At 49.5% G+C, this 144,179-nt stretch overlaps 1 protein-coding gene across 4 annotated transcripts; it reads left to right on the forward strand.

The window, feature by feature from the left end:
• Positions 1-12,360: 12,360 nt before the first annotated feature.
• Positions 12,361-107,448, forward strand: LOC141201390 (retinol dehydrogenase 7-like). 4 transcript variants are annotated; one of them, XM_073663385.1, is made up of 7 exons: positions 12,385-12,499; positions 12,778-12,795; positions 15,979-16,145; positions 19,024-19,358; positions 85,890-86,148; positions 87,081-87,244; positions 97,745-107,448. In XM_073663385.1, exons 3-7 carry the CDS (start codon positions 16,063-16,065, stop codon positions 97,960-97,962), a joined length of 1,059 nt encoding a protein of 352 aa, XP_073519486.1. In that variant the 5' UTR covers positions 12,385-12,499; positions 12,778-12,795; positions 15,979-16,062; the 3' UTR covers positions 97,963-107,448. The 4 variants fall into 4 exon arrangements, with proteins under 4 accessions (XP_073519487.1, XP_073519492.1, XP_073519499.1 ...); XM_073663386.1 differs by lacking the exon at positions 12,778-12,795 and having other exon boundaries at positions 12,361-12,499; XM_073663398.1 differs by lacking the exon at positions 15,979-16,145 and having other exon boundaries at positions 12,380-12,499.
• The last annotated feature ends 36,731 nt before the right edge of the window (positions 107,449-144,179 follow it).

Here is a 144,179-nt window from a genome sequence, read left to right on the forward strand (position 1 = left end):
TTAATTTGCAAGCTGATGGAGGTCAGTATAGATGGACTAATATACCAAGTCCCACACACTGCTAGAAGCCCAAATATTTTTTCAGAGCTATATGCAGAAAAAAATTATTTTTAATTTGCAACCTGATGGAGGTCAGTATAGATGGACTAATAGACCAAGTCCCACACACTGCTAGAAGCCCAAATATTTTTTCAGAGCTAGATAAAGAAAAACATTATTTTTAATTTACAACCTGATGGAGGTCAGTATAGATGGACTAATAGACCAAGTCCCACACACTGCTAGAAGCCCAAATATTTTTTCAGAGCTAGATGCAGAAAAAAATTATATTCAATTTGCAACCTGATGGAGGTCAGTATAGATGGACTAATAGAACAAGTCCCACACACTGCTAGAAGCCCAAATATTTTTTCAGAGCTAGATGCAGAAAAAAATTATATTGAATTTGCAACCTGATGGAGGTCAGTATAGATGGACTAATAGAACTAGTCCCAAACACTGCTAGAAGCCGAAATATTTTTTCAGAGCTAGATGGAGAAAAAAATTATATTCAATTTGCAACCTGATGGAGGTCAGTATAGATGGACTAATAGACCAAGTCCCACACACTGCTAGAAGCCCAAATATTATTTTCAGAGCTAGATGCAGAAAAAAATTATTTTTAATTTGCAACCTGATGGAGGTCAGTATAGATGGACTAATAGACCAAGTCCCACACACTGCTAGAAGCCCAAATATTTTTTCAGAGCTAGATGCAGAAAAAAATATTTTTAATTTGCAACCTGATGGAGGTCAGTATAGATGGACTAATAGACCAAGTCCCACACACTGCTAGAAGCCCAAATATTTTTTCAGGGCTAGATGCTGAAAAAAATTATATTCAATTTGCAACCTGATGGAGGTCAGTATAGATGGACTAATAGACCAAGTCCCACACACTGCTAGAAGCCCAAATATTTTTTCAGAGCTAGATGCAGAAAAAAATTATATTCAATTTGCAACCTGATGGAGGTCAGTATAGATGGACTAATAGACCAAGTCCCACACACTGCTAGAAGCCCAAATATTTTTTCAGAGCTAGATGTAGAAAAAAATTATTTTTAATTTGCAACCTGATGGAGGTCAGTATAGATGGACTAATAGACCAAGTCCCACACACTGCTAGAAGCCCAAATATTTTTTCAAGGCTAGAGGCAGAAAAAAATTATATTCAATTTGCAACCTGATGGAGGTCAGTATAGATGGACTAATAGACCAAGTCCCACACACTGCTAGAAGCCCAAATATTTTTTCAGAGCTAGATGCAGAAAAAAAATATTTTTAATTTGCAACCTGATGGAGGTCAGTATAGATGGACTAATAGACCAAGTCCCACACACTGCTAGAAGCCCAAATATTTTTTCAGAGCTAGAAGCAGAAAAAAATTATTTTTAATTTTCAACCTGATGGAGGTCAGTATAGATGGACTAATAGACCAAGTCCCACACACTGCTAGAAGCCCAAATATTTTTTCAGAGCTAGATGCAGAAAAAAATTATATTGAATTTGCAACCTGATGGAGGTCAGTATAGATGGACTAATAGAACTAGTCCCAAACACTGCTAGAAGCCGAAATATTTTTTCAGAGCTAGATGCAGAAAAAAATTATATTCAATTTGCAACCTGATGGAGGTCAGTATAGATGGTCTAATAGACCAAGTCCCACACACTGCTAGAAGCCCAAATATTTTTTTCAGAGCTAGATGCAGAAAAAAATTATTTTTAATTTGCAACCTGATGGAGGTCAGTATAGATGGACTAATAGACCAAGTCCCACACACTGCTAGAAGCCCAAATATTTTTTCAGAGCTAGATGCAGAAAAAAATTATATTCAATTTGAAACCTGATGGAGGTCAGTATAGATGGACTAATAGACCAAGTCCCACACACTGCTAGAAGCCCAAATATTTTTTCAGAGCTAGATGCAGAAAAAAATTATTTTTAATTTGCAACCTGATGGAGGTCAGTATAGATGGACTAATAGACCAAGTCCCACACACTGCTAGAAGCCCAAATATTTTTTCAGAGCTAGATGCAGAAAAAAATTATATTCAATTTGCAACCTGATGGAGGTCAGTATAGATGGACTAACAGACCAAGTCCCACACACTGCTAGAAGCCCAAATATTTTTTCAGAGCTAGATGCAGAAAAAAATATTTTTAATTTGCAACCTGATGGAGGTCAGTATAGATGGACTAATAGACCAAGTCCCACACATTGCTAGAAGCCCAAATATTTTTTCAGGGCTAGATGCTGAAAAAAATTATATTCAATTTGCAACCTGATGGAGGTCAGTATAGATGGACTAATAGACCAAGTCCCACACACTGCTAGAAGCCCAAATATTTTTTCAGAGCTAGATGCAGAAAAAAATTATATTCAATTTGCAACCTGATTGAGGTCAGTATAGATGGACTAATAGACCAAGTCCCACACACTGCTAGAAGCCCAAATATTTTTTCAGAGCTAGAAGCAGAAAAAAATTATTTTTAATTTGCAACCTGATGGAGGTCAGTATAGATGGACTAATAGACCAAGTCCCACACACTGCTAGAAGCCCAAATATTTTTTCAAGGCTAGAGGCAGAAAAAAATTATATTCAATTTGCAACCTGATGGAGGTCAGTATAGATGGACTAATAGACCAAGTCCCACACACTGCTAGAAGCCCAAATATTTTTTCAGAGCTAGATGCAGAAAAAAAATATTTTTAATTTGCAACCTGATGGAGGTCAGTATAGATGGACTAATAGACCAAGTCCCACACACTGCTAGAAGCCCAAATATTTTTTCAGAGCTAGAAGCAGAAAAAAACTATTTTTAATTTGCAACCTGATGGAGGTCAGTATAGATGGACTAATAGACCAAGTCCCACACACTGCTAGAAGCCCAAATATTTTTTCAGAGCTAGATGCAGAAAAAAATTATATTCAATTTGCAACCTGATGGAGGTCAGTATAGATGGACTAAAAGAACAAGTCGCACACACTGCTAGAAGCCCAAATATTTTTTCAGAGCTAGATGCAGAAAAAAAAAAAATTTTAATTTGCAACCTGATGGAGGTCAGTATAGATGGACTAATAGACCAAGTCCCACACACTGCTAGAAGCCCAAATATTTTTTCAGAGCTAGATGCAGGAAAAAATTATATTGAATTTGCAACCTGATGGAGGTCAGTATAGATGGACTAATAGACCAAGTCGCACACACTGCTAGAAGCCCAAATATTTTTTCAGAGCTAGATGCAGAAAAAAATTATTTTTAATTTGCAACCTGATGGAGGTCAGTATAGATGGACTAGTAGACCAAGTCCCACACACTGCAAGAAGCCCAAATATTTTTTCAGAGCTAGATGCAGAAAAAAATTATATTGAATTTGCAACCTGATGGAGGTCAGTATAGATGGACTAATAGAACAAGTCCCACACACTGCTAGAAGCCCAAATATTTTTTCAGAGCTAGATGCAGAAAAAAGTTGTTTTTAATTTGCAACCTGATGGAGATCAGTATAGATGGACTAATAGACAAAGTCTCACACACTGCTAGAAGCCCAAATATTTTTTCAGAGCTAGATGCAGAAAAAAATTATATTCAATTTGCAACCTGATGGAGGTCAGTATAGATGGACTAATAGAACAAGTCCCACACACTGCTAGAAGCCCAAATATTTTTTCAGAGCTAGATGCAGAAAAAAATTATTTTTAATTTGCAACCTGATGGAGGTCAGTATAGATGGACTAATAGACCAAGTCCCACACACTGCTAGAAGCCCAAATATTTTTTCAGAGCTAGATGCAGAAAAAAATTATATTCAATTTGCAACCTGATGGAGGTCAGTATAGATGGACTAATAGAACAAGTTCCACACACTGCTAGAAGCCCAAATATTTTTTTCAGAGCTAGATGCAGAAAAAAATTATATTGAATTTGCAACCTGATGGAGGTCAGTATAGATGGACTAAGAGAACAAGTCCCACACACTGCTAGAAGCCCAAATATTTTTTCAGAGCTAGATGCAGAAAAAAATTATATTCATTTTGCAACCTGATGGAGGTCAGTATAGATGGACTAATAGAACAAGTCCCACACACTGCTAGAAGCCCAAATATTTTTTCAGAGCTAGATGCAGAAAAAAATTATATTGAATTTGCAACCTGATGGAGGTCAGTATAGATGGACTAATAGAATATGTCCCACACACTGCTAGAAGCCCAAATATTTTTTTTAGAGCTAGATGTAGAAAAAAAATATATTCAATTTGCAACCTGATGGAGGTCAGTATAGATGGATTAATAGAACAAGTCCCACACACTGCTAGAAGCCCAAATATTGGACTAATAGAATGATGCTATGCCCAAAAGGTTTTACTTCACTAGGTGCTGTAAAAAAATTGGTATTCTATACACAGGTGGTGTAGCTTGCAATACAGATAGGCTACTCCACTGACTAACACACTCTGCAATAGGCCAAAAAGGATTAGCTTTGCTAGATTTAGCCAAATGCTGTGAAAAAAACTTGCACAGCACTGGCACAGACCTGCCTGGCAAAAACTGATAAGAACTGATGTAACTTAGTCCTGAAAAGGACTGCAATTACAATTAGTCTTTACTCCCAACCTATCTATTTAAGAGCACAGACCTGCCTGATAAAAGTCGTAGGAAATGCTGTAACCTAGTCCTTAAAAGGACTGCAATCACAACTCTTCCCTACTCCCAAGCTATCTGTAGATTTGTGCGAAAATTGGCTTTAACAAGGTATAGCGCACACAGCAACAGCGGTGCCATCTAACACGCAGCTGCAGCAGTGAGAAAATGGTGGCGACAGGGAAAATGGCTGGGTCTTATAGGGCAAGACATGTGACATACACTGCCAATGACATATGCCCTTGCTTGTGTGAAAAAAAGGAGTTCGCTCCGTGTGTGCTCTGCTGATAGGCTGACAGATTGCACCTCCCCACTGTAAATGCGGGAAAGAGAAAAAAAAATGGAGATCTTCATTATTCCTGCAGAGATCCATCCCCTGCCCCTCCCCCCGCCCCGCTGAACACTCAAACTGCGTATTAACATTAATTTTCAGCATTACTGAGAAAAAATCCAGTTATGATTTTGGTGCACGAACAGTTATCGAACATAACCTCGAACAGCCGAATTTTTTTCAAATTGTTCGTGTTCGCCGAACGGCTCGAACACCGCCCAAAACAGCTCGAATTTGAGATTGGCGAACAGTTCGAGTCGAACAACGCTCATCTCTACTCCTTAGGACGGCGCGAGCGGCCCCTATAAGAGAGGGGGAGCGTGCCCTAAGCACGGTGGCCGGGAAGCAACGCGTGCTGCCAGCAGAGCGGGAGGAAGACGCCGGGCACGGAGCGGAGAGGTGAGGGGAACGGTGTCCCTGCCTAGCAGGAGGCAGGGATGCCGACGCTACAGTACCCCCCCCCCCCTTTAGGCCCCCCCTTTTTTAGGCCAGAGAGAAATTTATCAAGGATAAGAGGGGCATGGATGTTTTCCCGGGGCTCCCACGTTCTCTCCTCAGGACCAAACCCCTTCCAATCTACTAGAAAAAAGGTCTTTCCTCTTACCCTTTTGGTGGCCAGAATGTTCTCTACCTCAAACTCGTTTTCAGCGGAAACCGGAGCAGGAGGCGTATCTGTAGACTTGGAAAAAGAGTTAAGTACCACGGGTTTGAGTAGAGATACATGGAAGGAGTTAGGAATCCGCAAGTTGGCCGGGAGTTTCAATTTATAGGCCACCGGGTTGATTTGTTTGATAACTTCCAGTGGGCCGATGAACCGAGGCCCTAACTTGTAGGAAGGAATCTTGAGCCGGACATATTTGGACGAGAGCCAGACTTTGTCTCCTGGGCGGAATTGTGGTGGATCCAGACGTCTTTTGTCAGCCTGTTTTTTCATCCGCTCGGATGACCGAAGAAGTGCGGATCTGGTACTTTCCCAAATGGAGGAAAATTCGTTAACGAGAGATTCCGCAGCCGGATTGTCCACCGAGGTGGAGACGGGAAATGGGATCCGAGGATGCTGACCGAAGACTACAAAAAACGGGGATTTGGAGGAAGATTCGCTCTCGTGATTATTGTAGGAAAATTTGGCCCACGGTAAAAGATCCACCCAGTCAGAATGGTGAACATTAACAAAGTGCCGGAGGAAACTGGTTAAAATTTGGTTGATCCGCTCTACTTGGCCATTGGACTGTGGGTGATAGGCAGAAGAAAAGTCCAAGGTGACCCCCAGCAATTTACACATGGCTCGCCAAAAGCGAGAGGTGAATTGAACCCCTCGGTCGGATACAATGAGGAGAGGTAGACCATGAAGACGGAAAACATGATGGATAAAGTCTTTAGCTAACTCAGATGCAGACGGGAGACCCGGCAGGGGAATGAAGTGAGCCATCTTGGAAAAGAGGTCAGCGACCACCCAAATGACCGTACAACCAGCAAAGACAGGGAGATCCGTTATAAAGTCCATAGCTATGTGCTGCCACGGGGCAGCAGGTACAGGAAGAGGAAGGAGGCGACCAGCTGGCAGGTGTCTCGGAACCTTGTTGCGGGCGCAGGACACACAGGCTGAAACAAAGTCTATTACGTCCTTGTGCAGGGTAGGCCACCAGTAATGCCGGGTAATAAGCTGGAGGGTCTTTTTCTGACCAGCGTGGCCAGCTAGCTTAGACGAGTGACCCCAGTGTAGGACCGTCTCACGGTCAGGTACTGTTACGAACGTCTTACCGGGAGGAAGACAATTTAGATTCACGGGGGCCACCTGCATTACTCTGGCGGGGTCAATGATGTGCTTAGGCTCCTCCTCTAGATCAGAGACCAGAAAGGATCAGGACAAGGCATCAGCTTTGATGTCTTTGTCTGCCGGGCGAAAATGAAGAATGAAATCAAAGCAGGCGAAAAACAAGGACCACCGGGCTTGGCGCGGGTTAAGTCTCTGGGCGCTCTGGAGGTAAGCCAAATTCTTGTGGTCCGTGTAAATTATTACCGGGTGAAGAGCCCCCTCGAGCAGGTAACGCCACTCCTCCAGTGCCAGCTTAATAGCCAATAATTCTCGGTCTCCTATAGAATAATTGCGCTCAGAAGAGGAGAAAAGTTTTGAGAAGAAGCCGCAGGTTACCATTCTTCCGGAAGACGACTTTTGGGTAAGTACCGCACCGGCTCCGGAGAAGGAAGCGTCAACTTCTAGGAAGAATTGTTTGTTGCCGTCCGGACGATGCAGCACCGGAGCGGAGGAGAAAGCTTGTTTTAAGGAAAGGAAGGCTTCCTCTGCTTCGGGCGGCCATTCTCTGGGATGAGCGCCCTTACGGGTGAGCGCAGAGATAGGGGCAGTCCGGGTAGAGAAGTGCGGTATGAAGAGGCGGTAGTAGTTGGCGAAGCCCAGGAACCGCTGAATAGCCTTCAACCCCTCTGGTTGGGGCCACTTCTGGATGGCAGACAGTTTCTCAGGATCCATTCGTAGGCCGGTCTGAGAGATTATGTAGCCCAGAAACGGAAGTGAGGTCTGCTCAAAGAGGCACTTCTCATATTTAGCGTAGAGGTGGTTCTGCCTGAGCCTGAGCAGGACCTGACGAACGTCCCTCCGGTGAGTGGGAAGATCCGGAGAGAAGACCAGGATGTCGTCCAGGTACACCACCACGCAGGAGTAGAGAAGGTCACGGAAGATGTCATTGACCAACTCTTGAAAGACAGCGGGAGCGTTACAGAGACCGAAGGGCATTACAAGGTATTCATAGTGGCCGTCCCGGGTGTTGAATGCCGTCTTCCACTCATCCCCCTGACGGATACGGACCAGGTTATACGCCCCACGGAGGTCCAGCTTGGTGAAGATTCTAGCCCCCCTCAAACGGTCAAATAATTCAGGAATGAGCGGAAGGGGGTATTTATTTTTCACTGTGATCTGGTTAAGGCCTCTATAGTCTATACAGGGACGGAGTGAGCCGTCCTTCTTTTTGACGAAGAAGAAGCCTGCTCCCGCCGGGGAGGTAGATTTCCGGATAAATCCCCGGGCCAGATTCTCCTCAATATATTCAGACATGGATCGGGTCTCAGCAGCGGACAAAGGGTAGATACGCCCACGGGGAGGAGTAGCGCCGGGTATCAGGTCGATTGGGCAGTCATATGGTCTATGAGGGGGTAATGTCTCTGCTTCTTTTTTATTAAAGACGTCCGCATAAGACCAATAGGGAACCGGTAGGCCGGGTAGATTGGCTGGGGTAGGAGAAGGACGGGCAGGATGAACGGGAACTAAACAAGTCTTATGGCAGTCCTGTCCCCAGCGAAGGACCTCTCCAGTCTGCCAATCAAGCACGGGTGCATGTTTCTGATGCCAAGGTAGGCCTAGCAAGAGGGCGTGAGAGAGTCCAGGTAGAACATGGAAGAAGATGCTCTCAGAGTGCAACATTCCCACCTGCAGAGTTATGGATTCGGTGATGAGTTGGATGGGATGTGGTAAGAGACCCCCATCCACGGCGGCGACAGATAAGAGTACAGCCAGAGGTTTGGTGGGAATGCGGTATTTTTCTACCAGGGACTGAGAAATGAGATTTGCAGCAGCTCCAGAGTCAAGTTGAGCCAGTTCAAAATAACGGTTCTCCCCGCAGATGATAGAGACCGACAGCATCAGAGATGGAGAGGGTTTACTTTTGTCTAGGGCGACCTCTCTGAGCGATCCTAGACACAGGCGTTTCCCGACCTCTCCGGGCAGGAACGGATCTGGTGCTCCTTACTGTCACAGTAGAAGCAGCTCCCCTCGGCACGGCGTAATTCTTGACGGGTTTTGACCATCTTGGTCTGGTCGACCTGCATAGGCTCGGGTGAGTGCGCCTGGGGAGTAACGGAGGAAGTGACGGGTGTCTGGAAGGTAGGGGCAAGGCGTGGAAACCTCCTCTCACGGGTGACCTCTTTGGTGCGCTCCTGGAACCGGATGTCAATCCGGGTGGCAAGTGTAATTAAGTCGTCGAGAGTGGTAGGAATGTCCCGACCGGCGAGTTCATCATTAATACGGCCGGACAGACCCTCCCAGAAGACGGACACCAGGGCGTCGTTATCCCAGGCAAGCTCCGAAGCAAGGGTACGGAACCGTATGGCATATTGGCCCACAGTGAGACTTCCTTGGTGGAGGCATAGCAGAGATGAGGCGGATGAGGTCTTCCGTCCTGGTTCGTCGAAGACTTTCCGGAAAGCCGTGAGAAAGGCTGGCAGGTTGGACACCAGGGGGTCTCCTCTCTCCCATAGAGGATTTAGCCAAGCCAGCGCCTCCCCCGTGAGATGGGACATGATGAAGGCTACTTTGGCTCGGTCGGTGGAAAACTGGGGTGCCAACAGTTCGAAGTGCAGAGTGCACTGGTTAATGAAGCCCCGTGCCTGGCCGGGATCTCTGCCAAAACGAGGCGGGGCGGAGAGGCGGTGACCGGGAAGAGATGCCATGGTATTGATGGGCAGCAGCGGCACCGGGGTAGTAAGTGTGTGAGTGGAGGCCGCTCCCGATGAGGCAGACAATGTGTCCAGGCGGGAGTTAACACTACGCAGGTGACTCAGGATGGAGTCCTGTTGGGACTTCTGACTGGAAAGTTCATGACATAGGTCAGAGAGCGAAGGAGCTTGGGTGCCACCGGGTTCCATGGCCCAAGCAAACTGTAACGGGTCTGGGAGGTGGAACCTCTGAGCAACTATACAAAGGGGCAGTCCTTGTAAGGAAGCGGGTGGCTCCCAGGGAAGGCGGGCAGGTAGTCACAGCAAGTGACGGGGACAGTCTCTAGATAAGCGGGTGGTCACGGCAAGTGACGGCAGAGCCTCCAGGTAGGCTAGCAGGCAGGTAGCAGGTGAGCGCTCCCAGGTCAGCGAGTAAGAGTCTCTGGACAGGCAGGTGGTCACAGCAAGTGACGGCTAAGCCTTCAGGTAGGCTAGCAGGCAGGTAGCAGGTGAGCGCTCCCAGGTGAGCGAGTAAGAGTCTCTGGACAGGCAGGTGGTCACAGCAAGTGACGGCTGAGCCTCCAGGTAGGCTAGCAGGTAGTTAGCAGTTGAGCGCTCCCAGGTGAGCGAGTAAGAGTCTCTGGACAGGCAGGTGGTCACAGCAAGTGACGGCTGAGCCTCCAGGTAGGCTAGCAGGCAGGTAGCTGGTGAGCGCTCCCAGGTGAGCGAGTAAGAGTCTCTGGACAGGCAGGTGGTCACAGCAAGTGACGGCTAAGCCTCCAGGTAGGCTAGCAGGCAGGTAGCAGGTGAACACTCCCAGGTGAGCGGGTGAGAGTCTCTGGGCAGACAGGCAGGTATCAGGCAGGTATCTGGCAGGTACTTCCTGGTCCGCAGGCGGACTGATCCATAGACAGACTGGCAGGTGCTGGTAGGCAGACTGTCGGACCACAGGATTGCAAGCAGGTAGGCAGATATCAGGCAGGTATCAGGCAGGAATCTGGCAGGTGACTGGCAGGTAACTGGTAACGGGACCTGAGGGCTGAAGAAGAGTTGATAGGCTTTGCAACAACATTGCTCGGGCACCTCCATTTTGGAGGAGGTGCCTTATATATGGTGAGATCCTCCGGCCATTGGCCGGGGACTCCTTAGGACGGCGCGCTCGGCCCCTTTAAGAGAGGGGGAGCGCGCGCGCGCGCGCCCTAAGCACAGTGGCCGGGAAGCAGCGCGTGCTGCCAGCAGAGCGGGAGGAAGACGCCGGGCACGGAGCAGAGAGGTGAGGGGAACGGCGTCCCTGCCTAGCAGGAGGCAGGGACGCCGACGCTAAAGCGACACACTTAAACTGCTTTTTTTTTAGATACCAAAGGCCCAAAACTGGATAGTACAGCGATTTGACCCGTGGAACTGCAAAACCACACTGGGATGTCGGGCCTACACAAGACTATTTTCAACAGATATATTTTTGTGTCACAACAGTCAGGAGACACTACTGTTTTTCTTTACGGAAAATATACCAAAACCTGAATAATAGAGATTTTTTACCGTGGGATGGCAAAACCACAGTTATTGTTTACTGGGGTATACCAGACTTTTTTAAATATATAGATTTGCAGCTGAACAGTGAGCGACACACTCAAACTGTTTTTTTTTTTAGATACAAATGGCCCAAAATGGATAATACAGAGGTTTGAACCGTGGAAGTGCAAAACAACACTTCTGTTTCTCTAGCCTACACCAGACTATTTTCAACAGTTATATTTGTGTCTGAAAAATCAGAGACACGCTTTTTTTTGGGGGGGTGGGACACATCAAAAGGTTAATAAGACGGGTATTTGTACAGTGTGAAGGAGGAAAAAAAAAGGAGGATTTAGATGAAAAAAAAAGGATTTTTCCTGGCCCCCGACACCTGGTGCTAAGTCCAGCAATTTCAGCAACAGGAGCACACATGACTGTAATGCAGCGTTTGCTGGTATAACCACTGTGTCTCCTATACAGCCTGCCTGCCTGGTATCTGGGATGGATATTAGTCCTGAAAAGGACTGTTTATTTGTTCTGGCAGCCTTTACAGACCCTACACTAACTATTTCGCAGTTTATATCTCTCCCTAAATCAGCAGCGCTGTCCCTACACTGTCTAATCCGGAGCGACTGTGTCCAAGATGGCGGCGCCCGGTTTTAAATACTCGAGGTGACGCTGTGCGGCCAGCCAATCACTGTAATGCCCACAACCAACATAGCTGCAGCATTACAGTGACTGGCTGGCAATCCCTGCATATTCATTGGCTCTGTAAAGAGCGCCAAACATGCAGGGCGGAGACCCGAGCTCCCGCCTGAGTAACCCGGAAATGCTCGGTGCTCGCCGAACATCCCGAGTAGCGTGATGCTCGGGCGAGTACCGAGCAGTGTCGAGCATGTTCGCTCAACACTAATCTTGAGCAGTGAGATGCTCGGGCAAACACCGAGCAGCAGCGAGCATGCTCGCTCATCACTAATTACTACACATGAAACTTACCATGACAAAAATACCATGATAAAATTTGTGCTATGATGAATTCACTTACAAGTTTCTGGCAGCAAACCTCCCTTAGTCGTAGTGTACTTCATATTGAGATTGAATTAGTATTTAAACCACAACAGTCAATCACATGTGAGCATACATGATTAGGTGGCATTGTTAACAGATGAAACGTAGTACACACCATGTGGTTAGGAAACTTGCCGCATTCTCAATACATGCACAATTGTGTGAATTTGTTTATATATTATGTGAACCTGTACAGCGAACATATAACAATTACATTATATAACATGAGTGATCCCAGTGATTTCATTTTGCAATGTTTATCATTAGACAACAACGCCTAGGGATGTTATATCAGAGGCGTAGCAAGTAACCATGGGTTATATGGGAAATCTTGAAACAAGACAGGAGGATTTGCTCATCTCATGGTTACCTCGAGGCAATGAGCACAGGCTCTTATAGAGGCTGCGATTAGTGTTTGAATCTAGAGGTTGCAGGTGAAGAAGAAAGTTTGTATGTAAGGTAAGGGGTTGCAGTGATTTCTTTAATATTCCTATTTAATTGGAATTATAGAACTGAAAAACAAACGTACATGGAAATATTTTATGAAATTTACGGGAAGGCTTTGCGATGCAGTTTCTGTCTCACATTACAATGAGTAAAGTCTCATTCAAATATCCTCATTAAAGTTTATTGGCATTTTCACATGTCCAATTATTTTTTTTTGGGGGGGGTGGACCAATTGTCTGCAAAAAAAAACAATCTGAGACATGTCATTTATAATCCGATTTTCATTTCAGATTTGCCCAAGTGAATGGGTGAGTGAAAAGAACTGATGTGTCATTCAAGTGATGTTCATTTTTTTACAGATTAATGTGTTAAAGCTTAAAAATATATATTTTTTTACATATGAGAAAAAACGGATGCCACACTGATGCACAAATGGATAAAAATTTAAAAACTGCATCCAACATGTTGATCTGAAATTTTTTTCTCATGCACAAAACAAAAATGGCCATCTGAATGTGGCCTAAGAGTTATGTTCTCTGCAAAGTCTATTTAAACCAGAACAATTTAAATAGCTGAACACAACTAAAATAACAAGCGGTTTCTCCAAATGCATCACAAAATTCCATTTTTAATGACTCCTGCATTCTCAGAATTCTCAGAAGGAACGAGACATCTGACAAGTTTAATATCAGACTGCCAAACATTTTGTTCTCCAGCTGATAAGCCATTGCCAGATGACTAGCGAATGTGTCAAAGAAAACCTATTACTCTTACAAGCCTTGTGTTGCTGCGTGTGGGGACTTAGGGAAGAATGCTATTGCCTGAATGATAGTTTGTCTGACATCTATCTTTTGTGTATGGAGGGGTTTAGTTCTCTGTTTTTTCCCTGTTTTTTCCCTGTCGGGTCCCTAAATACAGAAAATAATAGGCTGAGACTGTTTACCATTTATAAAAAGTAATAAACAGATTGCAACCCGCATAATAAATCATGTGGGGAGGGGGTCTCCACAAAAGATTGGACCCCGTTGCCACATAGCCTACTCACAACAATACATAGAGATTGGGAGGACAAATGAGTAGAATGGCATAGAAAAAACTTTATTGTATAAATATTAAAAGACAGTACATCACTTAAGTAACATTGACATATAGATACTTTGCACTGTTAGTTCAGGAAGTTTATCTGACCTGTGTTTAGCTTCCCTCCTGATCTGAATCCTGTTCAGTTGCCTTCTGTCAGATACAGATAACACACTACCTTTCTCTCAGCTTCAGCCACACTAGCTCTGCTACAACACTCCCTGTCTCCTGTGACTGTGTTAATCCCTCTAGTTGCTGGATGCTTCTGAAGCACAACAACACTACTTCTGCATGTCACATATAGATTTCACAACAAGCAATGACAGACCAGTAAAGGGGCTTTGTCAACATGGAATGGCTGGTCAAACCAAGTACAGGTGCTCGGTGCATCATGGCGTGGCCAATCATTTAAATGCACCTTCCCACCTACTTGTTTTTTATCTATCTCCATCCCCCGCCTCTTCTTTGACTGATAGCTCTGGCTTTATAGCGCCAGAGAAGGACGGAACCTTACCATAGCACTTAAATGTTTGGCCACGCCAAAGGTGCACCAAGGAGCTATACCTGATTTGAACAGTTATTCTGTGCTGACAAACTCCCTTTAATGTAGCATAAGTAGTAGGAAGATTGCCAGCAACAAGGACGTGAGGCGACTGGGGAGCTGTGCGCTGCTCAAGACACAACTTGAAATAATAGTTAGATCTTGTGGTTGTGCCCTGTGTATGGAGCAGGCTCAGCAGCCGAACCCACACCATACCAGACATATGCTAGCTGTATTTTACAGCTGTCATCTGCCTGTAACTACAGCTTCAATGACTGTACTTTAACCACTCAAATGCCTCCCTCAATATTTCCCAGGGATTTTTAAATGGTTCACATGGCTTCAAGTGGCTCCCCACATTGCAATCACAGGGAATCGATAAGTTGTCAAGGCAGCTGGGGGCCTGCTCATAGGCGGATTATAATGAGGGCAATCTGGGCTACCGCCCGGGGCCCCAGAGCTCCGGGGGGCCCATGGCCAGATTCCCCTCATTATAATATGTGCGGCGCCGCGGCACATACTGGCAGTCAGAGGCTACGTGCAGCCTCCCGCTGTGTATAGATGACTACGTGCGGCCTCCCGCTGTGTATAGATGGCTACGTGGGGCCTCCCACTGTGTATAGATGGCTACGTGCGGCCTCCCGCTGTGTATAGATGGCTACGTGCGGCCTCCCGCTGTGTATAGATGGCTACGTGCGGCCTCCCGCTGTGTATAGATGGCTACGTGCGGCCTCCCGCTGTGTATAGATGGCTACGTGCGGCCTCCCGCTGTGTATAGATGGCTACGTTTGGCCTCCCGCTGTGTATAGATGGCTACGTGCGGCCTCCCGCTGTGTATAGATGGCTACGTGCGGCATCCCGCTGTGTATAGATGGCAACGTGCGGCCTCCCGCTGTGTATAGATGGCTGCGTGCAGCCTCCTGCTGTGTATAGGAGGATTGTGGCAGCTCATATTGTGTGTAGGGTCTCATATTGTATATAGGGGATGTCAGCATACTTAATTGTGCTCAATATTAAGTCACACAATTAATGTAAAAAAAAATATTAGAATTAATATATTAATATTGTGCCAAATTAATTTCACATGAACTATCACATGATCTATCACAGGGGATCATGTGACATGTCACGTGATACATCAGGAGTGTGGGGGGAGCGCGCCTTCTAAACTGCCCGGGGCCCTTACTACTCTTAATCCCCCTGGGCCTGCTGAATACCCCATCATCGCTATTTTGGTCTTCCTGTGAAGCCAACACTGGCGGTGGACTTCATAGCTAGATTTTTTTTCACTATGAACTGCAATACTGTGATATTGCAGAATATAAGTGATCAACTCCTTTTCCCTGATTGAAAATAAAAAATAAAACATGTTTGCTATCGCTGCATCCATAAAAGTCTAATGTATTAAAATATAAAATTAATCAACTCAACCAGTAAATGTAATGAGAAAAAAATCAAAACACTAGAATTGCGGGGGTTTTTTTTGGTAGCTGCAATACCGCAAAAAAAATGCAATATGAAGCGAACAAGTCATTGAATCTTCCCCAAAATGGTGTCCGTAAAATCTTCAGCTTGTCATGTAAAAAATAAGCCCGCAACCATTGATGGAAAAATGAAAACGTTACAGGTCTCAGAAAATGGCAACACAAGCAAAATCATTTTTTACAAAGACCTGAATTTTTTTCATGACTTAAATAAATTAAAAAAAACAATAGAATTTTAATATCACTGTGATTACAATTAATCTGTAGAATCATGATTCCAGGTCATTTTTACAGCACAATGGACACTGTAAAAACTAAACCTAAAAAAATATTATGGAAATGTGTTTTTTGCACAATTTCAAAGCATTTGAAACTTTTTTTTACAGCTTTCCACTACAATGGATGGAAAAATAAATGGTGCCATTCAAAACTACAACTAGCCTCCCAAAAAAACAACTCCTCATTTGGCTATGTTGATGGAAAACAAAAAAAAAATTGTGGATCTTGGAAGAAGGGAAGGAAAAACTAAACCGCAAAAAAGGAAAATCACCCGGTTGGCACCATTTTATTTAGGGTTTTCCATTAGAAGAAATTAATTTATAATATTCGACCAATAAGCAATCAGGCCTAGTGAATTTGCCATTATGGGATGTGTAAATGGTTTTATGAGTCTACCCATGTGTTTATTTAGTCCAGGTTTGTCTGGTCTGCCCTATAAAACTGTGTGCCCATGATGAGTTTTGGATCTTACATTTCCAACATAGAGGATGGGATTCAAAGAACTCTCATGCCCACTGTGCTTATTTCTTACGCAGAGTAAACTGACCAACGGTGCGGTCCACAAAATGTAAATTTCTCTTGCAGGTACGCTGAGTTTCATGTGCAGATTTTTTCTATACACTTGTATTAAATGTGGAAAGTCTGCAGGCAAAAAACGTACATGCATTTATAGTGCATTTACAAGGCAGAAATACATAAAAATGCATGTAATTTGCACATAATTATATAAAATTTTGTCAAAGCCAAATACCAGGAAGTGTGAAAAACAAAGCAGCTTTATTTAAAACATGACATACCAACAAAACGTGATAAAAATACATGTAAAAAAAACCAAGAAACCTAATTTACTTAATAGGTGCAGATATTCTGTAGCGTCAAGAACTCCCCAAAAGCTCATTGTGGAAAAGTACCCTTAAGGTTTTCAAAAAAAGAAAAATAGGCTAATTTTTGCTTGGGTCACATCATAAGGTTCATATGGATTTTTAAGGAATCTTAAAACTATCGTTCTCTGCAGCACATCATTCTGTGTAAACAAGACAAGTGCTGCTGAGAAAATGATGTTCCATTCTCACAAAAGGATTGAGTTAACAATATTTTGGTTCACTTGGAAGTGTGGTCAGTCTGTCTAAATATGCCGCTTAAGTAGCATAAAGCTGATCGACAGCCACTTAATGGTCGGCGCGTCTAGATGGGCCCTTACACGGATCAAGGCAAATTCTGACACTGGGTGACACTGTCTGTTAGGCGCCTTTCAGAAGTCAGTGTTTTGAGTATGTCTGGTGTCCGTTTCCACACGTACTGGAGACACTGACACAAGTAGACCCATTCAAATGAATAGGTCTGTGCACATGTCAGTGTGTTTTCATGGACCGTGTGTCCGCGGGCAAAACACGCTGGCATGTCCGTTTTTTTTCTTGCAGCATGGGCCGCAAAACTCACTGCACACGTGTTCAGTGATGACACATGGATGACATCCATGTGTCATCAGTGTGACACGTACCTGGGAAAAAGCGGTACAGTGAGCTGCAGGCATAATAATAAAACTAAGAAATCCTTATACTCACCTGTCCAAAAATGTCCCCCGCTGTAATCCATCTGACCGCTCACGCCGAGGAGCCGGGTAGAAGGACTCGCTACAAGAACAGGCCCCTGCTCTGTGCTGAGCTCAGTGAGTGACAGGACACTGCTCGCTACAGCGAGTTATTCTCCCCGGCTGCTTGGCGTAAGTGGTCAAATGGATTACAGCGGGGGGACATCTTCGTACAGGTGAGTATAAGGATTTTTTAATTTTATTCTTAGTTTTACACCAGGACACAGTGGGAGCAAAATACTACTCTCAACATTGTCCCTTGCTCTCGCTGATCGCAGCATCGGCAGCGGACTATGATGAGGGCAGCGTTCAGCACCCGGTGCTTGGGAGCAGAGCTAACTGTACCACTGATTCCCAAGGGCCGGTACGTGTGATCCTGATGCGGCACACGTATGCCACACATATGCCACACAGGTGCACACGGACACGGATATCTCCGATACTGTTTTTTCCAATACCGGAAATATCCGGATGTCTGAAAGTCACCCTAGGGTAGTCAGCCAGATATATATATATATATATATATATATATATATATATATATATATGTATACTGTATATGCTCCTTCTCACTGGTTTCTGGATTAACTTCTCTCCTCATTTTGTTGGCATAATGAAGAAGAGAATATAAAACAGGAAAAAATGGATACAAAACATACAGTATGTAATAAGGTTTAAAAATAGATATAATATGGAAATGTATTCGGATGAAAACTGCACTCACTATAGATGACAACAAATATGTTTATTTAGGATGGTCATCTTAATAACTCCTAGTAGACAAAAAAGGTGATATTTTGGCTGTCAATTTGTAATTTCATAGATTGCCTAAAACTAACCACAGAATACCTAGAAAATATTTAAATAGTAATTTATTTAATACACCCAGACCCTCCCTGTTTGGTGCTCCTCCTATGCAGGTTCGGCTCACTCCTGCCCTCTTTACATTGTGTCTGGAGTCTTTATAGCATCACAATATAAACTTTTACAAAGAAAATAAATCAACTGAGGTTTTTTCGTGCAGAGATGTACATTTACGAGCAGTTGCAAACCCAAATATCTGTCTCGTCTTGTCATATGACAGACACGCGGGTGCACTGCTTGTTACAGTACAGGTGTCAGTTGTGTAATGTGCCATGCACTTGTGTGACCATCACAAGACAGCACACAAAATATTCATTATATAAGGGAAAATCGTTAAACACAACTTGAATATTTGCTCTCTGGGTTCATTTGGCTGGTTTCTTCATATTCTAATATTTTGCACATGGAGGATTATTATGACTTTTGATTAGTTCCATATATTATATTAGCACAGATACACTCTATGTATCTTTGTGAAACAGATCTGGAATAGCTGTCATGACTCATTTTAAAACACAGGCATGAAGCAAGTGTGAATAGATCCTTATATAAATTATACACAAAAAAGTTGTACCCCTTTCTCTGTGAATTTGTATATATAATTTTCTTTATCAGGTGTTGGCCATATGCGACTACTGAATATATGAATATGTAAAAGATATAGATATTAACTCTTTATTCCCGTGTTCTATTTTAGTGACACTACTATTGCATCCATTATGTGGCTCCCTCTGCTGGTGCTGTTGGGTTTGATCTTCCTATATAGACGATACAGATATAGTATGATCCTGGAGAATCTCACAGACAAATATGTTTTCATCACCGGATGTGATTCTGGATTTGGGAAATTACTTACACAGAATCTGGACAAACGTGGAATGAGGGTTTTGGCTGCTTGTCTGACAGTAAAAGGAGCTGAAGACCTAAAGAAGGAGACGTCAAGTAGGGTGCAGACAGTAATTTTAGATGTAACCAGCACCCAAAGTGTTCGTGCCGCTCTTCAGTGGGCATCTGAAATTGTTGGCAACAAAGGTGGGGTTTGATTTAAAATATGTCTAGTATATTAATAGAATTACTTAAAACGGCTGTCTCATGAAAGACTTTGATGGACACCCAAAGAAAGCCAAGCACCGCGCTGCCAAATTCATTTATACATTCATTGAGACAGTTAGAGCCATCAAACCCCCTGTAATTTTGACCATGTTGGCACATCACAGAAATAAACAGGGTGTTTGTGTGTATATATATATATATATATATATATATATATATATATATATATATAGCATAGATGTACTCCAATTTATTTTAAACATGGTATTTATCCATGTTTGCAATGGTATTTTTTTAGGGGGTGAAGGTGCACTTTTTAATTCCCAAAAATTCTGTAACCACTTGATACTTTGAAGTCTGTAGTAATATATTATCTACTTAATTATCATTTTGGTTTGTGGCACTTTTATGGTGCTATGAGGGGTCTGCAGTATTTTTTATCACAATGACTGCTGACATGCTCTTGGTATGCCATTTTTTCAGGCATTTTTCTTAATAGGTTTTCCTTAAAGCACTTAAAAATTGCAAGAAAAACATAAAGAAAAAATCACAAAAAAATGCACGTGGCGGTGACATACAAGCCACTTGAAATGCAGTAAAAGCAACAAAAAGTGGTGGTAAGGCTGCGTGTGGCATTCCGCAATGTCAATGCACATGCTGCGGATTTTTCCGCAGCGTTTCTGCAGCGCAAATAAATCCGCAGCATGTTCATTAATTTTGCGGAAGTGCAGCGGAAGCGCCGCCATTGACTTGCATTGAGACGCATAGAATCCGTGTCTGTACATTTGTACAAGCGGATTTTATGCGTCTCTATGTGCGGATGGTACCCAGTTCTGGAGGAGAGGAGACTCTCATCCAGACCTGGGTACCATTGTACCTGTAAAAAAAAGAATAAAATAATAAATAAAGTTTATATTCACCTGTCCGGCGGCCCCTGCAGCGCTTCTCCTTCCAGGACCTGAGATGACGTCGCGGTCATGTGACCGCAGGCTGTCTCGCGAGATGCCGGCAACCCGGAAGAAGCCAGGACGAGCGCGACAGCACACGCGGCGGGGGATCGGGGGTAAGTATAGCTTTATTTTTTTATTTTTACGGTCACACTGTATAAATCCATGCCGTTTGCATGGATTTATATAGTGTGACCTAGTTGTCAAGCACTTTCCAAGTGATGCTATCGCTTGGAAAGTGCTTGTCAGTCCGCATGCGGAAACACATGCGTTAACGCATGTGGGTACGCATGTGAATCCGCATGTATTCCGCATGTATTCTGCAGGAAAAAACGCATGCACAATCTGCATGCGTTTTTTCTGCCAGGGAGATGCAGAAATGCTGCAGAAATTTTCTGCTTCATTTCTGCATCGTGGGCACATAGCCTTTAGAAGACCTGTTTTGAAACTTGTGTAAAATCCAAGTTGAAAGACTTAATCTACCAAGTAACAAATTAAAAAATATGCAAACTAAACCATTATGTTATGTGTATGATATAAGACAGCATAATGTCATATATTCATTGATTCATAGGTGAAAGGATGGTGATCAGACAAGGATACAGTGGGGAAAAAAAGTATTTAGTCAGCCACCAATCTCAAAAAGATGAGAGAGGCCTGTAATTAGCATCATAGGTAAACCTCAACTATGAGAGACAAAATGAGAAAACAAATCCTGAAAATCACATTGTCTGATTTGGAAAGAAATTTTTTTGAAATTTTGGTGGAAAATAAGTATATCAATTACAAACAAGCGAGATTTCTGGCTCTCACAGACCTGTAACTTCTTCTTTAAGAGGCTCCTCTGTCCTCCACCCATTACCTGTAGTACTGGCACCTGTTTGAACAGTATAAATCAGTATAAAAGACACCTGTCCACAACCTGACAGTACACTCCAAACTCCACTATGGTGAAGACCAAAGTTGGAGAACTTGCACAATTGGTGGCTGACTAAATACTTTTTTTCCACACTGTAGGTGGTGAATGATCAGTGCGGGCTACACCACTGATCACTAGAATATGGGGTCTCATGGCCCCCATTCTTGCACACCATATGTGAAGGAGAGACGGAGTTGAATGGCAGTCAGGTATTAACCCCAGTGTCAGCGTTAGGGGGAGGGCGAACTGGGCAATTGCCAAGGGCATCCCCACCCTTGGGCGCCCGTAGCCTCTACTGCAGGCGCTACACTGATAATAGCATTAAATCAATCACAAAAAATAAAAACGACACATATTTGGTATCGCTGCATTCGTATAGTCTCATCTATCAATATATAAAGTAAATTAATCCAATTGGTAAATGGTGTAATGAGGAAAAAAATAAAAAAAGACAGAATTGCTTTTTTGCCATCACAACATTCCAAACATTGCAATAAGAGGATATCTGACCCAAAATGGTATCAGTAAAAATGTCAGCTTAGAGTGCAAAAAATAAGTCCTCACAAACCCCCATATCCTGAAAAATGAAAACATTACAAGGAAAATGGCGATAAAAGCAAATTTATTATTTTTTACAAATTTAAGAATTTTTTTTTACCTCTTAAATAAAAAAACTATACATGTTTGGTATCTGCGTACTCATAATGACCTGGACAATCATATTACCTGGTCAGGTTTACCATATAGTGAACATGGTAAATAAAAAACTCAAAAAACAATTGTGGAATTTCACTTTTTTTGCAATTTCAATGCACTTGGAATTTTTTTACCATCTTCTAGTATACCATGTGAAAGAATGAATGGTGTCATTCAAAGTACAACTTGTCCTTCAACAAACAAGCCCTCATGTGGCTATGTGGACAGAAAAATAAAAAAGTTATGGCTCTTGGAAGAAGGGGAGGAAAAAATAAAAATGAAAAAACGAGAGTAAAAGAGTTAAAATCCTTGTAATAGCCATATAATAACAGCACGAACACCCCTTGCAGGCTTCATTGTTCAGATGTTGATGACGGGTTTACTAACAAAACTAACTAAAAAAATCATATCTATAAAATGTATTTAGGGTTAGGGTACCTCCTTAATTCCTAAATATGTAGACCATTATCAGGCAGAACTAACAAGGCATTAAGTTCAACATTTCCACCAGCGACCACCCTTGTGACTCCATAACAACACATGACAAGAAGTGCTGTTATAGGGATTTTGGAACACCAGAATGGTGCTTAATAATTCAAATGTAACTTAATTTAAGTAGATGATCCTATAAAAACATTCTTCTTACTGACTCTCCAGTTTGTAAAACATATTTTATTAAACATTTTTAGGTCTTTCTTAATTAATATAAGGTGTCCTATGTTCAGAATCCTCATCTCTTGGTCATCTCTCTGCAGGACTTATCCTGTATAGCACAGACACCCAATGACATTTGTGTCTCTGTGTGCGTGGTTGAGCCTAGAATGTATGGAATGTTGGTGATAGATTTTACATATATATATATATATATATATATATATATATATATATATATATAATCATCTTATCCCGTCTGTCTGTCTTTCTGTCTGTCTGTCTGTCCAGGAAATCCCGCGTCGCTGATTGGTCCGGTCACGGCCAATCAGCGACGCCGGATTTTAGAAAAAGATGCCGGCCGTTAGCGGCTCATCTGCCGGACGGAGGTCAGCGGCGATGCAGCAGGGAGATGACCGACGCTAGCCGCTCATCTCCCCGCTGCTGGCAGCACAAGTACCCCGACAGGCGGCGCCGCTGACCTCCATGCGGCTAACGTCGGGAGACCAGCGGCTTGGCCCGCTGATCTCCCGACGGCAAGTGTGAACGGAGGACCGAGGAGAGGCGCCGCCGGTCGGGATACTTCTGCTGCGAGCAGCCGCTCATCTCCCGGCTTCTCGCAGAAGAAGTAGCCGTTCCCCGGTCCTCACTAATACAATTTGCCTCCTGCCTCGACCAATCAGTGATCTTGGCGCAAAATTTAAACAACGCTCTGCTGATTGGCACCAAATTTAAACAACGCTCTGCTGATTGGTCGCAGCCGCCAGCCAGCCGCAACCAATCAGCGAGATTGGCGCGAAATTTAAACAACGCTCTGCTAATTGGTCGCCGCCGCTCGCCGGCCGTGGCCAATCAGCATTATGGGCACAAAATTTAAACACTGCTTTGCTGATTGGTCGCGGTTGCCGGCCGAGACCAATCAGCATTATTTGTGCCAAATTTAAACACCGTTTTGCTGATTGGTCCCGGTCGCTGGCCGCAACCAATCAGCATTATTGGCGCCAAATTTAAACCCCGCTCTGCTGATTGGTTGCGACCGCCGGCCGCGACCAATCAGCGATATTGCCGCCATATTTAAACACCGATTTGCTGATTGGTCGCGGTCGAGACTAATCAGCGATTTTAGCACCAAATTTAAACAAGCTCTCATTTCCTCACTAACACAGATCACTGATTGGTCGCGGCCGCCACCCGCGACCAATCACTGATATTGCCGCCAAATTTAAACACCGTTTTGCTGATTGGTCGCGGTTGCCGGCCGCGACCAATCAGCGATTTTGGCGCTAAATTTAAACAACGCTCTGCTGATTGCGCCCGGTCGGCCACATACATATTCTAGAATACCCGATGCGTTAGAATCGGGCCACAATCTAGTATATATATATATATATATATATATATATATATATATGTATATGTGTGTGAAAACTTATATTTGCATGAATGTGCTCTGTATACATGTGTGTATGTGCATGTACAGTACAGACCAAAAGTTTGGACACACCTTCTCATTTAAAGATTTTTCTGTATTTTCATGACTTTGAAAATTGTACATTCACACTGAAGGCATCATAACTATGAATTAACACATGTGGAATTATATACTTAACAAAAAAGTGTGAAACAACTGAAAATATGTCTTATATTCTGGGTTCTTCAAAGTAGCCACCTTTTGCTTTGATGACTGCTTTGCACGCTCTTGGCATTCTCTTGATAAGCTTCAAGAGGTAGTAACCGGAAATGGTTTTCACTTCACAGGTGTGCCCTGTCAGGTTTAATAAGTGGGATTTCTTGCCTTATAAATGGGGTTGGGACCATCAGTTGTGTTGTGCAGAAGTCAGGTGGATACACAGCTGATAGTCCTACTGAATAGACTGTTAGAGTTTGTATTATGGCAAGAAAAAACCTGCTAAGTAAAGAAAAACGAGTGGCCATCATTACTTTAAGAAATGAAGGTCAGTCAGTCCGAAAAATTGGGAAAACTTTGAAAGTGTCCCCAAGTGCAGTTGCAAAAACCATCAAGCGCTACAAAGAAACTGGCTCACATGAGGACCGCCCCAGGAAAGGAAGACCAAGAGTCACCTCAGGTTCTGACGATAAGTTTATCCCAGTCACCAGCCTCAGAAATCGCAGGTTAACAGCAGCTCAGATTAGAGACCAGGTCAATGCCACACAAAGTTCTAGCAGCAAACACATCTCTACAACACCTGTTAAGAGGAGACTTTGTGCAGCAGGCCTTCATGGTAAAATAGCTGCTAGGAAACCACTGCTAAGGACAGGCAACAAGCAGAAGAGACTTGTTTGGGCTAAAGAACACAAGGAATGGACATTAGACCAGTGGAAATCTGTGCTTTGGTCTGATGAGTCCAAATTTGAGATCTTTGGTTCCAACCACCGTGTCTATGTGAGACGCAGAAAAGGTGAACGGATGGACTCTACATGCCTGGTTCCCACCGTGAAGCATGGAGGTGGAGGTGTGATGTGTGGGGGTGCTTTGCTGGTGACACTGTTGGGGATTTATTCAAAATTGAAGGCATACTAAACCAGCATGGCTACCACAGCGTCTTGCAGCGGCATGCTATTCCATCCGGTTTGCGTTTAGTTGGACCCTCATTTATTTTTCAACAGAACAATGACCCCAAACACACCTCCAGGCTGTGTAAGGGCTATATGACCAAGCAGGAGAGTGATGGGGTGCTACGCCAGATGACCTGGCCTCCACAGTCACAAGACCTGAACCCAATCGAGATGGTTTGGGGTGAGCTGGACTGCAGAGTGAAGGCAAAAGGGCCAATGTAGCACCCTGAGGATTCGGCTGCTACAGGGGTATTACACCTCAAGCCAGAGGTGTGGTATTCCACTCCCGGGTAAGGATGGAGTGTGGAACTGAGCTCAGAAAGCTGCATGCACTACACACATCCCATTTCCGAGGAGCAGACCAACGGTACTCCCACTTAGAAATGTGCAGGTACGACCGAGTCTGTTCCTGGCTGGAGTGGGAGGGGGGTGGTACATCCCAGTAGTGTAGGGGCAGAGAGGGGGAGCAGCCTGGGTAAAGTTAGGAGCTCATTGGGTGCTGGTCACCTGAGCTCACACATGGAGGGAGTATTTAAGGTGGGCACCATCTAAGATCAGGGTCAGTCAGTCAGTCTGTGAGAAGTCAGCCTTTTGCAGAGCAGTGGAGGAAAGCAGAGGAGAAGAGCAGCCCCAGGCCCAGAGAGAGTGAGAGAGGAGAACAAGAAAGACCCAGAGAGGGGGAGACAGAAGGAACTCTGAGAACCCAAGTACAACCCTAGGGTGAAGAGTTGGCAACAGGGTACCGGATCCCAAACTGGTGGGGGCTAAAGCATACCTCAGCCAGAGACCGGAGGCCGTGGGCAGGATCTGCCACGGCCACCCACCACATCCACCCTGAAGGCAAACCACGTGTAGGGTCAGGGAACCCAAGGCCAAGGGTCTCCCAACAGAAGGCCCGAGGGAGCTGGACCTAGGTGGATCCCTGGTGGGGACGGCCAGAAGAAAGGACAAGAAGGAGGGCTCAGGGACACGCTCCGGACTTGCTTGGGGGTTGGCTGAATCCAGGACCTGGTGGACGCAGCACGGCTCGGGTGGTCACTCAAGGCCGGAGTGACCGGAATATCTGCAGTAAGTAAACACCCTGAACTGCACAACCCGACTCTGTCTTTAATTATCACCTACGCTGCACCACCACAACCCCCATCCTCTGCACCTGACCCCCTGAGGCCATACCCCTCCCGTTGGGGGTTATACTATCTAAAGCTGCACCAACACCATCAGCCTCAGCGGACCCTGCTGCAGCGGCGGCCGTAGTGACCGCAATCCAACGGGTGGCGTAGTCGACATAAAGAACTTTAGTAACATCAGTAAGGACTGCCACATACACTGAGCTTGACACCCTGGGCACGGACCGGGTCACAGCCACTCGGAGACTACAACCCCCATCTGATCCGGCTCCGGGTATTCCCCTAAAGAATATGGCCCAGGGGGTGCGTCACCAACAAGTGCTAAGCATCTCTGGGAACTTCTTCAAGATTGTTGGAAGACCATTTCCGGTGACTACCTATTGAAGCTCATCAAGAGAATGCCAAGAGTGTGCAAAGCAGGAATCAAAGCAAAAGGTGTCTACTTTGAAGAACCTAGAATATAAGACATATTTTCAGTTGTTTCTCACTTTTTTGTTAAGTATATAATTCCACATGTGTTAATTCATAGTTTTGATGCTTTCAGTGTGAATGTACAATTTTCAAGGCATGAAAATACAGAAAAATCTTTAAATGAGAAGGTGTGTCCAAACTTTTGGTCTGTACTGTATATATATACTAGCTATTGAACCCGTTCTACGCCCGGGTGGCGAGCATTTTTATTGGTATATGGTCTCCCAAGCTGGTATGTGCTGCCCCCTCCTGGTATTTGTGCTGCCCCCATCCTGTCCCCACCATCCTATCCTGGTATGCATGGCACCCCTCATACCAATCCTGGTATGCATGGCACCCGTCATCACTATCCTGTAATGCATGGCACCCTTCACCCCCAATCCTGGAATGCATGGCACCCCTCACCCCCAATCCTGGTATGCATGGCATCCTTCACCCACAATCCTGGTATGCATGGCATCCTTCACCCCCAATCCTGGTATGCATGGCATCCCTCACCCCCAATCCTGGTATGCATGGCACCCCTCACCCCAAATCCTGGTATGCCTGGCACCCATCCTCTCCCATCCTGGTATGCATGGCACCAGTCAACCCCAATCCTGGTATGCATGGCACCCCTCCAACCCAATCCTGGTATGTGTGGTACTCCTCATCCCTATCCTGGTATGCATGGCACCCCTCATTACCAATCCTGGTATGCATGGCACCCATCATTACCAATCCTGGTATGCATGGCACCCTCATCCCCATTCCTGGTATGCATGGTATCCCTCATCCTGGTATGCATGGCACCCTTTACCCCCATCATCGTAAGCATGGCACCCCTCATCCCCAATCCTGGTACGCATGGCACCCCTCATCCTCAATCCTGGTACGCATGACACCCCTCATCCCCAATCTTGGTATGCATGGCACCCCTCATCCCCAATCCTGGTATGCAAGGCTCCCTCATCCCCAATCGCCAATCCTGGTATGTATGGCAACTCTCATCCCCAATCCTGGTATGCATGGCACCCCTCATCCCTATCCTGGTATACATGGCACCCCTCATCCCTATATTGTAATTCATGTCACTCTTCACCCCCAATCCTGGTATGCATGGCATCCCTCACCCCCAATCCTGGTATGCATGGCACCCCTCACCCTCAATCCTGGTATGCATGGCACAACTCATCCCCGATCCTGGTATGCATGGCACCCCTCACCCACAATCTTGGTACGCATGGCACCCCTCACTTCCAATCCTGGTATGCATGGCACCCCTCATCCCCAATCCTGGTATGCATGGTACTCCTCATCCCTATCCTGGTATGCATGGCACCCCTCATTACCAATTCTGATATGCATGGCACCCGTCATTAGCAATCCTGGCATGCATGGCACCCGTCATTACCAATCCTGGTATGCATGGCACCCTCATCCCCATTCCTGGTATGCATGGTATCCCTCATCATGGTATGCATGGCACCCCTTACCCCCATCCTGGTATGCATGGCCCCTCATCCCCAATCCTTGTATGCATGGCACCCCTCATCCCCAATCCTGGAATGCATGGCACCCCTCATCCACAATCCTGGTATGCATGGCACCCCTCATCCCCAATCCTGGTATGCAAGGCTCCCTTATCCCCAATCCTGTTATGTATGGCAACTCTCATCCCCAATCCTGTTAAACATGGCACTCCTCATCCGCAATCCTGGTATGCATGGCACCCCTCATCCCTATCCTGGTATGCATGGCCCCTCATCCAAATCCTGGTATACATGCCCCCCCCCACATCCCTATTCTGGTATTCATGGCCCCTCATCCCCAATCCTGGTATGCATGGCTCCCTAATTCCCAATCCTTGTATGCATGGCACCCTCATCCCCAATCCTGGTATGCATGGTATCCCTCATCCTGGTATGCATGGCACCACTTACCCCCATCCTGGTATGCATGGCCCCTCATCCGAATCCTGGTATGCATGTCACCCCTCATCCACAATCCTGGTTTGCATGGCATACCTCACCCCAATCCGGGTATGCATGGCACCCCTCATCCCCAATCCTGGTATGCATGGCACCCGTCACCCCCAATCCTGGTATGCAAGGCACCCCTCACCCCCAATCCTAGTTTGCATGGTACTCCTCATCCCTATCCTGGTATGCATGACACCTCTCATTACCAATCCTGGTATGCATGGCACCCATCATTACCAATCCTGGTATGCATGGCACCCGTCATTATCAATCCTGGTATGCATGGCACCCGTCATTACCAATCCTGGTATGCATGGCACCCTCATCCCCAATCCTGGTATGCCTGGTATCCCTCATCCTGGTATGCATGGCACCCTGTACCCCCATCCTGGTATATATGGCCTCTCATCCGAATCCTGGTATATATGGCACCCCTCATCCCATATCCTGGTATGCATGGCACCCCTCATCCCCAATCCTGGAATGCATGGCACCCCTCATCCCCAATCCTGGTATGCAGGGGACCCCTCATCCCCAATCCTGGTATGTATGGCACACCTCATCCCCAATCCTGATATGCATGGCACCCTCATCCCCAGTACTGTTATGCATGGCACCCCGCATCCCCAATCCTGGTATGAATGACGACCCTCATCCCCAATCCTGGTAGGTATGGCACCCCTCATCCCCAATCCTGGTATGCATGGCTTCCACATCCCCAATCCTGGAAAGTATGGCACCCCTCATCCCCAATCCTGATATGCATAGCACCCCCATCCCCAATACTGTTATGCATGGCACCCCTCATCCCCAATCCTGGTATGCATGGCTCCCTCATCCCCAATCCAGGTATGTATGGCACCCCTCATCCCCAATCCTGGTAGGTATGGCACCCCTCATCCCCAATCCTGATATGCATGGCACGCCTCATCCCCAATCCTGTTATGCATGGCACCCCTCATCCCCAATCCTGGTATGCATGGCTCCCTCATCCCCAATACTGTTATGTATGGCACCCCTCATCCCCAATCCTGGTATGTATGGAACCCCTCATCCCCAATCCTGGTATGCATGGTACCCTTCTTCCCTATCCTGGTATGCATGGCCCCTCATCCGAATCCTGGTATGCATGGCCCCCCACATCCCTATTCTGGTATTCATGGCCCCCTTATCCCCAATCCTTGTATGCATGGCTCCATTATCCCCAATCCTGGTATGCATGGCACCCCTAATCCCCAATCCTGGTATGCATGGCACCCCTTATCTCCAATCCTGGTATGCATGGCCCCCTCATCCCCAATCATTGTATGCATGGCACCACTCATCCCCAATCCTGGTATGCGTGGCACCCCTCATCCCCAATCCTGGTATGCACGACACCCCTCATCCCCAATACTGGTATGCATGGCACCCCTTATCCCCAATCCAGGTATGCATGGCACCCCTCATCCCCAATCCTGGAATGCATGGTATCCCTCATGCCCAATTCTGGTATCCATGGCACCCCTAATCCCCAATCGTGGTATGCGTAGCACCCCTCATCCCCAATCCTGGTATGAATGACAACCCTCATCCCCAATCCTGGTAGGTATGGCACCCCTCATCCCCAATCCTGGTATGCATGGCTTCCACATCCCCAATCCTGGAATGTATGGCACCCCTCATCCCCAATCCTGATATGCATGGCACCCCCATCCCCAATACTGTTATGCATGGCACCCCTCATCCCCAATCCTGGTATGCATGGCTCCCTCATCCCCAATCCTGGTATGTATGGCACCCCTCATCCCCAATCCTGGTAGGTATGGCACCCCTCATCCCCAATCCTGATATGCATGGCACCCCTCATCCCCAATCCTGTTATGCATGGCACCCCTCATCCCCAATCCTGGTATGCATGGCACCCCTCATCCCCAATACTGTTATGTATGGCACCCCTCATCCCCAATCCTGGTATGTATGGCACCCCTCATCCCCAATCCTGGTATGCATGGTACCCTTCTTCCCTATCCTGGTATGCATGGCCCCTCATCCGAATCCTGGTATGCATGGCCCCCACATCCCTATCCTGGTATTCATGACCCCCTTATCCCCAATCCTGGTATGCATGGCTCCATTATCCCCAATCCTGGTATGCATGGCACCCCTAATCCCCAATCCTGGTATGCATGGCACCCCTTATCTCCAATCCTGGTATGCATGGCCCCCTCATCCCCAATTCTGGTATGCATGGCACCCCTCATCCCCAATCCTGGAATGCATGGTATCCCTCATACCCAATTCTGGTATCCATGGCACCCCTCATCCCCAATCGTGGTATGCGTAGCACCCCTCATCCCCAATCCTGGTATGTATGGCACCCCTTATCCTCAATCCTGTTATGTATGGCAGCCCCCATTCCAAACCTGTCATACATTGCACCCCTCATCCGAATCTTGGTATGCATGGCCCCCCACATCACTATTCTGGTATTCATGGCCCCCTCATCCCCAATCCTGGTATGCATGGCACCCCTCATCCCCAATCCTGGTATGCATGGCACCCCTCATCTCAAATCCTGGTATGCATGGCCCCCTCATCCCCTATCCTGGTATGCATGGCTCCCCTCATCCCGAAAATCCCGGAATGCATGGCACCCCTCATCCCCAATCCTGGTATGCATAGCACCCCTCATCCCCAATCCTGGTATGCATGGCACTCCTCATCCCCAATCCTGGAATGCATGGCACCCCTCATCCCCAATCCTGGTAGGCATGGCTCCCTCATTCCCCAATCCTGGTATGTATGGTACCCCTCAACCCCAATCCTGTTATGCATGGCACCCCTCATCCCCAATCCTGGTATGCATGGCTCCCTCATCCCCAATCCTTGTATGCATGGCTCTCTTATCACCAATCCTGGTATGTATGGCACCCCTCATCCCCCATCTTGGTATGCATAGCACCCCTCATCTCTATCCTGGTATGCATGGCCCCCTCATCCGAATCGTGGTATGCATGGCCCCGCACATCCCTATTCTGGTATTCATGAACCCCTCATCTCCAATCCTGGTATGCATGGCCCCCTCATCCCCAATACTGAAATGTATGGCTCCCCTCATCCCCAATCCTGGTGTGCATGGCACCCCTCATCCCGAATCCTGGTATGCATGACACCCCTCATCTACAACCTTGGTATGCATGGCACCCCTCATCCCCAATCCTGGTATGCATGGCACCAATCATCCCCAATCCTGACATGCATGGCACCCCTCATCCCCAATCCTGGTATGCAAGGCACCCCTCATCACCAATCCTGGTATGCATGGTACCCCTCATCCCCAATCCTGGTATGCATGGCACCCCTCATCCCCAATCCTGATTTGCATGGTACCCTTCATCCCCAATCCTGGTATGCATGGTACCCCTCATCCCCAATTCTGGTGTCCATGGCACCCCTCTCCCCAATCCTGGTATGCATAGCACCCCTCATCCCCAATCCTGGTATGTATGGCACCCCTCATCCCCAATCCTGGTATGTATGGCACCCCTCATCCTCAATACTGGTATGTATGGCAGCCGTCATTCCAAATCTGTCATACATTGCACCCCTCATCCGAATCCTGGTATGCATGGCCCCCCACATCCCTATTCTGGTATTCACGGCCCCCTTATCCCAAACCCTGGTATTCATGGCTCCCTCATCCCCAATCCTGGTATGCATGGCTCCCTTATCCCCAATCCTGGTATGCATGGCCCTCTCATCCCAAATTTGGTATACATGGCACCCCTCATCCCAATCCTGTTATGTATGATACCCAATCCCTCATCCTGGTATGCATGGCACCATTCATCCCCCCAATACTGGTATGCATGGCACCCTATCCCTCATCCTGGTATGTATGGCAGCCCTCATTCCAAATCTGTCATACATTGCACCCCTCATCTGAATCCTGGTATGCATGCCCCCCCACACATACCTATTCTGGTATTCATGGCCCCCTCATTCCCAATCCTGGTATGCATGGCACCCCTTATCCCCAATCCTGGCATGCATGGCACCCTCATCTCGAATCCTGGTATGCATTGCCCCCTCATCCCCAATCCTGGTATGCATGGCACCCCTTATCTCCAATCCTGGTATGCATGGCCCCCTCATCCCCTATCGTTGTATGCATGGCACCACTCATCCCCAATCCTGGTATGCGTGGCACCCCTTATCCAAAATCCTGGTATGCACGACACCCCTCATCCCCAATTCTGGTATGCATGGCACCCCTCATTCCCAATCCAGGTATGCATGGCACCCCTCATCCCCAATTCTGGAATGCATGGTATCCCTCATACCCAATTCTGGTATCCATGGCACCCCTCATCCCCAATCGTGGTATGCGTAGCACCCCTCATCCCCAATCCTGGTATGTATGGCACCCCTTATCCTCAATCCTGTTATGTATGGCAGCCCCCATTCCAAACCTGTCATACATTGCACCCCTCATCCGAATCTTGGTATGCATGGCCCCCCACATCCCTATTCTGGTATTCATGGCCCCCTCATCCCCAATCCTGGTATGCATGGCACCCCTCATCCCCAATCCTGGTATGCATGGCACCCCTCATCTCCAATCCTGGTATGCATGGCCCCCTCATCCCCTATCCTGGTATGCATGGCTCCCCTCATCCCCAATCCTGGTATGCACGACACCCCTCATCCCCAATTCTGGTATGCATGGCACCCCTCATCCCCAATCCAGGTATGCATGGCACCCCTCATCCCCAATTCTGGAATGCATGGTATCCCTCATCCCCAATTCTGGTATGCATGGCACCCCTCATCCCCAATCCAGGTATGCATGGCACCCCTCATCCCCAATTCTGGAATGCATGGTATCCCTCATACCCAATTCTGGTATCCATGGCACCCCTCATCCCCAATCGTGGTATGCGTAGCACCCCTCATCCCCAATCCTGGTATGTATGGCACCCCGTATCCTCAATCCTGTTATGTATGGCAGCCCCCATTCCAAACCTGTCATACATTCCACCCCTCATCTGAATCTTGGTATGCATGGCCCCCCACATCCCTATTCTGGTATTCATGGACCCCTCATCCCCAATCCTGGTATGCATGGCACCCCTCATCCCCAATCCTGGTATGCATGGCTCCCTCATCCCCAATCCTTGTATGCATGGCTCTCTTATCACCAATCCTGGTATGTATGGCACCCCTCATCCCCCATCTTGGTATGCATAGCACCCCTCATCTCTATCCTGGTATGCATGGCCCCTCATCCGAATCGTGGTATGCATGGCCCCGCACATCCCTATTCTGGTATTCATGACCCCCTCATCTCCAATCCTGGTATGCATGGCCCCCTCATCCCCAATACTGAAATGTATGGCTCCCCTCATCCCCAATCCTGGTGTGCATGGCACCCCTCATCCCGAATCCTGGTATGCATGACACCCCTCATCTACAACCTTGGTATGCATGGCACCCCTCATCCCCAATCCTGGTATGCATGGCACCAATCATCCCCAATCCTGACATGCATGGCACCCCTCATCCCCAATCCTGGTATGCAAGGCACCCCTCATCACCAATCCTGGTATGCATGGTACCCCTCATCCCCAATCCTGGTATGCATGGCACCCCTCATCCCCAATCCTGATTTGCATGGTACCCTTCATCCCCAATCCTGGTATGCATGGTACCCCTCATCCCCAATTCTGGTGTCCATGGCACCCCTCTCCCCAATCCTGGTATGCATAGCACCCCTCATCCCCAATCCTGGTATGTATGGCACCCCTCATCCCCAATCCTGGTATGTATGGCACCCCTCATCCTCAATACTGGTATGTATGGCAGCCGTCATTCCAAATCTGTCATACATTGCACCCCTCATCCGAATCCTGGTATGCATGGCCCCCCACATCCCTATTCTGGTATTCACGGCCCCCTTATCCCAAACCCTGGTATTCATGGCTCCCTCATCCCCAATCCTGGTATGCATGGCTCCCTTATCCCCAATCCTGGTATGCATGGCCCTCTCATCCCAAATTTGGTATACATGGCACCCCTCATCCCAATCCTGTTATGTATGATACCCAATCCCTCATCCTGGTATGCATGGCACCATTCATCCCCCCAATACTGGTATGCATGGCACCCTATCCCTCATCCTGGTATGTATGGCAGCCCTCATTCCAAATCTGTCATACATTGCACCCCTCATCTGAATCCTGGTATGCATGCCCCCCCACACATACCTATTCTGGTATTCATGGCCCCCTCATTCCCAATCCTGGTATGCATGGCACCCCTTATCCCCAATCCTGGCATGCATGGCACCCTCATCTCGAATCCTGGTATGCATTGCCCCCTCATCCCCAATCCTGGTATGCATGGCACCCCTTATCTCCAATCCTGGTATGCATGGCCCCCTCATCCCCTATCGTTGTATGCATGGCACCACTCATCCCCAATCCTGGTATGCGTGGCACCCCTTATCCAAAATCCTGGTATGCACGACACCCCTCATCCCCAATTCTGGTATGCATGGCACCCCTCATTCCCAATCCAGGTATGCATGGCACCCCTCATCCCCAATTCTGGAATGCATGGTATCCCTCATACCCAATTCTGGTATCCATGGCACCCCTCATCCCCAATCGTGGTATGCGTAGCACCCCTCATCCCCAATCCTGGTATGTATGGCACCCCTTATCCTCAATCCTGTTATGTATGGCAGCCCCCATTCCAAACCTGTCATACATTGCACCCCTCATCCGAATCTTGGTATGCATGGCCCCCCACATCCCTATTCTGGTATTCATGGCCCCCTCATCCCCAATCCTGGTATGCATGGCACCCCTCATCCCCAATCCTGGTATGCATGGCACCCCTCATCTCCAATCCTGGTATGCATGGCCCCCTCATCCCCTATCCTGGTATGCATGGCTCCCCTCATCCCCAATCCTGGTATGCACGACACCCCTCATCCCCAATTCTGGTATGCATGGCACCCCTCATCCCCAATCCAGGTATGCATGGCACCCCTCATCCCCAATTCTTGAATGCATGGTATCCCTCATCCCCAATTCTGGTATGCATGGCACCCCTCATCCCCAATCCAGGTATGCATGGCACCCCTCATCCCCAATTCTGGAATGCATGGTATCCCTCATACCCAATTCTGGTATCCATGGCACCCCTCATCCCCAATCGTGGTATGCGTAGCACCCCTCATCCCCAATCCTGGTATGTATGGCACCCCGTATCCTCAATCCTGTTATGTATGGCAGCCCCCATTCCAAACCTGTCATACATTCCACCCCTCATCTGAATCTTGGTATGCATGGCCCCCCACATCCCTATTCTGGTATTCATGGACCCCTCATCCCCAATCCTGGTATGCATGGCACCCCTCATCCCCAATCCTGGTATGCATGGCACCCCTCATCTCCAATCCTGGTATGCATGGCCCCCTCATCCCCTATCCTGGTATGCATGGCTCCCCTCATCCCCAAATCCCGGAATGCATGGCACCCCTCATCCCCAATCCTGGTATGCATGACACCCCTCATCCGCAATCCTGGTATGCATGGCACCCCTCATCCCCAATCCTGGTATGCATGGCACCCCTCATCCCCAATCCTGGTAGGCATGGCTCCCTCATTCCCCAATCCTGGTATGTATGGTACCCCTCAACCCCAATCCTGTTATGCATGGCACCCCTCATCCCCAATCCTGGTATGCATGGCTCCCTCATCCCCAATCCTTGTATGCATGGCTCTCTTATCCCCAATCCTTGTATGTATGGCACTCCTCATCCCCCATCTTGGTATGCATAGCACCCCTCATCTCTATGCATGGCCCCTCATCCGAATCCTGGTATGCATCGCCCCGCACATCCCTATTCTGGTATTCATGAACCCCTCATCCCCAATCCTGGTGTGCATGGCACCCCTCATCCCGAATCCTGGTATGCATGACACCCCTCATCTCCAACCTTGGTATGCATGGCACCCCTCATCCCCAATCCTGGTATGCATGGCACCAATCATCCCCAATCCTGACATGCATGGCACCCCTCATCCCCAATCCTGGTATGCAAGGCACCCCTCATCCCCAATTCTGGTATGTATGGCACCCCTCATCCCCAATCCTGGTATGTATGGCACCCCTCATCCTCAATACTGGTATGTATGGCAGCCGTCATTCCAAATCTGTCATACATTGCACCCCTCATCCGAATCCTGGTATGCATGGCCCCCCACATCCCTATTCTGGTATTCACGGCCCCCTTATCCCAAACCCTGGTATTCATGGCTCCCTCATCCCCAATCCTGGTATGCATGGCTCCCTTATCCCCAATCCTGGTATGCATGGCCCCCTCATCCCAAATTTGGTACACATGGCACCCCTCATCCCAATCCTGTTATGTATGATACCCAATCCCTCATCCTGGTATGCATGGCACCATTCATCCCCCCAATACTGGTATGCATGGCACCCTCTCCCTGATCCTGGTATGTATGGCAGCCCTCATTCCAAATCTGTCATACATTGCACCCCTCATCTGAATCCTGGTATGCATGCCCCCTCCCACATACCTATTCTGGTATTCATGGCCCCCTCATTCCCAATCCTGGTATGCATGGCACCCCTTATCCCCAATCCTGGCATGCATGGCACCCTCATCTCGAATCCTGGTATGCATTGCCCCCTCATCCCCAATCCTGGTATGCATGGCTCCCCTCATCCCCAATTCTGGTATGCATGGCACCCCTCATCCCCAATCCTGGTATGCATGACATCCCTCAACTCCAATCTTGGTATGCATGGCACCCCTCATCCCCAATCCTGGTATGCATGGCACCCCTCATCCCCAATCCAGGTATGCATAACAACCCTGATCCCCAATCCTGGTATGCATGGCACCCCACATACCCAATCCTGGTATGCATGGCTTCCTCATCCCCAATCCTGGCATGTATGGCAACCCTTATCCCCAATCCTGGTATGTATGGCAACCCTCATACCCAATCCTGTTATGCATGGCTCCCCTCATCCTCAATCCTGGTATGCATGGCTCCCTCATCCCCAATCCTGGTAAGCATGGCTCTCCCATCCCCAATCCTGGTATGCATGGCATCCATCATCCCCAATCCTGGTATGCATGGCACCCCTCATCCCTACTTGGTATGCAAGGCCCCTCATCCGAATTCTGGTATGCATGGCCCTCCACATCCCTATTCTGGTATTCATGGCCCCCTCATCCCCAATCCTGGTATGCATGGCTTCCTCATCCCCAATCCTGGTATGCATGGCACCCTTCATCCCCAATCCTGGCCTGCATGGCACCTGTCATCCCCAATCCTGGAATGCATGGCACCCCTCATCTCCAATCCTCGTATGCATTCCACAATCTTGGTATGCATGGCTCCCCTCATCCCTAATCCTGGTATGCATGGCACCTTTCATCCCGAATCCTGGTATGCATGACACCCCTCATCTCCAATCTTGGTTTGCATGGCAGCCCTCATCCCCAATCCTGGTATGCATGGCACCCCTCATCACCAATCCTGGTATGCATGGTACCCCTCATCCCCAATCCTGGTATCCATGGCACCCCTCAGCCCCAATCCTGGTATGCATGGTACCCCTCATCCCCAATTCTGGTATCCATGGCAACCCTCTCCCCTGTCCTGGTATGCATAGCACCCCTCATCCCCAATCCTGGTATGTATGCACCGCTCATCCCCAATCCTGGTATGTATGGCACCCCTCATCCCCAATCCTGTTCTGTATGGCACCCCTCATCCTCAATCCTGGTATCTGGTATGTATGGCAGCCCTCATTCCAAATCTGGCATACATTGCACCCCTCATCCGAATCGTGGTATGCATGGCCCCCCACTTCCCTATTCTAGTATTCATGGCCCCTCATCCCCGACCCTGGTATTTGTGGCTCTTTCCTCCCCAATCCTGGTATGCATGGCTCCCTTATCCCCAATCCTAGTATGCATGGCCCCCTCATCCCAAATTTGGTATAAATGGTACCCCTCATCCCAATCCTTTTATGTATGGTACCCAATCCCTCATCCTGGTATGCATGGCACCCCTCATCCCGAATTCTGGTATGCATGACACCCCTCATCTCCAATCTTGGTATGGATGGCACCCCTCATCCCCAATCCTGGTATGCATGGCACCACTCATCCCCAATCCTGGTATGCATGGCACCCCTCATCCCCAATCCTGGTAAGCATGGCACCCCTCATCAACAATCCTGGTATGCATGGTAACCCTCATCCCCTATCCTGGTATGCATGGCACCCCTCATTCCCAATCCTGGTATGCATGGAGCCCTTCATCCTCAATCCTGGTATGTATGGCAGCCCTCATTCCAAATCTGTCATACATTGTACCCCTCATCTGAAACCTGATATGCATGACCCCCCACATCCCTATTCTGGTATTCATGGCCCGCTCATCCCCAACCCTGGTATTCATGGCTCCCTCATCCCCAATCCTGGTATGCATGGCACCCCTCATCCCCAATCCTGGTATGCATGGTACCCCTCATCCCCAATTCTGGTATCCATGGCACCCCTCTCCCCAATCCTGATATGCATAGCACCCCTCATCCCCAATCCTGGTATGCATTGCACCCCTCATCCCCAATCCTGGTATGCATGGCACCCCTCATCCCCAATAATGGTATGCATGGCACCCCTCAAAACCAATCCTGGTATGCATGGTACCCCTCATCCCCAATCCTGGTATGCATGGCACCCCTCATCCCCAATCCTGGTATGCATGGTACCCCTCATCCCCAATTCTGGTATTCATGGCCCCCTCATCCCCAATCCTGGTATGCATGGCTCCCTCATCCCTATTCTGGTATTCATGGCACCCTCATCCCCAATCCTGGTATGCAAGGCTCCCCTCATCCCCAATCCTGTAATGCATGGCACCCCTCATCTCCAATCCTGGTATGTATGGCACCCCTCATCCCCAATCCTGTTATCCATGGCTCCCCTCATCCCGAATCCTGGTATGCATGACACCCCTCATCTCCAATCTTGGTATGCATGGCACCCCTCATCCCCAATCCTGGTATGCATGGCACCCCTCATCCCCAATCGTGGTATGCATGGCACCCCTTATCCCCAATCCTGGTATGCATGGTACCCCTCATCCCCAAGCCAGGTATGCATGGCACCCCTCATCCCCAATCCTGGTATGCATGGTACCCCTCATCCCCAATTCTGGTATCCATGGCACCCCTCTCCCCAATCCTGGTATGCATAGCAGCCCTCATTCCAAATCTGTCATACATTGTACCCCTCATCCAAATCCTGATATGCATGGCCCACCATATCCCTATTCTGGTATTCATGGCCCCCTCATCCCCATCCCTGGTATGCATGGCTCCCTCATCCCCAATCCAGGTATGCATGGCTCCCTTATCCCCAATCCTGGTATGCATGGCACACCTCAGCCCCAATCCTGGTATGCATGGCACCCCTCATCTCCAATTCTGGTATGCATGGCCCCCTCATCCCCAATCCTGGTATGCATGGCTCCCCTCATCCCCAATCCTGGTACGCATGGCACCCCTCATCCGCAATCCTGGTATGAATGGCTCCCTCATCCCTATTCTGGTATTCATGGCCCCCTCATCTCCCTTCTTGGTATGCATGGCACCCCTCGTCCCCAATGCTAGCATGCATGGCACACCTCATCCCCAATCCTGGTATGCATGGCACCCCTCATATCAAATCCTGGTATGCATGGTACCCCTGATCCGAATCCTGGTATGCATGGCACCCCACATCCCTATTCCGGTATTCATGGCCCCCTCATCTCCAATACTGGTATTCATGGCCCCCTCATCCCCAATCCTGGTATGCATGGATCACCTCATCACTATCCTGGTATGAATGGCCCCTAATCAGAATCCTGGTATTCATGGCCCCCCACATCCCTATTCTGGTATTCATAGCCCCCTCATCCCCAATCCTGGTATGCATGGCTCCCTCATCCCTGTTCTGGTATTCACTGCCCCCTCATCCCCAATCCTGGTATGCATGGCTCCCCTCATCCCCAATCCTGGAATGCATGGCACCCCTGATCTCCAATCCTGATATATATGGCACCCCTCATCCCCAATCCTGGTATGCATGGCTCCCCTCATCCCCAATCCTGGTATTCATGGCACTCCTCATCCCGAATCCGGGTATGCATGATATCCCTCATCTCCAATCTTGGTATGCATGGCACCCCTCATCCCAATCCTGGTATGCATGGCACCCCTCATCCCCAATCCTGGTATGCATGGTACCCCTCATCCCCAATCCTGGTATGCATGGCACCCCTCATCACCAATCCTGGAATGCATGGTACCCCTCATCCCCAATCCTGGTATGCATGGCACCCCTCATCCCCAATCCCGGTATGCATGGCATCCCTCATCCCCAATTCTGGTATCCATGGCACCCCTCTCCCCAATCTTGGTATGCATAGCACCGTTCATCCCCAATCCTGGTATGTATGGCACCCCTCATCCTAATCCTGGTATGCATGGCCCCTCAAAACCCTATTCTGGTATTCATGGCCCCCTCATCCCCAACCCTTGTATTCATGGCTCCCTCATCCCCAATCCTGGTATGCATGGCGCCCTTATCCCCAATCCTGGTATGCATGGCCCCCTCATCCTAAATTTGATATACATGGCTCCCCTCATCCCAATCCTGTTATGTATGGTACCCAATCCCTCATCCTGGTATGCATGGCACCCCTCATCCCGAATCCTTGTATGCTTGACACTCCTCATCTCCAATCTTGGTATGCATGGCACCCCTCATACCCAATCCTGGTATGCATGGCACCCCTCATCCCCAATCCGTGTATGCATGGCACCCCTCATCACCAATCCTGGTATGCATGGTACCCCTCATCCCCAATCCTGGTATGCATGGCACCCCTCATCCCCAATCCTGGTATGCATGGTACCCCTCATCCCCAATTCTGGTATCCATGGCACCCCTCTCCCCAATCCTGGTATGCATAGCACCCCTCATCCCCAATCCTGGGATGCATGGCACCACTCATCCTCAATCCTTGTATGTATGGTAGCCCTCATTCCAAATCTGTCATACATTGCACCCCTCATCCGAATCCTGATATGCATGGCCCCCCACATCCCTATTCTGGTATTCATGGCCCCCTCATCCCCAACCCTGGTATTCATGGCTCCCTCATCCCCAATCCTGGTAGGCATGGCTCCCTTATCTCCAATCCTGGTATGCATGGCACCCCTCATCCCCAAGACGGGTATGCATGGCACCCCTCATCTCCAATCCTGGTATACATGGCTCCCTCATCCCCAATCCTGGTATGCATGGCTCCCCTCATCCCCAATCCTGGTATGCATGGCACCCCTCATCCTCAATCCTGGTATGCATGACACCCCTCATCTCCCATCTTGGTATGCCTGGCATCCCTCATCCCCAATCCTAGTATGCATGGCACCCCTCATCCCCAATCCTGGTATGCATGGCACCCCTCATATCCAATCCTGGTATGCATGGTAACCCTCATCCGAATCCTGGTATGCATGGCCCCCCACATCCCTATTCTGGTATTCATGGCCCCCTCATCCCCAGTTCAGGTATTCATGGTACCCTCATCCCCAATCCTGGTATGCATGGCACCCATCATCCCTATCCTGTTATGCATGGCCCCTCACCCGAATCCTAGTATGCATGGCCCCCACATCCCTATTCTTGTATTCATGGCCCCCTCATCCTCAATTCTGGTATGCATGGCTCCCTCATACTTATTATGGTATTCATGGCCCCCTCATCCGCAATCCTGGTATGCATGGCACCCCTCATCCCCAATCCTGGAATGCATGGCACCCCTCATCTCCAATCCTGGTATGTATGGCAACCCTTATCCCCAATCCTGGTATGCATGGCTCCCCTCATCCTCAATCCTAGTATGCATGGCACCCCTCATCCCCAATCCTGGTAAGCATGGCACCCCTCATCCCCAACCCTGGTATGCATGGTACCCCTCATCCCCAATTCTGGTATCCATGGCACCCCTCTCCCCAATGCTTGTATGTATAGCACCCCTCATCCCCAATCCTGGTATGCATGGCACCCCTCATCCTCAATGCTGGTATGTATGGCAGCCCTCATTTCAAATCTGTCATACATGGCACGCCTCATCCGAATACTGATATGCATGGCCCCCCACATCCCTATTCTGATATTCATGGACCCCTCATCCCCAACCCTGGTATTCATGGCTCCCTCATCCCCAATCCTGGTATGCATGGATCCCTTATCCCCAATCCTGGTATGCATAGCAACCCTCATCCCCAATCCTGGTATGCATGGCACCCCTCATCTCCAATCCTGGTATGCATGGCCCCCTCATCCCCAATCCTGGTATGCAAGGCTCCCCTCATCCCCAATCCTGGTATGCATGGCACCCCTCATCCTCAATCCTGTTATGCATGACACCCCTCATCTTCCATCTTGGTATGCATGGCACCCCTCATCCCCAATCCTAGTATGCATGGCACCCCTCATCCCCAATCCTTGTATGCATGGCACCCCTCATATCCAATCCTGGTATGCATGGTACCCCTCATCCGAATCCTGGTATGCATGGCCCCCCCACATCCCTATTCTGGTATTCATGGCCGCCACATCCCCAATACTGGTATTCATGGCCCCCTCATCCCCAATCCTAGTATGCATGGTTCCCTCATACCCAATCCTGGTATGCATGGCAACCCTGATCCTCAATCCTGGTATGCATGGCACCCCTCATCTCCAATCCTGGTATGCATGGCACCCTCATTCCCAATTCTGGTATGCATGTCTCCTCTCATCCCCAATACTAGTATGCATGGCACCCCTCATCCCCAATCCTGGTATGCATGGCACCCCTCATCACCAATCCTGGTATGCATGGCACCCCTCATCCCCAATCCTGGTATGTAAGGCAACTCTCATCCCCAATCCTGGTAAGCATAGCACCCCTCATCCCCAATCCTTTTATGCATGGCACCCCTCATCCCCAATCCTGGTATGCATGGCTCCCTCATCCCCAATCCTGGTATGCATGGCTATCTCATCCCCAATCCTGGTATGTATGGCACCCCACATCCCCAATCCTGGTATCCATGGCACCCCTCACCCCTATCCTGGTATGCATGGCCCCCCACATCCCTATTCTAGTATTCATGACCCATTCATCCCCAGTTCTGGTAAGCATGGCTCCCCTCATCCCCAATCCTGGTATGCATGGTTCCCCTCATCCCCAATCCTGGTATGCATGGCACGCCTCATCTCCAATCATGGTATGCATGGCACCCCTCATCCCCAATCTTGGTATGCATGGTACCCCTCATCCCCAATTCTGGTATCCATGGCACCCCTCTCCCCAATCCTGGTATACATAGCATCCCTCATCCCCAATCCTGGTATGTATGGCACCCCTCATCCTCAATCCTGGTATGTATGGCAGCTCTCATTCCAAATCTGTCATACATTGCACCCCTCATCCGAATCCTGGTATGCATGGCACCCCTCATCCCCAATCCTGGTATGCATGGCACCCCTCATCCCCAATCCTGGTATGCATGGCACCCCTCATCACCAATCCTGGTATGCATGGCACCCCTCATCCCCAATCCTGGTATGTAAGGCAACTCTCATCCCCAATCCTGGTAAGCATAGCACCCCTCATCCCCAATCCTTTTATGCATGGCACCCCTCATCCCCAATCCTGGTATGCATGGCTCCCTCATCCCCAATCCTGGTATGCATGGCTATCTCATCCCCAATCCTGGTATGTATGGCACCCCACATCCCCAATCCTGGTATCCATGGCACCCCTCACCCCTATCCTGGTATGCATGGCCCCCCACATCCCTATTCTAGTATTCATGACCCATTCATCCCCAGTTCTGGTAAGCATGGCTCCCCTCATCCCCAATCCTGGTATGCATGGCTCCCCTTATCCCCAATCCTGGTATGCATGGTTCCCCTCATCCCCAATCCTGGTATGCATGGCACGCCTCATCTCCAATCATGGTATGCATGGCACCCCTCATCCCCAATCTTGGTATGCATGGTACCCCTCATCCCCAATTCTGGTATCCATGGCACCCCTCTCCCCAATCCTGGTATACATAGCATCCCTCATCCCCAATCCTGGTATGTATGGCACCCCTCATCCTCAATCCTGGTATGTATGGCAGCTCTCATTCCAAATCTGTCATACATTGCACCCCTCATCCGAATCCTGGTATGCATGGCACCCCTCATCCCCAATCCTGGTATGCATGGCACCCCTCATCCCCAATCCTGGTATGCATGGCTCCCGTATCCCAAATCCTGGTATGCATAGTACCCCTCATCCCCAATCCTGGTATGCATGGCCCCCTCATCCCAAATTTGGTGTACATGGCACCCTTCATCCCAATCCTGTTATGTATGGTACCCAATCCCTTATCCTGGTATGCATGGCACCCCTCATCCTGAATCCTGGTATGTATGACACCCCTCATCTCCAATCTTGGTATGCATGGCACCCCTCATCCCCAATCCTGGTATGCATGGCACCCCTCATCCCCAATCCTGGGATGCATGGCACCCCTCATCCCCAATCCTGGTATGCATGGCACCCCTCATCACCAATCCTGGTATGCATGGTACCCCTCATCCCCAATCCTGGTATGCATGGCACCCCTCATCCCCAATCCTGGTATGCATGGTACCCCTCATCCCCAATTCTGGTATCCATGGCACCCCTCTCCCCAATCCTGGTATGCATAGCACCCCTCATCCACAATCCTGGTATGCATGGCACTCCTCATACTCAATCCTGGTATGTATGGCAGTCCTCATTCCAAATCTGTCATACATTGCACCCGTCATCGGAATCCTGATATGCATGGCCCCCCACATCCCCTATTCTGGCATTCATGGCCCCCTCATCCCCAACACTGGTATTCATGGCTCCCTCATCCCCAATCCTGGTATGCATGGCTCCATTATCCCCAATCCTGGTATGCATAGTACCCCTCATCCCCAATCCTGGTATGCATGGCACCCCTCATCTCCAATCCTGGAATGCATTGCCCCCTCATCCCCAATCCTGGTATGCATGGCTCGCCTCATCCCCAATCCTGGTATGCATGGCACCCCACATCCTCAATCCTGGTATGCATGACACACCTCATCTTTCATCTTGGTATGCATGGCACCCCTCATCCCCAATCCTAGCATGCATGGCACCCCTCATCCCCAATCCTGGTATGCATGGTACCCCTCATCCCCAATTCTGGTTTCCATGGCACCCCTCTCCCCAATTCTTGTATGCATAGCACCCCTCATTCCCAATCCTGGTATGTATGGCACCCCTCATCCTCAATCCTGGTATGTATGGCAGCCCTCATTCCAAATCTGTCATACATAGCACCCCTCATCCGAATCCTGATATGCATGGCCCCTCACCGAATCCTGGTATGCATGGCCCCCCACATCCCTATTCTGGGTATTCATGGCCCCCTCATCCCCAATCCTTGTATGAATGGCACCCCTGATCCCCAATCCTGGTATGCATGGCCCCCTCATCCCCAATCCTGGTATGCATGGCACCCCCCATCTCTAATCCTGGTATGCATGGCCCCCTCATCCCCAATCCTGGTATGTATGGCACCCCTCATCCTCAATCCTGGTATGCATGACACCCCTCATCTCCCATTTTGGTATGCATGGCACCCCTCATCCCCAATCCTAGCATGCATGGCACCCCTCATCCCCAATCCTGGTATGCATGGTACCCCTCATATCCAATCCTGGTATGCATGGTACCCCTCATCTGAATCCTGGTATGCATGGCCCCCCACATCCCTATTCTGGTATTCATTGCCCCCTCATCCCGAATACTGGCATTCATGGCCCCCTCATCCCCAATCCTAGTATGCATGGCTCCCTGGTATGCATGACACCCCTGATCCCCAATCCTGGTATGCATGGCACCCCTCATCCCCAATCCTGGTATGCATAGCACCCCTCATCCCCAATCCTAGTATGCATGGCACCCCTCATCTCCAATCCTGGTATGCATTGCCCCCTCATCCCCAATCCTGGTATGCAAGGCTCCCCTTATCCCTAATCCTGGTGTGCATGGCACCCCTCATCCCCAATCCTTGTATGTATGGCACCCCTCATCCCTATCCTGGTATGCAAGGCCCCTCATCTGAATCCTGGTATGCATGGCCCCCCACATCCCTATTCTGTGTATTCATGGCCCTCTCATCCTTAATCCTTGTATGCATGGCACCCCTGATCCCCAATCCTGGTATGCATGGCACCCCTCATCCCCAATCCTGGTATGCATAGCCCCCTCATCCCCAATCCTGGTATGCATGGCACCCCTCATCTCTAATCCTGGTATGCATGGCCCCCTCATCCCCAATCCTGGTATGCATGGCTCCCCTCATCCCCAATCCTGGTATGCATGGCACCCCTCATCCTCAATCCTGGTATGCATGACACCCCTCATCTCCCATCTTGGTATGCATGGCACCCCTCATCCCCAATCCTAGCATGCATGTCACCCCTCATCCCCAATCCTGGTATGCATGGCGCCCCTCATATCCAATACTGGTAAGCATGGTACCCCTCATCTGAATCCTGGTAGGCATGCCCCCCCACATCCCTATTCTGGTATTCATGGCCCCCTCATCCCGAATACTGGTATTCATGGCCCCCTCATCCCCAATCCTAGTATACATGGCTCCCTGGTATGCATGACACCCCTGATCCCCAATCCTGGTATGCATGGCACCCCTCATCCCCAATCCTGGTATGCATGGCACCCCTCATCCCCAATCCTGGTATGCATGGCACCCCTCATCTCCCATCCTGGTATGCATTGCCCCCTCATCCCCAATCCTGGCATGCAAGGCTCCCCTCATCCCCAATCCTGGTATGCATGGCACCCCTCATCTCCAATCCTGGTATGCATGGCTCCCCTCATCCCCAAACCTGGTATGCATGACACCCCTCATCTCCCATCCTAGTATGCATGGCTCCCTCATCCCGAATCCTGGTATGCATGGCACCCCTCATTGCCAATCCTGGTATGCATGGCACCCCTCATCTCCAATCCTGATATGCATGGCACCCTCATCCCCAATCCTGGTATGCATGGCTCCCCTCATCCCCAATCCTAGTATGCATGGCACCCCTCATCCCCAAAACTGGTATGCATGGCACCCCTCATCCCCAATCCTGGTATGCATGGCACCCCTCATCCCCAATCCTGGTATGCATGGCAATCCTCATCCCCAATCCTGGTATGTATGGCAACCCTCATTCCCAATCCTGGTATGCATGGCATCCCTCATCCCCAATCCTGTTTTGCATGGCACCCCTCAACCCCAATCCTGGTATGCATGACTCTCTCATCCCCAATCCTGGTATGTATGCCTCCCCACATCCCCAATCCTGGTATGTATGGCACACCTCATCCCTATCCTGGTATGCATGGCGCCTCATCCGAATCCTGGTGTGCATAGCCCCCCACATCCCTATTCTGGGTATTCACGGCCCCCTCATCCCCAATCCTGGTATGCATGGCTCCCTCATCCCCAATCCTTGTATACATGGCACACCTGTTCCCCAATCCTCGTATGCATGGCACTATTCATCCCCAATCCTGGAATGCATGGCCCCCTCATCCCCAATCCTGGTATGCATGGCACCCCTCATCTCTTATCCTGGTATACATGGCCCCCTCATCCCCAATCCTGGTATGCATGGCTCCCCTCATCCCCAATCCTGGTATGCATGGCACCCCTCATCCTCAATCCTAGTAAGCATGACACCCCTCATCTCCCATCTTGATATACATAGCACCCCTCATCCCCAATCCTAGCATGCATGGCACCCATCATCCCCAATCCTGGTATGCATGGCACCCCTCATATCCAATCCTGGTATGCATGGTACCCCTCATCTGAATCCTGGTATGCATGGCCCCCCACAACCCTATTCTGGTATTCATTGCCCCCTCATCCTCAATACTGGTATTAATGGCCCCCTCATCCCCAAACCTAGTATGCATGGCTACTTGGTATGCATGACAACCCTGATCCCCAATACTGGTATGCATGGCACCCCTCATCCCCACTCCTGGTATGTGTGGCCCCCTCATCTCCAATCCTAGTATGCATTGTCCCCTCATCCCCAATCCTGGTATGCATGGCTCCCCTCATCCCCATTCCTGGTATGTATGGCCCCCTCATCCCCAATTCTTGTATGCATGGCACCCCTCATCCCCAATCCTGGTATGCATGGCACCCCTCATCCCCAATCCAGGTATGCATAGTACCCCTCATCCCCAATCCTGGTATATATGGCACCCCTTATCCTCAATCCTGTTATGTATGGCAGCCCTCATTCCAAACCTGTCATACATTGCTCCCCTCATCCGAATCTTGGGATGCATGGCCCCCCACATCCCTATTCTGGTATTCATGGCCCCCTCATCCCCAATCCTGGTATGCATGGCACCCCTCATCTCCAATCCTGGTATGCATGGCCCCCTCATCCCCAATCCTGGTATGCATGGCACCCCTCATCCTCATTCCTGGTATGCATGACACCCCTCATCTCCCATCTTGGTATGCATGGCACCCCTCATCCTCAATCCTGGTATGCATGGCACCCCTCATCACCAATCCTGGTGTGCATCACATCCCTCATCCCCAATCGTGGTATCCATGGCACCCCTCTCCCCAATCCTTGTATGCAGAGCACTCCTCATCCCCAATCCTGGTATGCATGGCAACCCTCATTCTCAATCCTGGTATGTATGGCACCCCTCATTCCAAATCTGTCATACATTGCACCCCTCATCCGAATCCTGATATGCATGGCTGCCCACATCCCTATTCTGGTATTCATGGCCCGCTCATCCCCAACCCTGGTATTCATGGCTCCCTCATCCCCAATCCTGGTATGCATGGCTGCCTTATCCCCAATCCTGATATGCATGGCACCCCTCATTCCTAATCCTGGTATGCATGGCACCCCTCATCTCCAATCCTGGTATGCATGGCCCCCTCATCCCCAATCATGTTATGCATGGCTCCCCTCATCCCCAATCCTGGTATGCATGGCACCCATCATCCTCAATCCTAGTATGCATCACACCCCTAATATATAATCCTTGTATGCATGGCACCCCTCATATATAATCCTTGTATGCATGGTACCCCTCATCCGAATCCTGGTATGCATGACCCCCCACATCCCTATTCTTGTATTCATGGCCCCCTCATCCCCAATACTGGTATTCATGGCCCCCTCATCCCCAATCCTAGTATGCATGGCTCCCTCATCCCCAATCCTGGTATGCATGGCACCCCTCATCCCCAATCCTGGTATGCATGGCACCCCTCATCTCCAATCCTGGTATGCATGAAACCCTCATCCCCAATCCTGGTATGCATGTCTCCCCTCATCCCCAATCCTAGTATGCCTGGCACCCCTCAACCCCAATCCAGGTATGCATGACACCCCTCATCTCCAATCTTGGTATGCATGGCACCCCTCATCCCCAATCCTGGTATGCATGGCACCCCTCATCCCCAATTCTGGTATGCATGGTACCTCTCATCCAAAATCCTGGTATGCATGGCACCCCTCATCCCCAATACTGGTATGCATGGCAACCCTCATACCCAATCCTGGTATGCATGGCACCCCTCATCCCCAATCCTGGTATGCATGGCACCCCACATCCCCAATCTTGGTATGCATGGCTCCCTCATCCCAAATCCTGGTATGCATAGCTCTCTCATCCCCAATCCTGGTATGTATGGCACCCCACATCCCCAATCCTGGTATGCATGGCACCGCTCATCCCTATCCTGGTATGCATGGCCCCCCACATTCCTATTCTGGTATTCATGGCCCCCTCATCCCCAATCCTAGTATGCATGGCTCCCTCATCCCCAATCCTGGTATGCATGGCACCCCTCATCCCCAATCCTCGTATGCATGGCACCCCTCATCCCCAATCCTGGTATGCATGGCACCCCTCATCTCCAATCCTGGTATGCATGGCCCCCTCATCCCCAATCCTGGTATGCATGGCACCCCTCATCCTCAATCCTGGTATGCATGGCACCACTCATCTTCAATCCTGGTATGCATAGCACCCTCATCCCCAATCCTGGTATGCATGTCTCCCCTCATCCCCAATCCTAGCATGCCTGGCACCCCTCAACCCCAATCCTGGTGTGCATGACACCCCTCATCTCCAATCTTGGTATGCATGGCACCCCTCATCCCTAATCCTGGTATGCTTGGCACCCCTCATCCCCAATTCTGGTATGCATGGGATCCCTCATCCAAAATCCTGGTATGCATGGAACCCCTCATCCCCAATCCTGGTATGTATGGCACCCCACATCCCCAATCCTGGTATGCATGGCACCCCTCATCAATATCCTGGTATGCATGGCCCCCAACATTCCTATTCTGGTATTCATGGCCCCCTCATCCCCAATCCTGGTATGCATGGCTCCCTCATCCCCAATCCTGGTATGCATGGCACCCCTCATCCCCAATCCTGGTATGCATGGCACCCCTCATCTCCAATCCTGGTATGCATGGCCCCCTCATCCCCAATCCTGGTATGCATGGCTCCCCTCATCCCCAATCCTGGTATGAATGGCACCCCTCATCCCCAATCCAGGTATGCATGACACACCTCAACTCCAATCTTGATATGCATGGCATCCCTCATCCCTAATCCTGGTATGCATGGTACCCCTCATCCCCAATTCTGGTATCCATGGCACCCCTCTCCACAATCCTGGTATGCATAGCACCCATCTTTCCCAATCCTGGTATGTATGGCACCCCTCATCCTCAATACTGGTATGTATGGCAGCCCTCATTCCAAATCGGTCATACATTGCACCCCTCATCCGAATCCTGATATGCATGGCCCCCCACATCCCTATTCTGGTATTCATGTCCCCCTCATCCCCAATCCTGGTATGCATGGCTCCCTTATCCCCAATCCTGGTATGCATGGCATCCCTCATCCCCAATCCTGGTATGCAAGGCACCCCTCATCTCCAATCCTGGTATGCAAGGCCCCCTCATCCCCAATACTGGTATGCATGGCTCCCCTCATGCCCAATCCTGGAATGCATATGACACCCCTCATCTCCCATCTTGGTATACATGGCACCCCTCATCCCCAATCCTGGTATGCAAGGCACCCCTCATCTCCAATCCTAGTATGCATGGCCCCCTCATCGCCCATCTTGGTATACATGGCACCCCTCATCCCCAATCCTAGTATGCATGGCAACCCTCATCCCCAATCCTGGTATGCATGGCACCCCTCATCTCCAATTCGGGTATGCATGGTACCCCTCCTCCGAATCCAGGTATGCATGGCCCCCCACATCCCCATTCTTGTATTCATGGCCCCTTCATCCCCAATACTGGTATTCATTGCCCTCTCATCCCCAATCCTGGTATGCATGGCTCCCTCATCCCCAATCCGGGTATGCATGGCACACCTCATCGCCAATCATGGTATGCATGGCACCCCTCATCTTCAATCCTGGTATGCATGGCACCCTCGTCCCCAATCCTGGTATGCATGGCTCCTCTCATCCCCAATCCTAGTATGCATGGCACCCCTCATCCCTAGTCCTGGTATGCATGACAACCCTCATCTCCAATCTTGATATGCATGGCACCGCTCATCCCTGATCCTGGTATGCATGGCACCCCTCATCCCCAATCCTGGTATGCATTGCACCCCTCATCCCCAATCCTGGTATGCATGGCAACCCTCATTCCCAATCCTGGTATGTATGGCATCCCTCATCCCCAATCCTGTTATGCCTGGCACCCCTCATCCCCAATCCTGGTATGCATGGCTCTCTCATCCCCAATCCTGGTATGTATGCCTCCCCACATCCCCAATTCTGGTATGTATGGCACTCCTCATCCCTGTCTTGGTATGCATTGTCCCTCATCCGAATTCTGGTATGCATGGCAACCCTCATCTCCTATATTGGTATGCATGGCACCCCTCATCCCCAATCCTAGTATGCATGGCACCACTCATCCCCATTCCTGGTATGCATGGCACGCTCATATCCAATCCTGGTATGCATGTTACCCCTCATCTGAATCCTGGTATGCATGGCCCCCCACATCCCTATTCTGGTATTCATGGCCCCCTAATCCCCAATACTGGTATTCATGGCCCCCTCATCACCAATCCTAGTTTGCATGGCACCCCTCATCCCCAATCCTGGTATGCATGGCACCAATAATCTCCAATCCTGGTATGCATTGCCCCCTCATCCCTAATCCTGGTATGCATGGCTCCCCTCATCCCCAATCCTGGTATGCATGGCCCCCTCATCCCCAATCCTTGTATGCATGGCACCCCTCATCCCCAATCCTGGTATGCCTGGCACCCCTCATCCCCAATCCTGGTATGCATGACACCCCTCATCCCCAATCCTGTTATGCATGGCACCCCTCATCCCCAATCCTGGTATGCATGGCACCCCTCATCCCCATTCCTTGTATGCATGGTATCCCTCATCCACAATTCTGGTATCCATGGCACCCCTCATCCCCAATACTGGTATGCATAGCACCCCTCATCCCCAATCCTGGTATGTATGGCACCCCTTATCCTCAATCCTGTTATGTATGGCAGCCCTCATTCCAAACCTGTCATACATTGCACCCCTCATCCGAATCTTGGTATGCATGGCCCCCCACATCCCTATTCTGGTATTCATGGCCCCCTCATCCCCAATCCTGGTATGCATGGCACCCCTCATCCCCCAATCCTGGTATGCATGTCACCCCTCATCTCCAATCCTGGTATGCATGGCCCCCTCATCCCCAAACCTGGTATGCATGGCTCCCCTCATCCCCAATCCTCGTATGCATGACACCCCTCATCTCCAATCTACGTATGCATGGCACCAATCATCCCCAATCCTTGTATTCATGGCACCCCTCATCCCCAATCCTGGCATGCACGGCACCCCTCATCCCCAATCCTGGTATGCATGGCTCCCTCATCCCCAATCCTGGTATGAATGGCACCCCTCATCCCCAATCCTTTTATGCATGGCACCCCTCATCCCCAATCCTGGTATGCCTAGCTCCCTCATATCCAATCCTGGTATGCATGGCTCTCTCATCCCCAATCCTGGTATGTATGGCACCCCTCATCCCCAATCTTGGTATGCATGGCACCCCTCATCCCTATCCAGGTATGCATGGCCCCTCATCCGAATCCTGGTATGCATGGCCCCCCACATCCCTATTCTGTTATTCATGGCCCACTCATCTCCAATCCTGGTATGCATGGCCTCCTCATCCTCAGTCCTGGAATGCATGGCTCCCCTCATCACCAATCCTGGTATGCATGGTACCCCTCATCCCCATCCTGGTATGCATTGCACCCCTCATCCCCAATCATGGTATGTATGGTACCCCTCATCCCCAATCCTGGTATGCATGGTACCCCTCATCCCCAATTCTCGTATCCATGGCACCCCTCTCCCCAAACCTGGCATGCATAGCACCCCTCATCCCCAGTCCTGGTATGTATGGCACCCCTCATCCCCAATCCTGGTATGTAGGGCACCACTCATCCTCAATACTGGTATGTATGGCAGCCCTCATTCCAAATCTGTCATACATTGCACCCCTCATCCGAATCCTGGTATGCATGGCCCCCCACATCCCTATTCTGGTATTCATGGCCCCCTCATCCCCAACCCTGGTATTCATGGCTCCCTCATCCCCAATCCTGGTATGCATGGCTCCCTTATCCCCAATCCAGGTATGCATGGCCCCCTCATCCCAAATTTGGTATGCATGGCACCCCTTATCCCAATCCTGTTATGTATGGTACCCAATCCCTCATCCTGTTATGTATGGCACCATTCACCCCCCCAGTCCAGGTATGCATGGCACCCTGTCCCTCATCCTGGAATGCATGGCACCCCTCATCCCCAATCCTGGTATGTATGGCACCCCTCATCACCAATCCTGGTATGTATGGCACCCCTCATCCTCAATCCTGGTATGTATGGCAGCCCTCATTCCAAATCTGTCATACATTGCACTCCTCATCCGAATCCTGGTATGCATGGCCCCCCACATACCTATTCTGGTATTCATGGCCCCCTCATCCCCAAACCTGGTATGCATGGCACCCCTCATTCCCAATCCTGGCATGCATGGCACCTCTCATCTCCAATACTGGTATGCATGGCCCCCTCATCCCCAATCCTGGTATGCATGGCTCCTCTCATCCCCAATCCTGGTATGCATGGCACCCCTCATCCCCAATCCTGGTATGCATTACATCCCTCTTCTCCAATCTTGGTATGCATGGCACCCCTCATCTCCAATCCTGGTATGCATGGCACCCCTCATCCCCAATCCAGGTATGCATGGCAACCCTCATCCCCAATCCTGGTATGCATGGCACCCCTCATCCCCAATCCTGTTATGCATGGCACCCCTCATCCCCAATCCTGGTATGCATGGCACCTCTCATCCCCTATCCTGGTATGCATGGCTCCCTCATCCCCAATCCTGGTATGTTTGGCAACCTTCATCCCCAATCCTGGCATGCATGGCACCCCTCATCCCCAATCTTGTTATGCATGGCACCCCTCATCCCCAATCCTGGTATGCATGGCTCCCTCATCCCCAATCGTGGTGTGCATGGCTCTCTCATCCCCAATCCTGGTATGCATGGTATCCCTCATTCCCAATCCTGTTATGCATGGCACCCCTCATCCCCATTACTGGAATGCATAGCACCCCTCATCCCCAATCCTGGTATGTATGGCACCCCTTATCCTCAATCCTGTTATGAATGGCAGCCCTCATTCCAAGCCTGTCATACATTGCACCCCTCATCCGAATCTTGGTATGCATGGCCCCCCACATCCCAATTCTGGTATTCATGGCCCCCTCATCCCCAATCCTGGTATGCATGGCACCCCTCATCCCCAATCCTGGTATGCATGGCACCCCTCATCTCCAATCCTGGTACGTATTGCCCCCTCATCCCCAATCCTGGTATGCATGGCTCCCCTCTTTCCCAATCCTGGTATGCATGACACCCCTCATCTCCAATCTACGTATGCATGGCACCGCCCATTCCCAATCCTTGTATTCATGGCACCCCTCATCCCCAATCCTGGTATGCACTGCACCCCTCATCCCCAATCCTGGTATGCAAGGCTCTCTCATCCCAATCCTGGTATGTATGGCACCCCTCATCCCCAATCTTGGTATGCATGGCACCGCTCATACTTATCCAGGTATGCATGGCCCCTCATCCAAATCCTGGTATGCATGGCTCTCTCTTCCCAATCCTGGTATGTATGGCACCCCTCATCCCCAATCTTGGTATGCATGGCACTCCTCATACATATCCAGGTATGCATGGCCCCTCATCCAAATCCTGGTATGCATGGCCCCCCACATCCCTATTCTGGTATTCATGGCCCACTCATCTCCAATCCTGGTATGCATGGCCCCCTCATCCCCAATCCTGGAATGCATGGCTCCCCTCATCCCCAATCCTGGTATGCATGGCACCCCTCATCCCGAATCCTTTTATGCATGACACCCCTCATCTCCAACCTTGGTATGCATGTCACCCCTCATCCCCAATCCTGGTATGCATGGCACCCCTCATCCCCAATCCTGGTATGCATGGCACCCCTCATCCCCAATCCTGGTATGCATGGCACCCCTCATCACCAATCCTGGTATGCATGGTACCCCTCATTCCCAATCCTGGTATGCATGGCACCCCTCATACCCAATCCTGGTGTGCATGGTACCCCTCATCCCCAATCCTGGTATGCATGGTACTCCTCATCCCCTATTCTGGTATCCATGGCACCCCTCTCCCCAAACGTGGTATGCATAGCACCCCTCATCCCCAATCCTGGTATGTATGGCACCCCTCATCCCCAATCCTGGTATGTATGGCACCCCTCATCCTCAATACTGGTATGTATGGCAGCCCTCATTCCAAATCTGTCATACATTGCACCCCTCATCCGAATCCTGGTATGCATGGCCCCCCACATCCCTATTCTGGTATTCATGGCCCCCTCATCCCCAACCCTGGTATTCATGGCTTCCTCATCCCCAATCCTGGTATGCATGGCTCCCTTATCCCCAATCCTGGTATGCATGGCCCCCTCATCCCAAATTTGGTATACATGGCACCCCTCATCCCAATCCTGTTATGTATGGTACCCAATCCCTCATCCTGGTATGCATGGCACCATTCTTCACCCCAATCCTGGTATGCATGGCACCCTGTCCCTCATCCTGGAATGTATGGCACCCCTCATCCTCAATCCTGGTATGTATGGCAGCCCTCATTCCAAATCTGTCATACATTGCACCCCTCATCCGAATCCTGGTATGCATGGCCCCCCACATACCTATTCTGGTATTCATGGCCCCCTCATCCCCAATCCTGGTATGCATGGCACCCCTCATCCCCAATCCTGGCATGCATGGCACCTCTCAGCTCCAATACTGATATGCATGGCCCCCTGATCCCCAATCCTGGTATGCATAGCTCCCCTCATCCGCAATCCTGGTATGCATGGCACCCCTCATCCAGAATCCTGGTATGCATGACATCCCTCATCTCCAATCTTGGTATGCATGGCACCCCTCATCCCCAATCCTGGTATGCATGGCACCCCTCATCCCCAATCCTGGTATGCATGGCACCCCTCATCTCCAATCCTGGTATGCATTGCCCCCTCATCCCCAATCCTGGTATGCATGGCTCCCCTCTTCCCCAATCCTGGTATGCATGACACCCCTCATCTCCAATCTACATATGCATGGCACCGCCCATCCCCAATCCTTGTATTCATGGCACCCCTCATCCCCAATCCTGGCATGCACTGCACCCCTCATCCCCAATCCTTGTATGCAAGGCTCCCTCATCCCCAATCCTGGTATGAATGGCACCCCTCATCCCCAATCCTTTTATGCATGGCACCCCTCATCCCCAATCCTGGTATGCATAGCTCCCTCATCTCCAATCCTGGTATGCATGGCTCTCTCATCCCAATCCTGGTATGTATGGCACCCCTCATCCCCAATCTTGGTATGCATGGCACCCCTCATACCTATACAGGTATGCATGGCCCCTCATCCAAATCCTGGTATGCATGGCCCCCCACATCCCTATTCTGGTATTCATGGCCCACTCATCTCCAATCCTGGTATGCATGGCCCCCTCATCCCCAATCCTGGTATGCATGGCACCCCTCATCCCGAATCCTTGTATGCATGACACCCCTCATCTCCAACCTTGTTATGCATGGCACCCCTCTTCCCCAATCCTGGTATGCATGGCACCCCTCACCCCAATCCTGGTATGCATGGCACCCCTCATCCCCAATCCTGCTATGCATGGCACCCCTCATCACCAATCCTGGTATGCATGGTACCCCTCATGCCCAATCCTGATATGCATGGTACCCCTCATACCCAATCCTGGTGTGCATGGTACCCCTCATCCCCAATCCTGGTATGCATGGTACTCCTCATCCCCAATTCTGGTATCCATGACACCCCTCTCCCCAAACCTGGTATGCATAGCACCCCTCATCCCCAATCCTGGTATGTATGGCACCCCTCATCCCCAATCCTGGTATGTATGGCACCCCTCATCCTCAATACTGGTATGTATGGCAGCCCTCATTCCAAATCTGTCAAACATTGCACCCCTCATCCGAATCCTGGTATGCATGGCCCCCCACATCCCTATTCTGGTATTCATGGCCTCCTCATCCCCAACCCTGGTATTCATGGCTTCCTCATCCCCAATCCTGGTATGCATGGCTCCCTTATCCCCAATCCTGGTATGCATGGCCCCCTCATCCCAAATTTGGTATACATGGCACCCCTCATCCCAATCCGGTTATGTATGGTACCCAATCCCTCATCCTGGTATGCATGGCACCATTCTTCACCCCAATCCTGGTATGCATGGCACCCTGTCCCTCATACTGGAATGTATGGCACCCCTCATCCTCAATCCTGGTATGTATGGCAGCCCTCATTCCAAATCTGTCATACATTGCACCCCTCATCCGAATCCTTGTATGCATGGCCCCCCACATACCTATTCTGGTATTCATGGCCCCCTCATCCCCAATCCTGGTATGCATGGCACCCCTCATCCCCAATCCTGGCATGCATGGCACCTCTCAGCTCCAATACTGATATGCATGGCCCCCTCATCCCCAATCCTGGTATGCATAGCTCCCCTCATCCGCAATCCTGGTATGCATGGCACCCCTCATCCCCAATCCTGGTATGCATGACATCCCTCATCTCCAATCTTGGTATGCATGGCACCCCTCATCCCCAATCCTGGTATGCATGGCACCCCTCATCCCCAATCCAGGTATGCATGGCAACCCTCAACCTCAATCCTGGTATGTATGGCACCCCTCATCCCCAATCCTGGTATGCATGGCTCCCTCATCCCCAATCCTGGTATGTATGGCAACCCTCATCCCCAATCCTGGTATGCATGGCACCCCTCATCCCCAATCCTGTTATGCATGGCACCCCTCATCCTCAATCCTGGTATGCATGGCACCTCTCATCCCCAATCCTGGTATGCATGGCTCCCTCATCCTCAATCCTGGTATGTATGGCAACCATCATCCCCAATCCTGGTATGCATGGCATCCCTCATCCCCAATACTGTTATGCATGGCACCCCTCATCCCCAATCCTGCTATGCATGGCTCCCTCATCCCCAATCCTGGTGTGCATGGCTCTCTCATCCCCAATCCTGGTATGTATGGTACCCCTCATCCCCAATCGTGGTATGCATGGCACCCCTCATCCCTATCCTGGTATGCAAGGCCACTAATCCGAATCCTGGTAAGCATGGCCCCCCACATCCCTATTCTGGTATTCATGGCCCCCTCATCGACAATCCTGGTATGCATGGCTACCTCATCCCCAATGCTGGTATGCATGGCACCCTTCATCCCCAATCCTGGCATGCATGGCACCCCTCATCCCCAATCGTGGAATGCATGGCACCCCTCAGCTCCAATCCTGGTATGCATGGCACCCCTCATCCCCAATCCTGGTATGCATGGCACCCCTCATCCCCAATACTGGTATGCATGGCACCCCTCATCCCGAATCCTGGTATGCATGACACCCCTCATCTCCAATCTTGATATGCATGGCACCCCTCACCCCCAATCCTGGTATGCATTGCACCCTTCATCCCCTATCCTGGTATGCATGGCACCCCTCATCCCCAATCCTGGTATGCATGGCACCCCTCAACCCCAATCCTGGTATGCATGGTACCCCTCATCCCCAATCCTGGTATGCATGGCACCCCTCCTCTCCAATCCTGGTTTGCATGGCACCCCTCATCCTCAATTCTGGTATCCATGGCACCCCTCTCCCCAATCCTCGTATGCATAGCACCCCTCATCCCCAATCCTGGTATGTATGGCACCACTCATCCCCAATCCTGGTATGTATGGCACCCCTCATCCCCAATCCTGGTATATATGGCACCCCTCATCCTCAATCCTTGTATGTATGGCAGCCCTCATTCCAAATCTGTCATACATTGCACCCCTCATCCGAATCCTGGTATGCATGGCCCCCTACATCCCTATTCTGGTATTCATGGCCCCCTCATCCCCAACCCTGGTATTCATGGCTCCCTCATCCCCAATCCTGGTATGCATGGCTCCCTTATCCCCAATCCTGGTATCCATGGCCCCTTCATCCCAAATTTGGTATTCATGGCACCCCTCATCCCAATCCTTTTATGTATGGCACCCAATCCCTCATCCTGGTATGCATGGCACCCCTCATCCCGAATCCTAGTATGCATGACACCGCTCATCTCCAATCTTGGTATGGATGACACCCCTCATCCCCAATCCTGGTATGCATGGCACCCCTCATCCCCAATCCGGGTATGCATGGCACCCCTCATCTCCAATCCTGGTATGCATGGTACCCCTCATCCCCAATCCTGGTATGCATGGTACCCCTCATCCCCAATTCTGGTATCCATGGCACCCCTCTCCCCAATGCTGGTATGTATGGCAGCCCTCATTCCAAATCTGTCATACATTGCACCCCTCATCCGAATCCTGATATGCATGGCCCCCCACATCCCTATTCTGGTATTCATGTCCCGCTCATCCCCAACCCTGGTATTCATGGCTCTCTCATCCCCAATCCTGGTATGCATGGCTCCCTTATCCCCAATCCTGGTATGCATGGCACCCCTCATCCCCAATCCTGGTATGCATTGCACCCCTCATCTCCAATCCTGGTATGGATGGCCCCCTCATCCCCAATACTGGTATGCATGGCTCCCCTCATCCCCAATCCTGGTATGCATGACACCCCTCATCTCCCATCTTGGTATGCATGGCACCCCTCATCCCCAATCCTAGTATGCATGGCACCCCTAATCCCCAATCCTGTTATGCATGGCACCCCTCATCTCCAATCCTGGTGTGCATGGTACCCCTCCTCCGAATCCTGGTATGCATGGCCCCCCACATCCCTATTCTGGTATTCATGGCCCCCTCATCCCCAAGACTGGTATTTATGGCCCCCTCATCCCCAATCCTGGTATGCATGGCTCCCTCATTCCCAATCCTTGTATGCATGGCAACCCTCATCCAAAATCCTGGTATGCAAGGTACCCCTCATCCCCAATCCTGGTATGCATGGCACTCCTCATCCCCAATCCTGGCATGTATGGCAACCCTCATTCCCAAACCTGGTATGCATGGCATCCTTCATCCCCAATCCTGTTATGCCTGGCACCCCTCATCCCCAATCCTGGTATGCATGGCTCTCTCATCCCCAATCCTGGTATGTATGCCTCCCCACATCCCCAATCCTGGTATGTATGGCACCCCTCATCCCTATCCTGGTGTGCATGGCCTCTCATCCGAATCCTGGTATGCATGGCCCCCCACATCCCTATTCTGGGTATTCATGGCCCCCTCATCCCCAATCATGGTATGAATGCCTCCCTCATCCCCAATCCTGGTATGCATGTCACCCCTCATCCCCAATCCTGGTATGCATGGCCCCCTCTTCCCCAATCCTGGTATGCATGGCACCCCTCATCTCTAATCCTGGTATGCATGGCCCCCTCATCCCCAATCTTGGTATGCATGGTTCCCCTCATCCCCAATCCTGGTATGCATGGCACCCCTCATCCTCAATCCTGGTATGCATGACACCCCTCATCTCCCATCTTGATATGCATGGCACCCCTCATCCAAAATCCTGGTATGCATGGCACCACTCATATCCAATCCTGGTATGCATGGCTCCGTGGTATGCATGACACCCCTGATCCCTATTCTGATATTCATGGCCCCCTCATCCCCAATACTGGTATTCATGGCCCCCTCATCCCCAATCCTAGTATGCATGGCTCCGTGGTATGCATGAAACCCCTGATCCCCAATCCTGGTATGCATGGCACCCCTCTTCCCCAATCCTGGTATGCATGGCACCCCTCATCCCCAATCCTGGTATTCATGGCACCCCTCATCTCCAATCCTGTTATGCATTGCCCCCTCATTCCCAATCCTGGTATGCATGGCTCCCCTCATCTCCAATCTTGGTATGCATGGCACCCCTCATACCCAATCCTGGTTTGCATGGCACCCCTCATCCCCAATCCTGGTATGCATGGCACCCCTCATCCCTATCCTGGTATGCATGGCCCCTCATCCGAATCCTGGTATGGATGGCCCCCCTCATTCCTATTCTGGTGTTCATGGCCCCTTCATCCCCAATCCTGGTATGCATGGCTCCTTCATCCCCAATCCTGGTATGCATGGCACCCCTCATCCCCAATCCAGGTAAGCATGGCATCCCTCATCCCCAATCCTGTTATGCATGACACCCCTCATCTCCAATCTTGGTATGCATGGCACCCCTCATCCCCAATTCTGATATGCATGGCACCTCTCATCCCCTATCCTGGTATGCTTGGTACCCCTTATCCCCAATCCTGGTATGCATGGCACCCCTCATCACCAATCCTGGTATGCATGGCACCCCTCATCCCCAATCCTGGTATGCATGGTACCCCTCATCCCCAATTCTGGTATCCATGGCACCCCTCATCCCCAATTCTGGTATGCATAGCACCCCTCATCCCCAATCCTGGTATGTATGGCACCCCTCATCCTCAATCCTGGTATGTATGGCAGCCCTCATTCCAAATCTGTCATACATTGCACCCCTCATCCGAATCCTGGTATGCATGGCCCCCCACATCCCTATTCTGGTATTCATGGCCCCCTCATCCCCAATCCTGGTATTCATGGCCCCCTCATCCCCAATCCTAGTATGCATGGCTAACTCATCCTCAATAATGGTATGCCTGGCACCCCTCATCCCCAATCCTGGTATGCATGGCACCCCTCATCCCCAATCCTGGTATGCATGGCTCACCGCATCCCTAATCCTGGTATGCATGGCACCCCTCATCCCCAATCCTGGTATGCATGACACCCCTCATCTCCAATCTTGGTATGCATGGCACCCCTCATCCCCAATCCTGGTATGCATGACACCCCTCATCTCCAATCTTGGCATGCATGGCACCCCTCATCCCCATTTCTGATATTCATGGCACCTCTCATCCCCTATCCTGGTATGCTTGGTACCCCTTATCCCTAATCCTGGTATGCATGGCACCCCTCATCATCAATCCTGGTATGCATGGCACCCCTCATCCCCAATCCTGGTATGCATGGTACCCCTCATCCCCAATTCTGGTATCCATGGCACCCCTCATCCCCAATTCTGGTATGCATAGCACCCCTCATCCCCAATCCTGGTATTTATGGCACCCCTCATCCTCAATCCTGGTATGTATGGCAGCCCTCAATCCAAATCTGTCATACATTGCACCCCTCATCCGAATCCTGGTATGCATGGCCCCCCACATCCCTATTCTGGTATTCATGGCCCCCTCATCCCCAATCCTGGTATTCATGGCCCCCTCATCCCCAATCCTAGTATGCATGGCTAACTCATCCTCAATAATGGTATGCCGGGCACCCCTCATCCCCAATCCTGGTATGCATGGCACCCCTCATCCCCAATCCTGGTATGCATGGCTCACCGCATCCCTAATCCTGGTATGCATGGCACCCCTCATCCCCAATCCTGGTATGCATGACACCCCTCATCTCCAATCTTGGTATGCATGGCACCCCTCATCCCCAATCCTGGTATGCATGGCACCCCTCATCCCCAATCCTGGTATGCATGGCACCCCTCATCCCCAATCCTGGTATGCATGGTTCTCTTCATCCCCAATCCTGGTATGCATGGCACTACACTGTGTGCAGAATTATTAGGCAAGTTGTATTTTAGAGGATTATTTTTATTATTGATCAACAATTATGTTCTCAATCAACCCAAAAGATTCATATATATCCAAACTTAATGTTTTTGGAAGTTGGAGTGTTTTTTTTTTTAGATTTGGCTCTCTTAGGAGGATATCTGTAACTATTTCTGTCGCGAATTGTTAGGCAACTTAATAAAAAACAAATATAATCTCATCTCACTTGGTTATTTTCACCAGGTAAACCAATATCAGTGCACAAAATTTAGAAATAAACATTTCTGACATGCAAAAACAAAAAACAAAATAATTAGTGATCAATATAGCCCCCTTTCTTTATGATGACACTCAACAGCCTTCCATCCATAGATTCTGTCAGTTGCTTGATCTGTTTTCGATCAACATTGCGTGCAGCAGCCACCACAGCCTCTCAGACACTGTTCCGAGAGGTGTACTGTTTTCCCTCCCTGTAGATCTCACATTTTATGATGGACCACAGGTTCTCTATGGGGTTCAGATCAGGTGAACAAGGGGGCCATGACATTATTTTTTCTTCTTTTAGACCTTTACTGGCCAGCCAAGCTGTGGAGTAGTTGGACGCATGTGATGGAGCATTGTCCTGCATGAAAATCATGTTTTTCTTGAACGATACCGACTTCTTCCTGTACCACTGCTTGAAGAAGTTGTCTTCCAGAAACTGGCAGTAGGTCTGGGAGTTGAGCTTCACTCCATCCTGAACCCGAAAAGGTCCCACAAGTTCATCTTTGATGATACCAGCCTATACCAGTACCCCACCTCCACCTTGCTGGAGTCTGAGTCGGAGTGGAGCTCTCTGCCCTTTACTGATCCAGCCTCTGGCCCATCCATCTGGCTCATCAAGAGTCACTCTCATTTCATCAGTCCATAAAACCTTTGAAAAATCAGTCTTAAGATATTTCTTGGCCCATTCTTGATGTCTTATCTTATGTTTCTTTTTCAAAGGTGGTCGTTTTTCAGCCTTCCTTAACTTGGCCATGTCCATGAGTATCGCACACCTTGTGCTTTTTGATACTCCAGTAATGTTGCAGCTCTGAAATATGGCAAAACTGGTGGTGAATGGCATCTTGGCAGCTTCACGCTTGATTTTCCTCAATTCATGGACAGTTATTTTGAGCCTTTTTTGGCCAACACGCTTCTTGCGACCCTGTTGGCTATTTTCCATGAAACGCTTGATTGTTCGGTGATCACGCTTCAAAAGTTTGGAAATTTCAAGACTGGTGCATCCCTCTGCAAGACATCTCACAAGTTTGGACTTTTCTGAGCCCGTCAAATCTCTCTTCTGACCCATTTTGCCAAAGGAAAGGAAGTTGCCTAATAATTAAGCACACTTTATATAGGGTGTTGATGTCATTAGTCAACACCCCTCCTCATTACTGAGTTGCACATCACCAGATTTACTTAATTGGTAGTTGGCTCTCAAGCCTATGCAGCTTGGAGTAGGACAACATGTATAAAAAGTATCATGTGATCAAAATACTCATTTGCGTAATAATTCGGCACACAGTGTAGTGTTGAGCGAGCATGCTCGACACTGCTCGGTACTCGCCCGAGCATCATGCTACTCGGGATGTTCGGCGAGCACCGAGCATTTCCGGGTTACTCGGGGGGGAGCTCGGGTTTCCGCCCTGCATGTTTGGTGCTCTTTACAGTGCCAATGAACATGCAGGGATTGCCAGCCAGTCACTGTAATACCGCAGCCATGTTGTTTGTGGGCATTACAGTGTTTGGCTGGCCGCACAGCGTAACCTCGAGTATTTAAAACCGGGCGCCACCATCTTGGATACAGTCGCTCCAGATTAGACAGTGTAGGGACAGCGCTGCTGAGCTAGGGAGAGATTTTTCCTGCAAAATAGTTAGTGTAGGGTCTGTAAAGGCTGCCAGAACAACCAAACAGTCCTTCTCAGGACTAATATCCATCCCAGATATTAGGCAGGCAGGCAGACTGTATAGGAGACGCAGTGGTTATACCAGCAAACGCTGCATTACAGACCTGTGTGCTCCTGTTGCTGAAATTGCTGGACTTAGCTCCAGGTCTCGGGGGCCAGTAAAAATCCTTTTTTTTCCTCTAAATCCTCATTTTTTTCCCCTCCTTCACACTGTACAAATACCCGTCTTATTAACCTATTGGTGCCCCCCCCCACACAAAAAAAAGTGTGTCTCTGATTTTTCAGACACAAATATATCTGTTGAAAAGAGTCTGGTATAGGCCACAGAAACAGAAGTGTGGTTTTGCAGCTCCACGGGTCAAATCTCTGTAGTATCCAGTTTTGGGTCTTTGGTATTTAAAAAAAACAGTTTGAGTGTGTCGCTCACTGTTCAGCCGCAAATATATATATATTTAACAAAGTCTGGTATACACCAGTAAATTAAAACTGTGGTTTTGCTGTTCCACAGTAAAAAATCTATATTATCCTGGTTTCCAGTGTCTGGAAATTTTTTAAAGACTCTGCTGATAACCCCAAAAAGGCCATTTGTACCACCTGCCATGCCAGCATCAGTAGGGGTGACAAAACTACCAGCCTGACCACCACCAGCATGATCAGGCACATGGCAGCAAAGCACCCGACTTTGTGGGACGAAACCCAGGGTCCACGACCAGTGTCAGCGGGTGTCTCCGCTGCTTCTTCCGCTGTTGTGCGTGCAATAGAACCCCCTGTTGTGTGTGCAAGGCAATCCCCTGTCCATACTGCATGTAAAGATGCCCCCTCCTCTCAGTCTTCACTTGTTATGGCAGTTTCTCAAGAAACAGCATCAACGTTCAAGTACACATCCCACCACAGCATTCAATTGTCCATATCCCAGACCTTTGAATAAAAGCGGAAATTCGCAGCTAACGCCCCACAGGCCACAGTCCTAAATTCGCACATTTCACGACTGCTTGCATTGGAAATGCTGCCTTTTAGGCTGGTGGAGACGGAATCCTTACGCAACCTTATGGCGGTGGCCTTCCCTCGGTACTCGGTCCCCAGCCGTCACTATTTTGCCGGGTGTGCCATCCCCGCACTACACAAGCACGTGTCCCAAAACATCTGCCGTGCCCTCAACAACGTAGTTACTGGGAGAGTCCACCTGACAACGGACATGTGGACAAGTGCTTGTGGCCAGGGACGGTACATCTCCCTGACGGCACACAGGGTAAACATAGTGGAAGCTGGGACCCAGTCGGACCTTGGATGGAACACATCCTCCCCACACAGAGGATTGCGGGCCCTATGTCTGTCAGAGTTGCCCCCACAGTGTATAGCTCCTGCGCATCATCCTCCTCCTCATGTTCAGCCTCCATCTCAGATATCACCACATCAGTTACAAGCTGGAAGCACTGCAGTACTGCCTCCGCCAAGCGGCAACAGGCTGTGCTGAAACTCATAAGCTTAGGTGATAAACCTCACACTGCTTGTGAGTTGTGGACAGCTGTGAAAGAGCAGGCAGATCTGTGGCTGAGACCGCTGAACCTACATCCAGGCATGGTCGTGTGTGACAATGGCCGTAACCTGGTGGCGGCTCTGAGGCTAGGCGAGATCACACACGTACCATGCCTGGCTCATGTGCTTAACCTCGTGGTTCAGCGGTTTCTTAAATTGTACCCCGAGTTGCCAGATCTGCTTGTGAAAGTTCGCCGCCTGTCAGCTCATTTTCGCAAGTTGGCTACAGTTTCCGCAGCCCTTGCTGTGTTGCAGCAGCGTTTGCAGCTTCCGGCACACTGACTGGTGTGTGATGACCCCACACGTTGGAACTCTACCCTCCACATGTTGCTAAGGATTTGTGAGAAGAAGAGAGCAGTTGTGGAGTACCAGCTGCAACAAGGCCGTCGATATTCAGGTCAGACTCCACACATAAGACCTCAGGAGTGGACCTGGATGTCTCATATATGTAACATCCTGACAAACTTTGAGGAGGCCACCAAGATGGTGAGTGGCGATGACGCGGGGTACTCTCACAAGGAGTGGAAAGTTTCAAAAGATGGTGAGGGAGTACCTTGCCAACCGTACCAGCGTCCTCCGTGATTCCTCTGTGCCTTTTAATTATTGGGTATCCAAGCTGGACACTTGGAATGAACTCGCTCTGTACGCCTTGGAGGTCTGGGCCTGCCCTGCCGCTAGCGTGTTATCGGAGCGTGTTTTTAGTGCCGCTGGGGGAATTATAACTGATAAGCGCACTCGCCTGTCAACTGACAATGCTGACAAGCTGACCCTTATCAAAATGAACAAGGGCTGGATTGGGCCAGACTTCTCATCACCATCAAATGACTGCAGAGTAACATAAAGTCAAATCCACTGTGTTATTTCGTTAGGTGTATTCACATGCACCGCTTCACACCCACACATGGGTATACGCTTCCTCATTTCAGCTGTTTTATGTTCTTCTCCTTATCCTCAGCCTCTGCCACCACTATACCACCAGGGTGACCGTAGTCCGTGTTGCCATTATTGAAAGTTCCTCCATCCTGATTTTTGTCAGCTTTTGCTTGGAAGGCATAAGCAAAGACTGTGGGAGACCCACTCCCCAATAATGGGAATAATATTTTTAAGATGCTGTACTGTATGGCTTTTCCAAGGGGCATTAAAACCCTCTTGTTATACCACTCTGACCTCCACGTCTCTTCTGAGGGGCATTAAAAGCGTCTTGTTATACTACTCTGACCTCCACGTCTCTTCTGAGGGGCATTAAAAGCGTCTTGTTATACCACTCTGACCTCCACGTCTCTTCTGAGGGGCATTAAAAGCATCTTGTTATACCACTCTGACCTCCACGTCTCTTCTGAGGGGCATTAAAAGCATCTTGTTATACCACTCTGACCTCCACGTCTCTTGTAAGGGCATTAAAACCGTCTTGTTATACCACTCTGACCTCCACGTCTCTTCTGAGGGGCATTAAAAGCATCTTGTTATACCACTCTGACCTCCACGTCTCTTGTAAGGGCATTAAAACCGTCTTGTTATACCACTCTGACCTCCACGTCTCTTCTGAGGGGCATTAAAAGCATCTTGTTATACCACTCTGACCTCCACGTCTCTTCTGAGGGGCAATAAAAGCGTTTGTTATACCACTCTGACCTCCATGTCTCTTCTGAGGGGCATTAAAAGCGTCTTGTTATACCACTCTGACCTCCACGTCTCTTCTGAGGGGCAATAAAAGCGTCTTGTTATACCACTCTGACCACCATGTCTCTTCTGAGGGGCATTAAAAGCGTCTTGTTATACCACTCTGACCTCCATGTCTCTTGTAAGGGGCATTAAAACCGTCTTGTTATACCACTCTGACCTCCACGTCTCTTCTGAGGGGCATTAAAAACATCTTGTTATACCACTCTGACCTCCACGTCTCTCCTGAGGGGCATTAAAACCATCTTGTTATACCACTCTGACCTTCACGTCTCTTCTGAGGGGCATTAAAAGCGTCTTGTTATACCACACTGACCTCCTTGTCTCTTGTAAGGGGCATTAAAACCGTCTTGTTATACCACTCTGACCTCCACGTCTCTTCTGAGGGGCATTAAAAACATCTTGTTATACCACTCTGACCTCCACGTCTCTCCTGAGGGGCATTAAAACCATCTTGTTATACCACTCTGACCTTCACGTCTCTTCTGAGGGGCATTAAAAGCGTCTTGTTATACCACACTGACCTCCTTGTCTCTTGTAAGGGGCATTAAAACCGTCTTGTTATACCACTCTGACCTCCACGTCTCTTCTGAGGGGCATTAAAAGCATTTTGTTATACCACTCTGACCTCCACGTCTCTTGTAAGGGGCATTAAAAGCATCTTGTTATACCACTCTGACCTCCACATCTCTTCTGAAGGGCATTAAAAGCGTCTTGTTATGCAACTCTGACCTCCACGTCTCTTCTGAGGGGCATTAAAAGCGTCTTGTTAAGCTACTGGGACCTCCACGACTCTTGTAAGGGGCATTGCATTTCCTCAGAATTTTTGGAAGCTTTTGCTTGGAAGGCATAAGCAAATACTATGGGAGACCCACTCCCCAATAATGGGACTAATGTTTGTAATATGCTGTACTGCATGGCTCTTGTAAGAGGCATTGCAAGTTGCTCCATTCTAATTTTTGGAAGCTTTTGCTTGGAAGGCATAAGCAAATACTATGGGAGACCCACTCCACAATAATGGGACTAATGTTTGTAATATGCTGTACTGCATGGCTCTTGTAAGGGGCATTGCAAGTTGCTCTGTCCTAATTTTTGGAAGCTTTTGCTTGGAAGACATAAGCAAATACTAAGGGAGACCCACTCCCCAATAATGGGACTAATGTTTGTAATATGCTGTACTGAATGGCTCTTGTAAGGGGCATTGCAAGTTGCTCCATTCTAATTTTTGGAAGCTTTTGCTTGGAAGGCATAAGCAAATACTATGGGAGACCCACTCCACAATAATGGGACTAATGTTTGTAATATGCTGTACTGCATGGCTCTTGTAAGGGGCATTGCAAGTTGCTCTGTCCTAATTTTTGGAAGCTTTTGCTTGAAAGACATAAGCAAATACTATGGGAGACCCACTCCCCAATAATGGGACTAATGTTTGTAATATGCTCTACTGCATGGCTCTTGTAAGAGGTATTGCAAGTTGCTCCGTCCTAATTTTTGGAAGCTTTTGCTTGGAAGGCATAAGCAAATACTATGGGAGACCCACTCCCCAATAATGGGACTTATGTTTGTAATATGCTGTACTGCATGGCTCTTGTAAGGGGCATTGCAAGTTGCTCCATCCTAATTTTTGGAAGCTTTTGCTTGGAAGGCATAAGCAAATACTATGGGAGACCCACTCCCCAATAATGGGACTAATGTTTGTAATATGCTGTACTGCATGGCTCTTCTAAGGGGCATTAAAACCGTCTTGTTAAGCTACTGTGACCTCAACGTCTATTCCACGGGGCATTGATATTGTTTTTTTATTCCACTGTAACTTCCACCACTCTTCCAAGGGGAATTAAAACCGTCTTGTTAAACCACTCTGAATTCCACAGCTCTTCCAAAGGGCATTAAAAACGTCTTGTTAAGCTACTGTGACCTCCACGTCTCTTCCACGGGGCATTGATATTGTCCTTTTATTCCACTGCGACCTCCACCACTCTTACATGGGGCATTAAAAGCGTCTTGTTAAGCTACTGGCACCTCCACGACTCTTGTAAGGGGCATTGCATTTCCTCATAATTTTTGGAAGCTTTTGCTTGGAAGGCATAAGCAAATACTATGGGAGACCCACTCCCCAATAATGGGACTAATGTTTGTAATATGCTGTACTGCATGGCTCTTGTAAGAGGCATTGCAAGTTGCTCCATCCTAATTTTTGGAAGCTTTTGCTGGGAAGGCATAAGCAAACACTATGGGAGACCCACTCCCCAATAATGGGACTTATGTTTGTAATATGCTGTACTGAATGGCTCTTGTAAGGGGCATTGCAAGTTGCTCCATCCTAATTTTTGGAAGCTTTTGCTTGGAAGGCATAAGCAAATACTATGGGAGACCCACTCCCCAATAATGGGACTGATGTTTGTAATATGCTGTACTGCATGGCTCTTGTAAGAGGCATTGCAAGTTGCTCCGTCCTAATTTTTGGAAGCTTTTGCTTGGAAGGCATAAGCAAATACTATGGGAGACACACTCCCCAATAATGGGACTAATGTTTGTAATATGCTGTACTGCATGGCTCTTGTAAGGGGCATTGCAAGTTGCTCTGTCCTAATTTTTGGAAGCTTTTGCTTGGAAGACATAAGCAAATACTATGGGAGACCCACTCCCCAATAATGGGACTAATGTTTGTAATATGCTGTACTGAATGGCTCTTGTAAGGGGCATTGCAAGTTGCTCCATCCTAATTTTTGGAAGCTTTTGCATGGAAGGCATAAGCAAATACTATGGGAGACCCACTCCCCAATAATGGGACTAATGTTTGTAATATGCTGTACTGCATGGCTCTTCTAAGGGGCATTAAAACCGTCTTGTTAAGCTTCTGTGACCTCAACGTCTATTCCACGGGGCATTGATATTGTCTTTTTATTCCACTGTAACTTCCACCACTCTTCCAAGGGGAATTAAAACCGTCTTGTTAAACCACTCTGAACTCCACAGCTCTTCCAAGGGGCATTAAAACCGTCTTGTTAAACTACTGTGACCTCCACGTCTCTTCCACGGGGCATTGATATTGTCCTTTTATTCCACTGCGACCTCCACCACTCTTACATGGGGCATTAAAAGCGTCTTGTTAAGCTACTGTGACCTCCACTTCTCTTCAAAGGGGCATTAAAAGCGTCTTCTTAAGCCACTCTGAACTCCTCAGCTCTTCCAAGGGGCATTGAAATGTTGTTTTTAATTACCTTACCTCTAATCTCCACGACTTTTCCAACGGGCATTGCATTTCCTCCTAATTTTAGTCAGCTTTTGCTTTTCAATGCAAAGGTGAAAACTAAGGGAGACACACTCCCCAATAATGGGTAGAAAGTTTTTAGTACGCTGTAATCCACGTCTGTTTCAAAGGGCATTGCAGTTCCTCATAATTTTTGGAAAGCCTTCATTTCACTGCTTAGGCCAACAGTGCACAGGAGACCCAGTTGCTATAAATGGAAAAAAAAAAAAGGTTTAGTTAAGGCCCTCTATCCTCCATGTCATTTCCAAGGGGCATTGGAGTGCCTCAAAATTTTTGGTAGGCATTGCACTCACTGTATGCCCTATAACTGTGTAGCCGAACCGCTCCTTTTGTTACAGAAGCATATCCTACAAGACATATGTGGTTGACTGGCCTGATATTGATGTGAATGGTCCCTGTTCCTCCTGCTCTTTCTCCTTTGCCACTACCTCATCCACCATTTATCACCTGAAGCTTTGTTTTAACGGTAGCCATAGAACTGGGATAGTAGCAGGAAAACATCCAGCAATCCTTGGAGGAGGTAGGATATGCGCCAAAACGCTGACCCCCCAGGCGGCTGGGGACCGTGTGTGGACACCCGGCCGCAGGGCGGCTGGGGACCGAGTGTGGACACCCGGCCGCCCCCTGGCGGCTGGGGACCGTGTGTGGACACCCGGCCACGAGGCGGCTGGGGACCGAGTGTGGACACCCTGCCACCCTCTGGCGGCTGGGGACCGAGCGTGGACACCCGGCCGCCAGGCGGCTGGGAACTGAGCATGGATAAAAGGGCCGCCGACGCAGCCATGACATAGTGGCCGGCGTCTGCCTCCACATGCCTAACAGGCCCAATTTCAAGTGCAAGTAAGCTAGCAGTATGGTATTGCAGCCTGGGGGTGGGTGGGTGGCAGGTTGCACACTTACGCTTGCATTCCAACAAAACAAAGCAGATGCTAACTTCTATCATCATCATGCTCCTCACCTTGGCACAAACAACTCCCCTGATGGAGAAGCCAGAGCCCACCAAAGGTGTCTGGTTCTCTGGTGGGCTCGTCCAATCCTGCCCTAAAGTAGGCTGGGCTAAGAAAAGTCTGTGTGGATGTTCCGCGGAGAAATCGGGGAGGCTGGGGACCGTTTATGGACACCTGGCTGCCCCCAGGCGGCTGGGGACCGTGTGTGGACACCCGGCCGCGGGGCAGCTGGGGACCGAGTGTGGACACCCGGCCGCCGGGCGGCTGGGGACTGAGTATGGATACCTTGCTCCCGAAGCAGCCATGAGGTAGTGGCCAGCTTCGGCCTCCTCAAAACTAAAAGGCCCCATTTCAAGTGCAAGCTAGCAGTATGGTATTGCAGCCTGGGGGTGGGTGGGTGGCAGGTTGCACACTTACGCTTGCATTCCAACAAAACAAAGCAGATGCTAACTTCTATCATCATCATGCTCTTCACCTTGGCACAAACAACTCCCATTATGGAGAAGCCAGGGCCCACCGGAGGAGTCTGGTTCTCTGGTGGGCTCGTCCAATGCTGCCCTAAAGTAGGCCGGGCTAAGAAAAGTCTGTGTGGATGTTCCGCGGGGAAATCGGGGCGGCTAGGGACCGTTTATGGACACCCGGCCGCCCCCAGGCGGCTGGGGACTGTGTGTGGACACCCGGCCGCGGGGCTGCTGGGGACCGAGTGTGGACACCCGGCCGCCCCCTGGTGGCTGGGGACCGGGCATGGACACTCGGCCGCCAGGAGACTGGGGACTGAGTATGGATACCTCGCTGTCGAAGCAGCCATGAGGTAGTGGCCAGCTTTGGCCTCCTCCAAACTAAAAGGCCCCATTTCAAACGCAAACTAGCAGTATGGTATTGCAGCCTGGGGGTGGGTGGGTGGTTGGCTGCATATTTGCGCTTGCATTGCAAGGAATGGGCGAGGTACAATTGAACACTGCCCTGGGACAAGGACTTGCACGGGGATAATTGCAAGTCTGCATCTTCTGATGCGGCAAGGATCACTTATGATGGGCACACTTTTAGGCAGTGACCTGGGAGTCAGAGATGCTTCCAGGGGTCTTCCCCATGCTGTCCCCATGTCTTTTCAGCACTGTATGCATGTGTCACACAGCACATGGCCAGATAAGGTTGTAAAATGTTAAAATGACATTTCCCGGTGAATGCATTTGTCACAGTTGAAAGCAATACAAAAGTGCAAAAATGCATAAAAAATGCTACTTGTGAACATAGCCCAAGGTGTGGAGGAGTATTTTTGTTTTTGGTTATTTATTTTACCTTATACACAAGTCTTTACCGTGGAAAAGAAATTCCTTAACATATTTCCCAGGAAAAAAGTTTCACTTTGGTTTTTGAACGTTTTATTATGAGCCTGTAAAAGTGGCTTAATACCTCTGAACACGTTGTTGACAACAGTGACCTGGGGGTCAGAAATGCTTCCTGGGGCAATCCCCATGCTGTCCCCATGTCATTTGAGCACTGTCACTATCGTTTTGGGTACTTTTTAGGCTTTCTACAGACTGCCGGGGGTGCCGCCGCAAAAATGCTCGGGTCTCCCATAGTCTAACATTGGGCTTGTTGCTTGGGTCGAGCACCCGAGTATCATGGCGAGCTCGGGCCGAGCTTCGAGCACCCGAGCATTTTAGTGCTCGCTCAACACTACATGACACCCCTCATCCCCAATCCGGGTATGTATGGCAACCCTCATCCCCAATCCTGGTACGCATGGCACCCCTCATCCCCAATCCTGTTATGCATGGCACCCCTTATCCCCAATCCTGGAATGCATGGCTCCCTCATCCCCAATCCTGGTATGCTTGGCTCTTTCATCCCCAATCCTGGTATGTATGGCACCCCTCATCCCTATCCTGGTATGCATGGCCCCTCATCCGAATCCTGGTATGCATGGCCCCCCACATCCCTATTCTGGTATTCATGGCCCCCTCATCCCCAATCCTGGAATGCATGGCTCCCTCATCCCCAATCCTGGTATGCATGGCACCCCTCAACTCCAATCATGGTATGCATGGCCCCCTCATCCCCATTCCTGGTATGCATGGCTCTCCTCGTCCCCAATCCTGGTATGCATGGCTCCCCTCATCCCCAATCCTTGTATGCATGACACCCCTCATCTCCAATCTTGGTATGCATGGCACCCCTCATCCCCAATCCTGGTATGCATGGCACCCCTCATCCCCAATCCTGGTATGCATGGCACCCCTCATCCTCAACCCTGGAATGCATGGTACCCCTCATCCATATCCTGGTAAGCATGTCACTCCATCCCTTATCCTGGTATGCATGGTACCCCTCATCCCTATTCTGGTATACATGGTACCCCTCATCCCTATTCTGGTATGCATGGCACCCCTCACATGCCAATCCTGGTATGCATGGTCCCCTCACCCCCAATCCTGGTATGCATGGTCTCCTCACCCTCCAATCCTGGTATGTGTGGTACCCCTCATCCTGGTATGCATGGTCCCCTCACCCCCCCTATCCTGGTATGCATGGTCCCCTCACCCACCATTCCAGGTATGCATGGTCCCCTCACCCCCCAATCCTGGTATGCATGGTCCCCTCACCCCCAATTCTAGCAAGGCACCCCATCCCAATTCTGGTATGTATGGTACCCAATCCCTCATCCTGGTATGCATGGCACCACTCATCCCCCAATCCTGGTATGCATAGCACCCTATCCCTCATCCTGGTTTGTATGGTACCCCTCATCCCTATCCTGGTATGCATGGCACCCCTCATCCTGGTATGCATGGCACCCCATCCCTCATCCTGGTATGCATGGTACCCCTCATCCCTATTCTGGTATGTATGGCACCCCTCATCCCCCAATCCTAGTATGTATGGCCTCCTCATCCCTCAATCCTGGTATGCATGGCCCCCAATCCATCATCGTAGTATGCATGGCACTCCTCATCCATATCCTGGTATGCATGGCACTCCATCCCTTATCCTGGTATGCATGGCACCCTATCCTTCATCCTAGTATGCATGGTACCCCTCATCCCTATTCTGGTATGCATGGCACCCCTCACACCCCAATCCTGGTATGCATGGTCCCCTCACCCCCCAATCCTGGCAATGAACCCCATCCCTCATCCTGGTATGTATGGTACCGCTCATCCCTATCCTGGTATGTATGGTACCTTCATCTTGGTATGCATGGTATCACTCATCCCTATTTGGTATGTATGGCACCCCTCATCCCCCAATCCTGGTATGCATGGTCCCCTCACCTCTCAATCCTGGTATGCATGATCCCCTCACCCCACAATCCTGGTATGCATGGTCCCCTCACCCCCCAATCCTGGTATGCATGATCCCCTCACCCCACAATCCTGGTATGCATGGTCCCCTCACCCCCTAATCCTGGTATGTGTGGTACCCCTCCATCCTGGTATGCATGGTCCCCTCACCCCCCAATCCTGGTATGCATGGTCCCCTCACCCCTGAATCCTGGTATGCATGGTCCCCTCACCCCCCAATTCTGGCAAGGCACCCCATCCCAATTCTGGTATGTATGGTACCCAATCCCTCATCCTGGTATGCATGGCACCACTCATCCCCCAATCCTGGTATGCATAGCACCCTATCCCTCATCCTGGTTTGTATGGTACCCCTCATCCCTATCCTGGTATGCATGGCACCCCTCATCCTGGTATGCATGGCACCCCATCCCTCATCCTGGTATGCATGGTACCCCTCATCCCTATTCTGGTATGTATGGCACCCCTCATCCCCCAATCCTAGTATGTATGGCCTCCTCATCCCTCAATCCTGGTATGCATGGCCCCCAATCCATCATCATAGTATGCATGGCACCCCTCATCCATATCCTGGTATGCATAGCACTCCATCCCTTATCCTGGTATGCATGGCACCCTATCCTTCATCCTAGTATGCATGGTACCCCTCATCCCTATTCTGGTATGCATGGCACCCCTCACACCCCAATCCTGGTATGCATGGTCCCCTCACCCCCCAATCCTGGCAATGCACCCCATCCCTCATCCTGGTATGTATGGTACCCCTCATCCCTATCCTGGTATGTATGGTACCCTCATCTTGGTATGCATGGTATCACTCATCCCTATTTGGTATGTATGGCACCCCTCATCCCCCAATCCTGGTATGCATGGTCCCCTCACCTCTCAATTCTGGTATGCATGATCCCCTCACGCCACAATCCTGGTATGCATGGTCCCCTCACCCCCCAATTCTGGTATGCATGATCCCCTCACGCCACAATCCTGGTATGCATGGTCCCCTCACCCCCTAATCCTGGTATGTGTGGTACCCCTCCATCCTGGTATGCATGGTCCCCTCAGCCCCCAATCCTGGTATGCATGGTCCCCTCGCCCCCCAATCCTGGTAAGTGTAGCCCCCTCACCCCCCCAATCCTGGTATGTATGGCACCCCTAATCCCTTTCACGCTGCACACACATACAAAAAACTAAACACTTATACTCACCTTTCTTCCCTGTGCTCCAGCGCTGTTGTGTCCTGTCGTGCTGGAGGCCGGGGGAGGAGTGTGGCACCGGAGTACGCGCGTGCCCATACCGCGCTGTCCGGCAACATTTTGCTGAAGAAACACTGCAAATATGTCTACAGTAAAATGGCTCTGGATAGCTCTATGCGCATGCGCCGATTCCGACGCCTCACTCCTGCCCCGGTCTCCGGCGAAGAGAGGCGCCACGGCAACGCTCCTCCAGGTCAGGTAAGTATTTAAGTATGGCGCCGGAGATCGCGGTGTGCGCTCAGTGTCTACACATACCGTGATCTCCGGTGCCATACAAACTCCTCTTACCTCTATAACGGCTTCATGCTTGCTTATGTCTGGAGCCAGACTGCATAGGCGTGTCGCGCTTGCGCAGTTTATAAAGGATTCAGACAGAGACACGCATCCCCATATATTATAGATAGATAGAATCGGCCAAGTGTCCCTCTGTCTGAAGCCTCTATAGACTGCGCATGCGCGACACGCAGTCTGGCTCCAGATAGAAGCAGGCATGGAGCCGTTACAGGTAAGAGGAGTGTATGGCACCGGAGATCGCGGTATGGGTAGACACTGAACGGGCCTTCTGGCCGGAGGACGGGGGCTGAGTGAAAGCGTCGGAATCGGCGCATGCACATAGCGCTATCCAGCGCCATTTTACTGAAGACACATTTACAGTGTGTCATCAGCAAAATGGTGCTGGACAGCGGGGTATGGGCACGCGCGTACTCCGGTGCCACACTCCTCCACCGGCCACGAGCAGAACAGGACACAGCAGCTCTGGAGCACAGGGAAGAAAGGTGAGTATAAGTGTTTATTGTTTTGTATGTGTGTGCAGCGTGAAAGGGATTAGGGGTGCCATACATACCAGAATTGGGAATGAAGGGGCCACACATACCAGGATTGGGGGATGAGGGGGCCACACATACCAGGATTGGGGGATGAGGGGGCCACACATACCAGGATTGGGGGATGAGGGGGCCACACATACCAGGATTGGGGGATGAGGGGTACCATACATACAAGGAATAAGGCATGAGGGGTGCCATGCATACCAGGATTGGGGGGTGAGGGGGCCACACATACCAGGATTGGGAGATGAGAGGTGCCATACATACGAGGATTGGGGGGATGAGTGGACCATGCATACCAGGATTGGGGATGAGGGGACCATGCATACCAGGATTGGGGGATGAGGGGACCATGTATACCAGGATTGAGGGATGAGGGGTGCCACTCATGCCAGATTTAGGGGGATGAGGGGACCATGCATACCAGGATTGGGGGATGAGGGGTACCATACATACCAGGATTGGGGGGTAAGGGGACCATGCATACCAGGATTGGGCGATGAGGGGACCAGGCATACCAGGATTGGGGGATGAGGGGTACCATACATACCAGGATTGGGGGATTAGGGGTACCATGCATACCAGGATTGCGGGGATGTCGGGCACCATGCATACCAGGATTGGGGGATGAGGGGACCAGGCATACCAGGATTGGGGGGTGAGGAGGGCCATGTATACCAGGATTGGGGGATGAGGGGTACCATACATACTAGGATTGGGGGTGAGGGGAACACACATACCAGGATTGGGGGATGAGGGGGGCCATGCATACCAGCATTGGGGATGAGGGGACCATGCATACCAGGATTGGGGGTGAAGGAACCATGCATACCAGGATTGGGGGTGAGGGTACCATGCATACCAGGATTGGGGTATGAGAGGTACCACGCATACCAGGATTGGGGGATGAGGGGTACCACGCATACCAGGATTGGGGAATTAGGGGTACCATGCATACCAGGATTGGGTGATGAGGGGCACCATGCATACCAGGATTGGGGGATGAGGGGTACCATGCATACCAGGATTGGGGGATGAGGAGTGCCATGCATACTAGGATAGGGATGAGAGGGGCATACATACCAGGATTGGGGATGAGAAAGCCATGCATACCAGGATGAGGGATTGGGTACCATATGTACCAGGATGGAGGGTGCCATGCATACCAGGTTTGAGGGATGAGGGGTGCCATACATACCAGGATTGGGATGAGGGGTGCCATGTATATCAAATTTGGGATGAGGGGTGCCATGCATACCAGGATGAGAGATGGGGTGCCATGCATACCAGGATTGGGATGAGGTGTGTCATGTATACCAGATTTGAAATGAGGGGTGCCATGCATACCTTGATTGGGTATGGGGGGTGCCATGCATGCCAGGATTGGGGATTATGGGTAAAATGCATACCAGGATTGGGGGAAGAGGGGTGCCATGCATACCAGGATTGAGGGGTGAGGGCTACCATGCATACCAGGGGTGAAGGGTACCATGCATACCAGGATTGGGGGATGAGGGGTACCATGCATACAAGGATAGGGATCTGAGGGTGCCATGCACACCAGGATTCGGATGAGAGGCCATGCATACCAGGATAGGGATGAGGGGTACCATGTATACCAGGATAGGGATGAGGGGTGCCATGTGTACCAGGATTGGGGGTGAGGGTTGCCATGTGTACCAGGATTGAGGGTGAGGGGTGCCATGCGTACCAGGATTGAGGGTGAGGGGTGCCATGCGTACCAGGATTGGAGGTGAGGGGTGCCATGCATACCAGGATAGGGATGAGGCGTGCCATGCATACCAGGATAGGGATGAGGGCAGCACATAACAGGATGGGGGAACAGGATTGGGGAGCACAAATACCAGGATGGGGGCAGCACATACCAGCATGGGAGACCATATACCAATTAAAAATGCTTGCCACCCGGGCGTAGAACGGGCTCAATGGCTAGTATATACAGTACAGACCAAAAGTTTGGACACACCTTCTCATTTAAAGATTTTTCTGTATTTTCATGACTTTGAAAATTGTACATTCACACTGAAGGCATCAAAACTATGAATTAACACATGTGGAATTATATACTTAACAAAAAAGTGTGAAACAACTGAAAAGATGTCTTATATTTTAGATTCTTCAAAGTAGCCACCTTTTGCTTTGATGACTGCTTTGCACACTCTTGGCATTCTCTTGATGAGCTTCAAGAGGTAGTCACCAGAAATAGTTTTCACTTCACAGGTGTGCCCTGTCAGGTTTAATAAGTGGGATTTCTTGCCTTATAAATGGGGTTGGGACCATCAGTTGTGTTGTGCAGAAGTCAGGTGGATACACAGCTGATAGTCCTACTGAATAGACTGTTAGAATTTGTATTATGGCAAGAAAAAAGCAGCTAAGTAAAAAAAAACGAGTAGCCATCATTACTTTAAGAAATGAAGGTCAGTCAGTTTGAAAAATTGGGAAAACTTTGAAAGTGTCCCCAAGTGCAGTTGCGAAAACCATCAAGCGCTACAAAGAAACTGGCTCACATGAGGACCGCCCCAGGAAAGGAAGACCAAGATTCACCTCTGCTTCTGGGGATAAGTCACCAGCCTCAGAAATCGCAGGTTAACAGCAGCTCAGATTAGAGACCAGGTCAATGCCACACAGAGTTCTAGCAGCAGACACATCTCTACAACAACTTTTAAGAGGAGACTTTGTGTAGCAGGCCTTCATGGTAAAATAGCTGCTAGGAAACCACTGCTAACGACAGGCAACAAGCAGAAGAGACTTGTTTGGTCTAAAGAACACAAGGAATGGACTTTAGACCAGTGGAAATCTGTGCTTTGGTCTGATGAGTCCAAATTTGAGATCTTTGGTTCCAACCACCGTGTCTTTGTGCGACGCAGAAAAGGTGAACGGATGGACTCTAAATGCCTGGTTCCCACCGTGAAGCATGGAGGAGGAGGTGTGATGGTGTGGGGGTGCTTTGCTGGTGACACTGTTGGGGATTTATTCAAAATTGAAGGCATACTGAAGCAGCATGGCTACCACAGCATCTTGCAGCGGCATGCTATTCCATCCGGTTTGTGTTTAGTTGGACCATCATTTATTTTTCAACAGGACAATGACCCCAAACACACCTCCAGGCTGTGTAAGGGCTATTTGACCAAGGAGGGGAGTGATGGGGTGCTTCACCAGATGACCTGGCCTCCACAGTTACCAGACCTGAACCCAATCGAGATGGTTTGGGGTGAGCTGGACCGCAGAGTGAAGGCAAAAGGGCCAACAAGTGCTAAGCATCTCTGGGAACTCCTTCAAGATTATTGGAAGACCATTTCCGGTGACTACCTCTTGAAGCTCATCAAGAGAATGCCAAGAGTGTGCAAAGCAGTCATCAGAGCAAAAGGTGGCTACTTTGAAGAACCTAGAATATAAGACATATTTTCAGTTGTTTCACACTTTTTTGTTAAGTATATAATTCCACATGTGTTAGTTCATAGTTTTGATGCCTTCAGTGTGAATGTACAATTTTCATAGTCATGAAAATACAGAAAAATCTTTAAACGAGAGGTGTGTCCAACCTTTTGGTCTGTACTGTATATACAGTGCCTACAAGTAGTATTCAACCCCCTGCAGATTTAGCTGGTTGACACATGCGGAATTAACTTGGCATTGTGACATTTGTACTGTAGATCAGCCTGGAAGTGGGAAATGCACTGCAGCAAATTTTGTTGTTTTTTTTTTTTTTAAAACGTTAAAAGTTAATTCAGAGTGTCATTTATTATTCAACCCCTCAAACCACAAGAATTCTGTTTGGTCCCCCTAAAGTATTAAGAAGTAGTTCAGGCACCAAGAATAATGAGCTTTACATGTGTGGATTAAAGATCTCTTTTGCCAGCCTTTTCTGACTATTTAAGACCCTCCCCAAACTTGTGAACAGCACTCAGACATGGTCAACATGGGAAAGACAAAGGAGCATTCCAAGGCCATCAGAGACAAGATCGTGGAGGGTCACAAGGCTGGCAAGGGGTACAAAACCCTTTCCAAGGAGTTGGGCCTACCTGTCTCCACTGTTGGGAGCATCATCCGTAAGTGGAAGGCTTATGGAACTACTGTTAGCCTTCCACGGCCTGGACAGCCTTTGAAAGTGTCCTCCCGTGCCGAGGCCAGGCTTGTCCGAAGAGTCAAGGCTAACCCAAGGACAACAAGGAAGGAGCTCCGGGAAGATCTCATGGCAGTGGGGACATTGGTTTCAGTCAATACCATAAGTAAAGTACTCCACCGCAATGGTCTCCGTTCCAGACGAGCCCGTAAGGTACCTTTACTTTCAAAGCGTCATGTCAAGGCTCATCTACAGTTTGCTCATGATCACTTGGAGGACTCTGAGACAGACTGGTCCAAGGTTCTATGGTCTGATGAGACCAAGATCGAGATCTTTGGTGCCAACCACACACGTGACGTTTGGAGACTGGATGGCACTGCATACGACCCCAAGAATACCATCCCTACAGTCAAGCATGGTGGTGGCAGCATCATGCTGTGGGGCTGTTTCTCAGCCAAGGGGCCTGGCCATCTGGTCCGCATCCATGGGAAGATGGATAGCACGGCCTACCTGGAGATTTTGGCCAAGAACCTCCGCTCCTCCATCAAGGATCTTAAGATGGGTCGTAATTTCATCTTCCAACAAGACAACGACCCAAAGCACACAGCCAAGAAAACCAAGGCATGGTTCAAGAGGAAAAAAGTCAAGGTGTTGGAGTGGCCTAGTCAGTCTCCTGACCTTAATCCAATTGAAAACTTGTGGAAGGAGCTCAAGAATAAAGTCCACATGAGACACCCAAAGAACCTAGATAACTTGGAGAAGATCTGCATGGAGGAGTGGGCCAAGATAACTCCACAGACCTGTGCCGGCCTGATCAGGTCTTATAAAAGACGATTATTAGCTGTAATTGCAAGCAAGGGTTATTCCACAAATATTAAACATAGGGGTTGTATAATAATTGACCCACACTTTTATGTTTAAAATGTAATAAAATTCAACTGAGCAACATAACTTTTTGGTTTGTAAGATTTATGCTTCTGTTCATTAGGCTGTGTGCCCACGTAGCGTTTTTCAAGCGTTTATGCTGCGGAATTTCCGCAGCAGAAACGCTTGTAAAACGCTAGGTAATCCGCACCCCATGGTCCCCAAGGGGATTCCGCATGTTCTATGCACATGCTGCGGATTTTTCCGCAGCGTTTATGCTGCGTACAAAAATCCGCAGCATGTCATTTAATTTTGCGGAAGTGCAGCGGAACTCCCGCCATTGACTTGCATTGAGACGCACAGAAACCGCGACTGTACATTTGTACAAGCGGCTTCTATGCGTTTCTATGTGCGGATGGTACCCAGTTCAGGAGGAGAGGAGACTCTCATCCAGACCTGGGTACCATTGTACCTGTAAAAAAAGAATAAAATAACAAATAAAGTTTATACTCACCTGTCTGGCGTCTTCTCTCTGAATGCCAGCAGCGCTGAAGGACCTTCGGTGACGTCACAGTCATGTGACCGCAGGCCCTACACCGCTCTGTCTCGCGATATGCCGGCAGCCGGGAACCAGCCAGGAAGTAGCGCTGCAGCCACGCCGGGGTCTCGGGGGTGAGTATAGCTTTATTTGTTTTAATTTTTACGGTTCACACTGTATAAATCCATGCTGTTTGCATGGATTTATACAGTGTGACCTAGTTGTCAAGCACTTTCCAAGTGATGCTATCGCCTGGAAAGTGCTTGTCAATCCGCATGTGGATCCGCATGTATTCTGCAGGAAAAACGCATGCACAATCTGCATGCGTTTTTTTCTGCCAGGGAGATGAAGAAATGCTGCAGAAATTTTCTGCTTCATTTCTGCATCGTGGGCACATAGCCTAAAACCTACTCTCGTTTGCAGTTTGAAGGCTCTAACTTATTTGCATCTTATCAAACCAGCTAAATCTGCAGGGGGTTGAATACTACTTGTAGGCACTGTATGTGTGTGTGTGTTTTTTATCTTGTGGGACCAGTGATTAGGCATCTATCACCTGTATGGTGAATAGACAATACATTTTGACAGTGGGAACACTCCTTTGACTGCTTAACTTAGCACCATGTGATAAAAGTAAAGCTGCATTTTAAATGCTCATTTGTCCTGCAGTAACAGTTGATCATGAGGTCTCTAAGTAAGGATCACCCTGAGTAGTGTTGGCAGGAAAACTTAAGGGTATGTTCACACAACGTACTTTTCAGCCAGATTCTGCTGTGGAAGCCGCCAGAAAATGATCAAAAGAATGAAAATATGCATTCATGTGGCCCATCGGGAAAATTAATTGCCCATCCCTGCATTAGAGGTAAATTCAGACATGAATTTCTATGTAAAAAAGGACTTGCTGATCACTTGTTCAGACTTTTGAACACCTTTTAACCTTTTCAGGCTTCAAAAAATGCCAATTGGTTAAAAAAAAGTGACCTGACCATTCTTCTGGTGTTTTCCACTTGGAAGAAGCTCTGTACTTTACAATGGAAGTAAATTGGAAAGCTCAAAAGATGCCCATAAGATACACAGCAGTTTTTTTGAGCATTTTGCTTGATAGAAAATGCTAGCAGTTTCTTCAATATTCCTTGGATTGAAAAAAAAACGACTGGAAAACATCAATAAAAAAGATGTCACAGTCATAGTAATAGTAAAAACCCTCAAAAAATGTCAGCGGCCCAAACTGTCAGAAAAACGTTCTATTCCTAGTTTTGGCATACAAACACTGATGCAAAATACTGACATGTGAATGAGGCCTTATGGAGATTTCCATAGCGTTCCTGTTTTAAAAGGACCAAAATGTATATGTAACTCTAACATAAGATATTCTTTGTCTGCAGGACTCTGGGGCATTGTAAACAATGCAGGAATTAGTATTCCAAGTTGTGCTAATGAATGGATGACAAAAAAGGACTTCTTTAAAATCATAAATGTGAACCTATTGGGGGTTGTTGATGTGACCATCCACTTCTTACCCTTGATCCGGAAAGCTCGGGGAAGAGTAGTGAATGTAGCAAGTGTAGCAGGAAGGTTAACTATAAATTCTGGTGGTTACAGCATTTCCAAGCATGGAGTAGAATCATTTTCAGACTCTCTGAGGTTAGTACTATTAACTGTGCCAAACATGTTTCGCTCTCTGCTTTTTATTTTATCTTGAAGCTTTTAAAATCATTTTTTAAATAAATCTGTAATACGTCCGATTATATGAAGCTTTGTTATTTGCCATATCTTCCAGCATCTTTTACTCTCTCGTGTTCAGGCTCTCAGCAGTGCTGTAACTATAAACTTCGGGGCCCCGGGGCAAAACTTCATAGTGGGCCCCCTCAACATTTCAATCACTAGAGGTTGTGCGGAACGTGGTGAAGCCTGCTACGCATTGTTGTATACAGCACACAGGCTTCACCACGTTCCGCAAGACCTTTAATAGATTTTGTTGTTTATGATGCAAGTTTTAGAAGTTAAATATTCAGTGAATATGTTTGGAAAATTAATAAGGTGAATAATTCCAAATATTGCACAATTTTCAAATAACTATATGTTTATTAAATAGCAGGGCTTCTCACAATTTGTCACAGAGATATTTGTGTCTGTTGAGACTGTCTCCTCTCAATAATGCTGAGAGTTTGTTACAGTCAGTGTGCACTGTGCCTGCCTTGCCAACTCTCTGTGATCTCCAGACTAACATATTGTTACAAATCTTGTGCTATGAGACTCTCCAGGCCAGTGCAGGTTTCCATTCGTTGACAGCTGGCAGAGCTCCTGAAAATTATTGAAATGATAGTCTCTCCTGTCCTCCGGTTGACATTGTCTGACAGGAATATAGGAGCTGGGTATTTTATGAGAAATTAAAGTATTAAAATACAATTTTTTACCATCAATTTGGGGCCCCTTGTAATTCTCTCCTTTGTTTGTGCAACCTGTTGGTTAATAAGTAACAGTCATTTTTGCAATGTCTATGATCAGTAAGTTTTGCAAAAAATAAAATAGTTTTGAATAAACAAGTATAATTCCCGTTTCACTCTATTTTACAGACGTGAAATGAAACCTTTTGGGGTGAAGGTATGCATAATTGAACCCAGCTTTTACAATACACAAATTACAAGTAAAGAATTGCATAAAAAATGTGTAAAAGACTGCTGGGACAGCGCATCAGAGGAAGTCAGAAAAAGCTACGGAGTGCAGTTTTATCAACAGAGTAAGTATTTTAAATCAAAGCATTAATGATAGATAGTGAATATATTGCTGTACAAGGCTGTTGCATTCATGTGTCTTTTCACTATATATGTTGTATATGAGAGGCTACGTGGGGCTCATGCTGTAAATGGGAGGCTATGTGGGGAACGTGCTGTATATGGGAGGCTATGTGAGGCTCAGCTTCTCATATACACGCATGAGCCCCACATAGCCTCCCATGTACAGCATGAACCCCACATAGCCTCCCATATACAGTATGGGCCCCACATAGCCTCCCATATACACCACGAGCCCCACATAGTCTCCCATATACAGCATATGTTCATGCTGTGTATAGGAGGTTATCTAGGGCTCATACTGTATATAGGAAGCTATGTGGGGGCTCTTAAGGTATATATGGGGCTGTGTGTAGGCTCATATGGTATATAGGGGGCTGTGTGTTGGCTCATATATTATATGGGGGAGCTGTGTGCGTGCCCAGATGATATATAGGGGGATGTCAGCATACTTAATTCTGGTCAATATTAAGGTATACAATTAATATTAATATAAAATAATTAGAAATAATATGGTAATATTAATATTGAGACTAATTAATTTGGGCCTATTGGTTTGGCCCTCAACAACAGTCACGGTCTTTTATGTGGCCCCTCTGGAAAATTAATTGCCCATCCCTGAATTAGAGGTACGTTCAGACATTGTGAATTTGCTGGTGAAACGATCAGTAACAAATCTGCAAGTGTCTAATCTTGTTGCCGAATTCCCTGCTGACTTTGGCAACTTTCTTTTTTAAAGAAATAAAATATTTATTCTGCTTATTTCTAAGTCTTTGCAGGGTTTCCATCCCAATCTTGGTGCACAGGTCTGACCTACAAGGCTGTGTGCCCACAATGAGTTTTTGTCGCTGTGTATTTTTGCTGCGTCAAAAACGCAGCATCGCACAATTCATGGAAAGAAGATGGGATTTATAGAAATCTCCTGCTCACTGTGCTTTTTTTTTACTCAGTGTAAACTGACTATAAAAATCCACAACATATCAATTTTTTTTGCGGTTACGCTGAGTTTTATGTGCAGATTTTTCATTTAGATTTGCGGAAAAAAAGCAAATGCGTTTTTAGTGCTTTTCCGCTGAAGAAACGAATCAAAAAAGCATGTAATCAGCACATGACTGAATCAAAAAAGTTTTGTCAAAGCCAAATACCAGGAAATATTAAAAACAAAGCAGCTTTGTTTAAAACATAACACACCAACAAGAAGCAGAAAACGCAACACAATAATGGGATAAAATGCAATGTAAAAAAAACGCACTCACACGCAATGAAAAAAATGCAAATTACCTAATTTACATAATAGGTGCAGAAATGGAGCAGAAAATCTGCAGCATCAAAAACTCACCAAAAGCTCATCGTGGGAACGTAGCCCTATGGTGACATCCCATGTGACTTGCATGTCCTTTACAGGAGGTTGGGGTATACCGAGATTGGCAAGGAAACCTTGCTAGGCCCTCGGAAAATAGAAAAAAAAGGGATCATGTTTTTGTATATATAGATTTTTTTTAACTTATATTTTATATATTCTGGACTTTCAGATTCTGCTACAGACATGTGGGTAATCCACATTGGAATTGGCTTTATCTCAGATTTTAATTTCTCCACAATTTATTTACAACAGATTTAGACATGTTGCAGATGAAAAAAATATCCCTTTAAAGTCTCATGCAGATTGCTGCTAAAATCCCTGCTGATTTACAGTCCAAAAATCCAAACAAAATCTGCAGCAAATCTGATGTGTGGACACCGCCTAAGGTTTGTTTTTACTTCCTAATGTGTGTACAATTGCCTCCCTCCACATGACCACAAGGCAGAGGAGAAGCAATGTACCGCATGGGCTGCCATTGATGAAATGCTTTTGACGCGCCCCTGGGCCTGTGTCGCGCTGCGTTGCGCACGCGGGAGCCTACCCGGAGCCGGATCAGTGGAGGGTTGTAGTCTCGTGGCGGTGACCCGGTCCGTGCCCAGGGAGTCAAACTAGACGGCTGTCTATTAGTAGTAATTAGTTGATGACTACGCCACCCGTTGAGTGCAGCCAGGGAGCTGCTGCTGCAGGGCAGACCGCTGAGGCCGGTGGTAGGATTGTGCAGCGTGATAGTATAACCCCCAACGGGAGGGGTATGGCCTCAGGGCAGCCGACGTGGATGATGGGGGTAGCAGGAACCACTCAGAGACGGTACGGTGTAGTTCAGGGTCTTTACTGGTAACAACGATAGACCCTCCCGGAGTACTTGCTAGCAAACGGGGCCTGGTCAGTCTTTGAGCAGATGGGATCTCCCCTGGCCAGGCGTAGTTGTAGGCCTCCCAAACTGACTGTACTCTTCTGGCTACCTTGCTAGAAGCTGATGTAAGTAGCCCACGTCCCTGAGTGTACCGTGTGGTGCTCACCCGTATGGCCGGTGACTCGGGGCCTTCTAATGGCTTCCGCTCCACGATGGCGGTGCTGGTCCCACGCGTGTGACCGTGCCTTCGGGCTTCTGGGCCAGAGGACCTGAAATCCCCTGCCTGTCGGATTCTGCTGCTGGGTAGGAGTTAGTCCCCACAGCCTCGGACTCGGGGTCCGGTAAAGAATCTTCTTAGTCAGGGCGAACTCTACAGCTGCCAGCCCCTGACTCCTTGTAACTCTGCTGTTTTCTATGCTGCTTCTTGTCTCCACTCTCCTTGTCTGACTCACCCTGCCTCAGCCCCGGGTTTATACAGGGGAAGTTCTTCCCCTCCCAAGACTGGGCAGGAGGTGTGGCATGCACAGGATCCCTGACCAAAGGACCTCCCACCTGCTCTCAGACATAACATTACATTACTGTGGAAAACCAGACCCCTGGGGTGCCACATTCCCCCCTAGTGAAATTTAGTACTCCGGGACTAAACACATTTAGAAAAACATAACAAAGTATAACAATAACAATACTATAAGAAAAACACATAAGATGGTTACGGCGTGTCCGCAACCGGATGCAGTCTTTGAAGAAAAGCAAAGGTGTATATTTCACCAACACAGGGAGACGTAACCAGGTAGGGGTCTGTCCTACCCCGAGTCCTTAACAGTCTCTAGTCCATCCTGGGTTACGCTCCAACTATATACAAGGATTCCCGGTAAATCCACCAAGGTTTCCTAAAAACAACTGGAAACACAAAATTATACACAAGCAACAATACACAGATAAACATAAATAAAACTATTTTTACACTTCAAATTCTCCAGCGTGCGGGTAACTGGCCTCTAGTAGCCCTAGTGGACCTACGGAGCTGACTGTCTGGCCCTGAACTACAGGGTGGAGGAGCTGTCAAGGGTAAACTGGGCAGCTGTCTACCGGCTCTTTGTCTCACTAGGGGTACGGCAGGCTCACTATAAGCAGAGGGTTGATTCTCCTGTTCTACTCGTGTGGAGTCTTCTGCCTCCTGGACCGGCTGTTCTTCCAGCTCTACCCGTTGCTCCGTAGGTTCTTGGGATGATGGTTGGAGGAAGGTGAGTACGGGTACCACAACTGCACCATTGACTTGAGTCCAAGACCGAGGGAAGTCCCCGAGCACGGTACTAACCATATCTTCCCTTTCTCCCACGGGTCGATGGTCTTCTTGTTCCTCTTCAGGGTTCCTCAGTTGTTCGGGACACTTCTTCAGGTGGTCCCGGGATACAATGGCTGTGGTTTCCCCTCCGTCTTTACTGATGGTACAGACCTTCGGGTTCTCGTGGCTTGAGGGCAGTACGGTGTACGGGTCCTTCTCCCACTGGTCATCCAACTTGTGGAGCCGTCTTTTCCTCTTCAAGACCTGCTCTCCGGGTACCAGGGGAACAGCGGGAGCATACTGGTTGTAAGTCTTCTCTTGTCTTTCCCTAGCCTGACAGAGACTTCGCTCCACGCTCTCTTGTACTCTCCGGTACTGCTGCTGCCTCTCTGTGTCCCAGTCTGTTTCTGGTGAAGTGTCCTCAGGTGTCAGGACTCCCATTTCCAGGTCAACAGGTAACTTACCAGGTCTCGCCCTCATTAGGTAAGCCGGGGTACAGTTGGTGGAACCTACCGGGATGTGGTTGTATAGGTCCACCAGATCGGGCAACTTCTCAGGCCACAGACTGCGTTCTTCCAGGGGCAATGTTTTTAGAAGATCCATTACCACCTGGTTCATTTTTTCACAAAGTCCATTAGTTTGCGGATGGTAGGGTGTCGTCCTTATCTTCCGGCAGCCATACAGATTGCAGAATTCCTGGAAGACCTCCGCTTCAAAGGCAGGTCCCTGGTCCGTCAGCACTTGGTCCGGGTACCCGTGTGGACGGCAGAAGTGCTGCTGGAAGGCTCTAGCTGCTGTTTGAGCCGTTAAGTCCTTGACGGGGACGACAACCAAGAACCGGGAGTAATGATCCACGATGGTTAACGCGTAGACGTAGCCACTTCTGCTTGGGGTCAGTTTTACATGATCCAAGGCTACCAGTTCCAACGGTTGCCGGGTGACGATGGACTGCAGGGGAGTCTTCTGGCTGGCCCGGTCCTTCCTTCTCAGATTGCACGGGCCACAGTCTCTGCACCACTTCTCGATGGTTCCCCTCATGCCTACCCAGTGGAACCGCTCGCGCAGCAGGAACTCCAGCTTTTTCCACCCGAAGTGTCCAGCTCCGTCGTGGTATGCCTCCATCACCATGGCTGCGTCTCTTCGTGGCACCACTACTTGCCAGAGTAGTTCATGCGTCCGGGAGTTGACCATTCTGCGGCACAACTTCCCCTTGTAAAGGAATAGTCGACTCTTCTCCGCCCATAGTTGTTTGGCTTCCTCCGGAGCGTCTGGTTCAAGGCGAGCCTCCGGCCGAGTCAGCATCTCCTTCACCAGTCGGACGGCAGGGTCGCTGTCTTGCGTTTCCGCCCAGTTGTAGTGGGGTAAGGGGTTCAACGTAGCAGCCTGCTTACCCCTTACCCGGTGGGAATACTGGATAGTCCCATGACGGTGGAACGCAGGGAGTTCAACTTCTTCCAGTCCCTCCGGATCTTCTCCTTCGTCCGGCAGGTTGGGCATCCTGGACAGGGCGTCCGCGTTGGTATTGGAGCGTCCTGCCCGGTATTTAATTGTGAACTCGTAGTTGGACAGACGGGCCATCCACCTCTGCTCCAGGGCACCGAGTCTTGCCGTGTCCAGGTGTGTCAGTGGGTTGTTATCCGTGTACACGGTGAACCGGGAAGAAGCGAGGTAATGCTTAAAACGCTCAGTGATTGCCCATACTACGGCCAGGAACTCTAACTTAAATGAGCTGTAATTCTCGGGGTTCCTTTCGGTGGGTCGCAGTTTTCGGCTGGCGTAGGCGATTACTCGTTCCTTCCCCTGCTGGATCTGGGACAATACGGCTCCTAGCCCGATGTTACTGGCGTCGGTGTAGAGGATAAAGGGCTGGCTATAATCCGGGTACGCCAGGATTTCGTCCCCCGTGAGGGCCATCTTCAGCTGGCGGAAGGACTCTTCTTCCAGCTCTTCCCATTTGAAGGGCGGCTTCTGGTTCTTGGCCTTCCGGGACTGGCCTATCAGGAGGTCCTGCATAGGTGCTGCCTTTTTGGTGAAACCGGGAATAAACCTTCGGTAGTAGCCTACCAACCCGAGGAACTGCCGCACTTCTTTTACGCTGGAGGGGCTTGGCCATTCCTTAATTGCGGTGATTTTATCAGGGTCGGGAGCCACTCCGTCAGCGCTCACTACGTGTCCCAGGTACTGCACCTTTGGTTTCAGGAGGTGACACTTGGAGGGTTTCACCTTTAGGCCGTAACTCGCCAGAGCCTCGAACACTTCCGCCAGGTGTTTCAGGTGGTCCTCATACGTCTTGGAATATACGATGACATCGTCCAGGTACAACAGGACCGTCTCGAAGTTTCTGTGGCCCAGACAACACTCCATTAGGCGTTGGAAGGTTCCTGGTGCGTTGCAGAGTCCGAACGGCATGCAGGTGAACTCGCTAAGTCCCATCGGGGTGGTGAATGCGGTCTTCTCCCGGTCCGCCTCTGCTACAGGAACCTGCCAGTACCCGCTAGTGAGATCCAAGGTAGAGAAGAAGTTAGCAGATCTTAAAGCAGCCAATGACTCCTCTATCCTTGGTAAGGGGTACGCATCCTTGTGTGTGATACGGTTGATTTTCCGGTAATCTACACACATCCTCATGGTGTTGTCTTTCTTTTTGACTAAAACTAATGGGGCTGCCCAGGGGCTACAACTATCCCGGATTACCCCAGCCTCCTTCATGTCTCTAAGCATCCCCTTGGCGTGTTGGTAATGTGCAGGGGGTACGGGTCGATACCTCTCTTTTATGGGAGGATGATCTCCCGTGGGGATGCGATGTTCTACCCCCTTGACTCGCCCGAAGTCTAACGGGTGTTTACTAAACACTCTCTCATACTCTTGAACCACCCGATAGACTCCTTGTTTCTGATGTGAGGGAGTGGAATCAGTACCCAAATGTAGTTGCTGACACCAGTCCTCCATGTCTTTCTTAGAGCCGTTACCTTCCTCCGGGTGAGATGGAGGCAAGGGTTCCACAGATTGTATAGAATTTTGATTAGTGGTATATAATTTGGCTAGCGTGGCATACCGGGGCAGGTACACTTCCCTCTCCCCGATATTTATTATGCGAATGGGCACCCTCCCATGGCGTACATTGACCACCCCCCGTGCTGTCAAAATGGTGGGCCTACTGTCTGAGTAAACTGGTTCTACCATTGCCTGGTAATCTCTACCTCTCAGACCAATAGCTGCCCGGCACCAAATCATCATTTCACTTTTTGGGGGCATGGCAATAGGACAAGGGTCACACATTCTTACGCTACCAATCTCACCGCCGGAGAGTTCCACTTGTTGCCGTTGCATCAGTGCCCGGATCTCTTTCTGGAGCACCCGCTGCTCGCCGGAGCTGGCGTTCTTGGCAACCTGCTGTAAAAGGAAAATCACCTCTGCAAGACAATTTTCAATTACGTTAGTTCCTAGAGTTATTTTTGGGTGACTCTCATGTTTATCAATATCTACAATGATCAGTCCCTGTGCGGCCAGTTCGACTCTACCGATTTTGAGGGCCACCTCTTTAAATCCGATCTGTGGCACGGGCTGGCCATTGCTGGCGATGATACTCAAGTCGTCGTCAGGGTAGTGGGTAATATCCGAGTCATTCCAGTACTGCTTGAAGAGCACGTACGGGATGGTGGTGACCTGTGACCCGGTATCCAGTAGGGCACTCATGGGAATGCCATCCAGTACCACAGGCAAGACTGGACGTCCTCCCACATATCTGTCGCGCCAGTTCGATGGGCCTGGTGATCTTTTTCCTGGGGGTTGGCCCTCTACCCCAGGTTGTGCCCGTTTAAAGAACAGTACCTTTCCATATGTCCGGGTTGATTGCAGCGGCGGCAGATGGGTCGTCCGTCCTCGCTGTATCGGTCACTGGGTCTTCCTCTGGCCGGTGGGGTCCTCCTTGGTCGACGCCACGGGATGTCCTCCGGTCCGGATGCCAGCTGGATCTTCCCTGGGGTGGAAACCTGTAAAGACTGCACAGTTCGGGTTAGCGCAGCAACGCTCTTAGCTAGCTCTTGGACCTGATGGTGTAGGTCTGGAGCCGGGTCATTGTCCAAAGCCTGCGCATCAGCTCCCACAGGCCCTGCCGACAAGGGCGCCGCCTCCTGGTGGTAAGTGATAGCTGGGCGCCTGTGGGTAACAACGCCACCCGGTGCTGGTTCTCGGAGCACCCGGATAGCTCTATCCTTGAACTGTGCAAAGTCCAGATGGGGATCCTGTAAGGCCATTGCCCGCAACTGGGTTCGGTGGGCATTGCAATATAAACCCTCTATAAATTGTTCAGTCAATAGCCTGTCCTCGTTTCCCACCCCATCAGGGTCGGTCTGCTTTATGGCCCTCAGGGCCTCTTGTAGGTTTAGTGCATAGTCCCTTATACTCTCATGCGCTCGCTGCTTGCACCCGTAGAATCTAAGCTTAATCTCGGCTGAGGTGCGGGTATCAAAGGTGTCCTTCAGCCGGGTTAGTATCCCTGCGACAGTCTTCCTCCCAGGTGGCCAGGATTTTACTTCCCTTTTGGCTGCCCCGGTTAGTTGGGCCACCAGGATGCTCACTTTTTGCTCTTCTGTGAGGGGGTACACCTGGAAGAGGCTATCCAGCTTTTCTCTAAAGTCATGCAGGGTATGTGACTCCCCTGAGTACTGGGGTAGCCAAGCTGCTCCCGGGATATAGGGCATGGTGAAGGGCATAACTGCAGCAGCGGTAGCGCTGGCGGGGGTTGAGGCAGTGAAGCTCTCCTCCGTATCCGACATCTTCCTCCCCCCTAGTGGACCGTGGCCTACCTTGCGATGATCCTCTTCCGTAGGCCGCGGCTCCGCAGTGGATCGTCAGGGTTGAGGACCTTCCGTCGCGCTCCTGTGACGTCGGCGTCTGCTGGGCTCCTTCCAGGACCTTACGCAACGTCCGGACGTGAGGCGGGGCTTCAGTTCTCGCGCGCTTTCGGAGTCCACGCCCCTCTTCTTCCCGCGCGGCGTCCTCAAGATGGCGTCCAATGGCGGGAAAACTCCACGGATGGCGGGAAGAAGGTCGAAAATGGCGCCGGATGGCGGGAAAACTTCGCGGATGGCGGGAAACCTTCACCACTGGTAAGTTTGAACAGTCTTTGCTTTTCAGGCACGCAGTACCCGGTGGTTGCGGGCACGAAATCCTGCCGACTACGCCAAAGTTGACGCGCCCCTGGGCCTGTGTCGCGCTGCGTTGCGCACGCAGGAGCCTACCCGGAGCCGGATCAGTGGAGGGTTGTAGTCTCGTGGCGGTGACCCGGTCCGTGCCCAGGGAGTCAAACTAGACGGCTGTCTATTAGTAGTAATTAGTTGATGACTACGCCACCCGTTGAGTGCAGCCAGGGAGCTGCTGCTGCAGGGCAGACCGCTGAGGCCGGTGGTAGGATTGTGCAGCGTGATAGTATAACCCCCAACGGGAGGGGTATGGCCTCAGGGCAGCCGACGTGGATGATGGGGGTAGCAGGAACCACTCAGAGACGGTACGGTGTAGTTCAGGGTCTTTACTGGTAACAACGATAGACCCTCCCGGAGTACTTGCTAGCAAACGGGGCCTGGTCAGTCTTTGAGCAGATGGGATCTCCCCTGGCCAGGCGTAGTTGTAGGCCTCCCAAACTGACTGTACTCTTCTGGCTACCTTGCTAGAAGCTGATGTAAGTAGCCCACGTCCCTGAGTGTACCGTGTGGTGCTCACCCGTATGGCCGGTGACTCGGGGCCTTCTAATGGCTTCCGCTCCACGATGGTGGTGCTGGTCCCACGCGTGTGACCGTGCCTTCGGGCTTCTGGGCCAGAGGACCTGAAATCCCCTGCCTGTCGGATTCTGCTGCTGGGTAGGAGTTAGTCCCCACAGCCTCGGACTCGGGGTCCGGTAAAGAATCTTCTTAGTAAGGGCGAACTCTACAGCTGCCAGCCCCTGACTCCTTGTAACTCTGCTGTTTTCTATGCTGCTTCTTGTCTCCACTCTCCTTGTCTGACTCACCCTGCCTCAGCCCCGGGTTTATACAGGGGAAGTTCTTCCCCTCCCAAGACTGGGCAGGAGGTGTGGCATGCACAGGATCCCTGACCAAAGGACCTCCCACCTGCTCTCAGACATAACATTACATTACTGTGGAAAACCAGACCCCTGGGGTGCCACACTTTGCTTTTTGCACAGTACTAGTCTTCCTACACAGCCAGCTGTTTGGGAGCTATTTTAGAGCGATAAAACAGTTGCTTATGATGGCCATTCACTATTGAAGCATGGGAGTGGGTTATGTCCCAAAGCGCTATTTAATGACCATATTAGCTATACTAGTTTTCGTATACCAATAAATCTAAAAGAGTCCTATGGGTCCATTTGTTTCAGAACCTTTTCATGGTTGTATGTTTATTTTCCTCAAATTTTCTAACTCCATCAACATTGCAATACACTTGGTGTATTTTATTGTAACTGCAGTAAAATTGGTAGTGACTGAGTAATCATAAGATTTATGGCACACAACCATAAAACAATAATGCCAGAGGGAGATCTGCAGCACTCCAATGCAAAATTTAAGTGGATATATAACCACCTTATGCAATACTTAGAGTTTATAATAAGACACTTTAACAATTATGTTGAGAGTTAATACATTGTATATGAATACAATAAGTGAAAAATGTAATAGGTTCTAAAAGTCTTAAAATCCCATTCAAGAAGCATGAGGGATGTAATGGTTGGTTCATAAACCAGTCAACAGTCATAGTTCACGAGAAGCCAAAAAGATGAATCTCTAATAATTTATTTAAAGATCTCCATAATCTCAACCATTTTAACATTTATATAATTTGTGCTACTGTATATGTGAAAATGTGAGAAATCCCATAAAAACATATGTGGAAGAAAACAAACCAGATGAAGGAACCATGAGTTTTTGATCTATTTCATATTTTATTTCTAGGTATGGAGATCTTGGACAAAATATCAATCATATGTAACAAAGACCTGTCTCTAGTCACAAACTGCATGGAGCACGCTCTGACCGCTGTTCACCCCTGGACTCGTTACTCCACAGGATGGGATGTCACGCTCTTCTACTTGCCTTTTTCCTATTTGCCTACCGTGGTTTCAGACTTTGTATTATGCATGGGACAGCCTAGACCAGCAGATGCCATCTGAGGATTCTTCTAGAATTCCCCCAGCTTAAAAGTGTTGGACACTTTCTTTTTTAACACATCTTTGAGATATAATTTTGTGGCACAAACTGATATACGAGACCACATGCACACGTTGAGTATTTGGTGAGTTTTTTACCTCAGTATTTGTAAGCCAAAACTAGGAGTGGTTGAAAAATGCAGTGACCAGAAAAATGGCCAAAAGAAAAATGCCCACAGAAAAAAGCCCACAGCCATGAGTGCCCGCTAGGAAATTTGCCCAAACGTAAAATTGCCCACATAGACAAAATAACAACAGTTTATTAAAACAATTTATTAAATAGGGCTAAGGCTGTATTCACACATGGTAAATTGGGCACATCATAATTGCCCACCCAGAAAATTGATCACATGGACATAATAACAACAGTTTATTAAGACACTTTATTAAAGAGGGTTAAGGCTGTATTCACACACAGAAAATTGGCCACATAGACAAAATAATATATTAAAGAGTTCTAATAACAACAATAACTCCAGTTTATTAAACAATCATTGGACACCAGAATTTACTGTAAATTAGCCAATCTCCTTAAGTACTTAAGTTTATCTTCCACATGGTGATAGTCCTGTACAGAAATGGCAACCGTGTGATACAGTGCTTCATAATTCCTCTTTTTATAGCTCAAGGCAACCTGCCTGAGCATTAGCCAATATTAATTGTGACAAGCTAGGTTCCTCAGCAATCCATCAAAGAGAAATCACAAGCTGGGATGACTGCAATGGAACAGGAAATTAAGTGAATTGTGGAATCCCTAACAACAGTTTATAGTTTTTGGTGACTGTTCCAGGGCTGCATCATGATGATTCCATATTCTTAAAGGAAATTGAGCATCTCTTCCAGCTGTACCCTTAATATATTGTGGTAAAGCGACTTGCTCGGCCCTCACAGAGGCAGACACAGGACACACGTCTCGTGGTAACTCCCTACTGGTTTATTATATGGTATAAACTCCAGCAGCGCTCCGCAAAAATAAACAAGTCCTCTCCAGGATAACGGGAAAGCAAAAGACAAAGTATAACAGAGTCCATAAGCGAGCGAGGCTTCGCCCGCTCTGGGTAGCACAGTGAAGTCCCACCAAACACCAGTCCTTCAGTGTTGCTCCTTGGCTTCACCACACACAGCCTGGAGACTTCACTCTCAAGACCAGACTAGAGAGAAAAAATAGTGACTGAGCATTTAACCTTGCTCAGCCACACCCTGAGGGGAGGTAGGGTGAATGACTTCCCACCAGATCTCTATTCCATTCACACAAAACCACTCCCTTCACAATGGTGATTACACCCCCAACACATAACAAGCTGGGGAAAAGTTGTAGGTTCAGTTCACACAGGCTACCAGCCGTAGTGACACATACCTCCCCTCATATATAACACCAGTGACTCTGTCACAATATGTAGAAAAAAAGGATGAGCGCCTCATTATAGGATTCTTCATCTGTAAATGTGGCAGGAAGCTTATCAAAAACACTTGTTCAATTGGCTCAAAGGCTAATGCAGCAAGAGATTTCAGTGTAATTTTTATGTTGATATTAGATTCATATTGTCTTCAAACCAACATTTTTTATTTTTCTGATGAGACTCTGACATAGATGAAAATAACACCCTTTGACCTCAGCATATGGAAAGGCAATCCTTACTGCAGTCATATAAGCCTTTTCAAAATCGACTAAAACCTTTTGAGGTGCCAGATTTGGAATCAATGGCTTCATTAATTCAATTATTCTCTTATACGTATTCATGTCCTTTGTTTGTAGTAAGATGTACAAACATGGCGGATATGCGTTACCCACCTTGGCATGCCAAGTGTACAGTTGGTAAAACACATTGGGCACTTGATCAAAGATACCATCTCCATAGATCAGGGGTCGGGAACCTATGGCTCACGAGTCAGATGTGGCTCTTTTGAAGGCTGCATCTGGCTCCAAGACGAGTGACCGCTCTACCTGCCACTGACAGCTTAAAATGGCGCCATCGCTTCTGATCCGCGCCACAGGAAGCCGTCACCCGGGATATAAGGCGCCCGCCCTCCTGACAGCTAGAGCAGCGCTTGAGCAAGTGGAGCTCAGTTGCTGCTACGCTGGGGTGAGTCATCATTAAGCGCAGACTGGAGGCGAGCTCACCAACAGGTATAGGGAGTTCCCGCGCTGTCAGCCATCATTCTCCTCACCCCAGCGTAGCAGCAACTGAGCTCCGCTCGCTCAAGCACCGCTCTAGCTGTCAGGAGAGCGGCGCCTTATAGGGTGATGGCTTCCTGTGGTGTGGATCAGAAGCGGCGGTGCAATTTTAAACTCCACTGGCAAGAATCAGCAGCCGCATCAGTCAGTTAGAGAGTGCCTGAATACAGGTAACGCTCTTACTTCATACCACCAGTGTAACGGGTCTGGGAGGCGGAACCTCTGAGCTACTATACAAGGGGGCGGTCCTTGTAAGGGAGCGGGTGGCAATCAGGGATGACGGGCAGGCAGTCACAGCAGGTGACCGGGACAGTCTCTGAGTGGACGGGCTGGAGGTCACGGAAAGTGACCGGGGCAGTCTCTGGATAAACGGGCAGGGAGTTACGGCAAGTGACCGGGGCAGTCTCTGGATGAACGGGCAGGGAGTTACGGCAAGTGACCGGGGCAGTCTCTGGGTAAAGGGTAGGTACGACCTGTGATGGCAGAGCCTCCGGGTAGGCTAGCAGGCAGATGGTAGATGTGTGCTCCCAGGTGAGCAAGCGAGAGTCTCTGGAATGGTAGGTGGTCACAGCACGTGACGGCGAAGCCTCCAGGTAGGCTAGTAGGCAGGTAACAGGTGGGCGCTCCCAGGTGAGCGGGCAGGAGTCTCTGGAAAGGCAGATGGTCACAGCACGTGACGGCGGAGCCTCCAGGTAGGCTAGCAGGCAGGTAACAGGTGTGCGCTCCCAGGTGAGCGGGCAGGAGTCTCTGGAAAGGCAGATGGTCACAGCACGTGACGGCGGAGCCTCCAGGTAGGCTAGCAGGCAGGTAACAGGTGTGCGCTCCCAGGTGAGCGGGCAAGCTGGTCCATAGACAGACTGACAGGAGTTGGAAGGCAGACCGTCGGACCTCAGGCTAGCAGGCAGGTGACTGGATATCAGGCAGGACAAAGGCAGCAAGCTGGCAGGAATCTGGCAGGTAACTGGCAACGGGACCTGAAGGCTGAAGCACAGGTGAGACACAGGTGCAAACAACATTGCTCGGGCACCTCCATTTTGGAGGAGGTGCCCTTTATATGGGAGGTCCTCTGGCAATTGGCCGGGGACTCCTTAGGACGGCGCGCGCGGTCCCTTTAAGAGAGGGGGAGCACGCGCGCGCCCTAAGCACACTGCCGGGGAAGGAGCGCGCGCCGGAAGCAGCGGGGAGAGCAGCGCTGGAGGACGCCGCGCCAGGAGCGGGGAGGTGAGAGGGACGGCGTCTCTGCCTAGAACGGGGCAGAGACGTCGATGCTACAGTACCCCCCCTTTACGCCCCCTCTTTTTTAGGCCAGAAAGAAATTTTTCAAGGAGAAGCGGGGCGTTGATGTTCTCCCTGGGTTCCCAAGTTCTCTCCTCAGGACCAAACCCCCTCCAATCTACCAGAAAAAAGGTTTTTCCTCTTACCCTCTTGGAGGCCAGAATACTCTCTACCTCAAAGATGTCATCAGCGGAAACCGGAGCAGGAGGGGCACCTGGATTTTTGGAAAAAGAGTTAAAGACAACGGGTTTGAGGAGAGATACGTGGAAGGAGTTGGGGATCCGTAGGGTGGCCGGGAGTTTTAATTTGTAGGCCACAGGGTTAATTTGCCTGAGGACTTCGAAGGGGCCGATGAATCGAGGACCCAACTTGTAGGAGGGTATTTTGAGCCGCACATGTTTGGATGAGAGCCAAACCTTGTCTCCCGGACGGAATTGGGGCGGATCCAGACGTCTCTTATCAGCATATCTCTTCATCCGCTCAGAGGAGAGAAGAAGAGCGGACCTGGTGCTCTCCCAAATAGTAGAAAATTCGCTGACAAGAGACTCCGCAGCAGGGTTGTCCACAGAAACGGAGACAGGAAGTGGAATCCGGGGATGTTGGCCACCAACTATAAAGAACGGGGATTTGGAAGAGGACTCGCTCTCATGGTTGTTATAAGAGAACTCGGCCCACGGTAGAAGATCCACCCAGTCCGAGTGGTGAGCATCCACGAAGTGCCGGAGGTAGCTGGACAAGATCTGATTGATCCGCTCCACTTGACCATTGGACTGAGGGTGGTAAGCGGAGGAGAAATCCAGGGTAATGTCCAGCAGCTTACAAGTGGCTCTCCAGAAACGAGAGGTGAACTGAACCCCACGATCCGACACGATGTGGAGGGGCAGACCATGGAGACGGAAGATGTGGCGGATAAAGTCTTTAGCCAACTCAGGTGCAGACGGAAGACCAGGCAGGGGAATGAAGTGGGCCATCTTAGAAAAACGGTCAGCGACAACCCAAATGACGGTACAACCGGCAGAAACTGGAAGGTCGGTGATAAAGTCCATAGCGATGTGTTGCCAAGGAGCAGCAGGTACGGGAAGGGGCAGGAGATGGCCGGCAGGTAGATGTCGGGGAACTTTGTTACGAGCACAGGATGAACAGGCCGCGACGAAGTCTACCACGTCCTTACGTAGGGTAGGCCACCAGTAATGCCGGGCAATAAGTTGAAAGGTCTTTTTTTGGCCAGCATGGCCAGCTAGTTTAGAAGAATGTCCCCAGCGAAGAACCCTCTCCCGATCTGGCACAGCTATGAACGTCTTACCGGGTGGAAGACGAGTTAGATCCAAGGGAGCCACATTCATCACCTTGGAGGAGTCGATGATGTGCGTAGGTTCCTCCTCTTGATCGGAGGACAGGAAAGACCGAGACAAGGCATCAGCTTTGACGTTCTTGTCCGCCGGACGGAAATGAAGAGTGAAGTCGAAGCGGGCAAAAAACAACGACCACCGGGCCTGGCGAGGATTGAGCCTCTGGGCATTTTGGAGATATGCCAGGTTTTTGTGATCCGTGTAGATAATTACCGGGTAGAGAGCCCCTTCAAGCAGATAGCGCCACTCTCCTAGTGCCAATTTGATGGCTAGCAATTCCCGGTCTCCAATGGAGTAGTTGCGCTCCGACGAGGAGAAGATTTTGGAGAAGAAGCCGCACGTTACCATTCTCCCGGTAGAAGACTTCTTGGTGAGCACCGCTCCGGCTCCGGAGGAGGAAGCATCAACCTCCAGGTAGAATTGTTTATTACAGTCCGGACGGTGCAGGACGGGAGCAGAGGCGAAGGCTTTCTTTAGGGAAAGGAAGGCCTCCTCGGCTTCAGGCGACCATATCCTGGGGTTAGCCCCCTTACGGGTAAGTGCAGATATGGGAGCAGTCCGAGACGAGAAGTGTGGGATGAAAAGACGATAATAATTAGCGAAGCCCAGGAATCGCTGTATCGCCTTCAAACCTTCAGGACGAGGCCATTTTAGAACGGAAGAGAGCTTCTCGGGATCCATTTGCAGACCTGTTTGGGAGATGACATAGCCCAAGAACGGAAGGGAGGTCTGATCGAAGAGGCACTTCTCGTATTTGGCGTAAAGGTGGTTCTGCCGAAGCCTAAGCAGGACCTGACGAACATCCCTCCGGTGTGTGGGGAGATCCGGAGAGAAGACCAAGATATCGTCCAGGTATACCACTACGCAGGAGTACAGGAGGTCACGGAAGATGTCATTGACTAGTTCCTGAAAGACCGCGGGAGCATTACAGAGACCGAAGGGCATCACAAGGTACTCGTAGTGACCGTCCCGGGTATTGAATGCCGTCTTCCACTCGTCTCCTTGACGGATACGGACCAGATTATACGCTCCTCGAAGATCCAGCTTGGAGAAGATCCTGGCGCCCTTGAGCCGGTCAAACAATTCGGAGATGAGTGGCAGGGGATATTTGTTTTTTACCGTAATGAGATTGAGTCCTCTGTAGTCAATACAGGGACGTAGCGAGCCGTCTTTCTTTTTGACAAAGAAGAATCCGGCTCCAGCCGGGGAGGTAGATTTTCGGATAAATCCCCTAGCCAGATTCTCTTCAATGTACTCAGACATGGCTCGGGTCTCGGCTGCAGATAACGGGTAGATACGCCCACGGGGAGGAGTGGTGCCAGGTACCAGGTCGATCGGGCAATCGTATGGCCTATGGGGCGGCAACGTCTCAGCTTCCTTCTTACCGAAGACGTCCGCATAGGGCCAGTAGGGAGCCGGGAGACCAGGTAAGTTAGCTGGAGTAGGCTGAGGGCGAAGTGGACGGACCGGAACCAGGCAGGTCCTATGGCAGTCAGGACCCCATCGGAGTACTTCACTCGACCGCCAGTTCAATACGGGTTCATGTGTCTGGAGCCAAGGTAGACCTAGCAACAAGGAGTGAGAAAGTCCGGACAGCACATGGAATGAGATCTCCTCAGAGTGCAGCATTCCCACCTGTAGGGTTATAGGTTCGGTGACGAGCAGGATGGTCTCCGAGAGAAGTCTTCCATCCACGGAAGCAACTGACAATGGCTCCGCCAGGGACTTGGTGGGAATATGGTATCTCTCTACCAGAGACTGGGTGATGAGGTTTCCAGCAGCTCCAGAATCCAGATGGGCGAGTTCGAAGAGACGGTTTTCTCCCCAAGCAATAGAGACCGGTAAGGTCAGAGACGGAGAGGACTTACTTTTGTCTAGGACGACCTCTCCGAGTGGTCCTAGACACTGGCGTTTCCCGGCTTTTCCGGGCAGGAACGGATGAAGTGCTTCTTACTGCCACAATAGAAACAGCTTCCCTCGGCTCGGCGAGATTCTTGGCGAGAACCGACCATCTTGGTCTGGTCGACCTGCATAGGCTCAGGAGAGACGGAGGGAGTGACGGGTTGCTGAAAAGTAGGAGCTAGGCGTGGAAACCTCCTCTCACGGGTGACCTCTTTGGCACGCTCCTGGAACCGCAGGTCAATCCGGGTGGCAAGAGCTATCAGGTCATCGAGGGTGGTAGGAATGTCCCGACCGGCAAGTTCATCTTTAATACGGCCGGACAGACCCTCCCAGAAGACTGAAACCAGAGAGTCATTATCCCAGGCCAGCTCCGAGGCAAGGGTACGGAACCGTATGGCATATTGGCCCACGGTGAGGCTTCCCTGACGGAGGCGTAGCAGTGACGATGCGGATGAGGTCTTCCGTCCGGGTTCGTCGAAGACTTTCCGGAAGGCCGTGAGAAAGGCAGGCAAGTTGGACACCAGGGGGTCTCCTCTCTCCCATAGAGGATTTAGCCAGGCCAGAGCCTCTCCGGTGAGATGGGACATGATGAAGGCAATTTTGGCCCGGTCGGAGTTAAACTGGTGGGACAGGAGTTCAAAGTGCAGGGTGCACTGATTTATGAAGCCCCGAGCCTGAGCGGAGTCGCCTCCGAAGCGAGGAGGTGCAGAAAGCCGGGGTCCGGGGTAGGATACCATAGTGTTGGTGGACAGCGGAGCTGTCGGATTGCGAATCATGACGCTGGCGGAGGTTGCTGGCGGAGCAGTCAGAGTGTCCAGGCGAGAATTGACATTCCGCAGGTGACCCAGGATGGACTCCTGTTGGGACCTCTGGCGGGACAGTTCATGACACAGGTCCGAGAGCGAGGGAGCTTGGGTGCCACCGGGTTCCATGGCCCGAGCAAACTGTAACGGGTCTGGGAGGCGGAACCTCTGAGCTACTATACAAGGGGGCGGTCCTTGTAAGGGAGCGGGTGGCAATCAGGGATGACGGGCAGGCAGTCACAGCAGGTGACCGGGACAGTCTCTGAGTGGACGGGCTGGAGGTCACGGAAAGTGACCGGGGCAGTCTCTGGATAAACGGGCAGGGAGTTACGGCAAGTGACCGGGGCAGTCTCTGGATGAACGGGCAGGGAGTTACGGCAAGTGACCGGGGCAGTCTCTGGGTAAAGGGTAGGTACGACCTGTGATGGCAGAGCCTCCGGGTAGGCTAGCAGGCAGATGGTAGATGTGTGCTCCCAGGTGAGCAAGCGAGAGTCTCTGGAATGGTAGGTGGTCACAGCACGTGACGGCGAAGCCTCCAGGTAGGCTAGCAGGCAGGTAACAGGTGGGCGCTCCCAGGTGAGCGGGCAGGAGTCTCTGGAAAGGCAGATGGTCACAGCACGTGACGGCGGAGCCTCCAGGTAGGCTAGCAGGCAGGTAACAGGTGTGCGCTCCCAGGTGAGCGGGCAGGAGTCTCTGGAAAGGCAGATGGTCACAGCACGTGACGGCGGAGCCTCCAGGTAGGCTAGCAGGCAGGTAACAGGTGTGCGCTCCCAGGTGAGCGGGCAAGCTGGTCCATAGACAGACTGACAGGAGTTGGAAGGCAGACCGTCGGACCTCAGGCTAGCAGGCAGGTGACTGGATATCAGGCAGGACAAAGGCAGCAAGCTGGCAGGAATCTGGCAGGTAACTGGCAGGTAACTGGCAACGGGACCTGAGGGCTGAAGCACAGGTGAGACACAGGTGCAAACAACATTGCTCGGGCACCTCCATTTTGGAGGAGGTGCCCTTTATATGGGAGGTCCTCCGGCAATTGGCCGGGGACTCCTTAGGACGGCGCGCGCGGTCCCTTTAAGAGAGGGGGAGCGCGCGCGCGCCCTAAGCACACTGCCGGGGAAGGAGCGCGCGCCGGAAGCAGCGGGGAGAGCAGCGCTGGAGGACGCCGCGCCAGGAGCGGGGAGGTGAGAGGGACGGCGTCTCTGCCTAGAACGGGGCAGAGACGTCGATGCTACAACCAGTCTATTAGGGGGACGCCAGTTACCTATATACACAGTACTGTGGGGGTACAGTTTGCCCTTCCCCTAAAGAGCAAAGACGCCATCTGTTCCCCACATGGAATTAGCCAGGGACACCTCCAGCATATGGAAGTAAACTTCCCTCCTTTTAATCAAGTAGTCAGCTAGCTAATTTCAGAAACCCTTTTATTGAAGAAGATGGCTAAAAGAAAAAAAGATGAGGAGTATCGTACTTTTCAGCAGGAATGGACAGAAGAATTCGCCTTTGTGGAGAGAGCAGGTACTTATTGTACTTTAAAAGTGTTGGTCTTCCATAAAATGCACATAATTACTTGTATTTAGTTTTAAAAATATTGTATGGCTCTCACTGAATTACATTTTAAAATATGTAGCGTTCATGGCTCTCTCAGCCAAAAAGGTTCCTGACTCCTGCCATAGATGGTATCTTCGTTCAGTTCAAGCATAAGATCTCCATCTCCTAAAATCATCTCCTTTCATGAATCATGAAGTATCAGTTGACTATACTTTAAAAATATATAAATTTATAGTTTTTGGGTTAGGCAAATTACCATCTGGTCTATGATGGACAAGGCTTCTCGTAAGAGATGATTGTCTTGGCTTATGGGGCAATACATCATTACTCTACACCAGTGGTTCTCAACTCCAGTCCTCAAGACCCACCAACAGATCATGTTTTCAGGATTTCCTTAGTATTGCACAGGTAATATAATTCCATCACCTGTGCAATACTATGGAAATCCTGAAAACATGATCTGTTGGTGGGTCTTGAGGACTGGAGTTGAGAACCACTGCTCTACACCTTTCCCATCACATTGCGAGGAGTAGCACTTACGACTCTCATGTCTTCTCTCATTTTGCTTCTGGCAACGTTTGCTACTGCTTTTTGAGGGCAGGAGTCATGGCAATGTTCTCTTGGTTCTTGAACTATGTTGCCATCTTTTGTTTTGATAATTGAATGGCACTTTGTAGAGCAATTGAGTCTGCTTCTCCAAGTCATCACTGCGAAAAGCGAGATATTCAATCCCCAAGTAAATCATAACTTTGTTGTTCCTCTGGCTCCTTGAAAAGTCGATTGTTTGCACTACAAGAAGAAATAAAATACTTTTAGATAAACTCAAAATACAATTTATTGAGGAGAAATTGACAAATTTGGGGATAGACCTATTAAAGTACATGTTTTAATTAACCAAAACACAATTGGCTGGCACAGCAGGAAAGTCATTATTCACTGGGATTGTCCAAAAAGGAATTACACTATTGCCAATTGGAAACGATGAGGAGGCTGGAAGTCCCATTTGAAATAATGGCAACAAGGAAAGCCAAGTGACTTCCATGGGCTCCAGTGAAATACAATATATCACAAAACAGGCAGGAAAGAAAACGCAGAATGGATTTCAACAAAGGTCTCTGGACACACTTCACTTCTCCAGGTTCTACAGGTTCGGTTCACTCAAACCTAGTCCCAAAGTACAGATTCTGTCCTTACGAGTTGTCATTCCGCTGTGCTAGATATCATTCCAGCCTCAGTGTGGTCTGTATGGGCACAGAGACCCTTATTCAAATCCATTCAGCATTTTCTTTGCTGCCTGTTTTATGTTGTAATATATTTCATTGGAGCCCAGGACCATTCTCGGACCACAAAATCATATGTCTCCCCATCCTGCAGCCCTGCAGTATATGTGTGTGATACATAACTATTTAGTCTCTGTTCACTCTTGCTCTTGGGAGTCATAAGTGGACAGGGAAGAAAGTGCAGGTGCCAGCTTCACTCCCACTGAAATCAATCGGAGAGCGGCACTGCTACTGCACTTTCTGCTCCTCTGTTGGTCAGTGACATTACATCCAACCTTGACCAGGAGAGGAGCAGGAAGTGCCACAGCTGCACCGCTCTCCGTTTGAATTCATGGGTGTGAAGCCTTCTCACACACTTCCTCCCTGCTCCACTTATGACAACATATGGCCTGCTGCAAGGAATGGTGGACCAGATGATCAGCTGATGCATAGGGTTCCAGAGTTGGGGACCCCCGCCCATCAACTACTGATGACCTACCCTCTGAAAAAGGGCAGACAACCCTTTAATGTCATCATCAGTCCTATTGTAAGAGTGGACTGTGCTGTCACCTTCCTGTCCCTGAAGACACCAATCGTGTCTTGTGTATTATGTCATGTGTTCGTGTCTTGTGTATTATGTCATGCGTTCGTGTCTTGTGTATTATGTCATGCGTCTTTGTATATATTGTGTCTTGCGAATTGTATTGCATTGTGGTGTTTGTCTGTCTAATGCACAGAGTATGAAAAGTATTGTTTGTTAGTGTAATATGCATAGTGTGTAGTGTAAGGAAGTTCTGCCCAGAAACAGACCGCAGGGTCAGAAGTAGTTAAGTGTTGGAACTAGCCCACAAGGGGAGGACTTAGTGATAGGGACAGGACTGTGCTTACTGGATAGAGTGAGATAGAGTTTTAAGAGAAACAAGTGTGCAGTGCTGCCAAGGGGTGATCCACAGCTAGAAGAGACTGGAGCAAGGAATTGAGAGATATTAAAGAGAGTTATTGACGAGACTGAGAGACCTTCGAGAAGGCGTTATCGGATGAGATGCCGAGTCACAGGAAACCCGAGCGCTTGCTAGTGCCTAAGGTAACGGACCTAGAGGACTGAGAGAGTGGAACCAGTGGGGGTCCCAAGCGATAGATCCAGGGCATTCATAGTGATAGGACATAGAATCGCTGAGCGAGTGGAGAGAAAGTTGTTGATCAGGGCTGTGGCCTAGAAGCTGGGTTGTAGCGACATAGAGATGAAACAGATAAGCCGCAGGGGCCTGCAGTAGCCTACAGAGGAAGGATAAAGTGGGAATGAAAAAACTTCTTACTGCGAAGGAAACGTGCTTAAGACTGTGTACCCACTATTCCTTGTACATAAACCTCACCAAGTTTAGTAAAGTTTGAACGGAAGTCTCCTCTATCAATTTGTGGAATTTGTGGTCCTGACCAGCTAACACCATCGGCTAAAGGTGGCCTGCTTGGGCGTAAGGCCCATACAACACTAACATCCAACACCCAGCCAGGACCCACTCTTTCATGTAGCGCGCCGGGGCGTGACAGGAGAAGACGAGTGCCTCGCCCGCAGCTACCGCCCCGCGTTACACTATATACCCCCACAGATAACACAGTGATATCTCCAAGTATAGATAATGTCATATAAGTGACCTACAGTCCTATGTAACACCACAAATAACACAGAGATATCTCTGAGTACAGATAATGTAGTAGATGTGACCTGCAGTCCTATGTAACACCGCAGATAACACAGTGATATCTCCAAGTATAGATAATGTCATATAAGTGACCTACAGTCCTATGAAACACCACAAATAACACAGAGATATCTCTGAGTACAGATAATGTAGTTTATGTGACATGCAGTCCTATGTAACACCACAGATAACACAGTGATATCTCTAAGTACATATAATGTAGTAGATGTGACCTGCAGTCCTATGTAACACCACAGATAACACAGTGATATCTCCAAGTATAGATAATGTCATATAAGTGACCTACAGTCCTATGAAACACCACAAATAACACAGAGATATCTCTGAGTACAGATAATGTAGTTTATGTGACATGCAGTCCTATGTAACACCACAGATAACACAGTGATATCTCTAAGTACATATAATGTAGTAGATGTGACCTGCAGTCCTATGTAACACCACAGATAACACAGTGATATCTCTGAGTACAGATAATGTAGTATATGTGACCTGCAGTCCTATGTAACACCACAGATAACACAGTGATATCTCCAAGTATAGATAATGTCATATAAGTGACCTACAGTCCTATGAAACACCACAAATAACACAGAGATATCTCTGAGTACAGATAATGTAGTTTATGTGACATGCAGTCCTATGTAACACCACAGATAACACAGTGATATCTCTAAGTACATATAATGTAGTAGATGTGACCTGCAGTCCTATGTAACACCACAGATAACACAGTGATATCTCCAAGTATAGATAATGTCATATAAGTGACCTACAGTCCTATGAAACACCACAAATAACACAGAGATATCTCTGAGTACAGATAATGTAGTTTATGTGACATGCAGTCCTATGTAACACCACAGATAACACAGTGATATCTCTAAGTACATATAATGTAGTAGATGTGACCTGCAGTCCTATGTAACACCACAGATAACACAGTGATATCTCTGAGTACAGATAATGTAGTATATGTGACCTGCAGTCCTATGTAACACCACAGATAACACAGTGATATCTCCAAGTATAGATAATGTCATATAAGTGACCTACAGTCCTATGAAACACCACAAATAACACAGAGATATCTCTGAGTACAGATAATGTAGTTTATGTGACATGCAGTCCTATGTAACACCACAGATAACACAGTGATATCTCTAAGTACATATAATGTAGTAGATGTGACCTGCAGTCCTATGTAACACCACAGATAACACAGTGATATCTCTGAGTACAGATAATGTAGTATATGTGACCTGCAGTCCTATGTAACACCACAGATAACACTGATATCTCTGAGTAAGGAGAATGTAGCAGATGTGACCTGCAGTCCTATGTACCCCCACAGATAACACTGATATCTCTGAGTACAGATAACCTACCTGCAGTAGCCTACAGAGGAAGGATAAAGTGGGAATGAAAAAACTTCTTACTGCGAAGGAAACGTGCTTAAGACTGTGTACCCACTATTCCTTGTACATAAACCTCACCAAGTTTAGTAAAGTTTGAACGGAAGTCTCCTCTATCAATTTGTGGAATTTGTGGTCCTGATCAGCTAACACCATCGGCTAAAGGTGGCCTGCTTGGGCGTAAGGCCCATACAACACTAACATCCAACACCCAGCCAGGACCCACTCTTTCATGTAGCGCGCCGGGGCGTGACAGGAGAAGACGAGTGCCTCGCCCGCAGCTACCGCCCCGCGTTACACTATATACCCCCACAGATAACACAGTGATATCTCCAAGTATAGATAATGTCATATAAGTGACCTGCAGTCCTATGTAACACCACAAATAACACAGAGATATCTCTGAGTACAGATAATGTAGTAGATGTGACCTGCAGTCCTATGTAACACCGCAGATAACACAGTGATATCTCCAAGTATAGATAATGTCATATAAGTGACCTACAGTCCTATGAAACACCACAAATAACACAGAGATATCTCTGAGTACAGATAATGTAGTTTATGTGACATGCAGTCCTATGTAACACCACAGATATCACAGTGATATCTCTAAGTACATATAATGTAGTAGATGTGACCTGCAGTCCTATGTAACACCACAGGTAACACAGTGATATCTCCAAGTATATATAATGTCATATAAGTGACCTACAGTCCTATGAAACACCACAAATAACACAGAGATATCTCTGAGTACAGATAATGTAGTTTATGTGACATGCAGTCCTATGTAACACCACAGATAACACAGTGATATCTCTAAGTACATATAATGTAGTAGATGTGACCTGCAGTCCTATGTAACACCACAGATAACACAGTGATATCTCTGAGTACAGATAATGTAGTATATGTGACCTGCAGTCCTATGTAACACCACAGATAACACTGATATCTCTGAGTAAGGAGAATGTAGCAGATGTGACCTGCAGTCCTATGTACCCCCACAGATAACACTGATATCTCTGAGTACAGATAATGTAGATGTGACCTGCAGTCCTATGTAACACCACAGATACCAGTGATATCTCTGTGTAAGGAGAATGTAGCAGATGTGACCTGCAGTCCTATGTACCCCCACAGATAACACAGTGATCCCTTTGTGAGTACAGATAGCAGTAATAGCTATCCTCTGGATCACACTGCTTACTGCGGGTTTTTCCTGAGCTCAGCATGTGTTGCTGTGTGCTGGGCTGGTGGGTAGAGTAAACAGGAGTACGGCAGAATCAGCGAGTGATGAGACCAGACTGTATCTATCTATAGATGATAATGACAGACTGGTACAGTGTTTTAAAACCACAGATCTTCAGAGTTTTTGCACTAGGTCAACCCAAAATCACAAGTTGATCACATATCATGTGAACATCCTCACCCTTCACCTCAAATATCACAGATCCGAAACTTTGTGATGTTGCAATGGTGAAAAATTGTAGAGACATTTCTATATGGGCAAACTTTTGTATGGGTAAATTTCCATGTGGCTAATTTTCCCGTGGGCATTCATCGCTGTGGGCGTTTTACTGTGGGCGTTTTTCCTGTGGGCATTTTTCATGGAACTGAAATATACAGAAGTGGTGACTAGTGTTGAGCCACCCCCGTAGTGTTCGGGTTCGGTTCGGTTCGTCGAACACCGGGATGTTCGAGGAACTGTTCGTCGAACTGTTCGTCGAACACCTTAGAACACCGTCGAACACCGTTAAAACCAATGGCAGGCAAACAAAAACACATAGAAACACATAGAAAACACCTGCAAAGGTGTCCAAAAGCTGACAAACTGCTCAGAAGACACTCTGTTTAAAAAAGCCGGCCGGCAAATTCAGCAGCGGCATACACCGGTACCCGACAATTTAGACAAGAAGGAATAGAGCATCACACATAGATTAGATAGATAGAAACATGTCAGTCACACATATAAGAAGCACAGTGACAGTGTTGGTTACTGCATTTGTCATTTAGTGTAAAGGATTTATTAAAAAAAATATTAGTGTTTTCATGCACCGTCTCTTTAAAAAAGCCGGCCGGCAATTCAGCATCTGTACCCGACAATTTAGAACAGAAAGAATAGAGCTTCACACATAGATTAGATAGATAGAAACATGTCAGTCACATATATATGAAGTACAGTGACAGTGTTGCTTACTGTACTTGTCATTTAGTGTAAAGGATTTATCAAAAAAAATAATAGTGTTTTCATGCACTGTCTCTTTAAAAAAGCCGGCCGGCAATTCAGCAGCGGTACCCGACAATTTAGAACAGAAAGAATAGAGCATCACACATAGATTAGATAGATAGAAACATGTCAGTCACATATATATGAAGTACAGTGATAGTGTTGGTTACTGTACTTGTCATTTAGTATTAAAATAAAGGATTTATTATTAAAAAAATTGGCGTGGGGTTCCCCTTAATTTTAGGCTCTAGCGGAGGTTAAGCAGACGGCTGGGGCAGATGTTTGAAGCCTGGGAAGGGGGTAATACCCACGGAGCTTCCCAGGCTACTAATATCAGCCCCCAGCTGAATACATAGCCTTTACTAGCTATTAAAATGGGGGACCCCCCAAAAAAAATGACGTGGGGTCCCCCCTAATTTAATAGCTAGCAAAGGCTAGGCAGACAGCTGGGGGCTGATATTAATAGCCCAGGAAGGGAGCCATGAATATTGGCCCCCTCCCAGGCTAGAAACACCAGCCGTCAGCCGCCCCAGAAATGGCGCATTCATAGGATGCGCCAATTCTGGCACTTAGCCTCGCTCTTCCACGCTGCCCTGGTGCGGTGGCAGGGGGTAATAGGGTTGGGGTTGATGTCAGCTTATAATGCCAGCTGACATCAAGCCCAGGTTAGTAATGGAGAGGCGTCTATAAGACACCCCCATTACTAACCCCATAGTCAAAGTTAAAAAAAACACAAACACCCAGAATAAAGTCCTTTAATTGAAATAAAGACACAATCCTTTATTGTTCTAAATTAAACCATACCTACCATCACGCCCATTCCAGCTGAAGCCAACGATCTCCTGCAATAAAAGAAAAATAATAAAGCAACCTCATCCTTACCTTTCCATGGTTCCCACGACAGCTTCAGCTCTGCTACATCGAGATGACAGGCTGGACCGCAGCAGAACGCCGCCATCCAGCCTGTCATCCCGCAGACACTGAGAAGCGCAGGCTTGCTTGCGCTGCTCAGCGTCTCTCTGTGACGACATCCAGATGAGCCGAGTTCATGTCCAATGAACTCGGCTCACCTCATGCACGTCACTGACAGCGTGGGAAAATTCTCACGCTGAAGCGCTGATTGCAGGAGAATTTTCCCACGCTGTCAGTGACGTGCAGGAGGTGAGCTGAGTTCATTGGACATGAACTCGGCTCATCTGGATGTCGTCACAGAGAGACGCTGAGCAGCGCAAGCAAGCCTGCGCTTCTCAGTGTCTGCGGGATGACAGGCTGGATGGCGGCGTTCTGCTGCGGTCCAGCCTGTCATCTCGATGTAGCAGAGCTGAAGCTGTCGTGGGAACCATGGAAAGGTAAGGATGAGGTTGCTTTATTATTTTTCTTTTATTGCAGGAGATCGTTGGCTTCAGCTGGAATGGGTGTGATGGTAAGTATGGTTTAATTTAGAACAATAAAGAATTGTGTCTTTATTTCAATTAAAGGACTTTATTCTGGGTGTTGTGTTTTTTTTAAATACTTTACTAGAAATTCATGGCGGTCATGTCTAATACTGGCGTGACCCCATGAATTTTGGGCTTGGGGCCAGCTGATAATACCAAGCTGGCCCTAACCCCTTTATTACCCAGTGAGCCACCGCACCAGGGCCCTGGATGAGTTGGGTACAGCGCCAGAAGATGGCGCTTCTATGAACGCGCCATTTTCCGGGGTGGCTGCGGACTGCAATTTGTAGCGGGGGGGGGCCCAGAAAGCTTGGGCCTCCCTGCGCTGCAGATTCCAGCCCCCAGCTGCCTAGTTGTACCTGGCTGGACACAAAAATAGGGCGAAGCCCCACATACTTTTTTTTTAATTATTTCATGAATTTCATGAAATAATTAAGAAAAAAAGGCCTTCCCTATATTGTTGTGTCCGGCCAGGTACAAATAGGCAGCTGGTGGTTGGGGGCAGCCCGTTCCTGCCTGCTGTACCTGGCTGGACACAAATATAGTGCGAAGCTCCACTTCAATTTTTTTTAATTATTTCATGAAATTCATGAAATAATTAAGAAAAAAAGGGCTTCCCTATATTGTTGTGTCCGGCCAGGTACAAATAGGCAGCTGGTGGATGGGGGCAGCCCGTTCCTGCCTGCTGTACCTGGCTGGACACAAATATAGTGCGAAGCCCCACTTCAATTTTTTTAAATTATTTCAGGAAATTCATGAAATAATTTAAAAAAAATTGACGTGGGGCTTCGCACTATATTTGTGTCCAGCCAGGTACAGCAGGCAGGAACGGGCTGCCCCCAACCACCAGCTGCCTATTTGTACCTGGCCGGACACAACAATATAGGGAAGGCCTTTTTTTCTTAATTATTTCATGAAATTCATGAAATAATTAAAAAAAAAGTACGTGGGGCTTCGCCCTATTTTTGTGTCCAGCCAGGTACAACTAGGCAGCTGGGGGCTGGAATCTGCAGCGCAGGGAGACCCAAGCTTTCTGGGCCCCCCCCGCTACAAATTGCAGTCCGCAGCCACCCCGGAAAATGGCGCGTTCATAGAAGCGCCATCTTCTGGCGCTGTACCCAACTCATCCAGGGCCCTGGTGCGGTGGCTCACTGGGTAATAAAGGGGTTAGGGCCAGCTTGGCATTATCAGCTGGCCCTAAGCCCGAAATTCATGAGGTCACGCCAATATTAGACATGACCACCATGAATTTCTAGTAAAGTATTTAAAAAAAACACAACACCCAGAATAAAGTCCTTTAATTGAAATAAACACACAATTCTTTATTGTTCTAAATTAAACCATACTTACCATCACACCCATTCCAGCTGAAGCCAACGATCTCCTGAAATAAAAGAAAAATAATAAAGCAACATCATCCTTACCTTTCCATGGTTCCCATGACAGCTTCAGCTCTGCTACATCGAGATGACAGGCTGGACCGCAGCAGAACGCTGCCATCCAGCCTCTCATCCCGCAGACACTGAGAAGCGCAGGCTTGCTTGCGCTCCACAGTGTCTCTCTGTGAGGACATCCAGATGAGCCGAGTTAATGTCCAATGAACTCGGCTCACCTCATGCACGTCACTGACAGCGTGGGAAAATTCTCCTGCACTCAGCGCTTCAGCGTGGGAGAATTCTCACACTGAAGCGCTGAGTGCAGGAGAATTCTCCCACGCTGTCAGTGACGTGCAGGAGGTGAGCTGAGTTCATTGGACATGAGCTCACCTTATGCACGTCACTGACAGCGTGGGAAAATTCTCCTGCACTCAGCGCTTCAGCGTGGGAGAATTCTCACGCTGAAGCGCTGAGTGCAGGAGAATTCTCCCACGCTGTCAGTGAAGTGCAGGAGGTGAGCTGAGTTCATTGGACATGAGCTCACCTTATGCACGTCACTGACAGCGTGGGAGAATTCTCCTGCACTCACCGCTTCAGCGTGAGAATTTTCCCACGCTGTCAGTGACGTGCATGAGGTGAGCCGAGTTCATTGGACATGAACTCGGCTCATCTGGATGTCGTCACAGAGAGACGCTGAGCAGCGCAAGCAAGCCTGCGCTTCTCAGTGTCTGCGGGATGAGAGGCTAGATGGCAGCGTTCTGCTGCGGTCCAGCCTGTCATCTCGATGTAGCAGAGCTGAAGCTGTCGTGGGAACCATGGAAAGGTAAGGATGAGGTTGCTTTATTATTTTTCTTTTATTGCAGGAGATCGTTGGCTTCAGCTGGAATGGGCGTGACAGTAAGTATGGTTTAATTTAGAACAATAAAGGATTGTGTCTTTATTTCAATTAAAGGACTTTATTCTGGGTGTTTGTGTTTTTTTTAACTTTGACTATGGGGTTAGTAATGGGGGTGTCTTATAGACGCCTCTCCATTACTAACCTGGGCTTGATGTCAGCTGGCATTATAAGCTGACATCAACCCCAACCCTATTACCCCCTGCCACCGCACCAGGGCAGCGTGGAAGAGCGAGGCTAAGTGCCAGAATTGGCGCATCCTATGAATGCGCCATTTCTGGGGCGGCTGACGGCTGGTGTTTCTAGCCTGGGAGGGGGCCAATATTCATGGCTCCCTTCCTGGGCTATTAATATCAGCCCCCAGCTGTCTGCCTAGCCTTTGCTAGCTATTAAATTAGGGGGGACCCCACGTCATTTTTTTTGGGGTGTCCCCCATTTTAATAGCTAGTAAAGGCTATGTATTCAGCTGGGGGCTGATATTAGTAGCCTGGGAAGCTCCGTGGGTATTACCCCCTTCCCAGGCTTCAAACATCTGCCCCAGCCGTCTGCTTAACCTCCGCTAGAGCCTAAAATTAAGGGGAACCCCACGCCAATTTTTTTAATAATAAATCCTTTATTTTAATACTAAATGACAAGTACAGTAACCAACACTATCACTGTACTTCATATATATGTGACTGACATGTTTCTATCTATCTAATCTATGTGTGAAGCTCTATTCTGTCTGTTATAAATTGTCGGGTACCGCTGCTGAATTGCCGGCCGGCTTTTTTAAAGAGACAGTGCATGAAAACACTATTATTTTTTTTGATAAATCCTTTACGCTAAATGACAAGTACAGTAAGCAACACTTTCACTGTACTTCGTATATATGTGGCTGACATGTTTCTATCTATCTAATCTATGTGTGAAGCTCTATTCTGTCTGTTATAAATTGTCGGGTACCGCTGCTGAATTGCCGGCTGGCTTTTTTAAAGAGACGGTGCATGAAAACACTATTATTTTTTTTGATAAATCCTTTACGCTAAATGACAAGTACAGTAAGCAACACTTTCACTGTACTTCGTATATATGTGGCTGACATGTTTCTATCTATCTAATCTATGTGTGATGCCCTATTCTTTCGGTTCTAAATTGTCGGGTACAGGTGTATGCCGCTGCTGAATTGCCGGCTTTTCATGTTTCACTGTTGGCACTGTTCCCATCGATTTGGGCAACCACTGTAATGCCACAACCACCATGGCTGTGGCATTACAGTGAGTGGCAGACAATCCCTGCATGATTGGTGCTCTAAATAGCGCCAGACATGCAGGACACGCTTTTGGTGCACGAACAGTTATCGAACATAACCTCGAACAGCCGAATTTTTTGCAAATCGTTCGGGTTCGTGGAACAACTCGAACACCGCCCAAAACAGCTCGAATTTGAGATTGGCGAACAGTTCTAGTCGAACACCGCTCATCTCTAGTGGTGACGTGTTTCTATTATACTTTTCCTCTGATTCTTCCACTCCTGGTTTTGGCTTACAAATACTGGAAAAAAAACTGACCAAATACTCAACATGTGCACATGGTCTTAGTGTTCCATGTTTTCTTCCTATGTGATGCACCACCTGCTTGTTTGCACAGCCTCCTTCACAAGGAAGTAGTACATGTAATGCCTATATATTAGTATGCGCCACAAAATCATGTCACCAACACATCTGTTAAAAAGACTGTCTACTTTATATGAATAGGTGACTACAATCTGATGTCACAAAAATGCTTATATACAAAACTAAGCAGGTGGTGTGGATTTTTTTTTTTTGCAAAAGTGAAAAAGCAGATTGAATTCCATCAGTGAGCTGCATCAGATTTTCAACAGTGTTTCAGGTTCTAACAATCATGTTTCATCTGTTTTTCTCATATGCAAATAAAAACAGATAGAGATTTCTCAAGATTCTTTCAGCAAATAGTCAGTAAGTACAGACAGCACTAGAACGCCATCAGTGTGCTGTTTATTTATTTTACTCGCTTATATAGCACCATTAATTCCACAGCACTTTACAGACATTATTGGCACTGTCCCCATTGGGGCTAACAATCTATCTACCTTTTTCATGGGTCCATAATAGTGATGAGCGAGCACTAAAATGCTCGGGTACTAGTTGCTGGGGTCGAGCAAATTGGAATACTCGGGTGCTCGACCCAAGCAACGAGACCAATGTAAGTCTATGGGAAACTCGAGCATTTTTCCGGCGGCTCCCCCCGGCTGTCTGCAGAGGGCCTAAAAATTGCCCAAATAGATGGGAACAGTGCTCAAATGACATGGGAACAGCAAGGGGAAGACCCCTGGAAGCATTTCTGACTCCCAGGCCACTTCTGTCAACAACGTTGTCAGAGGTATTACGCCACTTTTACGGACTCACAATAAAACATACAAAAACAAATCCAAAATGGATTTTCCTATGAAATATGTTAAGGAACATCCTTTCCGGGGTAATGACATGTATATAAGCCAAAATAAATGACCAAAACCAAAAATACTCATCCACACTTGGGCTATGTTCACACATAGCGTTTTTGATGCATTTTTGCACTTTTGCATTGCTTTCAACCAAGACAAATGCATTCACTGGGAAATGTAATTTTAACATTTTACCACCTTATCTGGCCATGTGGTGTGTGACACATCATCAGACACATGCATACAGTGCTGAAAAGACATGGGAACAGCATGGGGAAGACCCCTGGAAGCATCTCTGACTCCCAGGTCACTGCCTAAAAGTATGCCCATCATAAGTGATCCTTGACGCATGTGAAGATGCCTTCCGCCATGCACCTGTCGTTGCTGACTTGCAACAATCACCGTCCACGTCCTTTTCCCAGTGCAGCGTTCAGTTGTCCCTACCCCATTCCTTGGAATGCAAGTGACTCGCCCAGGGGGATATGGGGGACTCGGTACCTGGGCCTTCATCTTCTTTGTAGGATGACACGGTAGTCGACTCCCGGGCCCGTCCTCTGGGGTCACTCTTTAAAAGGTTTTTTTTGTTAACAGTTTGTCTCGTGACGCCACCTGTGGTTCCCGGTAATGAATACCGGCGCTGCTGCAGACCTCCGGGGTGATGGGATGGCAGCTGGGATGTTTCTGCTCCCCACAGGTGGATTGGGCCCCCGGGGCAGGGTTGATGGAAGGGATGCTGGTGAGAGGTGGCCCGGTCGGGTCAGGGGGAATGACGGACAAGCACACAGGGGATTCTGTTCAGTACCTTTACTGGTGTAACGGCAGGTAGGGTCCAGGGTACTTAATAGGAAGGGTGCACTTCAGAACTCTCCCCAGTGAGTGGGTTGTAGGCCTCCTGGTCCGTGTCTTCCTCTCTCTAAGCTTCTGGCCAGCCTGGAACTTGGCCTAGCTTCTATGTTGTTTTGCTATCTCACCTGACTACTTGGTAGTAGGACTTTTCTCTGGCAACCACTATCCCTGGACACCAGGGCCTTCGTGGTTCCTAGTCCTGTAATTGATGGTAGCTTCAGAATGACCAGGGGTCTGGAAGCCTACTGGTATGCCGGTTGTCCCTACTGGGTGTAGAGAACCCTGTAGGCTCGGACCCGGTGTCCGGCTTGTGTCCTGGGGTGAGCTTCAGACGCTCCTCTGCCTCCTTAAATCCTCTCTTCTCTCTCCTTGCCTCGGCCACACTCGCGGCCCTCAACACAGCAGCAGATGTACTGCGCCTTCACTGCTCTCAGTGCCAGCACACTCTCTGACTGACTAACTAACTAACTGACTCCACCCCCCTTTATATATCCCTAACAGGGCTCCCTCTGGTGGTCTGAGGTGGAAGGGTGGAGGTGTCTGTTTGTAGTGAGGGCCTCCTGTGGAGAAGTCCATCCATGCACCCTTTTGGGTCCTGTGGTACCTGTAGTAGCAGGTTGCCACACAAGCGCAAATATGCAGCCAGCCACCCACCCACCCACAGGCTGCAATACTATACTGCCAAATTTTTGACAGATGCTTGCACTTGAAATGTGGCCTTTCAGGCTCGTGGAGACGGAAGCATTTTCACGAGCCAGTCCACAGCTTTTTTTGCTGAGTTGTATTTCACCACAGCCATATTCTTAAGCTTGGTGAAAGGACTTGGGAAACCATATCTACTCCAGCTGTCATTTCTCCCACGAAGTCCTCTAAAGCTGCTTTCACTTGAAATGTGGCCTTTTAGGCTCGTGGAGGCGAAAGCTTTTCACAACTTCATGCCGGCGGCGGCCAGTTTGTCCATACTCGGTCCCTAGCCACGACTATTTCTCCCGGTATCGTCTCCACCTTCCACAAGCATGGGTCCCACAACATTCCCCGTGCCCTCCCCAGTGCACTTACTGGGAAGGACCGCCTAACCACAAACACGTGGTCAAGTGAATGTGACCTGGGACGGTACGGATCCAGTCTCAGCTTTTTTTGCTGAGCTGTATTTCACCACAGCCATATTCTTTAGCTCAGTGAAAGGACTGGAATAGAGGGAAAACCTATCTGTGGCGCCCCTGAGGGTTCGGTCACCACAGAGGTACTGCACCTCACCCAGAGGTGTGGTGTCTCCCTTTCTCTCAGGTAAGGAGGGTGTGCTGCATGGAACCCCAACACCTGCATCCAACACTACACTACCCCAGGCCAGCAGGAGGGGCAAGACGCAATGTAGTTTTCTGCTGAGCCCTGACCCTGGCTGGGGTGGGGGGAACCCGAAGTTAGGGGGAACCAGTAGTGGGTGTGGGTGGAGGAAGAAGTTCATGGGAGCACTCGTACAGTAAAGGTATAAAAATAGGGAAGCCATCTTAGGGCAGCAGAACAGAGAGTCTAGTAGTTGGAGTACAGTCAGGGAGCAGAGCCTCTCTAGGAGCTCTGCTCCACTACAAGGGCCCAGGATTGAGGCCAAGGAGGGGAGCAGGGAGTAAGCTCCGATCTACTGAAGGGATCCTAGGGGGTACGGCGAGTGCAGGCGGCACCCGTACACCCCGAACCTGCCAGGTGTCAGGAGAATCTAGGCCGCAAGAAGGGGACCGGCCCCTGGCCCAGTCGTGCAGCTTAAAGCCTCGGCTGGAAAAACCAGAGGCTTCTGACTTCTATAGCAGAAGCCAACCCCTCACTTCAATCCAAGAGTAAGGTCGAGCAGGTCTGAGCAACTCTGATGGACAGGGGGGACCTCGCAGCACCTGAATAGGATTCACAGTTAGAAGCGCAGGGCAGGAGGGAGTAAAGACCCAGCGTGAAGTCGGTCTAGGAAGGTACATTTGAAAGTGGGGTTCTGCCAGGTACACCCGAGCTGCCTGAGGAAGGACCGAACCCCTGCCCGGTGAACGCAGTGTGACGCGGGAGGCTTGCACCAGTACTGTACACCTGAGGAACTTGTACGGAACTGTGAGTAAACTCGGATGACTGCACTGAACTGCCTCCGCTCCTTCATTTCGCCGGTACCTTTTCCCTCCCTGCACTACAAAGCTCAGCGCACCACCTCCATCTTCTCCTACATTGCCCTGAGGCCTGCTCCACCTGTGGGGAGCCGTTCCATCACAAGCTGCCCTACCACCTGCCTCAGAGGACTGTTGCAGCGCTGGTGATCCTCACCAGACACCACAGGTGGCGTCACGACAGATCCCCTATACATATTTCCCCCTTCTTCAGTGACCGCCCTGGGCCACGGACCGGTCCAGCCACCGTGATATCCCCTATAAGCAGCCATAAGGCCCGGCTGCCGAGTACCCCACGGCCCTGGGGGCGCGTCATATCTACTCTGGGTGTCATTTCTCCCAGGAAGTCCTCTTATGCAGCTTGTTGCAGAAGCAATGGCAGCCCGTCCAACATCAGCTCGCACTTGTCGGTGGTGCTTTGACACACAGACATCTTTCTTTGCGCATTTAATTTCATGACTACAGAGTTGGGCAATGGCCTGATCTGCAATGCGGTTTGAGAAATAACATGCATAAGCACATCTGATCCACATTAAAAAAGCAGCCATAGAGTGTCTGGGAACCTTCCCCCACACTTTTCTTAGCCAGGGCTGCTTCTCAGCAGGGTTGGACGGGCCCACCAGAGAACCGGAGACTGCTCCCGTGGGCCCTGGCTTCTCCTTCAGGAGAGTTCATAGTGCCGAGGTAAGGCCATGATGATAATAGAGTCCACCATCTGCTTAGTTTTCTGTTACTTGGAATGCAAACGCAAGTATGCAGCCAGCCACCCACCCACCGACAGGCCACAATACTAAACTGCCAGATTTCTGGGCAGCTGCTTGCACTTGAAATGTGGCCTTTTAGGCTTGTGGAGGTGGAAGCTTTTCACAACCTCATGCCTCATGCCTCGTTTCCATACTCGGTCCCCAGCCGCCACTATTTCTCCCGGTGTTGTCTCCGCCTTCTACAAGGGCGGCTCCCTGAACATTACTGCTGGTACTTTTCTGTGGGAATCTGCTTGCCTTCTACCAGCCTGGAAAATTTCCAGTAAACTATAGTACAACCCCATGGTATTATCACTGCCGCCAGTACCAGTAGCGAAGCCATCCCCAATTTACTTCTTAGGAATTTTATTTGGTAGACTGAGTGGCTCCCCAAATACATTAGTTTCTCACAAAGAAGCTGAAGATAGAGTGGCAGTAGGTGCAACTTTCTCCAGCCTGTTAGATATCAGAGGGTGAACGGCAGCACATTGGATCAGTGGTTAGCACCAAAGCCTTGCAGCACTGGGTTCCTGGGTTCAAATCCCAGCAGCGACAACATCAGCAAGGATTTTGTATGTTCTCCCCGTGTTTGCGTGGGTTTCCACCTCAGGAAAAAAGCAGCCATAGAGTGTCCGGGAACCTTCCCACACACCTTTATTAAACCAGGACTGCTTCTCGGCAGGGTTGAATGGTCCCACCAGAGAATCCTCTGGTGTGCCCTGGCTTCTACATCAGGAGAGTTCATGATAGCGCTAACTTTGCAGCTGCTATGGGGCTCTTGAGCGGGGGAGAAAGGTGACCCCTCAGAATCAAATCTTCTGGTGGGCCCAATGTTTTTCAATCTGAAATAGCTTCTCAGTGGGAGTTGTATTTCACCACAGCCATATTCTTTAGCTCGGTGAAAGGACTGGCATAGAGGGAAAGTGAGTACATTGAGGTTACATTGGCGACTTTATACTAAAGAAAGATCCTACTGTTTGTTTGTTTTTTTACGTTATTTTTTAAGACAAATGCATTCACCAGGAAATGTCATTTTAACATTTTACAACCTTATCTGGCAATGTGGTGTGTGACACATCATCAGACACATCCTGTTTCATTTATGATGGAGGTACTCTGAAAGTCACAATGCCTATTTTCATAGGGCCATCAGGCGGCCCTTACTATTCTTAAAAGGCCAGCAGTCGGCCCTCGCTATTGTTAGAGAGCCATCAGCCTGCTATGTTTTGTTGTTCCCATTATTAATGAGTGGGTCTCCTATACTGTTATTGCGTATGCAGTGACTGCAAGGGCTGCAAAAATTTGGACGCAACCCAATACCCCTTTGAAGAGACATAGAGGAGGGTCTCAGTAAAAAAAATGTTCCCATTATAAAGGAGCGGGTCTCCTATAGTGGTAATGCCCATGCTGTGACTGCAAAGGCTGCCAAATTTTGGGAAAAACACCACTAATAATTTAAAGACAAATAGAGCAGGGCCACAGTAATGAGTATGACATGTTCCCATTAGAAAGGAGAGGGTCTGCTATACAGTTATAGGGTATGCAGTGAGCCGAACGGCTGACCAAATTTAGGAAAACCCCACTAACAATTTAAAGACACATAGAGCAGGGCCACAGTAATGAGTACGACATGTTCCCATTATAAAGGAGAGGGTCTACTATACAGCTGTAGGGTATGCACTGAGTCCAACGGCTGACCAAATTTAGGAAAAACCCCACTAACAATTTAAAGGCACATAGTGCAGGGCCACAGTAATCAGTACGACATGTTCCCATTAGAAAGGAGAGGGTCTGCTATACAGCTGTAGGGTATGCAGTGAGTCCAACGGCTGACCAAATTTAGGAAAAACCCCACTAAGAATTTAGACACATAGAGCAGGGCCACATTAACGAGTACGACATGTTCCCATTAGAAAAGAGAGAGTCTGCTATAAAGTTATAGGGTATGCATTGAGTCCAACGGCTGACCAAATTTAGGAAAAACCCCACTAACAATTTAAAGACACATAGAGCAGGGCCACAGTAATGAGTATGACATGTTCCCATTAGAAAGGAGAGGGTTTGCTATACAGTTATAAGGTATGCAGTGTGTCCAACGGCTGACCAAATTTAGAAAAAACCCCACTAACAATTTAAAGACACATAGAGCAGGGCCACAGTAATGAGTATGACATGTTCCCATTAGAAAGGAGAGGGTCTGCTATACAGTTATAGGGTATGCAGTGAGTCCAACGGCTGACCAAATTTAGGAAAAACCCCACTAACAATTTAAAGACACATAGAGCAGGGCCACAGTAACGAGTATGACATGTTCCCATTAGAAAGGAGAGGGTCTGCTATGCAGTTATAGGGTATGCAGTGAGTCCAACGGCTGACCAAATTTAGGAAAAACCCCACAAACAATTTAAAGACACATAGAGCAGGGCCACAGTAATGACAAATTCCCATTAGAAAGGAGAGGGTCTCCCATAGTGTTGGCCTATACAGTGAATGCAAGGGCTGCCAAAAATTGTGAGGCACTTCAATGTCCCTTAGAAGAGATGTACAGGGCCTCATGAAAAAATGTTCCCATTATTAGGAAGTGGGTCTCCCATTCTGTTGGCCTATGCAGTGAATGCAAGGGCTGCCAAAAATTGGGATGCACTCCAATGCCCCTTGGAAGAGACTTAGAGGGCCTCATAAAAAAATGTTCCCATTAGAAAGGAGCGGGCCTACTATACTTGTAATGCCCATTCACTAAGTGTATGGGCTGACAAACACTTACCCCTGGGGGGTATACATGAACATACCGTATAAAAAAAAATTTTTATAGGCATCATAAACAACCTTTAAAAAAATTATGTGGGTGTTGCATCACGGACCATGGTCACCCTGGTGATGTGGTGGAGCAGGAGTATGAGGAGAAGGAGGAGGACAAGAGCAAATAGCCAAAATCAGGAAGCGTATACCCATGTGTGGGTGTGAAAAGGTCCATGGGAATACACCTCCCAAAAAAAGACACTGGATTTGAGTTTATGTTACGCTGCTATCATTCGGTGGTGTTGAGAAGTCTGGCCCAATCCAGCCCTTGTTCATTTTTATAAGAGTCAGCCTGTCAGCATTTTCAGTTGACATGTGGATGCACTTATCAGTTATAATTCCACCACCGGCACTAAAAACCCGCTCTGATAAAACGCTAGCGGCATGGCAGGCCAGGACCTCCAAGGCATAGAGAGCCAGTTCATTCCACGTATCCAGCTTGGATACCCAATAATTATAAGGCACAGAGGAATCACAGAGGATGTTGGTAAGGGGGGCAAAGTACTCCCTCAGCATCTTCCCAAACTTTGCACTCCTTCTGAGAGTACCCCGCACCTCAGGGCTTGTGCGATGGGAGGGGCTGAGAAAATTCTACCAGAACTTTGATAGTGTTCCCCTGACTCTGCTGGATTGGAGTTGTGTCTCTCTCGCCTGTAGTCCTTGGTTGTCCAACGAACTATGACTTCTGCCACCAACGTTTTCAGATGGGAATTTTTTTAATAGTTCCGCAACAAGGGCCTTCTGGTACTGCCCCATTTTTGTAGACCTGTCCGCCTCAGGAATAAGAGATATAAAGCTCTCCTTATAGCGTGGGTCTAGAAGTGTCACCAACCAGTAATGACTGTCACCCAAAATTTTGTGAATGCGAGGGTCATGGGAAAGGCAGCGTAACATAAACTCAGCCATGTGTGCTAGACTTTCAACAGGCAAGACTTCCGTGTCCTCACCAAGAGGACGAGTGACCATGCTCTCCTCCTCCTCTCTGTCCTCAGGCCATCCACGCTGAACAGACGGTATGACAGTTGTGCAGGTAGTACCGTCTATAGCGCATGAAACTAGCTCCTGTTCTTCCTCCTCCTCATCTTCCTCATTGTCACCCAATCCATGTTGGGATGAGATGAGGTTGGGCTGTGTGTAATCACCCTGTATGGTTCCTTGCTCCATCTCATCGTGCTCCGCCTGCAATGCATCCTGTTAGATTGTGAGCAGAGAGCGTTTCAGAAGACAGAGAAGCGGGATGGTGACGCTAATTATGGCATCATCACATCTCACCATCTTTGCGGAGTCCTCAAAGTTTTGGAGGATGGTACATATGTCTGACATCCATGTCCACTCCTGAGGTCTTATGTGTGGAGTCTGAACTGAATACCTACGGCCTTGTTGATGCAAGTACTCAACAACTGCCTTGTTCTGCTCACAAATCCTTCCCAACATCTGCAGTGTAGAGCTCCAACGCGTGGGGACATCACACACCAGTCTGTGAGCCCGAAGCTGTAAATGCTGCTGAAGAACGGCAAGAGCGGCGGAAGCTGTAGCTGACTTTCTAAAATGGGCACACAGGCGGCTTACTTTGACAAGCAGATCCAGCAGCTCCGGGTAGGATTTGAGAAATCGCTGAACCATGAGGTTAAGCACATGGGCCAGGCATGGTACGTGTGTGAGCTCGCCTCACCTCAGAGCCACAACCAGATTCCGGCCATTGTTACACACGACCATGCCTGGCTGTAGGTTCAGCGGTGTGAGCCTCAGATCTGCCTGCTCTTTCAGAGCTGTCCACAACTCTTCAGCATTGTGCGGTTTGTCACCTTAGAATATTAGCTTCAACACAGTATGTTGCCGCTTGGCCGAGGCAGTGCTGCAGTGCTTCCAGCTTGTGACTAATGTGGTCATTTCGGAGATGGAGGCTGAAGAGGAGGAGGAGGATGAGGTGCAGGAGCTGTAGACCATGGGGGGCAAACCTGATTGACCTAGGGCCTGCGATCCTTGGCGTCGGGAGGACTTGCTCCATCCCAAGGTCCGACTGGGTCCCGGCTTCCACTATGTTAACCCAGTGTGCCATCAGCGAGATGTATCGTCCCTGCCCACAAGCACTTGTCCACGTGTCCGTGGTTAGGTGGACTTTGCCGGTAACTGCGTTGTTGAGGGCACGGCTAATGTTTTGGGACACGTGTTTGTGTAATGCGGAGCTAGCACACTGGGAGAAATAGTGGCGGCTGGGGACAGAGTGCCGAGGAACGGCCGCTGCCATCACATTGTAGAATACTTCCATCTCCACGAGCATAAAAGGCAACATTTCTAGAGCAAGTAGTCGCGAAATGTGAGAATTTAGTAGTGTGGCCTGTGGGGCGTTGGCTGCGTATTTGCACTTCCGTTCCAAGGACTGGGCTATGGACAACTGAACGCTGTGCTGGGACAAGGACGTGGACGTGCTTCCTGATGCTGCTACTTGAGAGTGTGCAATGACAGGTGCAGGGCAGGAGGCATCTTCGCATGCACCATGGACAGGGGATTGGCTTGCATGCACAACAGCGGAAGAAGCAGTGGTGCCACCCGCAGACACTGTTCCTGGACCCTGGGGTTCGGCCCACAAAGTCGGTTACTTTGCTGCCATGTAAAGAAAAGAGGATCATATCTCATTAGACTACCATTCACTGGTGTACACCACCATAATTATATCGAGTATAGATTGGGAAGGGAAAAGAGGAAAAGATGTGAATGGAAAATGAAATATAACGTTTATTGAAAATTACTATTAAAATAGATAAATTTGTGCAAAAAGTGCATTAATAAATGCATACAGGGTCACCATCTATCAAATGGTCACCCACAAAACCCGGTCCGTAGTGAGGTGGAAAAAATAGTATTAGAAATGCCTAACCCAGTCCCTTATTTATTGGGTCATGGCTGTATATTATACACCTAAATTAGCCCAAGGAAAATTCATTACCAGTTATCTATTGAACAATTGACATAGATTGCTAATATAAATGTGAGCTATATTCGGCACCTAATATCCAATTCATATAGTCTGACACTGCCTGTTGCGATAATCAATTATGGATCATGCTTTATTATATGTATATATGTGCTCATGATCCTATCTCAGGTGTTGAGCACTGTAAATGCCGGTAAATGCTTTGACAGTTTACACCTTCAAGCCATAGATTTATGTTAGCACAGATTAAAGAGACAGATTAGTAGTGTAAAGAGTGGTCTCGGGATGGTATTCCCTAGCCACACAATTCATCTTCAGTCCCTCTCCTGAGTTTGCGATCGTTGAGCCCGACCGCCAGGGCCGGCGTCAGCACCCGGCGCACCCGGGCAAATGCCGGGGCCCTGAGCAGGCAGAGGGGCCCACTGGCAGTCGCGCACCCCGCTGGGCTATGGGCGGAGGAGAGCGGTGTCAGCGCCCGCCCTTCTCCGCCGCTTGCTCAGGGCCCCGGCAGCTGGATACTTATGTGGCACCCCAGGGGTCTGGTTTCCACAGTAATGCAATGTTATGTCTGAGAGCAGGTGGGAGGTCTCTTGGTCAGGAATCCTATGCATGCCACACCTCCTGCCCAGTCCTGGGAGGGGAAGAACTTCCCCTGTATAAACCTGGGGCTGAGGCAGGGTTAGAGAGTGGAGAGGGAGAGTTCAGCCAGGAGGGCTGACAGGGAGCTGTGGCTCCGGCTGGGCCCAGCTCCTGGGCCATGCCAGAAGTAGAGAAGAGAAGCAGCATAGGAAGAAACAACAGGAGCTCTGTGGGAGCAGTGTTACAAAGAGTCAGGGGCTGGCAGCTGCAGAGCTCGCCCTGACTGAGAAGATTTCTTACCGGACCCGGAGTCCGAGGCTGTGGGGACTAACTCCTACCCAGCAGCAGAATCCGTCAGGCAGGGGATTTCAGGTCCTCTGGCCAAGAAACCCGAAGGCACGGTCACACGCATGGGACCAGCACCGCCGTCGTGGAGCGGAAGCTACTAGAAGGCCCCGAGTCACCGGCCATACGGGTGAGCACCACACGGTACACTCAGGGACGTGGGCTACTTATACTCGCTTCTAGCAAGGTAGCCAGAAGAGTATCGTTAGTTTGGGAGGCCTACAACTCCGCCTGGCCAGGGGAGATCCCATCTGCTCAAGGACTGACCAGGCCCCAATCGCTAGCCAGTACTCCGGGAGGGTCTATCTTTGTCACCAGTAAAGACCCTGAACTACACCGTACCGTCTCCGAGTGGTTCCTGCTACCCCCATCATCCACGTCGGCTGCCCTGAGGCCATACCCCTCCCGTTGGGGGTTATACTATCACGCTGCACAATCCTACCACCGGCCTCAGCGGTCTGCCCTGCAGCGGCAGCTCCATAGCTGCATTCAACGGGTGGCGTAGTCGTCCAACATCTACCGCTGATACAGCGCCACTTAGTCTGACTCCCTGGGCACGGACCGGATCACCGCCACGAGACTACAACCCTAAAGAGATCCGGCTCCGGGTAAGCTCCCGCGTGCGCAACGCAGCGCGACACAGGCCCAGGGGTGCGTCACTTACCTCTCCCCGTGCCTCCGCAGATCAGCTGTCTTCCTGCTCTGCGCTCCCTGTGACGTCTCAGGTCAGAGGGCGCGGTGACGCCTTTACACCGCGCCCTCCCCTGAGCCATCACAGGGAGCGCTGAGCGGGAAGACGCCGACAACGCTGGAGTTCGGACCCGAGCAGCGGACAGCGGGCAGCAGGCAGCAGGTAGCAGGTGAGGAGAAGGGAGGTGAGTATTTGATTTTTTTTTTTAATGTATGGAGGCATGGGGCAGTATAAAGAGAGAGCAGGACATCCTGCATGGGGCATTATAAAGAGAGGGGGGGGCATCCTGCATGGGGCATTATAAAGAGGAGGGGTGACAGCCTGCATGGGGCATTATAAGGTGGGGAACAGCCTGCATGGGGCATTATAAAGAGGGGGGGGACATCCTGCATGGGGCATTATAAAGAGGAGGGGTGACAGCCTGCATGGGGCATTATAAGGTGGGGAACAGCCTGCATGGGGCATTATAAAGAGAGGGGGGGACATCCTGCATGGGGCATTATAAAGAGGAGGGTTGACAGCCTGCATGGGGCATTATAAGGTGGGGAACAGCCTGCATGGGGCATTATAAAGAGGGGGGACATCCTGCGTGGGGCATTATAAAGAGGAGGGGTGACAGCCTGCATGGGGCATTATAAGGTGGGGAACAGCCTGCATGGGGCATTATAAAGGGGGGGCAGCCTGTATGGGGCATTATGTGGGGGGTAACAGCCTGCATGGAGCATTAAAAGGGGGGGGGGCTGTATGGGGCATTATGTGGGGGGAACAGCCTGCATGGAGCATTATAAGGGGGGGGGCAGCCTGTATGGGGCATTATGTGGGGGGTAACAGCCTGCATGGAGCATTAAAAGGGGGGGCCTGTATGGGGTATTATGTGGGGGGTAACAGCCTACATAGAGCATTATAAGGGGGGGACAGCCTGTATGGGGCATTATGTGGGGGGTAACAGCCTGCATGCAGCATTATATGGGGGCCAGTATCCTGTATGGAGCGTTATAAGGGGACCGGTATCCTGTATGGAGCGTTATATGGGGGCCAGTATCCTGTATGGAGTTTTATAAGGGGACCAGTATCCTGTATGGAGCGTTATATGGGGGCCAGTATCCTGTATGGAGCTTTATAAGGGGACCAGTATCCTGTATGGAGCGTTATATGGGGGCCAGTATTCTGTATGGAGCCTTATATGGGGGCCAGTATTCCGTATGGAGCCTTATATGGAGGCCAGTATTCCGTATGGAGCCTTATATGGGGGCCAGTATTCCGTATGGGGGCCAGTATTCCGTATGGAGCCTTATATGGGGGCCAGTATTCCGTATGGAGCCTTATATGGGGGCCAGTATTCCGTATGGAGCCTTATATGGGGGCCAGTATTCCGTATGGAGCCTTATATGGGGGCCAGTATTCCATATGGAGCCTTATATGGGGGCCAGTATTCCGTATGGAGCCTTCTATGGGGGCCAGTATTCCGTATGGAGCCTTCTATGGGGGCCAGTATTCCGTATGGAGCCTTATATGGGGGCCAGTATTCCGCATGGAGCCTTATATGGGGGTCAGTATTCCGCATGGAGCCTTATATGGGTGCCAGTATTCCGTATGGGGCCTTATATGGGGGCCAGTATTCCTTATGGGGCCTTATATGGGGGCCAGTATTCCGTATGGGGCCTTATATGGGGGCCAGTATTCCATATGAAGCATTATATGGGGGCCAGTATTCCGTATGGAGCCTTATATGGGGGCCACTATTCTGTGTGGAGCGATTCACCGGTTTCTGAGCTATTGTGGAATTTACAATAGATATCACTCATGTAATGTAAGTGAAATCTTTGCATTGTACTACATATATATATATATATATATATATATATATATATTTCTCCGCCGTATCTCTGCATCATGAATCGTGGTATGTGTTAAAGGGGCCCACTGAGACTCTTTCGCCCGGGGCCCAGAAAAACCTGGAGCCGGCCCTGCCGACCGCACATGAATAGCTGGGCTGATAGCAGCACATGCTTGCTCATAAATCTCCGGAGTGGCTCACACATGAGATAGCGGGGTCAGCGTGCTGTATTATGCCAGGACCACAAGACAATCGATCACTGTACAATACTGCAGTGATCGTAGGTAAACTAAATTCTGCAGTCTCTAAGGTGCCGCATGCATATGACTGCGTTCAGAATGCTAACCACGCTAAGACCACAGAGCACCTGATCTTTGCACATGTGCTATATGGATCACAGATTAGCCATTGGTATAATCAATCTCCCTATCCACCTATACTATCAGAACACGGGACTAATGTTACACGGGTAACATTGTTATCTGGCCCAAGGATAAATATATTTTAGAGGCAAAAAAACAATTAATGAATAAAGAATGTTATAGACCTCTATGGAGTGATCCGACAGTTCAATTCATGGATGAATACAAGAACATCATCCAACAAGGATGGGAAAGTGGAGCAATTACGAATAATGAAAGGAATTTCCTCTTAATCAAGAACCCTAGGGTGGCTACTTTCTACATGCTCCCCAAGGTTCACAAGAGCCTTGAAAATCCACCGGGGGGACCCATTGTCTCTGGTATAGGAAACCTGACAGAAAGGGCCAATCAATGGCTAGATCAGGAGTTAAGGGGATATGTATACGATCTTCCCTCCTATACTAGAGATACAATGCAGGTAGTAAAGGAATTGCAAGGGTATCGACCCGAAAAACATGAGCTGCTCATTACCTGTGATGTAGAAAGTCTCTACACCAGCATTGACCAGGAAAAGGGGTGCAAGGCTGTAGAATTCTTTCTCCATAAAAATCAGGAATATAATCCATTACGTATGCAATTCGCAACACTTTGATAGTGTTCCCCTGCCTCTGCTGGATTGGAGTTGTGTCTCTCTCGCCTGTAGTCCTTGGTTGTCCAATGAACTATGACTTCTGCCACCAGCGTTTTCAGATGGGAATGGGGGACATTATGCCAAGAAGGAGGCCATATTGGAAGACATTATCCCAGGAATGTCAATCAGTGAATGCAAATAGCGGTATCAGAGCGCCAATAACAGGGCAAAAATTAAATTAAAATAACAGGTTTATTAACACACATAACGCGTAGGTGGCCTTGTCCACCGAAACGCGTTGTGTAAGTTAATAAACCAGTTATTTTAATTTAATTTTTGCCCTGTTATTGGCGCTGTGATACCGCTATTTGCACTCACTGATTGTCTTTTCCCCCTGCTGGGGTGCGGTAGAGCTGCCTTTATTTACTTGTTCATCCACCTGTGGGATGAAGTTAATTAAGTAGTTACTACCCTGGTTTCCAAGCTGCGCTGCCCTAACCTCTCCAGAACGCTGCTGGGAGTGGTGGTGAAGCTGGGCGTCCATTTCGGCAGTATGCGCAACTAACCTGATCACGTGACCCACCACCGTGAGATCTGGACCTGTTAACGCCGCTGAAAGCTGATGACAGTCACCAACAGAGCGGAGCTTGTGGAGCTTTACACTGGGGTTGTGCAGAGGTGCACAACTCCATAAGGTTAGTAGCCATTCCCACACCCCTTTACAAATTGCATTACTGAGTCACCCATTGCGCCCTGTTCTCTCCTTTTTTTCATTATCCCAGGAATGGGCCTGGTGTGGGGGATGTTGTTAATGGAAGAAGGGAACCTTTATTATGCATCATCCTCTTTAATTATGTATGGGGCGGTCCCTTATTATGTAGCGTTCTCTGCTGTTATGTACAGTGCTGTCCCATTATTACATAGCATTATGTCTTGTTATATATAGCACCGTCCCTTGCAAAGCATATTTTCATTATTTTTTTTTTATTCACAGCGCCCTCTCTTTATTACATAGAGTACTCTCTTGTTAGATATAAAATGTGTAGCGTCGGCGTCCCTGCCTCCTGCTAGTTCCCCTCACCTCTCCGCTCCGTGCCCGGCGTCTTCCTCCCGCTCTGCTGGCAACGCACGCTGCTTCCCGGCCACTGTGCTTAGGGCGCGCGCGCTCCCCCTCTCTTAAAGGGGCCGCGCGCGCCGTCCTAAGGAGTCCCCGGCCAATGGCCGGAGGACCTCACCATATATAAGGCACCTCCTCCAAAATGGAGGTGCCCGAGCAATGTTGTTGCATAGCCTATCACTCTGCTTCAGCCCTCAGGTCCCGTTACCAGATACCTGCCAGTTACCTGCCAGAATCCTGCTTGATACCTGCCTGTTACTTGTCTATCTACTTACATTCCTGCGGTCCGACAGTCTGCCTACCAGCCCTGCCAGTCTGTCTATGGATCTGATTGCCCGCTCACCTGGGAGCGCTCAACTGCTACCTGCCTGCTAGCCTACCTGGAGGCTCTGACGTCACGTGCTGTGATCACCTGCCTGTCCAGAGACTCTTACCCGCTCACCTGGGAGCACTCATCTGCTACCTGCCTGCTAGCCTACCTGGAGGCTCTGCCGTCACGTGCTGTGACCACCTGCCTGTCCAGAGACTCTTACCCGCTCACCTGGGAGCGTCCGCCTGCTACCTGCCTGCTAGCCTACCTGGAGGCTCTGCCGTCACGTGCTGTGACCACCTGCCTGTCCAGAGACTCTTGCCCGCTCACCTGGGAGCGTCCACCTGCTACCTGCCTGCTAGTCTACCTGGAGGCTTAGCCGTCACTTGCCGTGACCACCCGCCTGTCAGAGACTGTCCCCGTCACTTGCCGTGACCTCCTGCCCTTCTACCCAGAGACTGTCCCCGTCACTTGCCGTGACCACCCGCCTGTCAGAGACTGTCCCCGTCACTTGCCGTGACCTCCTGCCCTTCTACCCAGAGACTGTCCCCGTCACTTGCCGTGACCTCCTGCCTTTCTACCCAGAGACTGTCCCCGTCACTTGCCGTGACTACCTGCCCACCTACCCTGGGAGCCACCTGCTTACTTACAAGGACTGCCCCTTTGTATCGTTGCTCAGAGGTACCACCTCCCAGACCCGTTACAAAATGACTGCTTATGGAGCAGACGGTGACCAGAAGACCAGTCCATCAGCCTCCTCCATCAGAAAAGAAGCTTTACCATGTTCCATTATCAGTGAGTTCAGCTTATATATAACAAGAGAGGAAGCCATGTAATAAAGATGGGGTGCTATAAATTACCAAAATAACAAAATCCAATATGTAAGTGTGACGCCTCTACTCGAAAGCCCCTTTTACCCTGGGAGATGGGGGACTCGGAGTCGACTCCTGTGATGGAGAGATGGGGTGCAGCCATGGCCTGGACCTGCTCCGTGCCCAGGGCCGTCACATTAAAAGAAGGATGGTACGGGCTTATCCGGGTTGAGTGGCTGATCTCGACTACGCCACCTGTGGCACCTGGTGAAGGCCACCAGCGCTGCTGCAGTCCGCTGAGGCCTGGTGTTAGGGCAACCGGCGTTGTTACTACTCCCCACAGGCGGAGCAGGGCCTCAGGGCAGAGAGCCAGGAGAGAGAGGGTTGTAGTCTAGAAAGTCTACGTAGTGCGGTGTAGCGCAGAATAAAGAGTCCGGAGGCCATAGGGGTGAACTTCCAAGGCTTTACTCACATAAGAGATGGCAGAAGGAAGGCGACTCCTTGCTCCTTGCGGAGTTCTGCGGTCACCAGAGACGAAGGGGGTCCGACAACCTCCGAGTAAGTCCAGTGTTCAATCAGGACCCCGCACCAGAGTGTTCCTAAACTACAGACAGAGTGCTTTCCTGTCTGTGTATGTAGATAGGCCGGGTCTCCCTCTGAACCCCTCTCAGAAAAAGGGCACGGGTGGCAGCTCCTTCCGATACCCGGCGGGATCCTCAGGGCCTACCGGGCTTCCCCGACCAGGACATGGAGTAGCAAGGTCGGGTGTCGGGGGCCGGTACCCCTCTTGCAGCCGTAATCCCTCTGAATAGATCAGGTTGGCGAGGACAGGTGGCGTATACCGCTCCGTCTGCATCCTCCCTAGGATCCATTTGCGGTGGAGCTACACTCCTAAGCTCCGGGCCTTCTTGGTCGTGGTCCTTGACCGGGTTGAGACATTCATTGTCTATAACCTGCCCCTCGACCCAAGGCCAAGGTACGAGGGCTGTGTCTCCATCCGCTGCAGGTCCACACAGGATCCACTTTCAGGGTGGGAGATCACAGTTACTGACAGTTCAAAGACCCGCAACCAAAAATGGCTTTTTATTAAATATGAAATTTAAAGTGTCACTAAAATGTGAGTCCTCCACCATCGCCCACTAAATGGTTCCCCTAACTTTTGGTTCCCCAGTCTCCCTGTAACCAGGAGGGCAGCACCTAGTGCATTCCAGCCCCCTCTGGTGGAGAAATGTGGTGTTGGATGTGGAGGTGGAGTCCTGATCATCACACTGTTCTTACCTCAGAGGAGGAACACTACACTCCATTAAAGAAGTGCAGCATCCCTGTGGCGGTCGAACCCTCAGGGGCGCCACATAAGCAATGGTGCTGTACATAACAAGAGAGGACACTGTGTAATAAGGGATAGAAATATACAAAATAGAGGAGACTGTGTAATTTCATGTATACCGAATTTTTCGGACTATAAGCCGCACCGGACCATAAGACGCACCCCAAATTTTGGGGTGGAAAATAGGAAAAAAAATATTTTTTATAAGATGGGGGTCCATCTTATAGACTGAATAGGTATCTTACCTGGGGGAGAGGCGTTGGAGTGAGGGTCACAGGAGGCAGGGTCCTTCAGGAAGCCGGAGGAAGTGGATGAATGCTGCGGACCCTGGATGCGAGAAGCCGGTGCTCCAGCAGCAGGGAGGTGTGGTGGTGGTGGAACAGGATCGCAGGGCCCTTAGTTCCCTCCCTCAGGAACCTGGCGGCTGCAGCAGAAGAGGTGAGATGCTGTGGGGCAGGGGCCTTTAGTCTGGCTGGGGCCTGGGCCTGTGGTCTGGCTGGGGCCTGGGCCTGTGGTGGGGCCAAGGGCCTGTGGTGGGACGGGAGCCTGGCTGGGGCCTGTGGTGAGGCTGGAGTCTGGCTGGGGCCTGTAGTGGGGCTGGAGTCTGGCTGGGGCCTGTGGTGGGGCTGGAGTCTGGCTGGGGCCTGTGGTGGGGCTGGAGTCTGGCTGGGGCCTGTGGTGGGGCTGGAGCCTGGCTGGGGCCTGTGGTGGGGCTGGGACCTGTGGTAGGGCTGGAGTCTGGCTGGAGCCTGTGGTCTGGCTGGGTCCCGGGCCTGTGAGCGGCGTTTGCTGCTGTCCGGTGGCCGCGGCCATCTTCATGTAGCTGTGATCCACAGAAAATGGCCGCCCAAGCTCCCAGACGACGCATGCACTGGCTCGGGCGGCTATTTTCCTGTAGATCATGGTGCACCCACCGCCGCTCTGCCTCGCCGCTGCACATCCACTCTGCCTCACCGCCGCACAGCCGCTCTGCCTCACAGCTGCACCGCCGCTCGGCTGCATTGGCCCTGCGATCCCGCTACACCACCACCGCAAGTATCTGGTGAGGTTCGGACCATAAGACGCACCCCCCATTTTCCTCCCACATTTGGGGGAAAAAAAGTGCGTCTTATGGTCCAAAAAATACGGTATATTTATATATGATATATAGCATTTTTAATGTTTTTTTAATAGTACAGAAAAGCCTTGATTCTTAAAAATGCAACATCTTTTTTTACATGCGTTGTTTTCAAGCTTCACATAGGCAGGGCCGTATTTGCCGCAGGAGGACTGGAGCGGAGCCGGGGGATGGTGAATCTGTGTGTGTCTGTGTGTGTGTCTGTGTGTGTGTGTGTCTGTGTGTCTGTGTGTGAGAGTGTGTGTGTGTGAGAGAGTGTGTGTGTGTGAGAGAGTGTGTATGTGTGAGAGTGAGTGTGTATATGTGTGATTGAGTGAGTGTGTGTGTGTGCAGGCAGATATCATTGTGTGATGTTTGTTTATATGTATTTTTGTGTTTCAAATGTGTTTATGCGTGTATGTATATATCTGTATATGTTTGTGTGTGCGTGACTGCGTGCGGCCTCCCTCTGTCTCTGGGGGGGGCGCCGTGCGGCCTCCCGCTGTGTATAGATGGCTACGTGCGGCCTCCTGCTGTGTATAGATGGCGCTGTGCGGCCTCCTGCTGTGTATAGATGGCTCCGTGTGGCCTTCCGCTGTGTATAGATGGCTACGTGCGGCCTCCCGCGGTGTATAGATGGCGCTGTGGGGCCTCCTGCTGTGTATAGATGGCTACATGCGGCCTCCAGCTGTGTATAGATGGCGCTGTGCGGCCTCCTGCTGTGTATAGATGGCTACGTGCGGCCTCCTGCTGTATATAGATGGTGCTGTGCGACCTCCCGCTGTGTATAGATGGCTACGTGCGGCCTCCTGCTGTGTATAGATGGCTACGTGCGGCCTCCCGCTGTGTATAGATGGCTAAGTGCGGCCTCCCGATGTGTATAGATGGCTACGTGCGGCCTCCCGCTGTGTATAGGTGGCTACGTGCGGCCTCCCGCTGTGTATAGATGGCTACGTGCGGCCTCCCGCTGTGTATAGATGGCTACGTGCGGCCTCCCGCTGTATATAGATGGCTACGTGCGGCCTCCCGCTGAGTATAGATAGTTACGTGCGGCCTCCTGCTGTGTATAGATGGCTACAAGCGGCCTCCCGCTGTGTGTAGATGGCTACGTGCGGCCTCCTACTGTGTATAGATGGCTACTTGTGCTCAATATTGAGTCATACAATTAATGTAAGGCTATGTGCCCACGATGCAGAAATGCTCCAGATTGTTTTTGAGCGTTTCTGCATCTCCCTGGCAGAAAAAACGCATGCGGATTGTACATGCGGATTATACATGTGGATTGTACATGCGGATTGTACAGTACATGCGTTTTTCCTGCCAGGGACATGCGGATGTGAAGCGTTCTTCACATGCATTTCTGCATGCGGGTTATCAAGCGCTTTTCCAAGCGATTTTAGCATCACTTGGAAAGTGCTTGACAACTTGGTCACACTATATAAATCCATGCAACCGGCATGGATTTATATAGTGTGACCGTAAAAGAACTGTAAAAAATAAAAAATAAATACTGTATATAATTACCTTCTGATGGCCTACTAACGTCAGCGGTCGCATGACCCATCACATGACTAAATGACGTCACGGCAGGTCCTTTTCAGACCATCGTGAGCTGCCGGCAAGCCAGGACGCATCAGATAAAGACATCGGGGGCCATCAGAAGGTAAGTATGATATTTATTTTTTATTTTATTATTTTTTTTTTACAGGTACTATGGTACCTGGGTCTGGAGGAGAGTCTCCTCTTCTCCAAACCCGGGTACCATCCGCACATTGAAACGCATGGATTCTGCATGTACAGATGCAGTGATGCGGATTAAATGCGTTCCAATGCAAGTCAATGGCGGCGAAAACGCCGAGCTTCCGCAAAATAATTGGTAATGCTGCGGATTTTTCCACAATGATAATCCGCAGTGGAAATTTCTGCAGCATGTGCACAGCACATGCGGATTATCATTGGGGAACATGGCAGACCTTCTACCAAGCGTTTTTTAAGCGTCTCTGCAGCGGAATTGCTTAAAAAACGCATAGTGGGCACACAGCCTAAAAAAAAATTATTATAATTAATATTGTGCCAAATTAATTTCACGTGAACTATTACATGATCTATCACAGGGGATCATGTGACATGCGATACATCAGGTGTGTGTGTGTGCGGGGGGGGGCCGCGCCTTCTAAACTGCCCGGGGCCCTTGCTACTCTTAATCCACCCCTGCCCTCCGGTCACGCCCACCCACCTCACCTCTCTAGTCTGCTCTGCTGCTGCGATCTGGAAAGCAGAGGAGGAGCCCGGGCACTTGAAGTTCCCGCGGAGGCCCGGGCAGCACATCGCTGGTGGCGGCTCATCTCAGCAGGCAGCGCCAGTAATTGTATCCTGTTGTGATGTGCCATTGCGCCGACACTGCCACCCGGGCCGTGGTGCCGGTGCATGATGCTGGCTGAGGAGCTGCCGCTTCTGCAGTCTGCTCTGCAGCATAATTGATGATGGCAGGCGGCGGGATCATAGTTTAGGTGCAGACGCGCAGTCAGCAGCTGCCGCCGGTACTGTGTTCTGTGCTGTGCACAGACAGTACAGCCAGCGGGCAGCAGTGCCAGCCTGACAGAGCCCAGACTGCCTGAGTCTCTGACTAGTCTCAGACTCTGAGGAATCTGACTAGTTTGTGACTGTTGTCACTGGTCAGACATGATGGCAGGCAGCAGCAGGGAGGGACACAGTGGGGTCTGAATCCCAGACATGGGCTGCATCAGGCACTGCAGCATTGCATATGGGCCATATGCAATGCTGCAGTGCCTGCTGCAGCCCATTTCTGTGTGGGCCGCTCCCACCCCCCCCCTTCACCCCATATACAATGCTGCAGCCCTGTGGTCTGTGTGGGCCGCTCCCATCCCCCCCACCCCCATATGCAATGCTGCAGCCCTGTGGTCTGTGTGGGCCGCTCCCATCCCCCCACCCCCATATGCAATGCTGCAGCCCTGTGGTCTGTGTGGGCCGCTCCCATCCCCCCACCCCCATATGTAATGCTGCAGTGCCTGCTGCAGTCCTGTGGTCTGTGTGGGCTGCTCCCATCCCCCCACCCCCATATCATATGGGATGACAGTGGCCCCCACACACAGACCTGGGCTGCAGCATTGCATATGGCCCATATGCAATGCTGCAGTGCATTCTGCAGCCCAGGTCTGTGTGGCCCGCTCCCATCCCCACCCCCATATGCAATGCTGCAGTGCCTGTTTCAGTCCAGCGGTCTGTGTGGGCCACTCCCATCTCCATTCCCATATGCAATGATGCAGTGTCTGCACGTGGGGGGGACGTGACGGGGGGGACGTGACGGGGGGGGGGTGAGGGTGGGCGTGACCGGGGGGGGCGACCACTGACAGTGCCTAGGGCAGCAGAAACTCCAACTCCAAACTCCTTGCACATAGGAGAAAAAGGCAAAATCTGCATAGTACAAAAGCATCTTCAGAAACACTGGGGCAGAGTTTTCATGAAATCACATCCCATTTGCTTAGATATTCAGGCCATGTTCACATGTAGGGTAAATGCTACATACGTTTTTTCTGCGCAGAAATTTTTATGTGTTTAACTATCCAAAGTGATTTTATGAATACTGTGCATCTAAAGACATTGTTGGACTTTGCAGTTTTGTTGCTTTTTTTTCTCTAGAGGATTCTCTTTGGAGTCTTAAAAAACTTTAAGTGCAGATTCAAAAGTTAAAAAACGTTGCTTCACATCTGCATCTGTGACACCCCAGGGGTCTGGTTGCCACAGTGATAGAGATATTATGTCTGAGAGCAGGTGGGAGGTCCTTTGGTCAGGGATCCTGTGCATGCCACACCTCCTGCCCAGTCTTGGGAGGGGAAGAACTTCCCCTATATAAACCCGGGGCTGAAGCAGGGTTAGTAGTCAAGGAGAGTAGAGACAAGAAACAGTCACAGGAAGAAACAGCAGAAGCTCAGTGGGAGCAATACTACTACAAGTCAGGGGCTGGCAGCTGCAGAGCTCGCCCTGACTGAGAAGCTTTCTTACCAGACCCGGCGTCCGAGGCTGTGGGAACTAACTCTTACCCAGCAGCAGAAGCCGACCGGCAGGGGATTTCAGGTCCTCAGGCCCAGAAACCCGAAGGCACGGTCACACGCGTGGGACCAGCACCGCCATCGTGGAGCGGAAGCCATTAGAAGGCCAGGAGGCACCGGCCATACGGGTGAGCACCACACGGTACACTCAGGGACGTGGGCTACTTATATCCACTTCTAGCAAGATAGCCAGAAGAGTGCAGTCAGTTTGGGAGGCCTACAACTCCGCCTGGCCAGGGGAGATCCCATCTGCTCAAGGACTGACCAGGCCCCGTTCACTAGCAAGTACTCCGGGAGGGTCTATCGTTGTTACCAGTAAAGACCCTGAATTACACCGCACCGTCTCTGAGTGGTTCCTGCTACCCCCATCATCCATCTGCTGCCCTGAGGCCATACCCCTCCCGTTGGGGGTTATACCATCTACGCTGCACCATCCATCCACCGGCCTCAGCGGACTGTCCTGCAGCGGCAGCTCCATAGCTGCATTCAACGGGTGGCGTAGTCGTCCTACATCTACCGCTGTTACATCGCCGCTCAGTTTGACTCCCTGGGCACGGACCGGGTCACCGCCACGAGACTACAACCCTCAAGAGATCCGGCTCCGGGTAAGCTCCCGCGTGCGCAACGCAGCGCGACACAGGCCCAGGGGCGCGTCAACTTTGGCGTAGTCGGCAGGATTTCGTGCCCGCAACCACCGGGTACTGCGTGCCTGAAAAAGAGACTTTTCAAACTTACCTGTGGTGAAGATTCCCGCCATCCGGCGCCATCTTCAGCCTTCTTCCCGCCATCGGTGAAGTTTCCCGCCATCCGGCGCCATCTTCTGCCTTCTTCCCGCCATCCGTGGAGTTTTCCCGCCATTGGACGCCATCTTGAGGACGCCGCGCGGGAAGAAGAGGGGCGTGGACTCCGAAAGCGCGCGAGAACTGAAGCCCCGCCTCACGTCCGGACGTTGCGTAAGGTCCTGGAAGGAGCCCAGCAGACGCCGACGTCACAGGAGCGCGACGGAAGGTCCTCAACCCTGACGATCCACTGCGGAGCCGCGGCCTACGGAAGAGGATCATCGCAAGGTAGGCCACGGTCCACTAGGGGGGAGGAAGATGTCGGATACGGAGGAGAGCTTCACTGCCTCAACCCCCGCCAGCGCTACCGCTGCTGCAGTTATGCCCTTCACCATGCCCTATATCCCGGGAGCAGCTTGGCTACCCCAGTACTCAGGGGAGTCACATACCCTGCATGACTTTAGAGAAAAGCTGGATAGCCTCTTCCAGGTGTACCCCCTCACAGAAGAGCAAAAAGTGAGCATCCTGGTGGCCCAACTAACCGGGGCAGCCAAAAGGGAAGTAAAATCCTGGCCACCTGGGAGGAAGACTGTCGCAGGGATACTAACCCGGCTGAAGGACACCTTTGATACCCGCACCTCAGCCGAGATTAAGCTTAGATTCTACGGGTGCAAACAGCGAGCGCATGAGAGTGTAAGGGACTATGCACTAAACCTACAAGAGGCCCTGAGGGCCATTAAGCAGACCGACCCTGATGGAGTGGGAAACGAGGACAGGCTGTTGACCGAACAGTTTATAGAGGGACTGTATTGTAATACCCACCGAACCCAGTTGCGGGCAATGGCCTTACAGGATCCCCATCTGGGCTTTGCACAGTTCAAGGACAGAGCCATCCGGGTGCTCCGAGAACCGGCACCGGGTGGCGTTGTGA

The sequence above is a fragment of the Phyllobates terribilis genome, unplaced genomic scaffold (assembly GCF_046119375.1).
Source record: "Phyllobates terribilis strain yellow unplaced genomic scaffold, ASM4611937v1 Scaffold_2__4_contigs__length_985480577, whole genome shotgun sequence".
NCBI lineage: Eukaryota > Metazoa > Chordata > Amphibia > Anura > Dendrobatidae > Phyllobates > Phyllobates terribilis.

Excerpts from the sequence above, each read along its gene's own strand:
- LOC141201390 (XM_073663386.1), top strand. The coding sequence starts at position 16,063 with ATGTTGATGGAAAACAAAAAAAAAATTGTGGATCTTGGAAGAAGGGAA. Across the intron at positions 16,146-19,023 it reads CAAAAAAGGAAAATCACCCG|TGACACTACTATTGCATCCA; the intron begins GTTGGCACCATT and ends GTTCTATTTTAG. Across the intron at positions 19,359-85,889 it reads TGAAATTGTTGGCAACAAAG|GACTCTGGGGCATTGTAAAC; the intron begins GTGGGGTTTGAT and ends CTTTGTCTGCAG.